The sequence below is a fragment of the Podarcis bocagei genome (assembly GCF_964188305.1).
Source record: "Podarcis bocagei genome assembly, chromosome: 2".
NCBI classification, from domain to species: Eukaryota; Metazoa; Chordata; class Lepidosauria; order Squamata; family Lacertidae; genus Podarcis; species Podarcis bocagei.
In genome coordinates this window covers 117,801,713-117,945,262 of record NC_138126.1, presented here as the reverse complement: position 1 = coordinate 117,945,262, position 143,550 = coordinate 117,801,713, and the positions used below count along the sequence as shown (strand labels likewise).

The 143,550-nt window shown below is 45.9% G+C and overlaps 3 protein-coding genes and 2 long non-coding RNA genes across 8 annotated transcripts; 4 read left to right on the top strand and 1 right to left on the bottom strand.

The window, feature by feature from the left end:
- Positions 1 to 31,219: 31,219 nt before the first annotated feature.
- LOC308580191 (aquaporin-5-like) lies at positions 31,220 to 45,505 on the top strand. The gene is made up of 4 exons (XM_081181548.1): positions 31,220 to 31,684; positions 37,182 to 37,343; positions 43,979 to 44,059; positions 45,059 to 45,505. The coding sequence occupies exons 1-4, from the start codon at positions 31,322 to 31,324 to the stop codon at positions 45,293 to 45,295; spliced, it is 843 nt and encodes a 280-aa protein (XP_081037674.1). The 5' UTR covers positions 31,220 to 31,321; the 3' UTR covers positions 45,296 to 45,505.
- Positions 45,506 to 51,012: 5,507 nt separating this feature from the next.
- On the top strand, positions 51,013 to 61,352 carry LOC308580188 (uncharacterized protein). Its single transcript, XM_081181542.1, has 5 exons — positions 51,013 to 51,172; positions 56,196 to 56,301; positions 57,188 to 57,294; positions 59,225 to 59,397; positions 60,934 to 61,352. Exons 1-5 carry the CDS (start codon positions 51,064 to 51,066, stop codon positions 61,210 to 61,212), a joined length of 774 nt encoding a protein of 257 aa, XP_081037668.1. The 5' UTR covers positions 51,013 to 51,063; the 3' UTR covers positions 61,213 to 61,352.
- Positions 61,353 to 62,063: 711 nt separating this feature from the next.
- Positions 62,064 to 64,297, top strand: LOC308580236. Its single transcript, XR_014004736.1, has 2 exons — positions 62,064 to 62,598; positions 62,825 to 64,297. It is a non-coding gene; the product is annotated as an uncharacterized lncRNA (long non-coding RNA).
- A 3,105-nt stretch (positions 64,298 to 67,402) lies between these two features.
- RACGAP1 (Rac GTPase activating protein 1) lies at positions 67,403 to 137,289 on the bottom strand. Of its 4 annotated transcripts, none has more exons than XM_081181367.1 (17): positions 137,159 to 137,289; positions 86,749 to 86,848; positions 85,421 to 85,623; positions 81,930 to 82,060; positions 78,812 to 78,881; positions 78,474 to 78,527; positions 77,520 to 77,597; positions 76,500 to 76,617; positions 75,675 to 75,802; positions 74,647 to 74,811; positions 72,050 to 72,145; positions 71,643 to 71,841; positions 70,316 to 70,421; positions 70,021 to 70,153; positions 69,757 to 69,892; positions 68,383 to 68,491; positions 67,403 to 67,553 (listed from the first exon to the last, which is right to left on the bottom strand). In XM_081181367.1, the coding sequence occupies exons 1-17, from the start codon at positions 137,177 to 137,179 to the stop codon at positions 67,478 to 67,480; spliced, it is 1,923 nt and encodes a 640-aa protein (XP_081037493.1). In that variant the 5' UTR covers positions 137,180 to 137,289; the 3' UTR covers positions 67,403 to 67,477. The 4 variants fall into 4 exon arrangements, with proteins under 4 accessions (XP_081037493.1, XP_081037494.1, XP_081037496.1 ...); XM_081181368.1 differs by lacking the exon at positions 137,159 to 137,289 and adding an exon at positions 100,518 to 100,673; XM_081181370.1 differs by lacking the exon at positions 137,159 to 137,289 and adding an exon at positions 97,930 to 97,950.
- Positions 100,878 to 115,169, top strand: LOC308580247. Its single transcript, XR_014004747.1, has 4 exons — positions 100,878 to 100,993; positions 102,674 to 102,835; positions 111,725 to 112,976; positions 114,369 to 115,169. It is a non-coding gene; the product is annotated as an uncharacterized lncRNA (long non-coding RNA).
- Positions 137,290 to 143,550: the final 6,261 nt, after the last annotated feature.

Here is a 143,550-nt window from a genome sequence, read left to right as displayed (position 1 = left end):
GGGGGCCAGATTATATTTTGAAAAAAGAAAAGAAAAAAGAATGAATTCCTATCCCCCACAAAAAACCCAGAGATGCATTTTAAAGAAAAGCACACATTCTGCTATTGTAAAAACACCAGGCAGGCCCCACAAAAAACATTCTACATTCTACTCATGTAAAAACACGCTGATTCCCAGACCGTCGACGGGCCGGATTGAGAAGGCAATTGGGCCAGATCTGGCCCTTGGGCCTTATTTTGCCTACCCATGTTCTAGTATAACAGACCCTCCAAAATCCTGCAGAGGAAAATTGGGATGCACATTTTTGGGGGCTCCACTCTTGTGGCAGCCAGGTGACTCAAGAGAGAGAGCACAACCCCCCAAAATGGGTGTCTTTTGGGGTCATGTTCTCATGGGAATCAAAAGGGGCCATCCCAGGTTCCAATCAGGCTTGTGTAATTCTGGGATGTCCTGCTGAAAGCAGGACAGTTGAGGGGTATGCTGGCAGTTTTGTTGCTACACCTCTGGGCGGGGACTTCTGCCACCTGCCTCATCTTCAGTTGCCATGTTGCCCCATAATGCGCTTGCTAGCTCCCACCTCAGTCACCATGCATTTGGCAGCTGTGTGAAAGGAAGTCTAGTGTGTAGATCTGGGTGCTTGGAGGGCTCCCGCAGGTGAGCAGGAATGCTACAGGGATATAATAGCAAAATCCCATGTGTAACTGTCTGAGGGACGTGGTTGGTGCTGTGGGTTAAACCACTGAGCCTAGGGCTTGCCGATAAGAAGGTCGGCGGTTCGAATCCCTGCGAGGGGGTGAGCTCCCGTTGCTCGGTCCCTGCTCCTGCCAACCTAGCAGTTCAAAAGCACATCAGAGTGCAAGTAGATAAATAGGTACCGCTCCAGCGGGAAGTTAAACGGCGTTTTCACGCGCTGCTCTGGTTCCCCAGAAGCAGCTTAGTCCTGCTGGCCACATGACCCAGAAGCTGTACACCGGCTCCCTCAGCCAATAAAGCGAGATGAGTCGGTCACGAATGGACCTAATGGTCAGGGGTCCCTTTACCTTTACTTTTATTAACTTCCCAAGATCTGGAAAGGGAGTAACTTTGCGCTGCAAAAAGAAGCACTTTTGTCTGGCCTGAACCTCCCAATGTTCAGCTTCCCTGGATGCCCATGAATTCTAGTGTTACTAGAAAAGGAGAAAAACATTCCCCCACCCATTTTCTTCATACCACAAATAATGGTATGAACTCCCATCATTTCTCCCCCTTACTTGCAGCCTTAAGCCTTTGGCACAGAATTCAGCTCTGCTTTTGGCACCAGGCCCTTGCGTGCTGTTTTAGAGAAAGCAACAAATCACGTCCATAAAGTCCCTCTGTGGGAACGCCCTGGCCAAATGCGTTTCGCATTGTGAAAGGCACAAATGGAGCGACCTCAATGTCCTTGCGGGTGCAAAAGGTAAAAGCAGTCATGTCAGAGTGAAGAGGAAGAAAAATGCCAAGGTTTAGTATGGAGAGAGTTTGCCACAAGTAGCCAACAAAAGCATGGGTATTTTGGTTCCCAGAGATGATTAAGTTCCTCGAATGATCAAACTGAATTTAAACAGTTTGATGACAGAGATATTTCTCAGTTTAGTAAGGTGGCTGTTATTTAGGCTTAGTATTTGGAGTATGGTTACTACACAATATGAATATCTTGCCATCGAAAATTTATGTGCTCATGGTATTCTTTTATATATTCCCCAAGTATATTTTCAAAAATTTAACACGGTATTTCAGAAGTGTATTTGAGGGACTTCTCCACCTCATTTTTTACTCTTTAAAAATGCAGCTCTCCGTATCGAAATGAGGATTAAATTTTCCCGATCTTAGTTCATACCTGGGTTACCAACCTTTTAGACCAGTGGACACATTTGGAATTTTGAGAGAGGGCATAACACAAAATGGCTGCCATGGGGTACGGGGCATAATACAAAATTAGAGAGACAGGCACCCCCAACAACATGTTTACCATGGCAAGCCAGCTATGTCCTGCTAGTCAAGCCTGTGGAGATCACAAAAATATTTATTTTACACACGCACAGACACACTGATGTTGTTGCTGTCAGTATCAGGAAAAATTCACAAGGTGATTACATCACACTCACTCTCATTTCACAGAAATCACTTAGATTTTGCACTTTTTACCCCCAAACTTTCTCATAGGTCTATATACTTTCTTTTTATTATTGTTGTTGAAAGCAAAGTGTCTGGGCCCAGTGGCATCAGTGAAAGCCTTCAGGGTTATATTCCTTATACCATAAGGAATATATTTTTGCTCATACAAGTGATTGGTAAGATTTTCCCCCTGCAAAGACCTCTGCATGGGTGATCACAGAAATGATGTGCATCACTTTATGGATGGATGGCGCTAGAATCTATGTATATAAAAAGAAAGGAGTATTTCCCCTTGCAGTTTTAGCAGCTGGAAAGGCACTGATTATATTGCGTCGTCAGTTATATTTTGACCTATGTGTTCATGCTGAATTAAGTCTATGGGGTAACCCAGATTTGAAGACAGAGAAGAAAAACTGTTTGAGAAACGGACTCAAAGTGGAATTTATGCATCAGACCAGTTAATAGGATTAGATGGAGTCTTTTATTTTTTGCCATTTTCAATATCGCTGTTAAGAAACCACCAATCCACAAGTGGTGAACGGCAATATCTTCAGATTTACAGCCTTTGGGTGTTTGTTTATGGATGGTCAGCTTTGAGTGCTTCAGTATCTCCTAGATTGCTAGAGGGAATAATTGGATATTTAAAGAACGGCAGATCTGTTCTTGTTTATAAATATTTATTGGAATATCGTAAAGTGGATGTTCACGATCTTCGAGATGAGTGGAATACGGTGTTAGAGCAGGTTCACCAGCCACTGCCTTTCCTGGACCAGGGTAGTGTTGCTACAATAATACGTGCACTGGTGACTTCCCATTTAGACTGCTACAGTGTGCTCTACATGGGGCTGCCTTTGAAGATAGTTGGATGCAAAATGATGCCAACAGATGGTTGAGCCGCAGAACTAGGTGTGATAATGGACGGGGTGGCATTTAAGGTGCTCATTGTGGTGCATAAAACACTTGAGTACTTAAAGGAGCAGTTCTTTCTGTATCCGCCAGACCGTAATCTGAGATCCACTGGGGAAAGACCATAATTGCAGCCTAAACCCCAGTGACATCTTCTTCTTCGCTGAATTTATATACCGTCCTATACCCAGGGATCTCAGGGCATTTCACGGAATAAAACCTAGATATAAAACCGCAAAATAAAAATAAAAACAACAACCCAATAAAACACAAAAAACCCACATTTTAAAAGGGCGAAGGATCAGATCAACCAAAGGCCTGGTTAAAAAGCAACATTTTTGCCTGGCATCTAAAGGTGTACAGTGGTACCTCGGGTTAAGAACTTAATTTGTTCTGGAGGTCTGTTCTTAACCTGAAACTGTTCTTAACCTGAAGCACCACTTTAGCTAATGGGGCCTCCCGCTGCCACTGCGCCGCTGCTGTAAAATTTCTGTTCTTATCCTGAAACAAAGTTCTTAACCTGAGGTACTATTTCTGGGTTAATGGAGTCTGTAACCTGAAGCGTATGTAACCTGAGGTACCACTGTATAATGAAGGAGCCAGGCGAACTTCCCTGGGGAGAGCATTCCCCAGACGGGGAGCCACTGCAGAGAAGGCCCCGTTCTCGTGTTGCCTCCCTCTGGACCTCTTGAGGAGGAGGCACACGAAGAAGGGCCTCAGAAGATGATCTCAGGGTCTGGGTAGGTTCATATGGAAAGAGGTGGTCCTTGAGATATTGCGGTCCTGAGCCATTTAAGGCTTTATAGGTCAAAACCAGCACTTTGAATTGGGCTCAGAAACTAATTGGTAGCCAGTGCAGGCGGACCAGGATCGGTGCAATATGTTCAACAGCCTTGCTCCTGTGAGCAAGCTGGCCGCTGAATTCTGCACTAGCTGAAGTTTCCAAACTGTCTTCAGAGGCAGCCCTACGTATAACGCATTGCAGTAATCTAACCTTGAGGTTACCAGGGCATAGACAACAGTGGTTAGGCTATCCCTGCCCAAATAGGGGTGTAGCTGGGCCACCAACCGAAGCTGATGGAAGGCACTCCGGGCCACTGAGGCCACCTGAGCCTCATCATGGCAGGGTCTTCTTGTTGTGGCTCTCTGCTTGGAGATTCCATCCCACTGGAAATATGTTCTCTTCATCGTTTACTGAAGACATATTTGTTCCGTCAGGACTTTGGAGGTTCATAAGAGCATTCGCGCTTCCCACTCCTATGGGATTTCATCCTCTGCCATTGCTGGTTTTAAGATAATTGCATTCCTATGCTTTCGTGATGGATGTTTCATTCAGTATTTTTTATTATGATTTGTAGCCCGCCCTGCGAACCTCAGCAGAAGGGAGGTTTGAAAATATGACAAATAAATAAATCTCCAGCCAATCTGAGCTTAATTGCATTCATATATCACTTAGATTCTGCAGCACGTTGTATGCAGGCCCTGATAATAAACATACCACGGGAGAACAAATTGCATTTGGCTCCTGTCCAAATGCAGCTAACGAAGGCATGATCTTGTAGAGGAACTAAGTTATAATGGGAAGGAATTGCTATTTTGTAATTCTATCTCTTAAAAAACCAAAACAAACAAGAATAAGGTGAGATCAGGTAGGATTGTTCAGCCTTGGCAGAAATGGGGGGAAAGGGAGCTGGAAACAATTAATTGCCCTGAAACTTCTGCATTGTGTTGTAATAACACACCGAAATCAGATGGGTCATATAATTACAGCCGTGCAATAATTCTCTGTGCGCCCCAACTTACCGTTCCCTGTGTCTCTTGGGGAGCTGCCAGACAGCTTTTCCCATTTTGCCATTTGTTTAGTGGTTACGTGGCAATTACGCGGGGCTCTGCTTTGACTAATTATCAGTCACGAAAACCATTAGAGGAGCCAATGGATTAAGTAATAATTACAGTGATTCATTATATTTTTCTCCCCTTAGGGCTCTTATTCCCCTCGTTGCCTGCAGAAAGCAAAGTAGTCATTAGAGCACCGAGGTTAAAAAGAGTGCAGGAAGGCCATGCAAAGGATATATATATATGAAGAACCAGATAGACCACATCTTGGCTTCAAACCTCAATGATCATCACCATCAACAACTACCGGTACTACATGGTGAGGTTATCAGAGCAACCTCCGCCCACCCAGGACTTGGATCAAGTTGTCCAAGCAATGCTGCCCCTGAATCAACTATGGGAGATGGATTCAACAACCACCCAATATTCCTCAACATCGCTGTGACCACATGGGCATTCGTGTCTACGTGGGTGGCTGTTTCCATGAGTGCATTTGTGCACCTTTGTCCGTGCATGAGTGCTTTCAATTTCATGCGTGGGTTTCTTTCTCTTTCTTTTTGATAACATTTTATTAATTTTCCAACAACAACAACACAAAATCAAATCAAAACAAATCAAAACAAAACAAATTGACTTCCCCCAGTCCCTTCCTTGGTTCCATTATTAATCAACATACTGCACGTCCTTTGTTAAATTTGCAATCCATTTGTATAACCTACTATCCATTCATAATCAAATTACAAGTATTTCTAAAACCCTGCTAATGTATTAACCTGTCTACAATGCTTCTGTATATATGCAATAGACGTCTTCCATTTTCCCTTAAACTCGTTGTCATCTCTTCCTCCTAGTTTCATTGTCAGTTTTGCCATTTCAGCATATTCCATTAATTTAAGCTGACAATCTTCTTTAGCTGGGACATCTTCTTCTTTCCAAAGTTGGGCTAATAATGTCCATGCAGCCATAGTTGCATACAAAGTTCTTTTGTGATCTTGGTAAATCCACTCCTGTGAGACCTAATAGGAAAGCTTCTGGTTTTTTAAACAAAGGTTCTTTTAAACACCTTCTTCATTTCATCATAAATCATTTCCCAATATTCCTTTATAATTTTACAATCCCACCACATGTGAAAAAATGTCCCTTCTGTTGTTTTACATTTCCAGCACTTGCTTTCCTTAGTTTTATACATTTTTGCTAATTTAACTGGAGTTAGATACCATCATGGGTGGATTTCAATGTAGCGCTACTGTATTTTTTGCTCTATAAGACGCACCAGACCACAAGACGCACCTAGTTTTTGGAGGAAGAAAACAAGAAAAAAAAATAATATTCTGAATCTCAGAAGCCAGAACAGCAAGAGGGATCGCTGCGCAGTGAAAGCAGCAATCCCTCTTGCTGTTCTGGCTTCTGGGATAGCTGCGCAGCCCGCATTCGCTCAATAGGACGCACACACATTTCCCCTTACTTTTTAGGAGGGAAAAAGTGAGTCTTATAGAGCAAAAAATACGGTAATTTACGAAGTCCCTTAGCAGTGTACTAAATTGAATGGCCTGCACAATAAATGGTGCAGGAGGAAAGCACAGGTTCTCATAGGAGGTTGCTCAACAGATTGCTGTAGCCCTGATATTTCCAGTTGCACAAGCTACTTCCACCCGTGCAACTGTTGAGCTGCATTTCATATAGTGCAACCGTCATTCTTGGCTTTAGGTTAGCACAATAGTCCTTGCTCTGGTCATCAGGAAACACCAATGCCAGACCCTCCAAGTGTCCCTCTTTTCCTCCAACCTATGGAGGCTGATCTGAAGGACAAGGTATTGGTCAATGGTGCACTCCCAGGGAGAATTCTCCGCTAAGAGCTCCAATCCAGATTAAGGTGGCTGAATCCAGCTGAAAACAGCGGGTCTGTAACAACTCATGTCTAACTTGTTCCGTTGGTTTCGGACATGTCATCATGACGAGCTGCATCAAGATCTTTGCGCAACGAACTATTGGATTGCTTGAAACTGGCTGATTGTTGCATTTCCCAGCTGCCTTCTCAGGTTTGTGTTAAGTAAGGTGGACAGGCAAACCGTGCTGTTCCTTACTCTTCCTATCCATTTCTGATTTTGTGTGATGCAGGAATGGGGAACATCTGGCCCTCCAGATGTTGCTGGATAACAAGTCCCAGCAGCTGCAGCAACCGTCGCCAATGACCAGGGGAGATGGGAGTTGTAGCCTCCCTAAGATGTGCAGAAGCTACCTGGGCTTTGGGAAGGTGGTGCCAGACCTCTGATAGGATGTTGGGGCCTTCCTACCTTCTTCCCAAAACTGGGTGGGCTTTGGGAAGGTGGCGGGAGGGCTCTTGGACCCCATCCAAGAATCACACCTGCCTCCCAGAAGCTTCCTGGGCTCTGGGAAGGAAACACCAGGGGGACATTTAGGGGACTAGTCTAGTAACCATAGGCCACTGACCGCACACCAATTATTGCAAGGGAAAATAAGCAGTGGTGGACAAGTTGCCTGTAGCATTTTCCTCATTCTGGAGCCCTCAATCAACCTGTGGACTGGCAGAGTGACTAGAATACATGTTGGAGAGCCCAGAACACATGTTGGAAAGCAAAGCAAGACCCTGACAGAGAGTCCTAGCCCAGGCGGTGATAGTGATCTTGATCCTAAACCCGCTTTGGGGTAGCTTCCCTAGAAGGACAGGATGCAACAGCGAAGCACGGCTCCTTTTGCTGGTCTTTTGTTGTTCCTTTGTCCTGTATGAAATGTATCTGGAACTTCCTTCTCTATCTACACAGAGCATTGCAAAACCTGCTGGTTATATAACCAGCTTCTGCTCTGTATTATTCGGTCCCTTACTTGCCCCAGTTAGATGGCACATGGCATTCTCACTTCAGAAGGCCATGGAGGCCTCTTTTCCCTCCAGGTTGTACAGTGTTGCCTGCATATGAATGTAGATGCAGAAAAAGAACATTAAGGATACAGCATCACATACAGGCTGCTCCCACCTTCACCAAATCCTATTCCTAATAATAATAATAATAATAATAATAATAATAATAATATTTATACCCCGCCCATCGGGCTGGGTTTCCCCAGCCACTCTGGGCGGCTCCCAACAGAATATTAAAACACGATAAAACATCAACCATTAAAAACTTCCCTATACAGGGCTGCCTTCAGATGTCTTCTAAAAGACAGATAGTTGCTTATTTCCTTGACATCTGATGGAAGGGCATTCCACAGGGTGGGCACCACTACTGAGAAGGCCCTCTGCCTGGTTCCCTGTAACCTCACTTCTTGCAGTGAGGGAACTGCCAGAAGGCCCTCGGCACTGGACCTCAGTGTCCAGGCTGAACAATGGAGGTGGAGACGCTCCTTCAGGTATACTGGGCCAAGGCCACTTAGGGCTTTAAAAGTCAGCACCAACACTTTGAATTGTGCTCGGAAACGTACTGGGAGCCAATGTAGGTCTTTCAGGACCGATGTTATATGGTCCTGGCAGTCACTCCCAGTCACCAGTCTAGCTGCCACATTCTGGATTAGTTATTGTTTCTGGATCACCTTCAAAGGTAGCCCCACGTAGAGCGCATTGCAGTAGTCCAAGCAGGAGATAACTAGAGCATGCACCACTTCTAGGCACTCAAAGCCATCTTAAACAACCCTTCCCAGTCACTAACACAGCTGGGGGTGTCTAGATAAATGATGCTTGGCCACTGGTCACCACTTTCTACCCTGTGGTTCATGGGTTGTCCAGCCATTTGGGCAAATTGAGAGATTTTACCACACTAGTTCAATCTTCCCATTGTTCTGGCTGCTAGGCAAGGTAGGAATGCATTAGGGTCTCCAGGTCAGGGGCATCTCAGACCCCGAGATTTCAAGGCCGAAACCTGATGGCTAGGGGCAGCCTCTGGTGACGCGATGGCTGGTAGACCCTGATGATGTCACAGGGCAGCCCCTGGTGATTCCTCCCATGTGCTCTCTCCCATCACCGAGCCCTGGAGGTGGAGGTTAATTGGGACAAGGAAGGAGGGAGTGGAGAAGGAGGGACTCCCTAGAGAGTCTATGTAATAATTTGTAGCTGTCTGCTGCCGGACTGCAAACAGGAAATTAATGCACTCTCACCCACCTAGTGATTCAGGCCCTCCCCTGCCACCTGGAGACACCCAGGAAAACCTGGAGACTTCAGGTCAACCCTGGTGGTCTGGCAATTCTACTGTGCAGTGGTGAACAGTTTCTTGCAGACCATCAGGGTGTAGCTTATTACGCCCTTAAGAATAAGCAGTAGCCTTTTGTGTGTGTAGGGGCCGGCCCAGCCATTAGGCAGGGTGAGCCCGCTGCCTCTGGCAGCAGAAGCTTCTGCGGTGGCACCCCTGCGGGTGCCCTGTCTGCCTTAACACTTCCACGTCGCTTGAGCAGTTCAGGTTGTGGCAACAGCAGGTTTGTGGCTTGCAGCAGCAGTGGCTAGGCAGGGCAGCATTTCTCATTTTGCCTTAAGCCAGGAGTCAGCAAACTTTTTCTGCGGGGGGCCAGTCCACTGTCACTCAGACCTTGTGGGGGGATGGACTATATTTTTTTTTGGGGGGGGGGGAATGACGCAAGAGCACCAGGCAGGCTTACCTGTGCCTTGCGAGCGGCAGGGGCTGGCAGTGGTGGTGGCGGCGGCCGAGAGCTTGCAATCCCTGCGGCAATCCCCAGACCATCTGCGGGTCAGATCCAGAAGGCAATTGGGCCTGATCTGGCCCGCGGGCCTTAGTTTGCCGACCCATGCCTTAAGCGGACTCCTGTGTATACACACAGAGAGAGATAAATTTCTGTATCAGGCAGCGTTTTATTACAGTGACAGGAGACTGGTGGAAATGTAGATTGCACAGGGCACATCGTTCAAATTTGCTTTATCGCAGCGGTGAAAAGGTTACTGCTATCCACGGAGATTTCGTTTCTTTTGTTAAATGATGGCAGCAGCAGCAGCAGCCGCCAAAGAATGTGAGTGAGTTCCATCTATAATAAGCTTTTCTGCCTAGTATAGACAGAGCTCCTCAAAACAGGAGCGATCCACACCAACGTTGAACAGAGTGGCAGCCTGAATAACTCTGCCTAACTCCATACCAACATAAGCAGCACAGGGGAGTGTGACTTCTAAAAATGACCGCTCTCCACATCAAATGGAGGGCGCCCTTTGCGTGCCCACACGCAGCACCCCCTCCATCCTACATGACTCCCGCCAGAGCCCTCCTGGACCGCCTCCCCAAGTCACAAACCTTGAGGTTCCCGCCAAACCTCAGTTCAAACAACCAATCATGACTGGGGAGGCATAGCCACGGGAGCAGGCCAAGTAAGGCAGTGGTTCCCTGTAACCTCTCTTCTCGCAGTGATGGAACCGCTAGAAGGCCCCTGGAGCTGGACCTCAGTTTCTGGGCTGAACGATGGGGGTAGAGATGCTCCTTCAGGTATACTGGGTGACGGCCATTTAGGGCTTTCAAGATCAGCAGCAACACTTTGAATTGTGCTCAGAAACATACTGGGAGCCAATGTAGGTCTTTCAGGACCGGTGTTATGTGGTCTTGGCGGCCGCTCCCAGCCACCAGTCTAGCTGCCGCATTCTAGATTAGTTGTAGTTTCCGGGTCACCTTCAAAGGTAGCCCCATGTAGAGAGCATGGCAGGAAGAAGAAGAAGAAGAAGAAGAAGAAGAAGAAGAAGAGGAGGAGGAGGAGGAGGAGGAGGAGGAGGAGGAGGAGGAGGAGTTGTTGTTGTTTGGATTTGATAGCCCGCTTTATCACTACCCTAAGGAGTCTCAAAGTGGCTAACATTCTCCTTTTCCTTCCTCCCCGACAACAAACACTCTGTAAGGTGAGTGAGGCTGAGAGACTTCAAAGAAGTGTGACTGGCCCAAGGTCACCCAGCAGCTGCATGTGGAGGCGCGGGGAATCAAATTCGGTTCACCAGATTACAAGTCTACCGCTCTTAACCACTACACCACACTGGTAATCCAAGCCACCTTCAAAGGTAGCCCCACATAGAGTGCATGGCAGTAGTCCAAACCATCAGGTGCAATTGGTGGGCATAGAATAAAAATAAGGGGGTGGTGAAAGCATAAAGAAAAAAGAAAAGTGAAGAAAAAATTGAAAAACCATTCTACATGTTTCATCTGTTGTGTAATGATGCTTACCGCCAGGTCGGGTGCTGTTGAAGGGAGGGCAACAGCATGTCCCCTGGATCTGGCAGTTGTGCTGGCTGGACGCGAGGGGTTTTCCTGGGCTCGCGTGAACCCTTTTCAGTTTCACCCAGGCCCAGGAAGAGGGTGGCAGCTTGCCTGCCTATTTGGCCATTGGCAGGTAGGCTGCAGCGCCGGCCACTCCCCTTTGCTTGAAGAAAGTAGACTTCCAGGGGGATGCTGAGTAAAAATAAATTTCTAAAAAGAGGGCAGTAGGCCAAATAAGTTTGGGAACTTCTGTGGTAAGCAGAGGGAGGGGCCTGACACAGAGGGCTAGGGAGCGAAGGGGGAGTTGCAAGCCAATTCGGACAACTGCTTCGGCTAGACAGCAGCAACCTTTAGATGTCTCTCTGTGTTCTCTGCTCTGCTTCCTTAATAAAGAAACTGAAGAATCAGCTACATTAAAAAAGAAAAGAAAGCATTTTAAATGCATTATAAAGCAGCAGATGGTGACAGCAGTCACGAAATTAAAAGACGCCTGCTTCTTGGGAGAAAAGCAATGACAAACCGAGACAGCATCTTAAAAAGCAGAGACATCACCTTACCAACAAAGGTCCATATAGTTAAAGCTATGGTTTTCCAGGTACAGTGGTACCTCGGGTTACAGACGCTTCAGGTTACAGACTCCACTAACCCAGAAATAATAACTCAGGTTAAGAACTTTGCTTCAGGATGAGAACAGAAATCGTGCAGCGGTGGCGCAGCGGCAGCAGCAGGAGGCCCCATTAGCTAAAGTGGTGCTTCAGGTTAAGAACAGTTTCAGGTTAAGAACAGACCTCTGGAACGAATTAAGTTCTTAACCCGAGGTACCACTGTAGTGATGTATGGAAGTGAGAGCTGGACCATAAAGAAGGCTGATCGCCGAAGAACCAATGCTTTTCAATTATGGTGCTGGAGGAGACTCTTGAGAGTCCCATGGACTGCAAGAAGATCAAAATTCTGAAGGAAATCAGCTCTGAGTGCTCACTGGAAGGACAGATCCTGAAGCTGAGGCTCCAATACTTTGGCCACCTCATGAGAAGAGAAGACTCCCTGGAAAAGACCCTGATGTTGGGAAAGATGGAGGGCACAAGGAGAAGGGGACGACAGAGGACGAGATGGTTGGACAGTGTTCTTGAAGCTACCAGCATGAGTTTGACCAAATTGCGGGAGGCAGTGGAAGACAGGAGTGCCTGGCATGCTCTGGTTCATGGGATCACGAAGAGTCGGACACGACTAAACGACTAAACAACAAAGCTGTGACACCAGATGGCGTTATAGAGTTCCATTTTCCAGCAACGTGATTTCCCACTATGAGGTTTACAATGTATTTTTCTGAAACGTGTTTTTTTTTTATATGTCTAGATCCAGCCTTACTGTAAGTTAGCCAAGTGTGTCGCTCTCTTTCTTTGATCCAACCTGTTCTCCTTGTCGGCCCTTTGGCCTGCCAGTTGTTGCTGAACTACAACTCCCATTAGGACCAGCCAATGCGGCCAATGATCAGGAATGTTGGGAGTTGTAGTCAAGCAACATTTGGAGGGCCAAGGATTCACCACACCTGTTCTGTGGCGTTCCGGAGGATGGGACAACAAGTTTTCAAAAGTTTCCTTGCTGGATCCTACCTTGCCAGGGGTCCGCTAGTGATTCAGTGGCGACAGCATTGTTTAAGCCAAGAGATTTCACCGCTCACGTCCTGGGCTACTTCATTATACCACACCAGCCATCTATAACTGACATTTCCTTTAATTAAGAGGCAAGGGATTTGTCAATAGTTAATAGTTTGAATTCTCTCTGTGGGCTACCGAAGGGAAGATGCAAGGTGGGGTGAGACGATAACCAACGAAACAGCTCATTAAAGCGTTTCTTTGGGTGGGGGGGAAGAGAGATAACTTTTGCCTTTAAAACAGTTGTCACCTGAGTGGTTTCCAAACCATTTGTTTAATCGACAAGAAGCCACCGTGTGCAAGTGGGTGAATTAATTAGCATATGCAAATCCAGCAGCTTCCTCTCATACACATCCCCCTCCTCTCGCAAGACAGCCACCATCCTTCAGTCTGTCCCACGTGAGTACAAATTGCACCCCCCCCATTGACTTTAGGGTCCTCTTAGATCATCACAGGAGAGATTAGACCTGTTTGCTAACCCATCGTGCCTGGTGCTGAGCAGCCCGAGCTGCAGGATCGCAATGAGAAAGCAGAATTATCGAAATCCCTTCCCTCTAATAAATGGTATTGGCATTTCAATTCCATGCCGGCATTGATCACGCACGCCAGAAGAGACCTCGCGCATCTTCGCAAGCCTCTCTTTCTTCCCTGCTCTGCCTTCTTTACAAATTGCAGGCCTCCCTCGGGTTTTTTAAACAAAGACTAGTATCTCCTGAAAGGTCTTCACATCAGCGTAATCTCTATCATGCCTCAATTGCGACGTTGCCAGGGAGAAAGAGAGCAGGATCACTCTTTGCCGCCGTGAACAGGAGACAAAACAATTTCTCACTCATCGTTTCTCCCCACCCCCCACCTCAGTTGTATTTCCCCCCCTTCCAAAACCTGTTTTTACATTCAGATGGGTGGCTTTGAATATAATGCTTGCACATAATTTACTTGACTACTGAGTCAAAATAAAAAAAATTCCTTCCAGTAGCACCTTAAAGACCAACTAAGTTAGTTCTTGGTATGAGCTTTCGTGTGCATGCACACTTCTTCAGATACACTGAAACAGAAGTTGCCAGATCCTTCTATATAGTGAGAAGGTGGGGAGGGGTATTACTCAGAAGGGTGGTGGGAATGGGAGATTGGCAGATAGCTGAGATGAGCCTGTTGACGACTCTTAACGACTGTAATAGGTCTTACAGGAAAAGGCAAGGGGTGAGAAGGTGAGAAATGGCTTAGTCATGTATAATGAGATAAGACTACTAAGGTAATTGTGGCTGGCCTTCAAGAGAAAAACATTGGGCCGCTACAGCCAAGGATCTGTTTGCACCATACATTAAAGCGCATCTTTCCATAGCTGTCAACCGTCCCTTATTTGGCGGGAAACTCCCTTATCCCAGCGCTGTGTCCCGCTGCTGTCCCTTATTGATGATGTCCCTTAAATTTCCCGGGTTTCAAAGGAAGCAGCTCCTCTCCCTCCCTCCCTGCCGGCCAGGGAGGAGGGAGGCTCCAACTGTGTTGCTTGGCTGCGTTGCTCACCCAATAAGGAGTCTAAGAATGACTGGCTTGCATGCCTTGTGCCAATCAAATCGGCCACGTTTCCTGGAGATTCACCTTTGCTCAGCGCTTCCCAGCGGAGAGGTGACGGTGGTTTTCCTTGCTGCATCCCCTTTGCCGGGTTGCTGCACTGTTGGAACCACCGCTTGAAGCTTCGTTTGGCTGCTGGCTGGGCTTTCTGCCTTTGGCTTGGAGGGGCTCAGAAGTTGAACATACCTGTGTCCGGAAAATCCCTTATTTTGGCTGCTGGTCCCTTCTTTTCGAGGCTGCTGGTCCCTTATTTTCAAATCTGTAAGTTGACAGCTATGCATCCCCCCCCCCCGCCAAAAAAACCCTGGCCTTGGAACTGTAGTTTAAGGGTGCTGTGAAACCCTTCTGCATGTGTGATGAAGTACAGTTCCCAGAATTCTTGGATGGGTGTGTGTGTAGTGTACGTAGTGTGTAGGTATAGTGTACATAGCTTCTTGAATGGATTCTAAACGAAACGTGAGTCATTCTTTTTCTTTGCCTCAGCTTAGGGATGGGGAATCAGTGGCCATGAGGCAGAATGTGGCAGCCACTGAGGGGGTGAAGAATGTTGTTTGCACCACATGGCCTGGTCTGTGCCCCTGAAGCTGGCCTGCTGCCCTCAGACACAGCAAAGGACACTGTCCCATTGTTGCCAGCACCAAAGTCAGATTTAAGTGCCCGTCTGGTTAGTTCTCATACATGGAATAGGAACTCAGGAAACTGCCTTACGCTGAGTCAGACAATTGGCCTATCCAGCTGGAATACTACTGTGTCCAATTCTGGGCAACACAAATTAAGAAGCGTGTTGACAAACTGGAAAGTGTGCAGAGGAGGGCAGCCAAGATGATCATGGGTCTGGAAACCAAGCCTTATGAGGAACAGTTGAAGGAGGAGGAGGAGGAGGAGGAGGAGGAGGAGGAAGAAGAAGAAGAAGAAGAAGAAGAAGAAGAAGAAGAAGAAGAAGAAGAAGAAGAAGAAGAGTAGTAGTAGTAGTAGTAGTAGTAGTAGTAGTAGTAGTAGTAGTTTGGATTTGATATCCCGCTTTATCACTACTCTAAGGAGTCTCAAAGCGGCTAACAATCTCCTTTTCCTTCCTCCCCCACAACAAACACTCTGTGAGGTGAGTGAGGCTGAGAGACTTCAGAGAAGTGTGACTGGCCCAAGGTCACCCAGCAGCTGCATGTAGAGGAGCCTGGAATCAAACCCGGTCCACCAGATTACAAGTCCACTTCTCTTAACTACTACACCACACTGGAGCTGGGTATGTTTGGCCTGCAAAAGAGGAGACCGAGAAGAGACATGATAGCCATCTTCCAATATCTCAAGAGCTGTCATGTGGAAGAGGGAACAAGTTTGTTTTCTCCAGCTCTGGAGGGCAGGACTTGAACCAATGGCTTCTTCAAGAAAAGAGATTCCTACTAAATAACAGGAAGGACTTTCTGATAGTAAGAGCTGTTTGAGAGTGGAATGATCTCTGTCTGGAGGTAGTGGACTCTCCCTCCTTAAGCAGAGATTGGATGGCCGCTTGATGCTTTAGCTGAGATTCCTGCATTGCAGGGGGTTGGACTGGATAACCCTTGGGGTCCCTTCCAAGTCTATGGTTCTATAATTCTCCGTCAGTATTGCTTATACCACTGGTCTTCAGCTGGTGAGATGGGACCTGCTATAGGCCACAGCCTGATCTAAGGTGGGTTGCAATAGGAACACTAACACCATGCAAATATATGGGGGGAAATTAAGAAATGGTGTCCAAATTCATGTTTAGGTTAAAAGTAGGTCCTGGGTCCAAAAAGGTTGAAGATGTCAGGAGCTCGTCCTACACTCGAGTAGGACCCTGGCAGAGACATATGCCCGACTGGCATGTTCTCTCCCTCCTGGTCTTCCGTTTGGGAGCTTCAAAAGCTTTCTTCAGCCCGAACATCACAGCGACTGATGCCAACAGACATCGGCACACTTAGGGATTCGCAGAGTCTTCGCAGTTCATGTGACAGACCTCAGCAACTAAGCATTTTGGCTAATCTACTTTATTTACATATAAACACACACGGAGCACTGCAACATGGCTTCCTCTCTCTCTAGCATCAGACAGCAAAGAGAAAAAGAACAAAGCACAACAGTCCCACTTCACGGAACACAGTAACACAAACATCCTGTCTCCGACACTTCCCACACTGTGGAGTCAAAACATATACCGTCATGTGATAGAAAACAATCCCATGACTGCAATCACAGGGCAGGAATTCTAACAGAAGATGCCTGGTCTACACTGACTAGTGATGGCTGTCCAGGGCTTCAGGCAGGAAATCTTCCCAGTCCTCCCCGGAGATTCCAGGACAGGCGTTCCAACTCTATGGGGCTGAGGCCTCTACAGCCTCACAATGTCTGCTGGATGGGGCTCAGCACCCACCTCCCAGTCTTGAGGGGGCAGGATGTCGCCTCGGGCCAACCAGCACGGTTTGGTGCACAAATGTCAATTCAGGAGATCTGGTCAGCCTCTCTCAATGTGATAGTCATCGTGCACCAGTGCAATTCTATTTCCCCTGAGGAATTATTTGGTTCAAAGGGATGGCGATGGCTCCAAAGAGTGACTCCCAAACTTTGGTGCTTTGTAGAGTGAGACGGTGAGAAAGACAGGTCCTTATCACAAACATCCGATGAGCTACGTTTTGAGAGAAGGGAAAGCAAAACAAAACAAAACAAGGAGTGCAGAAAACAAGAGACGGGTCTATTAGGCATGTATTGCCAAGTCATTTAAGGTGAGCAACTGCAGTAAGAAGTGGAGAAAATGCAGTGTGAACATGGTCAAGTGTGTACACTTCATTCGGCTGTGGGTTTTGGGTGGTGCACTTTGTCTTGCTGATTTTTGGTGTAACTGCTACACCCTTTTTGCATAACAGATGCAGGAATTTATGGAAAAGAGAAAGCACTGCCTCCCCCTTGCTTTGTTGTTTAGTCGTTTAGTCGTGTCCGACTCTTGGTGACCCCCTGGACCAGAGCACGCCAGGCACTCTTGTCTTCCACTGCCTACCGCAGTTTGGTCAAACTCATGCTGGTAGCTTCAAGAACACTGTCCAACCATCTCGTCCTCTGTCATCCCCTTCTCCTTGTGCCCGCCATCTTTCCCAACATCAGGGTCTCTAAATCTGGTAGTTCTTTTGCTTCTCTGGAAGGAAAATACTACTATTAAAATGCTGCTCCTCCTCCTCCTCCACAGTCCAGCCTTATAAGCAGAACTGTGACTACAGCTGCTTTTCATAATGTTGGTCCAATCATAAAAAGCTTGATTAGCATTAGAGGAATTGTGTCCTCTTCTGCCAGGCACAACATGGGGCTCATTCAGACTTCCGTTTGTCCTGCCATTTCCCCCAGGAAACCCTGATCTTCATTGGAACAAATGTCAATTGTGTTTTCACAGACTGATGTTTGCTCCGATTGAGCACTAAAGAGTGGGTTTTCCCAGGGGAAGTGTTGAGACAGACAGAAAGCTGTTCAGACCTGTGCCCAGAAACCACTGGGACCCATGCCTTCTGGGCATGGAACAAGTGGAAGTGTGGAGGAGCCCATAGGGCGAGCACATTCAGACATGGGGAATGTTGTTGTTCCCCCCTGATTGAAATGCTAGCACTTCTGCCCTGTTTTCTAAAGTACTTTTCACGCTACCGCTTGCGTTATGGAAACTGATGCAGTACTTCTTGCACTATGGAACTGTGGCTTTTTGACTGATATACTGGCATGCCAATGGCATAGCGTGGGTTGCCGGTGCCCAGGGCGTGGCAAGTGTTGCTCCCCCTTAGTGGACTGAGTAGCTGGGGTGCAGGTATGGGGGCAGGACAGAGCCTGAGCGGGGGGGGGGGAGTCCTCCTAGTGGTGCAGCAATAAAACTGCTAGCATACATCTCAACTGTCCCGTTTCGAGAGGGATACTCCGGAATTACAGAAACCCTCCCTGGCTTCTGATTGGATCCTAGGGTGTCCCGCGAAAACAGGGCTCAAAAAGATGCCCATTTGGGGGAGGAGGTTGTGCTCTCATGAGAGTCACCTGTCTCCCATAAGAGTGCAGCCCCCAAAGAAGCGCAGCCTGATTTTCCTCTGTGGGAGGGCATGTGCTAGCACAATTGCAAAGCTAAGCAGGGTCTGGTCTGGTTTCAAATTGGATGGGGGACAATGTGTTGAGATTCCTGCATCTCAGGGGGTTGGATTAGATGACTCAGGGTCCTTTCCAACTCTAGGAGCCTGTGAGTTCACTGCGTGGGGCTTGTGTTGCAAGGCTCACTCACAGACTGACTTTAATTAATATATAGACCTGTCTTCTCTCTTCCGCCTGCCATGATCCCTGCGTTTTGGGCCGTCTCTCAGCCTAAACAGCGGCGACACGAGCAGTTCTCATTTCAATAACTTCTCCCGCCATTCTCCCCTCCTGGCCTTCTCCTCTCATCGCAGCGTGCTAGCCTGGTTTCATTTATACTTTTTAATTATTGCCATTCTTTCAAAGGCATAATTACTGTGGAAATCATTGTTCAGCACTAAAGCGAAACTGGGCTAAACGGCACATTACAAGGCCGTCGGTGTTAATTGCGGGGATTCATGACAAAGAAAGTAGCAATAACATCCCAGCTTATGGGGAGATAAGAAGGCCAGCAGTAGACCTTGTATTAAGGACGTGATATTCCGGGGATGGCCTCCTTGGAGAATCAATGTGGCATGATTCTCTCAGAGAAAAGCTGGCCCCATTCAGCCTCCCGGCTCATTCTCACGGCAGGGGATCTGCGCTGATGATAATGCCCCTTGCAGATCATCGCCAAAGCACTTTATGAATATCTAATCTGGCCTTATGAAAGCAAGAGGGATAAAGCAGTTCTGCAGCTGCCCGCTTCTCTTTAAATTTACAGGGAAGTACCGAGATTGCCGAGGGACATGGGTGGCGCTGTGGGTTAAACCACAGAGCCTAGGACTTGGCGATCAGAAGGTCGGCGGTTCGAATCCCCGCGACGGGGTGAGCTCCTGTTGCTCGGTCCTTGCTCCTGCCAACCTAGCAGTTTGAAAGCACGTCAAAGTGCAAGTACATAAATAGGCACCGCTCCGGCGGGAAGGTAAACGGTGTTTCCGTGCGCTGCTCTGGTTTGCCAGAAGCGGCTTAGTCATGCTGGCCGCGTGACCTGGAAGTTGTACGCCGGCTCCCTCGGCCAATAAAGCGAGATGAGCGCCGCAACTCCAGAGTCGGTCATGACTGGACCTAATGGTCAGGGGTCCCTTTACCTTTACGGAGATTGCCAGCATAAAGGAAGAGGTGTGCCTCAGCAGTTCCTGAGGTTAGTTCTCTCTGGACGACCTGTTTGTAAAGAATTCACTCTGATTACCTTGCACAAAATTGACACAGGGATTATGATTATTATGAGATTATGTCCGGTCATTGAGCTTTCGTTCCGATTCATTTATGTAGCAGTTATATGGCAAGGAACATTCATCCTGATTGCTGGGTGCTTATGCAGCTTCCAGTTAGTTCATTTGTTCATTTCCCTGCATTTCCCTGCATTTCCCTGTCAATTCCAAACTGCAAAAAGTCTGATTGTGGAGGCTGCTTTTATATATATATATAATGAATTATTGTGCCAGGATGGCAGAGCACTTTGATTACACAAATCTAAAGTTGTGGGAGAAATGTGGACAGAACCACAGTGTGCTGCAGCCACCTGTAAGAGATGTAAAACTTTCAGCCCAATGGTATGAGTGTGTTGTGTGTCTTAGAGTATATCCGTTTCTTTTTGAGGGTCAAGCAATCTTGGGAAGAGCTAGCAGGAGTGGGAAAGAGCTGTGGGATCGCTCGGTCTTCTCTGCAGTGGCTCCCCATCTGTGGAATGCTCTCCCCAGGGAAGTTTGCCTGGCACCTTCATTATACACCTTTAAGCGCCAGGCAAAAACGTTCCTTTTTAACTAGGCCTTTGGTTGATCTGTTTGACATCCTATACCAGGCATGTCCAAAGTCCATTTCGGGGGCTTAATCCGGGCCACCGGTCGGTTTAATCTGGCCCCTGTGGCAGTTTACTTCCTGGGGTAAAACCCTAAAAAAACCTCATGGCCCTTCACTTCATCAAATCTGGCCCTGTTTGAAAGAAGTTTGGACATCACTGTCCTGTATCCTTTTAAAATGTGGTTCTTTTCTGGGTGTGTGTATATGTTATTGGGTTGTTGTTTTTATTCTGATTATATATGTCGTGATCTTTTCTGTGAACCGCCCTGAGACCTCCAGGTATAGGGTGGTAAGAAGGTAAAGGTAAAGAGACCCCTGACCATTAGGTCCAGTCGCGGATGACTCTGGGGTTGCAGCACTAATCTTGCTCTATAGGCCGAGGGAGCCAGCGTTTGTCCGCATACAGCTTCTGGGTCATGTGGCCAGCATGACTAAACCGCTTCTGGCGAACCAGAGCAGCGCATGGAAACACCATTTATCTTTCCGCCGGAGCAGTACCTATTTATCTACTTGCACTTTGATGTGCTTTCAAACTGCTAGGTTGGCAGGACCAGGGACCAAGCAACGGGAGCTCACCCCGTCGCAGGGATTCGAACCGCCGACCTTCTGATCAGCAAGCCCTAGGCTCTGTGGTTTAACCTACAGCGCCACCCACGTCCCATAGGGCGGTATGTAAACTCAACAAATAAATAAAATCTTTCCACTTTTTGTCAAAAAGGATAGTTCAGTGACATCGGGGTGGCCAAAGATTCATCCCTGATTTGGAACATGTTCCCCTATTATCACAGAGCCGAACAACACATGACATAGGCACTGAATAATTGCTCTAGGACAACTTTACCTGCACATGCTGGGTGTAGCAATGGATCACATTGATCCGCAATCACATGGGGGCATTGGGTATCTACAATTTGAAAGGGAACAGAACACCACAGAGCACTTGCTGTGGCTGTGCATTATATCAAGCAAGTTGGACAAGTACCCAGGCAAACAGAGTGTGGATGCCCGCCAGCTTTGCTGCTGCCCGATCCACTGCCCCCGCTGTGAACTCTTCTGTCTGCCTCATGGGCAATGAATTCCTCGCAGGGGATGGGCTGAATGGATGAGTGACAGGCAGTGATTTGCACCGATCTGAACTCCAGAAACTACCGTTCCTCCCTGGGATGGGCTCTGGGGAACAAAGGCCAAGAGTAGGAGGGAAGGATTGGGAGAGGTCAGGGGAGGAATCCTGGATCAGAGCTCTGATGTGGAGGAAAACCAGTTCCATTGTTTTCCCAGGAGGGCACATCTGGCCAGGATGTTAATCAAAGGTCAAATGTGCATCCTCCTGGACCTAATGAACCTGCAACATCCTATCCCTTTAACTGGCATTACAACTTTCCTTTGCTTGCCTGTTATCCAGTGAAGGGGCTGTAAAGGTAAAGGGACCCCTGACCATTAGGTCCAGTTGTGATCGACTCTGGGCTTGTGGCGCTCATCTTGCTTTATTGGCCGAGGGAGCCGGCGTACAGCTTCCGGGTCATGTGGCCAGCATGACTAAGCCACTTCTAGCGAACCACAGCAGCGCATGGAAATGCCGTTTACCTTTCCGCCGGAGTGGTACCTATTTATCTTCTTGCACTTTGACGGGCTTTCGAACTGCTATGTTGGCAGGAGCAGGGACTGAGGAACGGGAGCTCACCCCGTCGCAGGGATTCGAACTGCCGAATTTCGGATCGGCAAGTCCTAGGCTCTGTGGTTTAACCCACAGCACCACCCGCATCCCAAAGGGACTGTAGCGTTAGGAAATAGCCTGGTCCAAGGATGGTCAGCAACACTGGTCTCATCTTCTGCATCATTTGCCATGGCATCAGGGTCTTCTGCTTATAGACGATACCCAGCTCTACATCTCTTTTAAATCAGAACCAGTGAAGGTGCTGAAGGTCCTGTGTGAGTGTCTGGAGGCGGTTGGAGGATGGATGGCAGCTGACAGATTGAGGTTGAATCCTGACAAGACAGAAGTACTGTTTTTGGGGACAGGGGGAGGGCAGGTGTGGAGGACTCCCTTGTCCTGAATGGGGTAACTGTACCCCTGAAGGACCAGGTGTGCAGCCTGGGAGTCATTTTGGACTCACAGCTGTCCATGGAGGCGCAGGTCAATTCTTTGTCCAGGGCAACTGTTTACCAGCTCCATCTGGTACGCAGACCGAGACCCTACGTGCCCACAGACTGTCTCGCCAGAGTGGTGCATGCTCTAGTTATCTCTCGCTTGGATTACTGCAATGCGCTATATGTGGGGCTACCTTTGAAGGTGACCCAGAAACTACAACTAATCCAGAATGCAGCAGCTAGACTGGTGACTGGGAGTGGCTGCCAAGGCCATATAACACCGGTCTTGAAAGACCTACACTGGCTCCCAGTACATTTCTGAGCACAATTCAAAGTGTTAGTGCTGCTTACCTTTAAAACCCTAAATGGCCTCGGTCCTGTATACCTGAAGGAGCGTCTCCACCTCCATCGTTCTACCTGGACACTGAGGTCCAGCACCGAGGGCCTTCTGACGGTTCCCTCACTGCGAGAAGAGAGGTTACAGGAACCAGGCAGAGGGCCTTCTTGGTAGTTGCACCTACTGTCACGGCTAAAATGGCTGTTTCTTTAATGCGAATAAAGCTGGGTCAGCATGACTCAGCGGTCTGCACCAAGTTGTATATATAAGTGAGAAATGTTAGTTTGTTGCTGAGGCTGGTGTCTGGAGGTTGGGTTGGTTGGTTAGTGCTGGTGTGTATAGTTATTCAGTCGTATTCTTAAAAAGACTTTTAAGAATAAAACTCTGCAGGATAATCTTGTGGACTCTTTTTGTGCCGACAAGGGTCCGAGGACCAGGCTGAGGAGACAAAGGGAGGTCAGAACCCTTTCTTTCTTTTTTGCTTTTTACAAACACTGACACCTACCCTGTGGAACGCCCTCCCATCAGATGCTAAGGAAATAAACAACTATCTGACTTTTAGAAGACATTTCAAAGCAGCCCTGTTTAGGGAAGTTTTTAATGTTTGATCTCTTATCGTGTTTTTAGTATTCTGTTGGGAGCCGCCCAGAGTGGCTGATGGGCGGGGTATAAATAATAAAGTATTATTATTATTATTATTATTATTATTATTATTATTATTATTATTATTATGCTTCTACTCAGCACCAGATTATAATGTTGGAATTGGAAGACTCCATGGGCTATGCCTTCAAGAGGCCCTCTTGTTTCATCCTCTTTGTGCCTCGGCTCCAGGTGGGATGGTCTCAAATAATAGCCCCTTCCCTCTTCACAAAACCTAAGAAGGGACAAGGTCCTACCAGGTACAGTGGTGCCTCGCAAGATGAAAAGAATCCGTTCTGTGATTCTCTTCGTCTAGCGGTTTTTTCGTCTTGCGAAGCAAGCCCATTGACGGATTAGCGGATTAGCGCTATTAGCGGCTTTTAGCGGCTTATCTGCTGATCGGATCAGCTGATAAACGGCTTAGTGGCTTAGAAAAAGGGGGGGGGGAACCAGCAGGAACTCGCAAGACATTGTCGTCTTGCGAAGCAAGCCCATAGGAAATTTGTTTTGCGAAGCACCTCCAAAACGGAAAACTCTTTCGTCTAGCGAGTTTTCCGTCTTGCGAGGCATTCGTCTTGCGGGGCACCACTGTACAGGTTTCCATGCAACCTTGAGCCACTTTAAAGGGGTTCAAGTTTGCGTTGAAAGCTATGATACACCAACCTCACTTTGTCACACATTTCTGTTGGGGCTTTCACCAGTGAATCCACTGCACTGGGTAGCTCCTCTCTCATCTCCAAAGCTAGAGAAGGACACTTTGCCTGAAACCTCTCTTGCGAGCAATTGCAGCAGGGACCATGCCTGCAAGAGTCCAGGCTCTAAGCTTTCTTAATAAATAAATAGTAAGCCTCTAGTCCTGGTAGAAGGAAAGGTATAAAGCTCGTGTGCTCAAGACATTGATTCTATAAAATATATTTTGCTGCACTGTGCAAAATATGAGCAAGCCAGGGCTGGACTGATATTACCCTTGCTGGTACCATTCCCGGGAAAATCAGAGGCTCACTATGTCAGGTTCCTATTGGAAGACTGGACAAATGCTAGAACATAGCAGTGGCAAAGTTTCTATTGGTGGTTGCAAGAACCAATGATCCCTATTTTTAAGCCTGAACAAAATGCTTGTTTAACCTGGAGGTAGGCTGTCTGAATTGTCCATTGCTTTGTAACAATTTGTTGGGTCTCTGGACCATAATAAAGATTGATTGATTTATATAAAGCAAAATGTGCAGACACCCTTCTAAATTATTTCTGTAAAATAAGCCAACCATTTTTTTTATTAGGGTTGCCGAAATGTTTTTCGGTTGTGTTTTGCTGAGCGTTTCAAAACTGCATGTGCTCAAAGTATTATTATTATTATTTTGTAGTGCATGAAAGTTAAATTGGTTGGTCTTCAAAACACCCCAGTATATATTTTCTGGTCTCTTATATCATGCATTTCTTTTTTGGAGAAGGGGGGTCCCTATTTTGGGAACTGCACTAGGCAGGCACACCAACTCTAGGGGCCTGAGGTGTCGGAAGGGGACCGTGCCCCTTCCATGTTGAGGGGGCCTTGTTATGTACTGAAGTTCTCACCCTGGGCCAGCAGGGGGGTACTGTAGATAGTTTTCACCCAGGTCCACATATGCAAATAATGGATTGAAAGTGATGTTCAATGATTGGATAGTTACACAAAGCGGTTACTGTTGCGTTGTAGTGGAGCTCTATATAAGCAGGTTGGCTGAACCCTTCAGTTCAGTTCTGGCTTGTGAATAAACAAGAGCTGTTTGAAGAATCGCTGTGTTGTCTGATATGTTCACCCACAACTTAACAGTTTAGACTGCATTCCATTGGCCAGATTGCTCCCAGCTACGAGGGACCTACCAATTGGGTGTTGTGGCTGACCAATCATACCCACCCACAACACAGGGTGTCGGTTTTCCAGGTCTCACCACAATACGTGCCCTCTTTAAGGGAGGACCCGATTTGCCAGTTTCTTGATGGTCTTTATGCAGGTCCAGCCAGTTTTGTGTTAGGCTCCTTGATCTCTAGTAACTCTGATGTGTATTTGGACTTCAATATGCAGGCTAATGGGACACGGGTGGCGCTGTGGGTTAAACCACAGAGCCTAGGACTTGCCGATCAGAAGGTCGGTGGTTCGAGTCCCCATGTCAAAGTGCAAGTAGATAAATAGGTACCGCTCCAGCGGGAAGGTAAACAGCGTTTCCGTGCACTGCTCTGGTTCACCAGAAGCGGCTTAGTCCTGCTGGCCACATGACCCGGAAGCTGTATGCTGGCTCCCTCAGCCAATAAAGCAAGATCAGCGCCGCAACCCCAGAGTCGGTCATGACTGGACCTAATGGTCAGGGGTCCCTTTACCTTTACCTTTTAAGTGAGAGATAACTAGAGCATGCAACACAGTCTGTGGGCCTCAGCCTGCGTACCAGATGGAGCTGGTACAGTTCAGTTCTGGCTTGTGAATAAACAAGAGATGTTTGAAGAATCACTGTGTCGTCTGATATGCTCACCCACAACTTAACAGGCCTGACATGCACGGTGCACGCATGACGTCACACGCATTGGGCATCACAGCTTCAGTGGCCGGCTCCTCCAGAACGATCAGCCTCCTCCAGATGTCACAACATTGTGTGACATCACACACCCACAACATGTGCCCCAATCTTGGGAGTAATCTGGTGTCTCTGGCCCCAGGGCCTTCAGCCACCTGGAACTGGCTTTGCTCCAACCTGGCTGCACTATTGCCCCCAGGCTCAAGTGGAAACAAACGGCTCTGGTGCGCAGAAGAGAAATGCGATAATTTCCCTTTGGGGAGAGGCTTTGTTCAGTCCATCTTGGCTGTTTACAAAGTGGATATACTTGCACGGAATGAAAAGGGCAGGCTGCTATGCTGTAGATACAAATAAGCAGATGATGATGGATATACCCAACAGCAAACTGCTATGGGTTGATTCATGGGTGCATACACTGGGACTGTGTTCAGTTGATAAATCAATTTATGCACTTTTGATTTACTAAAGAAGTCCCCAGTTAATCAGGCAGCAGATTTTTTTTTTAATTTTTAAAAATGTAATTATCTTAACACTCCAAAATTGTGGGTAGATACTTCAGAAAGTTCTATAATTTCTGAATCTTATTTTTCTATCTTTTTCTTTTAACCTCTTTTCTTTCTTTCTTTCTTTCTTTCTTTCTTTCTTTCTTTCTTTCTTTCTTTCTTTCTTTCTTTCTCTCTCTCTCTCTTTCTCTCTTTCTCTCTTTCTCTTTCTCTTTTTTTATTGTACAGTGGAACCTCGGTTTTCGAGTGTCTCAGAAGCTGAACATTTTGGTTTTTGAACACCAAAAACCCAGAAGTAATTGCTTCCGTTTTCGAACGCGCCTCAGAAGTCAAACAGCTTCCGCTGAGGTTTTTTCAATTTTCTCCATTGAAATGACATGTTTTCTCACACAGATTTATATTATTTCATATTATTTTTATATAGTCCATTAAGATATCTAAAAAATGTCTAAAACATAGGCAATATAAGCAGTATAATGAGAATGATTGGAAGTTTTACATTTTAACTTGTTATCTAATTATAATATATTGTATTTTCCTTTCCTTTGTCTCTTTACTTTTATTGCTTTACTTTGTATGACTTGTTATCTATGTATATATGTTTATGTGGGAAACTAATAAAGATTAATAAAAGAAAGAAAGAAAGAAAGAAAGAAAGAAAGAAAGAAAGAAAGAAATCGCAGACCGCCCTTTGCACCTTGGTTTTTGAACATTTCGGAAGTCGAACAGTCTTCCGGAATGAATTACATTCAAAAACAAGGTTCCACTGTATCTAGATAACTGTCCTGGTTTGGTAAAAGGGGGGAGAGGGGAGGGAAGTATACCTGAAGGAGCGTCTCCACCCCCATCCTTCTGCCCGGGCACTGAGGTCCAGCGCCGAGGGCCTTCTGGCGGTTCCCTCCCTGTGAGAAGCCAAGTTATAGGGAACCTGGCAGAGGGCCTTCTCGGTAGTGGCACCCATCCTGTGGAACGCCCTCCCACCAGATGTCAAAGAGAAGAACTACTACCAGACTTTTAGAAGACATCTGAAGGCAGCCCTGTTTAGGGAAGCTTTTAATGTCTAACAGACCACTGTATTTTAATACTTTGTTGGAAGCCGCCCAGAGTGGCTGGGGGAACGCAGCCAGATGGGTGGGGTATAAATAATAAATTCTATTCTATTCTATTCTATTCTATTCTATTCTATTCTATTCTATTATCAAGGTTTGTATTTTTCTCTTCCAACCTGAATAATTTTTTTTTAAAAAAACCAAACAACTGTGGGTAAATACCACTCTCTTAAAAGAAGCAACCCCCTTCTCTTGCACAATGCTTCCGAAAAAGAAACACGCACACATTTTTAGATAATAAGCAGCTTTAGCAATTGCTGTTTACATTTGCCTCATAGGGAGGGTGGGGGAAGGTAAATGCCTTCTCTCCCCAGGGCTGCTTCTCTGATCAATATCAACAGCCCCACTGCACACACACACACACACACACACACACACACACACACACGGGGAGATCTTCTGCCATCAATCTTCTCCCAGCCCATCAGCGGCACATACAGCGAGGAGCCTTGGACTGTGCTGTGCATTTGCCAATAGGTGGCGCCATACTTCTTCCCATTGTGAAGAATCCTGTGGTTACCTAAAAGGAAACAGGACCATTAGCCCTTATGGGTGGGATGGAAGGGAATGTCCTTAAAACGTTTCAGATCCCTAGGCATTATCCCAACTACTCCCTAAAGGTAAAGGGACCCCTGACCATTAGGTCCAGCCGTGACCGACTCTGGGGTTGCGGCGCTCATCTCGCTTTATTGGCTTAGGGAGCCGGCGTACAGTCAGCATGACTTTTCCAGGGAGTCTTCTCTTCTCATGAGGTGGCCAAAATTCTGGAGCCTCAGCTTCATGATCTGTCCTTCCAGTGAGCACTCAGGGCTGATTTCCTTCAGAATAAGGCAAACACATACATAAACATATAAACTATGTGTCTGATGTAGTATGGAAGAGCAATCCTGTAGCCATTTTAACTCTTCCCAATGACGTCAAATATTCCTCTGCAGTAAGGGAGGCAAATGGGAAAAGCCTTCGCATTGTATTTTCGCTTACAAATCCTGTCTTAAGGGTGTATTTGTGTATGAATAGGGTGAGCCTGTGACCTGGATTCAGGAACTAAAGTATTAACAATCACAAAAGAATGTCCAGACTGCAATCCATGACCATTGTCAGGTATTCTGGCAGACAGGATTTCTACTGTAGACCGCCTCCTTCTGTGATGTATGTACAGTGGTAACTCTAGTTATGAAGAGAAGACTCCCTGGAAAAGACCCTGATGTTGGGAAAGATGGAGGGCACAAGGAGAAGGGGATGACAGAGGACGAGATGGTGGGACAGTGTTCTCGAAGCTACCAACATGAGTCTGACCAAACTGCGGGAGGCAGTGGAAGACAGGAGTGCCTGGCGTGCTCTGGTCCAGGGGGTCACAAAGAGTCGGACACGACTGAACGACTAAACAACAACCTCTAGTTATGAACTTAATTCGTTCCGGAGGTCTGTTCTTAACCCGAAACTGTTCTAAACCTGAAACTGTTCTAACTAGAGGCGTGCTTTCACTAATGGGGCCCCTTGCTGCCGCTGTGCCACCATCACACGATTTCTGTTCTCATCCTGCAGCAAACTTCTCAACTCGAGGTAACTCTTCCAGGTTAGCGGAGTTTGTAACCTGAGGCATTTGTAACTCAAGGTACCACTGTATGATGTTTTGTGGGGTGGTCGTGGACTACAGAGTGGGCAATTTCAGAAAGTCTATATAAGGCAGGGGTCAGCAACCTAAGGCCCATGGGCCACAAGTGGCCTGTGGGGGTCGTTTAACTGGCCCATGGATGCCACACCTGCTCGGGGACCCCTGCCTCCTGGTCAGTCGGCTCCCATGCGCCATGCTAAACCGGCGCGGAGCAGGGACCGCCTTCCATGACGCTGGCTGGCTTCCCATTGGCTACAGGAAGCTCCTGCAGCCAATGGGAAGTTGCGCATGCCTCCTCCACACCAGAAAGAGCGCCAGAAAGAGTGTTTGCGCATGCGCATGCACACACACACTGGCCCAACGTGGCGTCTGTGGGACCGTGAACTGACCCAAGCCACAAACACTTTACTGACCCCTGATATAAGGGCTTGTGGGTGGCGCTGTGGGTTAAACCACAGAGCCTAGGACTTGCCGATCCGAATTTTGGTGGTTTGAATCCCCGCGACAGGGTGAGCTCCCGTTGCTCGGTCCCTGCTCCTGCCCACCTAGCAGTTCAAAAGCACCTCAAAGTGCAAGTAGATAACTCTCCCAGGTTAGCGGAGTTTCCAGGTACCGCTCCGGCAGGAAGGTAAACAGCATTTCCGTGCGCTGCTCTGGTTCACCAGAAGCAGCTTAGTTATGCCGTCCACATGACCCGGAAGCTGTACGCCGGCTCCCTCGGCCAATAAAGCGAGATGAACGCCGCAACCCCAGAGTCGGCCACGACTGGACCTAATGGTCAGGGGTCCCTTTACCTTTACCTTTTTCACCATTGTTCAGGGTTCCCCTCCCTCCTGTGTGTGGGGAGTGGGGACTCTGTGGCAACAGTACTTTTCTATTGCAATAAAGATCAGGTTTACTAGTTGCTTTGCTTCTCAATATACTCTGGTTGGCCTCTGTTATTTTCTCCTGCCGATAGGTAACCCACTTAAGGACTCTATATGGGCTCTTGGATACCCCCATAAGGGAAAAGGAGCTGTTTTTTTCCTTATTACGTAAGTGAGCACAGGATTTCTCAGCCCAGCCTACAGTGGTACCACAGCTTAAGTACTTAATTCATTCCGGAGGTCTGTTCTTAACCTGAAACTGTTCTTAACCTGAAGCATCACTTTAGCTAATGGGGCCTTCTGCTGCCACTGCACCACTGGAGCACAATTTCTGTTCTCATCCTGCAGGAAAGTTCTTTTTTTTCCTAAAAAAAATTTTTTATTGGTTTTGACAACATTATAAACAAACAAACAAACAAACAAACAAACACATAAGACAAACAAACATAAATCATAGCCTTATTGAAAATTACACTTATTAACATTGTTAAGTGACTTCCTCGCTTCCACTTGGTTGAATTTCATTGGATATCCTTTTAACGGTTTTCCAAATCACAGTTCTTATAAAATTTAACTTAAACATTAACAACCTTAGATTTTCACATTATGAAATTAAACATATTAATTCATCACTTAACATAAATAAAATCCTAAGTCAATTAAGTATCTGCAAGCTGTTTTCAGTTCATTTAACTTAACATATTTAACTAAGTAATCATTAAATTTAATCCACTCTTCCTGATACTCCTCCTCCTTCTGGTCACGGACTCTTCCAGTTAGGTCGTCTAGCTATGAAAAATCCATCATCTTCACCTGCCATTCTTCTATCATTGGTAATTCTTGGGTTTCATCCTGAAGCAAAGTTCTTAACCTGAAGCACTATCTCTGGGTTAGCGGAGTCTGTAACCTGAAGCGTAGGTAACCCGAGGTACCACTGTATTTCACAAGGTTGTTGTGAAGGAGGGAAATGGGATAACTCCTTCTATAATGTTCTGGCTTCCTTAGAGGGCGGATGGGATATAATTGCATTAAAAAAATGACAAATGGGACTCGGGTGCGGCACAATTACTCCCTTCGGGTTTTGGATAGCGGCTTCCCTTGGCAGGGAACATCAGTTCAGAAGCTGACAGCCTGTGTTTTATAAAATCCCTGTGGATGGGAGGGCCCATCACAGGCTCAGACAGGCCTCTGCCTGACTCATGGGGAGACGCTCCAAAAATTTCCCACCTGAAGCTCCGGTTCTTACAAGGCTGTGCCAGGTTCGTTCCAGCCTGGGGCAAGGACACATATAAAGGCTTCCCGGGCTCCCTCTCCTGCCTGCGGGCTCAGAGTGGCCGCAGAGGCAAGCGTGGATCCCTGCGGCCTTCGGCGCATCTGCCACGATGAAGCGGGAACTATGTTCGAGGGCCTTGACTCGCGCCTTCCTGGCCGAATTAATTGGCACGACGGTCTTTGTGTTCGTAGGCCTGGGCTCTGCCCTGCCCTGGCCCCTGGCCTCCCCTTCGGTCCTGCAAGTCGCTCTCGCCTTTGGCCTGGCTATCGGCACCTTGGCCCAATGCTTGGGCCACGTCAGCGGTGCCCATCTCAACCCTGCAGTGACCGCCGCGTTCCTGCTGGGCTCTCGCATCTCCCTTTGCAAAGCTGTTTCCTACGTCCTCGCTCAGCTCCTCGGAGCAGTGGTGGGAGCTGCTCTTCTGTATGAACTGACCCCCAGTCAGGTCCACGGAAGCCTGGGGGTCAATGGGGTGAGTCTGAGAATGATCACTGATGAGGAGGTCAGACCTTCCAAGTGCCCCTATTTTCCAGGGACAGCCCCGGATTTACAGACACCGTCCCGGGTTTTGATCAGATCCCGGAATGTCCCGCTTTTCCTTAGAACGTCCCTATTTTCATCAGAGAAATGTTGGAGGGTGCGGAGTTATGTGACCTCCAAGCCAAAGAGATGAGTAACTGTACAACTTTTAGAAGACATCTGAAGGCAGCTCTGTATAGGAAAGTTTTTTTAAAAGAAAAGTTTAATGTTTTATTATGTTTTTATACATGTTGGAAGCTGTCCAGGGTGGCTGGGGCAACCCCGTCAGATGGGTGGGGTATAAATAGTATAATAATAATAATAATAATAATAATAATAATAATAATAATAATAATAATTGATGATGAATAGGCCGCAAAAAGAGATTGCCAGGCAGTGTGCAAAGGAAATGTGCTTTGTAGGATGAATGACAACATATAATGGTACCTCGGTTCTTGGACATAATCCGTTCCAGAAGAACGTTTGACTTTCGCAACGTTCAAAAACCGAGGCACAAAGGGCTGGTTTAAAGTTCAATGGAGAAAATTGAAAAACACGCAGTGGAAGCCGTTTGACTTCCGAGGTGCGTTCGAAAATGGAAGCATTTACTTCCGGGTTTTCAGCGTCCGGGTTCCGAAACATTTGGCTTCAGAGACGCTCGGAAACCGAGGTACCACTATATAACCCTGGAGTCTAAAGGACCTCTAGATTTATTTGGCTGCCCCAATCGTTTTCCATCTTACTTGAAAACCAAACCTTACCTTCTCCGGTCTTTTTTGAGATGTTGCCACAGCAACATCTTTCAGTTTTTCAGTTATTCATATGGGCTTGAATTTGAATTCCGTCCATCTAATTGAAAATTTCGCCGAATTCTGGCATTCCTGCACAAGCCCATGCCCTTTCAACCCTGCTGTGAATTTAAAATAAAAGAAGTGCACATTTTCTTCTGCAGGTTTTGGAGACGCTTGATGGGTCACTGTAAGGATGTGCGCATCCAAGCAGGGCTTTGGGTGCCTTGGAGCAGCCATATCCATGGAGAAAGGAGCTGTGTGTCTTCTTTGCTATTACTGCTTTGCCAGAATCCTTTCCCCTTGGTAGCAACAGAAGCAGCTGCCTTCATTGACTGTCTCTCATTCCCTGCACAGTAGTTTGAGACTCTGTTGGTCTGTTTCAGTAATCTAGAGTGATGAAGAGCTCGTGCATGTACATTTATTAATATGCTTAGGAACGACGGGAGATTTTTGGACATCTGATTCTCCTACGATTGGGGCTGATGGTGATGTGCTTGTACCAGGTATATGGTTAGTGTCACATTCCCTCCAAGATTTCTCCGATGAAAATAAGGACCATCCTATTCCATAATAATATTATTATTAATAATAATTTTATTATTTATGCACTATTCAACAACAACAATTATTATTATATTATATTATATTATATTATATTATATTATATTATATTATATTATATTATATTATATTATTTATACCCCACCCATCTGACTGTTGCCCCAGCCACTCAGGGTGGTTTCCAACATATATAAAAACATAATAAAACATTAAGCATTTATTTAAAAACATCCCTATATAGGGCTGCCTTCAGGTGTCTTCTAAATGTTGCATAGTTACTTATCTCCTTGGCTCGGGGGTCACATAACTCCATGCCCTCCAACTTTTCTCCGATTTTCATAGGGTTATCATACTCTCCAACATTTCTCCGATGAGAATAGGGACGTCCTAAGGAAAAGCAGGACATTCCAGGGTCCAATCAGAAACCGGGACGGCATCTGCAAATCTGGGACTGTCCCTGGAAAACAGGGATTTCTGAAAGGTCTGGTGTCAAAATCTGGAAATTAAAAGATCTACTAAAACTGCTGTCTCTCCCCTTGTGAAATGTGCAGTGTAGTGGGGGTGACGTTGCTGAATGGTAAGAGAAATGTGCTTTGCACATGTTCAGAGACACTCCTTCTACCATTGCTTTGTGTGTTCTGGGACTGCATCCTTGCATTAAACGCAGGTTTGTGTTGAGGAGCAGAGAGCCCTGGTAAAATCTGATACACCACTTTCCCTCATCCAAAGCTGCCCTGGTTGTGAGATTTTCAGAGCAGGCCCTTCTCTGAGAGTCACACTTCTTTGAAGTCTCTCAGCCCCACTCCCCTCACAGAGTGTTTGTTGTGGGGGAGGAAGGGAAAGGAGATTGTTAGCCGCTTTGAGACTCCTTCGGGTAGTGATAAAACGGGATATCAAATCCAAACTCTTCTTCTTCACACAGTCTCTAGAAGCCAACTGAAGTCCTAGCACATTCTTGCTGCCCCTCCAAGTCTGCTTTTCCCAATGTGGTACCCTCCAGATGTCTTTTTTGTAAAAAGACTACAACTCCCATCATCCCTGGCATTCTGCCGCCTTGGCTGTGGCTGATCAAATCCAAACTCCTCCTCCCTCTCCTCCTCCTCCTCCTCCTCCTCTTCCCTCTCCTCCTCCTCCTCCTCCTCCTCCTCCTCCTCTCGGTCCTGCCACCCTCACAGGCACGATTGGTAGAGAAGCAGGACAGGGCCTTCTCGGTGGCAGCTCCCAGACTCTGGAACACCCTAGAGAAGTTAGACTAGCTCCCTCCTTGTCCTTCCACTGGCAACTGAAGACTTTCTTATTGCAGCAGGCTTTTGGGAACTGACAACTTTTAACAAAAGCCTGGTTCTTCACAGTTTTTCTTGTAATTATCTTTATGTTCTTCATAGATCGATAGTTTTAATTCTATTAAAAAAAATTAATGGTTTCCCTATGTTTTTAGCTGTTCTTATTTTACCTGTAAGCAACCTTGAGTCCCTGTCAAGGAAAAAGGCTGGATATAAATAATAATTATTATTATTTATTATTTATCCCCAGCCACTCTGGGCGGCTTCCAACAGAATATTAAAATACAATATTAAAATACTATGCCACTTCCAGTTTTCCCAGTTTCTCGTTTTCCTGTTTTAAGTTCAGCTTTCTACATTTGTTGTTGTTGTTATTTGATATCACGTTGTCATATTATATTGTGATTTTATGTCGTGAATTGCCCTGACATAGGGCTGTATACAAATTTAATTAATTGATCATAGTAATAAACTGTGCCTCAGACTTAAGCCTTTGCAACCGATCTGATCAAACTTTTAGACATTTCAAATTATGGCCTTCTCTCTCTCTCTCTCTTTAAAATCCCTTCGGTTAACCTCAGCCACTGGCTTGTTTTTTCTGGAAGTGTGTTATGAGACTGAATTATCAGTCGGTCGGCAGAATCTGCCTGGAGGAAGCAATTCTAAATGCTGGGCAAAGTTAAAATGAAACAGAACTCTCTCGCCTCGGCTTTGTTGTTTTGCAGAGAAGTCACAGAGGGCCCAGTCCGAAGGCTGCTTCTCTCTGTTCTTCACCGCCAGTGATCTCCGACCCCGAAATCTTTGGTATATTTTTGTCTCGGCTCTCGCTAATACCAGCTTTTGCAGAGCAGACGTCGCCTCTTGTCCTCTTGCCCAGTTATGCAAGGCAAGCCGGGCCCCTCCCATGCCCTGAACTGGATCCTTGATTTTTCCTCTCCTGTTCAATTTCCATTCACTTCAACTCAGATTTGCTTTGCTGAGAACTACCCTGTCACCATGGGCATAGCCAGGATTTGGGGGTGGGCGTGGGGGCAGGACACCCACCCATAGCTGTCAACTTACAGATTTGAAAATAAGGGACCAGCAGCCTCCAAAATAAGGGATTTTAGTCAACCAGCTGAAATACGAAGTTAAAAGGGACCAGATAATTTTGAAGAGCCGCGCTGGTTTTTAGCCCTTCGTTTCCAGAGGTTGTGCTCAAGATACCAGCTGATGAAACACTGCAATTAAATAACTACAAACAGCAACCACTTTTTGCGCAAAACGAAGTCCAAGCTACAAAGATGCTGCTGCAGTTCTGTATCTTTTCTCTCGTGCTCCATCTGCAGCTCTCAGTTCCATCAGGCAGGGTGGGAAGAAGAGAGGGGGGCAAATAGCACCTGAAGTAAACCCGCAGATCAGACCATCTATGCTAGTCTACCACTACAAATCTATGGGAGAAGCGCTTGCGGTCCTTCCTCCGCTTTCCCCCTCCATGGTTAGCCCTTGGAACACCTCCTGCGCCTCCTCCTCCTCCTCCTCTCTCTGAACTGCTTTCTCTATGGTTGCCCTCGCTCTCCTCTCAAGGCTCCTCAGCAATTCATAGGGCGCGCCAGGCTGCCCATCTCATCTGGGTCCTTCGGCGGCGCAGCTGCAGTACAGCCTATTGGGGCGGCGGTGACAGGCAGAGGGGAAGCCCCAGGCAGAGACGCCCAGGCAGAGACCTTTGAAACCTGGGAAACTTAAGGGACATCATCAATAAGGGACAGGAGCGGGACACAGCGCTGGGATAAGGGAGTTTCCCGCCAAATAAGGGATGGTTGACAGCTATGCACCCACCGGCCACCATAATCTCTGTCTGGCTCTGTCTAGCAGATTCAGAATGAAACATCTCGACAACAGTGGTTTTAAATTGCTTTCTTTTGACCCCAAGTGCTCAGAAAAATCAGTCAAAATCCCCAGTCATTTGAAAACTAGGACGTTAAATAAAAACACCAGGGAGTACTTTTCGTGCGGTTAACGAGTATATTTTGCAAAATTACAAAGAACACACCTTTTTTCATTATGATTACAGTGGTACCTCGGGTTACATACGCTTCAGGTTACAGACGCCACTAACCCAGAAATAGTACCTCGGGTTAAGAACTTTGCTTCAGGATGAAAACAGAAATCGTGCTCTGGTTTAGTTTAATCTAAAAAGCTCAACAACTTTGGTCAATCCTTTTTTTAAAAAAAAAAATAAAATATTTTTTATTAGGAATTTGAACAAAGCCTATTACAACATGTCATCCTTAATCCCCCCCCCCATTTCTCCCCCACTGAATTCCCTCAGTTTGCATCTCTGGTTTCTCTGTAGATGCTATTCTCTATCTAACTGGTTATTATCAATAAAAAGTTTGTGAGTGTTTATTCAAAACCTGCCAAGGAGTCCAGTTCACTTTGTTGCTTCTTTAAGTACTTTGTAAAAGGTTCCCCTTCATCTTTAAAGTCACATTTATCCTTGTCCCGTAGTTTATGTGTCAGTTTTGCCAATTCTGCATAGTCCATCTGTTTCTCTTGCCATAATTCTTTGGTCAATCCAATGGGTAGGTAACTGCCAGTTTATTTATAGTGGGAGTAGATCGCAGTCTGTTGGAAGTTGGAGACCTCTGCCATACCCCATGTCCTCACTGCAGCCGATGGTGCTATGTTGTGGAAGCGGTTCACCGTGTCAGCCCCTCGCAACCGATGCAGCTGGTTGGACCCACTCAAAAGTCCACCCGGACAGTCGAGTAGACCTTAAGCCTCCAAAAGTGCAGTTAGGGACATTTCTCACCAACGTGCCCTTCTTTTCCAGCCCCAGAACACCACGTCGGCAGGACAGGCTGTGACCATTGAGATGTTCCTCACACTCCAGCTGGTCCTCTGCGTCTTTGCGTCCACTGACAGCCGCAGGACGGATGTTGGCTTCCCGGCATTGTCCATTGGATTGTCAGTCACTGCAGGACACCTGATAGGGGTGGGTATCAGGGAGAGAGAGAGACGCACAGGTCCCTCTTGTGAAAATCAACCGCTTATATCAAAACGCTTAGCTCTTCCCTCAAAAATCCTCAGTTGTAAACTTGCAATTTGATCTCACATTTTAGGCTGTGTTTTGTGGCAACTCCAGTCCAGGGTCTTATCAACGCTGACCTTGGCGTGGAACAGGGTCATTCGTGGAACAGCTGCAGTCGCCTGCGATTCCTGCGCAATGTTTGCCATCTTGCCAAAGGTTGCAGGCAGCTTCACCTGCAGCAATTGCATGTTGATTGCCCTTTTAAAAGACAAAGTCCAGCAACTGGAGGAACGTGTAGCTACGCTCCAAAGAATTAGAGAGCTGGAGCTCTTCTTGGAAGCAACAGAGCACACCGTCCCCACCAAGGAGGAGACAGGGGACTCCCCTGAGAAGGAGGCTAGTTCATCAACACAGGAGCCAGATATATGGAGAAACGTGACTCAAAGAAGTAGGAGGCCCAGGGTTCACTCTGATTGTTTAGAAATACACAATCGCTTTGAGGTCCTCTCCCCTAGCATGGAAGACGAAGAGCAGACTCCATTTGAGGATCTCTCCCTCATTACAGTCGATCAGGTATATGAAGACGAGCAGCAAAGTCAGTCCTCAGGGAATGTGCAGGCGACCTTGGAACGGACAGCTCACGGAAGAACCCCGACCAAACATAAGAGGAGGCGTGTAGTGGTGATAGGGGATTCCCTACTGAGGGGAACAGAAGCAGTGATCTGTGGGCCTGACAAGATGTCTCGGGAAGTGTGCTGTCTCCCCGGGGCTAAGATCCAAGATGTAACTGAACGACTGCAAGGAATCATAAAACCCACTGACAAATACCCCTTCCTCTTGGTTCATGTGGGAACCAATGACACTGCAAGCAATAGCCTCCAGAAGATCAAAAGAGACTACGAGGCTCTCGGCAGGAAATTGAAGCAACTAAATGCACAAATTGTCATCTCGTCTGTCCTCCCAGTTGAACGACGTGGCCCAGGGAGAGAGGGGAAAATAGTGGAAGTGAACAGCTGGCTTCGCAAGTGGTGTAAACAGGAACGGTTTGGATTCTTAGATCACGGACTGCAGTTTCTTGAAGATGGACTTCTGGCAAGTGATGGGCTGCACCTCACAACGGTTGGGAGGAATGTTTTTGCCAAAAATCTCAGAAACCTCATCAGGAGGGCTTTAAACTGACTAATGTGGGGGAGGGAGACAGTGCTCCTGAAGGTAGGAGTCTATCAATTAATGAAGATGATCATCCAAATGTCATAGACCAAATGGAGCAAACAGCACGCGGACCTAGTGGTGGGAGGAAAAAATCCTTAAATAAGAGACACGGGGGAATGATTAATGGACTTCAATGTCTGTACACTAATGCGCAAAGCATGGGAAATAAACAAGATGAGCTTGAGCTCTTGGTACAGCAAACTAAATATGACATAATAGGCATCACTGAAACCTGGTGGGATAAGTCCCACGATTGGAATGTAATAATGGGGGGATACAATCTATTTCAGAGAAACAGACCAGACAAGAAAGGAGGAGGAGTGGCGTTATATGTCAGGGATGTGTATACCTGTGAAGAGATCCAAGATTTAGAACCTCAAAGCCAATGTGAGAGCATTTGGGTCAAAATTAAGGGAGAGAAGAATAACAGAGACCTCATTGTGGGAGTTTACTATAGATCCCCAAGCCAAACGGAGGACATAGATGATGCCTTCCTGGAACAGATGGCCAAGCATGCAAAAGGAAGGGAGATAGTAGTAATGGGGGACTTCAATTACCCGGATATTTGTTGGACGTCAAACTCAGCCAAGAGCATAAGGTCAAACAGATTCCTCACTGGCCTTGCAGACAACTTCATTGTCCAGAAAGTGGGAGAAGCAACAAGAGGAACAGCCATTTTAGATCTGGTCCTAACCAATGTTGATGACCTGGTTAGTGGGGTAGAAGTGGAAGGATCATTAGGCGCGAGTGATCATGCTCTTCTGAAGTTTACTATACAGCGGAAAGGAGCAGCCAAGCATACTAGGACTCAATTTCTTGACTTTAAGAAAGCCGACTTCATAAAACTTAGGGAAGTGCTGGGTGAGATCCCATGGACAGCAATACTAAAAGGAAAGGGAGTTCATGATGGCTGGGAGTTTGTTAAGAGGGAGATAGTAAAAGCACAACGTCAGGCAATACCATTGAGACGGAAACATGGAAGGTGCCTAAAGAAGCCAGGGTGGCTATCTAAAGAACTTTTAACTGAATTAAGATTAAAAAAGGATGTGTACAAAAAATGGAAAAGGGGGGAAACCACCAAAGAGGAATTCAAACAAATAGCCAGCACGTGTAGACACAAAGTCAGAAAAGCTAAAGCACAGAATGAACTCAGGCTTGCTAGAGAGGTTAAAAGCAACAAAAAAGGCTTTTATGGGTATGTTCGTAGCAAAAGGAAGAACAAAGAAACAGTGGGGTCACTCAGAGGAGAAGATGGTGAAATGCAAACAGGGGACACAGAAAGGGCTGAACTCCTCAATGCCTTTTTTGCCTCAGTCTTCTCCGATAAAGAAAACAATGCCCGACCTGAAGAATTTGGAGCAAATGATTCAGCAAAGGAAACACAGCCCAGAATAACTAAGGAGACAGTACAAGAATATTTGGCTAGTTTAGATGTATTCAAGTCTCCAGGGCCAGATGAACTGCATCCAAGAGTATTAAAAGAACTGGCAGATGTGATCTCAGAACCACTGGCAGTCATCTTCGAGAAATCCTGGAGAACAGGCGAAGTCCCGGCAGACTGGAGGAGGGCAAATGTTGTCCCTATTTTCAAAAAGGGGAAAAGAGAGGACCCAAATAATTACCGCCCAGTCAGTCTGACATCAATAGCAGGGAAGATTCTGGAGCAGATCATTAAGCAAACAGTCTGTGAGCACCTAGAAAGGAATGCTGTGATCACCAATAGTCAGCATGGATTTCTGAAAAATAAGTCATGTCAGACTAATCTGATCTCATTTTTTGACAGAATTACAAGCCTGGTAGATGAAGGGAACTCAGTGGATATAGCCTACCTTGATTTCAGTAAGGCATTTGACAAGGTGCCCCATGATATTCTTGTAAAGAAGCTGGTAAAATGCGGTCTTGACTCTGCTACCACTCAGTGGATTTGTAACTGGCTGACTGACCGAACCCAAAGGGTGCTCATCAATGGTTCCTCTTCATCCTGGAGAAGAGTGACTAGTGGGGTGCCACAGGGTTCTGTCTTGGGCCCGGTCTTATTTAACATCTTTATCAACGACTTGGATGATGGACTCAAGGGCATCCTGATCAAATTTGCAGATGACACCAAACTGGGAGGGGTGGCTAACACCCCAGAGGACAGGATCACACTTCAAAACGACCTTGACAGATTAGAGAACTGGGCAAAAACAAACAAAATGAATTTTAACAGGGAGAAATGTAAAGTATTGCACTTGGGCAAAAAAAATGAGAGGCACAAATACAAGATGGGTGACACCTGGCTTGAGAGCAGTACATGTGAAAAGGATCTAGGAGTCTTGGTTGACCACAAACTTGACATGAGCCAACAGTGTGACGCGGCAGCTAAAAAAGCCAATGCAATTCTGGGCTGCATCAATAGGAGTATAGCATCTAGATCAAGGGAAGTAATAGTGCCACTGTATTCTGCTCTGGTCAGACCACACCTGGAGTACTGTGTCCAGTTCTGGGCACCACAATTCAAGAAGGACACTGACAAACTGGAACGTGTCCAGAGGAGGGCAACCAAAATGGTCAGAGGCCTGGAAACGATGCCTTATGAGGAACGGCTAAGGGAGCTGGGCATGTTTAGCCTGGAGAAGAGGAGGTTAAGGGGTGATATGATAGCCATGTTCAAATATATAAAAGGATGTCACATAGAGGAGGGAGAAAGGTTGTTTTCTGCTGCTCCAGAGAAGCGGACACGGAGCAATGGATCCAAACTACAAGAAAGAAGATTCCACCTAAACATTAGGAAGAACTTCCTGACAGTAAGAGCTGTTCGACAGTGGAATTTGCTGCCAAGGAGTGTGGTGGAGTCTCCTACTTTGGAGGTCTTTAAGCAGAGGCTTGACAACCATATGTCAGGAGTGCTCTGATGGTGTTTCCTGCTTGGCAGGGGGTTGGACTCGATGGCCCTTGTGGTCTCTTCCAACTCTATGATTCTATGATTCTATGATTCTATGATTCTATATGTGTGTGCGGTGTGTGGTGTGTGTGTGAATGGTGCCACAGACTCCACCCCAGGTGGGTTATGTGGGGGTCCGCAGATCACCAGATGGGAATCATCATGCTTATCAGGGAAACTGAGTGAACAGGAAAGCCTTAGCTATGGCAGGCGTCAGAGAAAACATGACATGAATTATGTAATTTTACATGGATTTTTGAAGTAATAATAATAGTAGTAGTAACAACAACAATAATAATAATAATAATATATTATTTATACCCCGCCCATCTGGCTGGGTTTCCCCAGCCACTCTGGGCGGCTCCCAACAGAATATTAAAAACATGATAAAACAAGCAGTAGAAACTTCCTGATACAGGGCTGCTTTCAGGCGTCTTCTAAAAGTCAGATACAGTGGTGCCCTGCAAGACGAATGCCTCGCAAGACGGAAAACTCACTAGACAAAAGAGTTTTCCGTTTTGGAGGTGCTTCGCAAAACAAATTTCCTATGGGCTTGCTTCGCAAGACGACAATGTCTTGCGAGTTCCTGCTGGTTTTTTCCCCTCCCCCCTTTTTCTAAGCCGCTAAACCGCTTATCAGTTGATCCGATCAGCAGATAAGCCGCTAAAAGCCGCTAATAGCGCTAATCCGCTAATCCTTCAATGGGCTTGCTTCGCAAGACGAAAAAACCGCTAGACGAAGAGAATCACAGAACGGATTCTTTTCGTCTTGTGAGGCACCACTGTAGTTGTTTATTTCCTTGACATCTGATGGGAGGGCGTTCCAAAGGGCAGGCGCCACTACTGAGAAGGCCCTCTGCCTGGTTCCCTGTAACCTCACTTCTCACAGTGAGTGAGGGAGCCGCCAGAAGGCCCTCGGAGCTGGATCTCAGTGTCTGGGCTGAACGATGGGGATGGAGACGCTCCTTCAGATATACTGGACCGAGGCCGTTTAGGGCTTTAAAGGTCAGCACCAACACTTTGAATTGTGCTCAGAAACATACTGGGTTCCAATATAGTTCTTTCAGGACTGGTGTTATATGGTCTCAGCGGCCACTCCCAGTTGCCAGTCTAGCTGCCGCATTTTGTATTAGTTGTATTTTCCGGGCTACCTTCAAAGGTAGCCCCATCTAGAGCACATTGCAGTAGTCCATGCTTTAGTAGTTATGTTTTATTATGCCTGTTTGTATCGGATCAGATTATAAGGTGTGCGTTCTTTGTTGTGTATTTTGTTGCCGTATACCGCGTTGCGTTTAGCAGTATAGAAAGGGGGTGTACAAATTAAAAGTGAAATGAAATCAAATGACAATATTACAGTTGGGAGGATGTCCTGGCAAGCTCCAAGCCTGCTTTGGGGGGGGGGGTGTTAGGCTGCAATGGGTATTGAGTGCTGGAGGATATTTCATGAGGTCATGAACAATAGGTAATTGGGCTGTGCCCAGTTCTCTGCACAGCTGGGGCAGAAAATCACAAACGCAAAATCCTCACATGCAGTGAAAACTGCTTGCAGACTCTCCAAATGTCCCTATTTTCCAGAATCAGTCCCAGATTTACAGAAGCTGTCCTGGTTTATGATTTATTCCCAGAATGTCCTGCCTTCCCTTAGGACATCACCCCATTTTTCATCCAAAAAATGCTGGAGGGTATGGAGTTATGCAATACCCAAGGAGATAAATAACTATACAGTCATACCTTGGATCTCAAACGCCTTGGCTCCCGAACAAATCGGCTCCGGATCAAAACCCGGAAGGGAGTTTCCGGTTTTTGAACGTTTTTTTGGAACCCGAACGTCTGATGCGGGTTCCGTGGGTTCCAATTGGCTGCAGGTGCTTCCTGCAGCCAATCAGAAGCCGTGCTTTGGTTTCCAAACGTATTGGAAGTCAAACGGACTTCCGGAACAGATTCCGTTCAGCTTCCAAGGTGCAACTGCACAACCTTTAGAAGACAACCTTGAGAGCCAGTGTGGTGTAGTGGTTAAGAGCGGTAGTCTCGTAATCTGGGGAACCGGGTTCGCGTCCCCGCTCCTCCACATGCAGCTGCTGGGTGACCTTGGGCTAGTCACACTTCTCTGAAGTCTCTCAGCCCCACTCACCTCACAAAGTGTTTGTTGTGGTGGAGGAAGGGAAAGGAGAATGTGAGCCGCTTTGAGACTCCTTAAAAGGAGTGAAAGGCGGGATATCAAATCCAAATCCAAAACATCTGAAGGCAGCCATGTATAGGGATTTTTAAAAATGTTTTATGTTTTTGTACATGTTGGAAGCCACCCAGAGCGGCTGGGGCAGCCCAGAGGGGTGGGGTATAAATAATAAAATTGCCATTATGATTATTATTATGGAAGAGGACGTCCCTATTTTTACAGGGGCATGTTGGAGGGCATGTCTTTGGTTTCCTTGCCTCCTCTCAGCCACCTCTTTGTGTTTCCCTAGATCTACTACACTGGCTGCTCTATGAACCCGGCTAGATCCTTTGGCCCAGCTCTGGTCATGGGGAACTTTGCTAACCACTGGGTAAGAGAAGACTCTGCCTCTGTTCTGAAAGAGATAAGAATAAGAATAAGAATATCTTTATTGTCATTGCCCCCTTCGGGGACAACGAAATTACTTGACTGCTCCATAAAAACACTAATTAAACAATACAGTATACTACAGCAAGGGAGATTAGATGACTTTCAAAGTTCGGGCTTCCCATTCAGGGCCGAGATCGCTCTGGAGAAGAAGCTGTTCTTAAGACGACTCGTTCTTGTCTTCATTGTCCTGTATCTCCGTCCCGACGGCAAGAGCTCGAAGAGACAGTGACCAGGATGCGATGGATCTTTTACTATGTCCAGTGCCTTCCTATGGCACCTTGTGGCATAAATCTGCTCTAAAGTGGAGAGTGGGCAGCCAACAATGCTCTCTGCTGCCTTAACAACCCTGCACAACCCCATCCTGTCCTGGGTAGTACAGCTTCCGTACCACACACATAAGCCATAAGTGAGCACGCTCTCAATGGCACAGTGATAGAAGGCAAGCAGCAGTTTCTGCGGAAGATGGTTTTTCCTTAGTATTCTCAAAAACTACAGTCTCTGCTGCGCCTTCTTCACAAGCCCCCTTGTGTTGACACTCCAGGACAGATCCTCTTGTAATTCAATGCCCAGAAATCTGAACATTGTTACCCTCTCCACACAGACCCCATCAATCAAAAGTGGCTGGACGTTGCTCTTCTGTCTCCTGAAGTCCACCACAAGCTCCTTTGTCTTCCTTGTATTTATGAGCAAGTTGTTAGCTCTGCACCACTCTGTCAGCCGCTCCACCTCATCTCTATAATCCGTTTCACCCTCCCTTTCAGGGATGAGCCCAATCACAGTTGTGTCATCTGCAAATTTGACAACCCTATTACTAGGGTGAGTAGATGGGATGAGGAGCATCTTTCAAAGCGAGGCCCTTGCAGCTAGACCCACACAGCAGCTGCTGGCAAAGTCCTAGCCCTAGCTTTGACCAAAGCATCCTTTCTTTCTCTCTGCACAGATTTTCTGGATCGGGCCGCTAGCTGGTGCCATCGTAGCCATGATGCTATACGACTATCTTTTGTGCCCGCAACCCAGGAGCACGGCAGACCGAATTGCCATCCTCAGAGGAGACCGTGATCCTGAGAAAGAAGCAGAGCATGGACGTCAGAAGAAGCAGTCCTTGAAGACCTACTCCGTCCACACCCTTCCCAAGCTCATCGACACGGATGATAAGGCTTGTGGGTCGGACTCTTAAAGGGGACAGGCTCAGCCTTCTTGTTTACGCAATGGGATGGACGCTGCAGCTAACCTTATGCTCAGGATCCAGCTCTGTGGACTAGGAATGCCTCACCTTTGTCTCACCTCCAAACAGAGGATTCGGTGGAAGAAAGCACCTTCCTTGCCCATGTGACTTTTCAAAATGCTGCTTGCTGACAGACTCTAGCTGTCAGGCTTCAGGGAATCGACTCCCTCTCACACCCCCGCAGTAGATAAGCAGAACAAAGTAAAAGGAGTCTTCTTAACAATTAGAAACTTTAATGATCACAGCGAGAGAACAAAGAATCCATTTCCTAGGAATGGCGGTGCTCCCACTTAAGGGTTCCACCCACTTCCTCCCTACTCACCCACATCACTACCGCGTCTTGTAACCTGAGCTCGTAACCACTGTGCTTTCTGTGCTGCCACCTTATCTGCTCTTCTTGACCTTGGGCTGAGCGGATGGATGCTTTCCAGAGACAGTGAATCTGTTCACTCTCTCTCTCTCCCGGCGCATCTTCTCTTAGCTGTTCCCCATCCAGGATTTCCCAGCTTCTGCCTTCTGAACTATGCCCCTCTGCAAACCACTGTTCCAAATCTATACTGTCCTTCTGCTCCTGGGAAGATTCAGGATCCGGGGGAGGGGGGGCTCCGAACTATCCTCAGTGCAGCCCTCCTCAGCACAGTCCCCGACACTAGCATAGGAAAATCATGATCTCAGGAGGGCATACCCAGGGGGGTAGCTAGCTGCTCCGGCACCCAGAGTGGCAGGGGAAGTGTGATCCGCTTACGGGGCCAGAGCGATCCGCCCACAGGAGCACCGTAGCAAGCTGCCCACGGAGTCCGCCTGGTGGACGCAGGCCCCATGCTGCTGTTTTGGGCAGTTCGGGGCCCCGAGGCACCGCGTCCGTCCCAGGAGGCACGCATGGCTCGGGCGCGCTGCAGACGAGGCCCCCCAGTAAGTGCCACCCCCTGCGGTGTGACATTTTGTCACCCACTCAGGGATGACACTGGGGTGGGCCACAACCCCCCGCACCCCGCTTTGTACGCCCCTGGGCATACCCACACTAAAAACCTTATTGTGGTTTTGAATTCATTTTTTAAATTGTCGTGGTTTTCGTCAGCAAATTCTGGGAATGATCATCGTGGCTGCCCTCCTCTGCCCGCGTTCCAGCTTGTCAATATCCTTCTTAAATTGTGGTGCCCAGAACTGGACACAGTATTCTAGTTGTGCTCTTCAGGCACCCAGTAATTTACTAATATCATTTGTATGAAATTAATATGCGGGTGGCGCTGTGGGTTAAACCACAGAGCCTAGGACTTGCCGATCAGAAGGTCGGCGGTTCGAATCCCCGCAACGGGGTGAGCTCCCGTTGCTCGGTCCCTGCTCCTGCCAACCTAGCAGTTTGAAAGCACGTCAAAGTGCAAGTAGATAAATAGGTACCGCTCTGGCGGGAAGGTAAGCGGCGTTTCCGTGCGCTGCTCTGGTTCGCCAGAAGCGGCTTAGTCATGCTGGCCACATGACCTGGAAGCTGTACGCCGGCTCCCTCAGCCAATAAAGTGAGATGAGCGCTGCAACCCCAGTCGGTCACGACTGGACCTAACGGTCAGGGGTCCCTTTACCTTTAATATGTCTGATTAATTCTAATAACGGCATCCTCGGCATGCTTTTCTGCTCCCCCTTTCTCTGCATCCTGTGGGTAATTTCTCTTTGTCCCTTTGTTGTTGCTTCTGTATATCTTGATGGTGGACTTTTAAATAGCCCATAGCAGCTTCAATTGCTGGAATCTTATTGCCTTCTTTCTTTCTAAGCAGGAGAAATCTGTTCCCCTTTGTATCCTGAGGGCACTGGAGGTGCCGGGCTCTTAATAAACATCTCGCCCAAACAGTCTAGTCTCTCGCCTCTTCAACACAAGCTTCCATTGCCATAAATTCCTCTTTTCATCTCGCTTTCCACTCTTCCTGACCTTGCAATTTCTCATGATTGCCGCTGATTTGAGGCAAGCAGCATTAAATAAGATGTATTTCAGCAATAACAGACCCCTTGTATTTTTTCCCCCCTCGGCTAGAAGATACAGAAAAGATAAAGGACAAAGAGCGAATATTTCCGTCTCAGCAATAATAACCTTGTCAATCTTGGTGTCTGCGGCTCAACAGATGGCAAAAATCCCTTCTGTTCGGAGCTAATGGGCAAGATTTTATTAAAAGCCTGATATCTGCGAGAAAGCCTACATGCCTCTGTGTGTCTTTGTGGGCTTTTTAAAAACAACAACAACAACCACAAACCCAGAGATTTATGTATACCGGGCTGGAGTGCAAGCAGAGGGTTTATTACAAATGGCTTGAATTTGGTGGTGCATATCCTTGCTTTATCCCCAGATCTCATTCCACTGATGGATGAGCTGCGGAGATTAAACAGAGATTGTTGAGGCAATTATAAAGAGAGAAGAAATTGCTGTACCACTGACAGCACAGCCCCTGGCATTGATGGATTCCACATCTCCATTTGAGTCAAGGCCTTTATCCCCAAACGTCTTTTCTACGCCAGGACTCAGTCCTGGAAAAAGTGCAATAATCAAGGAGCGAGCCTCTTGCCATGTAAAGAGCGTATTGCAGTCATCACTGAATAACCGCAGTTAACCACATCTGGACTAATAATAATAATAATAATAATAATAATAATAATAATAATAATAATAATTTATTATTTATACCCTACCCATCTGGCTCGGTTCCCCCAGCCACTCTGGGCGGCTTCCAACAAAACACTAAAATACAATAACCTATTAAACATTAAAAGCTTCCCTAAACAGGGCTGCCTTTAGATGTCTTCTAAAAGTTTGGTAGTTACTTTTCTCTTTGACATGTGGTGGGAGGGCGTTCCACAGGGCGGGTGCCACTACCAAGAAGGCCCTCTGCCTGGTTCCCTGTAACTTGGCTTCTTGCAGTGAGGGAACCTCCAGAAGGCCCTCGGCGCTAGACCTCAGTGTCCAGGCAGAACGATGGAAGTGGAGACGCTCCTTCAGGTATACTGGACCGAGGCCATTTAGGGCTTTGAAGGTCAGCACCAACACTTTGAATTGTGCTTGGAAACGTACTGGGAGCCAATGTAGGTCTTTCAAGACCGGTGTTATGTGGTCTCGGCGGCCACTCCCAGTCACCAATCTAGCTGCAGCATTCTGGATAAATTGTAGTTTCCGGGTCACCTTCAAAGGTAGCCCCACATAGAGCGCATTGCAGTAGTCCAAGCAAGAGATAACGAGAGCATGCACCACTCTGGTGAGACAGTCCACAGACAGGTAGGGCCTCAGCTTGCGTACCAGATGGAGCTGAGAGACAGCTGCCCTGGACACAGAATTGACCTGCGCCTCCATGGTCAGCTGCAAGTCCAAAATGACTCCCAGGCTGTGCACCTGGTCCTTCAGGGGCACAGTTACCCCATTCAGGACCAGGGAGTCTTCCACACCTGCCCACCTCCTGTCCCCCCAAAAGAGTACTTCTGCCTTGTCAGGATTCAACCTCAATCTGTTAGCCACCATCCATCCTCCAACCGCCTCCAGACACTCACACAGTGTCTAAAGTGCTGCCAGTGGCTCGAATAGAGGCGTTGCTGCTCATATCGACAGACGGGCCCAATTTTTCCAAGGCTGCCTTCCCAGCTGCTTCCCGACCCTCCTCCCCAGCCGATCACAGCATCAGATGAAGGACTGTTGAACTTGCTGCTGTTTAAAAGGAGCTTTAAAAGGCCCAAACTGCACAACCAAATTTGTCGGTGGGGTGACTGCTTCAGGTCACCAGATAATCAGCTCATCGTTCAGTTCACATGTACTGCATCATGCACAGAGAGAGACATTTATTCTACAGAACTGTAGAGTTGGGTCATCTAGTCCAACTCCCTAAAATGCAGGAATCTCAGCTAAATAATCAATGACAAATGGCCATGCAACATCTGCTTTAAAGCTTCCAAGGAAGGATAGTCTACAACCTCTTGTGGCAGTCTGTTCCACTGTCGAACAGCTCTTACCGTCAGAAAGTTCTTCCTGACGTTTAGTCGGAATCTGCTTTCTTGTAACTTGAAGCCATTGGTTAGAGTCCTAGCCATGTGACAAACCATAAACTATTTGAAGATGGCCATCATCTCTCTTCAGTCTCCACTTTTCCAGGATAAACATACCCAGCTCTTTCAGCCGTTTCTCTTGAGGCTTGCTTTCTAGACCCTTGATCATCTTAGCCACCCTCCTCTGCACACATTCCAGCTTATCAATTTAATTAATTATTATTATTATTATTATTATTATTATTATTATTATTATTATTATTAATAATAATAATAATAATATGTATATGCCTCCCACTCTGGGCAGCTCCTCACAAAATATTAAAATCATAGTAAAACATCAACCATTAAAAACTTTTCTGATGTCTTCTAAAAGTCAGATAGTTGTTTATTTCCTTGGCATCTGATGGGAGGGCGTTCCACAGGGTGGGTGCCACTACCAACAAGACCCGCTGCCTGATTCCTTGCAACTTCACTTCTTGTAGTGAGGGAACCACCGGAAGACCCTCAGAGCTGGACCTCAGTGTCCAGGCTGAATGATGGGTGTGGGGACACTCCTTCAGGTATACAGGGCCAAGACCGTTTCGGGCTTTAAAAGTCAGCACCAAAACTTTGTACTGTGCTCAGAAATGTACTTAATTCTTTCTTAAACTGTTGCACCCAGAACTGGACACAGTATTCCAGGTGTGGTTTTACCACAGGCTTAATAGAGTGGTACAATTATCTGACTGTCACCTGCTTGTCACATACGGTATAAAAACAGCCTTATTTGCAAAAGCCGCTAAAAGTACCGTATTTGTGTTAGTCACATAAAAAACTCTGCAGGGGATTCATTAATTTGATTTATAGTAAATGGTTGCTTATTTCAGGGTCTTTCTTAGTTGGATTTGCTGGTTTTGTGGCTGGATTTGAGGCAGCTTTTAGTCAAACACAAGAAATGATAAATTGATCGAGTGGTACTATTAATTCCCTTGATCAGGGACGATGGACTTCTGTTGATGCTGCCTTGCAGTGCCAGATTTACGTATAAACTAAACAAGCTATAGCTTAGGGTCCCACTCTCTTGCGGGGGGGGGGATTTAAAGAAAAAACAACAACTGGATGTACATTTCCAAAATATAAGATAAAAAACAAATAAAATAAAACCAACATATAGCAGCAGTGTTTTGTGTTGTGTAGGTTCCTATGATGTAAGTCATGGGCCCTGCCGCCTGCTCCCTAAAATATCACTGGTTTGCTCATTTCTATATATAGGGTGCCTACATTTTGCAAGTGCAAACGACTTTAGATACCTATTAGGTCCATAAATGACCATATGGCATATATTCAACACACAAAGACAGTGACAATTTGTTGTTGACAAAGGGCAGCTGGACATATAAAGGGCCCCATTCCCTTCAGTAGCTTAGGGCCTCATCAAACCTAAATCCAGCCCTGGTATCGACCCACTGCGTTGATCTCCTGCAAATACTAAAAGTTACCCTAGCCACAAATGCGCCTGCGTTATAAAAAGGAGAACAACGCTGCTGCTAATCTCATAAAACAGCTAGAGTGCAGTAATCTCAGTCGCCCACGTGCTCCTCCCCATGGGGGCGGTGCTCGACTGCCGATTGGATACGACTCGGAGCCGCCCTCCGGCGATTGGCGGCGTCCAGTTAGGATACTTTGGAGGGTTCTATCCGCGCCGCGTTCCGGGACATCCGCTCGCCATGGCGCTGGTCCATCTCGCCTGGCTGGCGTCCGCGGACTTGGCGCTCCAGTGGGGCCTGTGGGCGGCCGCCGCCGCGCTGCGCACCGAGAAGTTCTTCGACCTGGCGGGTGAGCGGGGATTTCGGGGCTCCGGGTCCGACCTGGGATGGATCACGGCGCGGGATCTGCTGGCGGACCTCGTGGGGAACCGATCTGACCGCTGCAGGGCGGTTCGTGCGGCCGCGCTTCCCCGTGTTTTTCGACCTGTTGCAGCTCCCCTTTCGCTGCTCTGCCCGCCTCTCGTATTTGCGAGAAACCTTGCTTTCCAGTCCATGTAAATGTGCATTAACCTCCCTCGGGATGCGATTAATAAAATAAATGAAATAAATAAATAAATAGAATTAAGCTGCCAGATCCCGCTCATTCCCTCCCCCCTTTCTTTTTCGGAATCAAGGCTGTGTTGCTAATAATAATTGTAATTAATTTATATGCCATCCATCTGACCAGCTTCCAAAAACACAGCAAGAAATCAAACATTAAGAACTTCCCTAAACAGGGCTGCCTTCAGCTGTCTTCTAAAAGTAAGATAGTTGCTTATTTCCTTGACATCTGGTGGGAGGGCGTTCAACGGGGCGGGCGACACTACCAAGAATACCCGTTTGGGATGACAAGTAACACAGGCGCAGTTTAAAAAAGCAAAAGGGGGAACGGTTGTTAATAAAATCCACAGCCACCTTTATTCAGGCCAGCCCAAATGACACCAAATAGTTAGCAAGCTCTTCCGGGCAAAAAAATGTTACCGTATTTTTCGCCCCATAAGACGCACTTTTTCCCCTCCAAAAATGAAGGGGAAATGTGCCTGCGTCTTATGGGGCGAATGCAGGCTTTCGCTGAAGCCTGGAGAGCGAGGGGGGTCGGTGTGTACCGACCCCTCTCGCTCTCCAGGCTTCAGGAAGCTCTGCGCAACCCTCGGGAGACCGGCTCCGAGGGTTGCGCAGAGCTGCCTGCAATCCCGGGACCAGCGCAGCTCTGCCCGGCCACCGGGAGCCGGGGGAGAAGCTCCGCCCCGCTCCCGGTGGCCCTGCAGAGCTGCCTGCGCTCCTGGGACCAGCGCAGCTCTGCCCGGCCACCGGGAGCCGGGGGAGAAGCTCCGCCCCGCTCCCGGTGGCCGTGCACAGCTGCCTGCGCTCCTGGGACCAGCGCAGCTCTGCCCGGGAACCGGGGGAGAAGCTCCGCCCCGCTCCCGGTGGCCGTGCAGAGCTGCCTGCGCTCCTGGGACCAGCGCAGCTCTGCCCGGCCACCGGGAGCCGGGGGAGAAGCTCCGCCCCGCTCCCGGTGGCCCTGCAGAGCTGCCTGCGCTCCTGGGACCAGCGCAGCTCTGCCCGGCCACCGGGAGCCGGGGGAGAAGCTCCGCCCCGCTCCCGGTGGCCCTGCAGAGCTGCCTGCGCTCCTGGGACCAGCGCAGCTCTGCCCGGCCACCGGGAGCCGGGGGAGAAGCTCCGCCCCGCTCCCGGTGGCCCTGCAGAGCTGCCTGCGCTCCTGGGACCAGCGCAGCTCTGCCCGGCCACCGGGAGCCGGGGGAGAAGCTCCGCCCCGCTCCCGGTGGCCCTGCAGAGCTGCCTGCGCTCCTGGGACCAGCGCAGCTCTGCCCGGCCACCGGGAGCCGGGGGAGAAGCTCCGCCCCGCTCCCGGTGGCCCTGCAGAGCTGCCTGCGCTCCTGGGACCAGCGCAGCTCTGCCCGGCCACCGGGAGCCGGGGGAGAAGCTCCGCCCCGCTCCCGGTGGCCCTGCAGAGCTGCCTGCGCTCCTGGGACCAGCGCAGCTCTGCCCGGCCACCGGGAGCCGGGGGAGAAGCTCCGCCCCGCTCCCGGTGGCCCTGCAGAGCTGCCTGCGCTCCTGGGACCATTGCAGCTCTGCGCCGCCATCCCGAGCGGTGCGCTAAGTCCCGCCCCACTCGGGATGGCGGCACAGAGCTGCCTGCCGTCGCGGGACCGCAGGCAGGTCTACGCCGCCATCCCGAGCGGTGCGCTAAGTCCCGCCCCGCTCGGGATGGCGGCAGAGATCTGCCTGCCGTCGCGGGACCGCAGGCAGGTCTACGCCGCCATCCCGAGCGGTGCGCTAAGTCCCGCCCCGCTCGGGATGGCGGCAGAGATCTGCCTGCCGTCGCGGGACCGCAGGCAGGTCTACGCCGCCATCCCGAGCGGTGCGCTAAGTCCCGCCCCGCTCGGGATGGCGGCAGAGATCTGCCTGCCGTCGCGGGACTGCAGGCAGGTCTACGCCGCCATCCCGAGCGGTGCGCTAAGTCCCGCCCCGCTCGGGATGGCGGCAGAGATCTGCCTGCCATCGCGGGACTGGTGCACTTCTCCCCATCGCCAGCCCCACAAGCTCGGGGGACAGCGGGGAGGCAGAGCGTGCCTTCCCACTGTTCCCCGACCTGGTTCTTCCAGCCCCGCACCTGGGGGGGAAATAAATTTTTTTTTCTTTATTTCCCCCCCCAAAAAACTAGGTGCGTCTTATGGGCCGGAGCGTCTTATGGGGCGCAAAATACGGTACTTTTTCTTTACGGGCCCCTTCAACTCTTCCCTGTCATATCAGCACCCCCAATTTCTCTGGGGTCCCCCAAGAAGCAAAGAAGGGTGCTGAGAATTGCACCCACTGACTCACATTGATTAAACCTGCGCTCCAGGCACTGTTATTTAAAGGACTCCAAGCTTGGTTAAGTCAAAGTATTGCGCTAGCCAAGGTTATAAAGCACCACACCCTACTGAGTGGTTTCTACATGAACAAGCCTTGGCTGACAGATCAAAATAAGTAGGGCTGCTGGGAGGGATCATATTGTCTCAACAGCCAAGGGGGAAATTAATCCCTTTTGTCCCTGCTGCCTTTGGGCTTTTAGAGCATATGATATACAGTGGTACCTCGGGTTAAGAATTTACGGTAATTCGTTCTGGAGGTCTGTTCTTAACCTGAAACTGTTCTTAACCTGAGGTACCACTTTAGCTAATGGGGCCTCCTGCTGCCGCCGCTTTGCAGGAGCACAATTTCTGTTCTCATCCTGAAGCAAAGTTCTTAACCTGAGGTCCTATTTCTGGGTTAGTGGAGTCTGTAACCTGAAGTGTCTGTAACCTGAAGCGTCTGTAACCCGAGGTGCCGCTGGTAGCATGCTGGAAGCTGATGCAGAAGGGAGCAACGCCGGATTTAGGGCAGTGAGAGTGGTTCTGTACAGGATGCTGAGCTGATGGGGTGAATAATAATAATAATAATAATAATAATAATAATAATAATAATAATAATAATAATAATAATATGGGTACCTACTCAAAGTTAGACCCTTGTCAGACAGGAATAAGTTGCCACAACTGTGACATAGTGCGTTGAGAGCATGCACTTCTAGCAAGAGGGCGCCAAATAAATATTTACAGTCGCCAAATTTTGTCCTCACTCAGCACACCATATTACCAAAGTCCGCCCCTGAAGGGAGACTTCCAGTAACCAGGGGTAAACGTCACAGAGGCGAAGTTGGTACAATGACAAGTTGCATTGCAAGGGGGTTGGACTAGATGGCTCTGGGTACCAGTTTCCCCCTTCCAGCTTTGACTTTAAAAGGTATGAGCAAGTGTCCTTAGAGCCGGCGCCGGGAACGTATCGCCCTCCTCATGTTGCCGAACTGCAGTCCCATCATCCTGGATTTCTGGCCCTGCTTGCAAGGGCTGTTGGGAGATTTAACAGACTTGGAGCCATTGTATGGGGGTGAATATGGGACACGGGTGGCACTGTGGGTTAAACCACAGAGCCTAGGACTTGCCGATCAGAAGGTTGGCGGTTTGAATCCCCGCGACGGGGTGAGCTCCCGTTGCTCTGTCCCTGCTCCTGCCAACCTAGCAGTTCAAAAGCACGTCAAAGTGCAAGTAGATCAATAGGTACCGCTCCGGCGGGAAGGTAAACGGCGTTTCCGTGCGCTGCTCTGGTTCGCCAGAAGCAGCTTAGTCATGCTGGCCACATGACCCGGAAGCTGTACGCCGGCTCCCTCAGCCAATAAAGCGAGATGAGCGCCGCAACCCCAGAGTCGGTCACGACTGGACCTAATGGTCAGGGGTCCCTTTACCCTTTACGGGGGTGAATATTGCCTAATCTGTATGGTATACCACTTGCACACAAATAGCTGGCTTCCCAGCGCCCTGTGGAGCGATTGGCGATGCCCCCTAGGACTGGAAAGCTTTTAGCTCACAAACAGTGTGTTCAGCTCTGTCAGAGGCCTATTGTAACTGAGGCCAGATCATAGTATTGTACGGTTGTGGGAAGTCTGTGCAGCCCTCTCCTTAGAAACACCGAGAACCTCTGTACCCAAACACTTAAATTATGTTCATTTCTTATTATTATTTTCATCATAATCAGCTATTGGGGTGGGGTGGGGTAGGCAGGCTGGAATATAAGAGTAGCATTCAGATTCCAAAAAGAGAAAGCACTGCCGTGTTTCTAAGACGGCAGCTCTATAGAGCAAGCATGCCAGAGATCAAGTAGAAGCTGCAAATGGCTAATATCCGTAAAATAGCGATTAGATGTAGTGGAATATGAAACAGTAGTATTCAGTCGCCGCTACTTGGGTGGAGAGAATATAGCATCCTCTTACTCATGGGTAGGCAAACTAAGGCCCGGGGGCCGGATCCAGCCCAATCAACTTCTAAATCTGGCCCACGGGCAGTCCGGGAATCAGTGTGTTTTTACATGAGTAGAATGTGTCCTTTTATTTAAAATGCATCTCTGGGTTATTTGTGGGGCATAGGAATTCATTGTTGTTTTTTCCAAAATATAGTCCGGCCCCTTGCAAGGTCTGAAAAAGTTGGCTGACCCCTGCACTAAAGGAGTCTATTAATGTTTCCCTGCTACAGACCTTGAGGATAGCTCAGTACAAGGATGGAGAATCGGTAGAGCATGAGACTGTTAATCTCAGGGTTGTGGGTTTGAGTCTCGTGTCAGGTGAACTCTCCCTGCCTTGCAGTGGGTTGGACTAGGCCCTCACAGTCCCTTCCAACTCTATAATTCTATGATTCTATGAAATGCAAGGCCCATATCACACCAGGGAAGCATTCAAGAGCCCCTGTGATGACTTTTGCCTGTTTTAGCTTCTGATGTTGCTCTTTCTGCCTCTCTAGGAAGCGGGACATTCATCTTGCTGGCGCACCTGAGCCTCAGATGGGGCAACGCACAGCATCTTCGGCAGCAGGTCCAGACAGGGCTGGTGACGATTTGGGGCCTCAGGTGAGTTTCCAATGAGCTGTGCATTTGTTTCAGAGGCAGCAATGAGTTTGAGCCAATTACACAATGCATCACCTCGACTCGTGTGCCTGCAGCCAGGAGAGCCTGGTGGAATTGCCAATGAATGCTATTCTGGGGTTAACAGTGTTGATGGAACTGAATGTAAAAATCAAAGCACTGCATTTATTTATTTTTAAAGGCTTTTAAAATCCGGTCACTTCTTACCAATTGATTTACTCCTCAGCCTATGGCTGCAGCTCCAGCTATGATCCCACACAAGTGGGCTGCATTTATGCTGTGATTTTGCACAAGCACAGAATTACAAGTAGGGGTTGGGTTTCCTGAGAATCTTAGCTATCATGCTGTGTTGCTTTTTTAAAATGACAAAAAAGGAACAAATTTCTAGCCCTTATAGTTGTCAAGATACGTTTGACAGTGTGTGGACAATGCCTATTTAAAATCAGAGTTGTTGTTCGGTGCAATTTTCAGTGGCGGTGGCAGGGCTCGAGTTTTCTTCAAAGGTTCTTATCCCTCCCAGAAGCAACATATTATTTGTAACAGTAAAAATGCCGAATAATTACGCACAATCAGATGGATTTGCTTAGTTTGTTCAGGTTGCAGCATTATTCTTTAGTACAGGTTTTTGATTTTTAAATGCATTGCACATAGCTTTCCCCATGACTTATTTCCATGCCAGAAATGGCTTTTTCTCCTATATTTGTGTTTTATTAGGCTTCTGTTGAAACAGAAGACCAGAGTCACCAAAATGTGGCAATCACAAAGCTGCAGGCACTGCCAGGTGTTATCTGAGGCCTAGGAAGGCTCTGGTTGCTTCCACGTAATGATGAACACCATTTCAAATATGTTCAATTATCTCTGCTATTCTCAGGTTGGGGCTTTTCCTCTTCCTACGGATCCTGAAGGAGGGACATGACAGGCGATTCAACGGCGTCAGAGAACACTCAGGCACTTTCTTCCTATACTGGACAATGCAAGGTGAAGGTGTAGATAGTTTGGAACTGAAACCTATATCCCCTCACCAGTGAAATTTGGCCAGAAGCATTGAACAAGTTAACTTACACATGCTTAGTGTGCCATGTGATTTATTTCTGGGCTCAAAGAGATGGTTCTACTAACCTTGAAACCCCTAAAGACTACTGCAATGTGCTCTACATGGGGCTACCTTTGAAGGTGAGTCGGAAACTACAACTAATCCAGAACGTTGCTGCCAGACTGGTGACTGGGAGTGACTGCCAGGACCATATAACACCGGTCCTAAAGGATCTACATTGGCTCCCAGAACATTTCTGAGCACAATTCAAAGAGTTGGTGCTGTCCTTTAAAGCCTTAAACAGCTTCGGTCCCATATACCCGAGGGAGTTTCTCCACCTCCATCTTTCAGCCCGGACGCAGATCTAGCTCTGAACACCTTCTGGCTGTTAACCTCATTGCGAGAAGTGAGGTTACAGGGAACCAGGCAGAGGGCCTTTTCAATAGTCACACCCACCTTATGGAAACCCTCCCATCAGATGTCAAGGAAATAAACAACTACAGTGGACGCTCGGGTCGCGACCGTGATCCGTGCGGGATGCATGTTCGCAACCTGCAGCATCCGCAACCCACAGTGGCGCGTCTGCGCACATGCGGGTTGCAATTCAGCGCTTCTGCGCATGCGCGACTGCCCAAACCCAGAAGTAACCCGTTCTGGCACTTCCGGGTTTCGGCGGTCCACAACCCGAAAAAATGCAACCTGAAGCGTCTGTAACATGAGGTATGACTGTATCTGACTTTTAGAAGTCATCTGAAGGCAGCCTTGTATAGGAAAGTTTTTAATGGTTGACGTTTTACTGTGCTTAATGTTTTTAATTCGTTGGAAGCCACCCAAAGTGGCTGGGGCAACCCAGGCAGATGGGCGGCATGTAAATAAAAATTATTATTATTATTATTATTATTATTACTACTACTATGAATGGGTTAGGTCCAGTAACCCTTGTTAGGAGCTGCCTGCTGTAATATGGACCTTCCTGAGAATTCAGATCAAATTCCGAGGCCAACTCAGGATAGCCACTGGGTGAATGCAAGATGGTTTTTGTTTAGCTCTGGAATGCTCTTCTCATCAAGATCCATCAGGCTCCCTCTGTGCCTTTTCCTTAAGCAGTGGAAGTCACTGTTGCTTTGATGGGCTTTTCGTTCCCCTGCTGCTGGCTTTCAGTGCTTCCCATCTTTTAGCTTCACTCTAGTTGTTGTTTCTCTTAGTGGTGCTTGTCTTTAACAATCAGAAGCCAGAACTGAGCAGGACTTGCATCAATCAATGGGTCTAGTGTGCCTTAATGTTCTGGGGGAACACCATCCAGTTGGTTAGCAGAAGAGGGGTGGGGGGAACCTCTGCCCAAGCAGTCACATTTATTCAGATCGCAGAATTTAGCTTACAGAACATATCAGAAGACGTAGGATGCACTTGAACATATACAAACCAGGACTTTGCTAATGGGACTTTGGACTTTAAGGTGGAATGTGATGACATTTTAAGAGGAAGAAAAGATGATACATTTTTAGGTGCCGGGCAAAAACGTTCCTTTTTAACCAGCCCTTTGGTTGATTTGATTGACATCCTATGTCCTTTTAAATGTGGGGGTTTTTTTGGGGGGGGGTTATTGGGTTGTTGTTTTTATTTTGATTATATAGTTTGCAGTTTTATATTTTGATTTTGTTTTGTGAACTGCCCTGAGAACTCCGGGTGTAGGATGGTATATAAATTCAATAAATAATATTATTTCTGGGCGCAGCTGCTAAGTTACAGGCCTACAGCACAGTTCTACTCAGGAGTAAGACGGAACTTGCTCCCAAGTAAGTGCGCAGTCTTGTCTGTCCTGTTGTTTTTGCAAATGTATGCAGCCTAATCTATCCTGGCTTCATGTTTTGACAGGTATATGGGTGTTTGTAACATTGCTTCCCACTCTGTTGCTGAACCTGGAGAAACACCAGAAGCCCCTTGGATTCTGGGACTATTTTGGATGGAGCATTTGGGCCGTGGGGTTCGTTACAGAGGCTATAGCTGACCAACAGAAGTGGCATTTCAGAAGCAACCCTGACAACGCTGTGAGTAATGGCTGTGAGGTTCTCTGCTATATTGGCTTTAGGGAGCCCTTGACTATAGGGGAGATGGGGGAAGTAATAGTGTCACTGTATTCTGCTCTGGTCAGACCTCACCTGGAGTACTGTGTCCAGTTCTGGGCACCACAGTTCAAGAAGGACACTGACAAACTGGAATGTGTCCAGAGGACGGCAACCAAAATGGTCAAAGGCATGGAAACGATGCCTTATGAGGAACGGCTAAGGGAGCTGGGCATGTTTAGCCTGGAGAAGAGGAGGTTAAGGGGTGATATGATAGCCATGTTCAAATATATAAAAGGATGTCACATAGAGGAGGGAGAAAGGTTGTTTTCTGCTGCTCCAGAGAAGCCGACACGGAGCAATGGATCCAAACTACAAGAAAGAAGATTCCACCTAAACATTAGGAAGAACTTCCTGACAGTAAGAGCTGTTCGACAGTGGAATTTGCTGCCAAGGAGTGTGGTGGAGTCTCCTACTTTGGAGGTCTTTAAGCAGAGGCTTGACAACCATATGTTAGGAGTGCTCTGATGGTGTTTTCTGCTTGGCAGGGGGTTGGACTCGATGGCCCTTGTGGTCTCTTCCAACTCTATAATTCTATGCAGTAGGACACAGGATCTCAGTGCTCACAGGCAGGAGGAGTTTGTACACTAGGACCAGACCATGTCATTACCAAGGAGGCATGTTTAGTCGTTCTCTGAAGACCATCCCTGTCTGCTACTCTGGTCCTGACCAGAAGAATACAGGTCTCAACAAGGGTGTCCCACATGACCTTAAGGTGCTGTTGCGCAATGCCAGGTCAATGATTCGTAAGACCGCTGCCATCCATTGACTTGATTGTGGATGGAGGAATTGACCTCACATGCATAACAGACACTAGATGTACAAGTCAACTGGTGATGTAACATAATTTGCTAGTTTACCTAGATGTAACATGGTTTTATCTGTTTGAAGCATTTAAACCAATCAAAAGCTAGCTTTTCTGGCAAAGCAAGAATCAAAGACACAGACCAAACAAGAGGAAAATAAATCTAAAGGTAGACATGGTTCCAACTTCTTTACTGTTCTTACATTAATAATAACTTGCAGAGCCACCCAAATAAAGCTTGGGCTAAGAGACAACATACTCACATCTCTGCACTGAAATACCTTTTCCTTAATGTAGGATGTCTAAGAGTCCAATTAGGAAAAGCTATGTTCTCACAAAAAAGGGACACTTCATTAGGCAGAATCTTGCTTTGGAAATCTTAGCCAATCAAGCATGGGGAGATTGGCTCTTTGTGATAACAGCAATCTTACTAATAGGGATGCTAGCTTTGGAATTGGCAATGCATATTAGTTGCTGAAGGTAGCTAGGCAGGAAAAGGGATCCTGCTTAGTATGTGGGTATTCACTGATACTGATTTGGATAAGCCGACCGAATTCTGCCCATATATTCAACTAGAGAATTTCTTTCGTAATTGGAACCAGCTATGGAGTTAGGCTGCACAATAAAACTGACACTTTTTATTTTAAAATCCCTAGGGGAAATTTATCCAGAGTGGTCTATGGGCTTACAGTCGTCACCCCAACTACCTGGGCGAGATCTTGCTGTGGACAGGACTTTTTGTGTCGGCCACCCCAGTACTACGTGGCTGGCAATACTTCAGCGTCACCTCACCGCTGCTGGTGTGGTTCTTGCTCAATTTTATCAGTGGGATTCCAATCCTCGAAAAAGCAGCCATGAAGAGATGGGGGAAAGAGGCGGCGTTTCAGGCTTACTTGCAGAAGACTCCCGTGCTGTGGCCTATCAGCTTGAAGTGATCAGAGAAACGCTCTTTGGGACATTGAACACAAAAAAGCTGTAGCACGGGGACCATTTTAAATTGTACACAGCCGTGGCGTTAGTGTTTAGCTCCCAGGCTGTTCTCAAGCAATGGCTTAAGCCACAAGTTTTCAACCTTTCTGAGTCCATGGCTCCCTTGACAAACTGCGTTCTTTCTAAGGCTTCCCTGTGGGGAAACGTGCTCTGAGCTGTGGGAGCTCAGTTGTGTCACCCCTTGCCTGCAGAGCTGGCAGCCCCTCACCCCTTTTCGAACACTCTCCCTTCTGGAGTGTTCCCTCAGCCGCTCCTGGTCTCTGAGCCGCCCCAAAGAGAGGTGCTTCCTCATGCCCAGGGGCCTGGGAAGAGGATGCTTCCAGCCTTAGCAGCCCAAGAGACTTGCCAAAGGTGAACATGAGGCAGACAACTTAACTCACCTTGAGAGGCAGCCATGGGCACTACCAGGCCTGCATGGAGGGAAGGCTCCCCTTTGGCAAGGGAACTCGGCTCCCAGGCAGGCATTGCACACCAGGGTGGCTCATAAAAAACTTTTTTAAAAATGCCTGCTCCAAAGGTCTTATTTTACCACACTAGGGACGCGGGTAGTGCTGTGGGTTAAACCACAGAGCCTAGGGCTTGCCGATCAGAAGGTCGGCGATTCAAATCCCCGCCACGGGGTGAGCTCCCGTTGCTCAGTCCCTGCTCCTGCCAACCTAGCAGTTCGGAAGCACGTCAAAGGGCAAGTAGATAAGTAGGTACCGCTCTGGTGGGAAGGTAAACGGTGTTTCTGTGCGCTGCTCTGGTTCGCCAGAAGCGGCTTAGTCATGCTGTCCACATGTCCCGGAAGCTGTGAGATGAGTGCAGCAACCCCAGAGTCGTCCGCGACTGGACCTAATGGTCAGGGGTCCCTTTACCGTTACCTAGGGATTATATAGCTATATCTGAAATTTCATGCATATCAGTTAATATCTTGACCCTGCTCCACTGAAAAGCATTGGGTGTTAGTAGGGCGGTTCATAAAAAACTTTTTTTTTAAAAAAAATGCCTCACTAGGGATTATATCGCTATATCTGAAATTTCATGCATATCAGTTAATATCTTGACTCTCCTCCACGAAAATAGCTGTTTACTTGGCCGTTTCCCTGTCATGAAGGCTGAAAATTCAATTCAGTGGAGCAGGGTCAAGATATTAACGGATAGGCCACACAAGCCTTTGGGAGGCAAAGATGCAAGAGGGCATCAGAGTGAGGGAGGGAAAGAGGGACAAAGGCCCATGTTGCCCACGACTATCATTCTAGACACCCCAGGATGCCACGGCATACTGGTTGAAAACCACCAGCTTAACTAAAGCATGTGTTTTATGTGATGAAAGCTCCACAACTTGTGCTGTAAGGTGGTGGTCATACCTCATGTTACATTCTTTTGGGATACGTCCTGCGGCGACCTGGAAGTACCGGAAAGGGTTACTTCTGGGTTTCGCTGCCCGCGCATGTGTGCAAAATGACATCACGCGCAGAAGCGCCGAATCGCATCATGCGCAGAAGCGCCGCTGCGGGTTGCGTTCTTTTCATGTTGTAAATGGGCCTCCGGAACGGATTCCATTCGCAACCAGAGGTACCACTGTATACGCAAATTGCTTGTCATGCAGAAGCAGCCACTGACCTGGGTGGCTTAATATCTGGCCTTCCAGATGTTGGAGTCCCAGTTCCCACCAGCATGGCCTGTGGTCAGGGATGATGGGAACTGTAATCCAATAATTTAGAAGGCCCAGGTTGCTAAGGGGACCACTGTGAACGCTAACCCTTGGAGCAGTTATTTCATATGCGCCCTTCCTCAGGGAACAAGTGCCAGTGTTTCAGCACGCAGAGTAGTCGGTTAGTTATCGTTACATCAGTAGCATTTCCCTCGTTGCCCTGGAACAGCAATGTCTGGCATAAAACACTTAATCTGAGATTAGAAGGCAGTGCTGGTCTTTTAGCTTCAATTACATAAAGTAGCTGGAAGGCTTTGCTCTCTTCTTGGTAAGTGGGTGCCCCTTGCCTAGCTGCCTGAGGCGTTAATCCCAATAATCCAGTGTACGGAGAAAAGAGGAGATCATAGCCAGTAAGTTCACCTTTTGTAGAAAGAAGTCTGAATATAACCTGCCAAAGCTGGGTTAGCAGCAGATAACACACCAGCTATGGCGGAGCCATTCTGCCCCTGTCCAACTTTGTAGAAAAGTCAACATTCCCTTTTGTATTTTTATTTAAAGCCACCCTTATAAAACCTCTGGCTTTGATAAAGCTATACTGCTGGTAATTAGAGTTTGTTCCAGCAACTACAGAGTATTAGGTATTGCCCTCTACCCCTTGAAATCTGTATTCTGACAGGCAGGGCATGCTTTTAGAGGGAGATTCTTTTGCAGCAGTCTCTTTAGACTGAAAATTTTAAGTAAAGACTTGTTGCTTCTCAGTCAGCCTTGCTACATTTTAGTATACATTCCTTACTGTATTATTCTTTAGTGGATTTATATACTGCCCTATAACTTGAGGTCTCGAGGCAGTTCACAGAACAAAATAAAAATACAAAACCACAAAATATATAATCAAAATAAAAACAACTACCCAATACCCCCCCCAAAAAAACCCCACGCATTTTAAAAGGGCTGTAAAGTAGTGCAATTAACTGAAGAAGGAATCCTCAGCTGTGAGGGCAAAATACATTCTGAGGAAGTACGATTGGAAGAAACTGGATTTGTTTTCATTGCTGTGGGGTTTTGGTTCTGTGTAACATTCTTCCCAAAATATGCTATCTGCTCTTACTGCACACAAGGTGGAGTTAAAAAGCCGGACCGCCAGCAATAAAAAATTAGACCAGGCCAAATTTCTATTGAGTCTAGCATCATTAAGTCTCCAACCATAGCCATATAAGACTGTGAAATTCAAGCAGCGACATGATAAGCATGGGCAGTTTATTTCCTCTGATCAAGACTGAATTTATCAATAGGAACCTACAGCACTTGATAATTCTTCCCTTCATAAACCTATTTTTAAAAAGTTACTGGCTATCTCCATATTTTGTGGCAATAAATTCCATAAGCTACATCTATGAAGTAAACTATGATTGACCTGAAACTGTAATTCAAGCCTATTTGAAGTGCCAGAAGTTCTTATTTAACAGATAACTCTTTGCTGTCTCTTCTATCTTTTTGTCCTCAAGAGATCTGAGCTTCATTGCAAAAGTGGCTTGAACCCAAAAGTCATTTTAGTTGCACTTTTCTACCTCCCAGGATACAGTGTTTGTGTGGGAGAAGAATACTCCTAGTTATTTTTAACCGTGGTTGCAACATGCTATTTCTTTACTTTTTTTCCTATCACCTTTTTTGTGCTATAGCATACCGTATTTTTCGTCCCATGGGACGCATGTAGTTTTTTTGGGGGGAAATAAAGGGAAATTCCCCCCCCCTTTATTCCCCCCCCCCAAACCAGGTCGGGGAAACTGAACCAGGTCGGGGAACAGCGGGATGGCGGCGCTGCGCCTCCCTCCTGTCACCCGAGCTTGTGGGGCTGGCCGATGTCTGCCCGGCGCGCTCTGCTTCAGCGTGCCCCGCCCGCCAGGCGGCAGGCTGCTATCCGCAGCGTGGGGAGCCCTGCGGGGAACTCCTGCAGGGCTCCCCACGCTTTGGATGTCTGCCCGGCGCGAGGGGCGCTCTGCTTCAGGGTGCTCCTCACGCCTGGCGGCAGGCTGCTATCCGCAGCGTGGGGAGCCCTGTGGGAACTCCCGCAGGGCTGCCTAGGCTGCAGATGTGTTCCCGAAGTGCCGGGCGCTCTGGGAAGCAGGCTGCTATCCGCAGCCTAGACAGCCCTGCGGGAACTCCCGCAGGGCTGCCTAGGCTGCAGATGTCTTCCTGAAGCCTGGAGAGCGAGAGGGGCCGGTGCATACCACCCCCTCTCGCTCTTCAAGCTTCAGCGAAAGCCTGCACTCGCCCCATAGACACACCCAGATTTCCCCTTCATTTTTGGAGGGGAAAAGTGCGTCCTATAGGGCGAAAAATACGGTAGTTGTTTTCTACGGTCAACCTCAAAATAACTATAACTACCAAGGAGAATGCATTTGTATTTCAAGGTTTCTGGCCGTACATGCACTACTTTGCACTTCTACTGAATGTGATCTCCCCTTCTGTTGCCCTTGTGCCTCGTTTCAAGGGATCAATTATGGCGGTTCTTTAGTCTAATTTGGAGTTAACCTGCAAACTTGGATCTCTCACCCACCCAAACTCTAGGCAATATTTGAGCAAATTAGTAAGTGTTCAACAGCAGATCCTATGGGGACTATTCCCCCCCCCATTTTCATTGCAAAAACAGACCATTTATTTCTGCCAAGCTTCCTGTTGATCCTTGTTCTTTGGTGTAAATGTCGAGGACTTAAAAATGGGTTCCACTTCCATTAACATTCTGAGCAACAGAACACAGAGCAGATATCCATCTGTTATAGGAAGCGGAGAACACTTCGAAGTAAAGATAGGGGAATGTAGCTTATAAGTTAACCTTAGTTCAACATGTCATTCCAGAAACTGAGCAAGATGATCTAAGAGTTTTAATATTTTTAGTTGTCGTTAAAAAGTTATTGAGAAGGTTCCATATAACAAAAAATAACTGCATTAACTCAAGTGACTTGTCTACAGTTGTTTTAATGATAAAGGACAGTTTGCACATAGGCTGGAAAACATGGAACAGCAACAAACATAGGCTGGTTTTCCTAATCAAGCCTTTTTCAATGAGATAGAGGAATTGCAGGTGTTCTTTCCATTTATTCCCATCTTCCATTGCTCTGAGCATGGTATGACGACAATGGCCGTTGAAAATCTTTGGGTTGGTTGACATAATTCTAAACCATGGTTTAGTTTAGTGCTTATGTCATAAAACCAGAAGGACTTTGATGGCGTTTACATTTATTTTTAAAGAACCATGGCTTGTTACATATAAGGCAGAGATTGTGGTTCAAAACAAACTTGTTAGTTAAACTAGCCAGCTTCAAAACCCATGGCTTGAATGTTATTTGTTTAGAAACTGAACAGTTTGCTTTCTGCTACAATCTCTGGTTCGTATGCAATAAGCCATGATTCTGGAAAATGAAAGTAAATGCGAGCGAAGTCTTTCTTTTGCCCACCCAGGAGGAGGGAGCCAGGAGCCCTGTTTTTCTTGGGCACTTTGCTTGGGCTAAACCATGGTTAAAATGTTATGCGCAAACAGGGAAGTACAAAACTATTAATCTGATGGACGGGCAACGCTGCTGCATTTGGGGGAGACACTGAGCATTGCAAACATTAACCTGAAAATTGACACACTTTATGGACATACACTTCAATACTCCACAAAATAATATGAGTCATGTTAAGATACAATTTAACTTTTTTTTGATGGGCCACAACACAAAATGACACTCTTGCAAAATCAGTGGTGTGTTTACAAATGTTGGTAAGACAAACCTTTGTGGGAAAAACTAAACTGGTTGAGTTTTCCATTGCATCTCAAACAAACAAACAACATGTTCATCTTCTATCCATTAAGTATCCTGCTAAAAGCCCAGGATTTTATAGAAAATAAATACAAGGGTAAAACCAAACTGGCTACAACATGACTAAAACATTTCCACACTTAACACATGCTTTTATCAGCAATCTAGGCAGTTAAAATAATCCAAGCCAGGTTTCTGAAAGGTTGCAGGTGAAGATTAAGATGCTCAGTTCAGTATCCTGTTTACTCTGTGCCCTCCTCTGGTGCACAAGGAAGAAGCTCAAGAAATCACTATGGAACACTGGGTTTCCATTTTTTACATGACCAACTTCTGAGTTTACTCACTTAAAAGTCATTGGTTTCAATAAAAAGAGACTAACCAGGAAACATGCAACATGCACAGCAGTTCTTTGAAACAAGGAAGATTACTGCTAGTGCAAAAATGTATCACTGCCAACAACAATACACAACTGAAACAATAATGGGGTGCTTTGAACAGGTGGAGATAATGTCCGAACTACAGAAAACATTTAAAAAAGAACTTTTTGAAGTTTCCCTTTTTATATAGGAGTTTGCCAGTTATTTCTCATTAATGTAATATGGCAATAGATACTATACACTGCAGAATAAAAATAAAGCCTCTTAACTGAAAATGGTATATCGTTGATCCTAGTACGCAATGTTGCTGGGAACAAGCGAAGGAACAATTTCAGATTTTATTGCAGCTGTTCATAATCGGACTGCAGGATGATGTTCAGTATGAAACCATGCTTCATTTCAGCATTGGAGAGGCAAAAAAATTACCCTGGCGTCCAATGCTGGTTGCAGATTTGCTTTTGCTGGCAAATCTAGGGAAAAAGAAATGGAAAGACTCAGCATGAATTGGTTTTCAGTGTCCTAGCATTTGCTTTTGTGGATGAGCATGTGAGCAAACAATGACTATTTCTGCACCCACATTTTCACTTTTGTTGAGCACTTAACAAATAACTCGTATGCCATTAATGCTGAAAATGCCCAATGGAAATTCTGCAGATTTTCAAAGTACTTGAGCAGATACAGCCCAAGACAAGATTAGTACAAGTAAAAATCTTCTTTACATATATTGCTTTCTCGCCCCAACCCCACCCAAGTGATGTTGCCAACATTTCGGGGTATGCAGCAGTCTCTAGGAGTCATGATTACCTCCAGGCTGGCCACTTTGATGAAGTTGGAACAAATGGGATTGTGAATTGCAGTTCCCTAGCAACTGGGCTATTTTGCCTTTTCCTAGCTACAGCAAAACTAGCTAGAGGCAGATGCACGGGAGAGCAGCTGTGGTACCCTGCCTCATGTTCAAGACCCGTACCCAAGCCAAATACCATCGCTCCCTTATGAGCAGCCTCAAGCACTGCAGTCAACTTTGCTTGAAGGCAAGTGGTGGTTCTTTCAGAACATTACACTCTAGACATGGATCAACTGTTCACTTTGTTTTACTCCTTGCCAGCTTGTTTTGCCTGATTCCAGACCACCCCGTCATCCGCTTGAAGCAAGCCACAGCACTCCACAGCAACAATATTTTCTGCCTATTGCCGAGCTAAACTGACGGCTACAGTGACGCTGCTAGAGTTCTGGAGCCCTTTCTAACTTGGGAGGAAAATGCTTTGTCTGCTAGGTCAAGGAATCAACGGCCCAACTTACTTGGGTGTGTTTTTGCTGAATGTAGACCTGACCCTCTGGGAGAGCGAACTGCTTGAAGGGGTCTTAACCATTTGTTGCTCTGGAGTGGTGAGTGGTCCCAACATGCTCACTTTAAAGCAAGAAGACACAAGCATAGCAGCGTAGTTAGCATTCTTAACCAGCAGTATCTTATCTCAGATAAAGTAGTTTCAGCCTTAGAGATGTATTTGTAAACAGTCTGAAGGAACTAATAATAAACAATTTTAAGAGGCAGCATTTCTCATTCTGGTTGCTACTGCCCAATTCATGAGGGGGTGAAGTCACCCTCTTCTGGGTTGAAAAGAATGAGGCACAAGTATACACATCCTACTGTTCAGGCTGCCACTAAGAAATACTGTACGTTCCCAACAGCCTACCAATGCTATGAGTTTTTCTGCCGAAGAATTTCAGCTCTTGCAACAACGAAGCACAGTTTATGTGGATTCAAGTAGCGTAACCAGTTCTCCTAATCAAACACAGTCCCAGAATGTAAAAGAAGAGTGTTGTCTCTGGAAATAGCAACCCCATTTCAAACCCTGCTGTGTTTAATGCACGGCCAGTCTTTCATATATTGGACTCCAACTCACATCTGTATGGCCAGCTGTCAAGGATGAAAGTTGTAGCCAAACAACATCTGGAAAGCACCACGTTGGCCACCCCTACAATGCACTGCAACAGAAATGCATAATGTGATAGCGTTGGGATCTGCTTCTCAGCACTGGCTGCCAGCAGACAGGGAAAAGCACAATGTGATGCTGCTATGAATTTCCCTTACAGTAAGGTATAAAAGGTAAGGTAAAGGACTCCTGGACAGTTAAGTCCAGTTAAAGGCAACTATGGGGTGCGGTGCTTATCTCGCTTTTCAGGCCAAGGGAGCCGGCGTTTGTCCACAGCTAGCTTTCTGCATCATGTGGCCAGCAGGACTAAACTGCTTCTGGCACAACAGGACACTGTGACGGAAGCCAGAATGCACGGAAATGCCGTTTTCCCTTACAGAATGTTGCAGGCAAGAGGAGAGTGAATTCAACAGGAAGCTGCCATTTCTGGCAGGAGCACCACATTCTGAGGCATATCTAATCACACACTGTAGCTTTTTGCTCCAGGAATATGCATTTAGGATGATGCAGCCTCAAGATTTAGCATTGCAGGGATGACCAAGAATGAATTGAAGAAAAGGGGATTGTCGGCAGGTGTTAAATGGACAAAAGGTAACATTAGCACAACAGCCTGAATAATTATTAAAATCAATATCTGGCACTAAGAAATGAAAAGGCTAGGTTGTTTGTTGAAAGGACCACTTTTCTTTTAATTCCCTTTTAATTCCTAATAGGTAGCCAATAAATAGGGTATGATTACCTTTAACATCGGGTGTGCAGGGTGTGGAGTAGGCATTTGTGTTTTCAATGATATGTGATGGTTCAATGTTTTCCTGTTCCACCATCATGAACTGACTCCAATATTCCACAGGCAAGCAGATCAGCCGCTCCACCACCTACAGGAGTACACTGACATGTGACTCACTCCTCTTTCAGAACAGCATGGACAAATACCAGCAATGCAATCGATACATTTTGGCTGCCAAAAGTTCACATTCTGCCTCAATTTACACTGCGGGCCTACCTTGGGTTGCCTTTTTGTATCCTGGAGGAGTGTCATGGGTTCAGGATCTGGCACAGCATGACCAACAATTGTAGGTCCAAAGACCTTGGACAAGTTGGAGACATCCATTTTTGTATCTGGACTTTGAGCCACTCTAGACAAAGAGACACAGCATTTGTGTAAAGCAAGCCTGCCATTCTTCTTGGTTCATAAGCCCATTGATCACTAGTTTATTAACTCATTCCCCCACGCCAACAGAATTATATCACTTTTTCCACACTAACTCTTCCAGAATCTATATCCCAACTGGACTCACCTCTGGAGGTGTATCATAAGGAAAGCCAGAGTGTCTCGGTTAGCCTGCGGGAGTTCCCCAACTGTTTGATACATGGCTGCCACACTATTGTCTTCATCAGCTATTTCTTTAAACAAAACAAAACAAAACAAAACAAATAGCATTTCTATGACTGCTTTCAACATATCAATAGGGTTTCATTAAGAGACAGGACACAAGTTGTGTTGTACCTCATGTGTTATTAAATACAAAGCAACAGGAGTTACCATCACTATCAAATCAGTAGAATGTCCCATCTCAGTATTGGGAAAGGGAAGATTTATTGAAATGGGCAACTCAATTGGAATTTTCCCAACTACTGTAACATCTACAGAACAAAGACAAATGAGACAGAAAAACCTATCTGCTATGTGTCACCTAGTGCTCAACATGATGCATGGGAAAATTATTAGGGGAGTCAAACTACTCTATGACACTATCCCAACGAGGGTAGCTCACATAGGTCCAGCCTAGTTTATGTGCACTGAACTGTGCTAGGAGCCAAATGAACCCATCAACTTATATTTGAAGACTTGCTGCAATACCGGGGTTTCTGTTGGGGGATTTTTAAAAAAGGTAGTTTGCAACAGAGCAGATATAAAAGTGCTCCTTGCAACATAGTCTATTGCTTTCCTATTAGTATTGTATTAAGGTTTTTCATTACACACAATAAAGAGTGAAACAAATGGAGAAGAATTAGCACACTAAAATGAGAGGGAAGAGCTTCTTTGAAAAATGGGTATCATCCCTTTGGGTGACATAACACCGTTGGTAAGAAAAGAGGCTTCTAATAATGTAATTATGTCCTTATTGTTATAGTCTTAAGGGCCTGTTATTTAAAATAGATTTTCAGTCAGACAAGTAGGAGGTTTTCTTACTGGATTTTCAGTCAGACAAGTAGGAGGTTATCAAAAAACAGAAGGCAAGTGAAACAAGAGATGGAAAGTGGTGTGTAGGAAGATGTTTGTGTCAGCTAGGCTAGGAATGAAAAGTACCAGGTCATAGCAGTTGCTGTTTGGGGGAAATACTGTAATCAAATAAGTCCAGAATGGCATTACATTTAGGCAAATAATCATTTGTGCCTGTTACTCACTCTCAAAAAGCCAGTTCTAAGAATTCCACTATCCAACCATCAATATCAGCTATAAAATATATTTCTGTTTGTCCCTGGTGCAACAGCAGAGAATCAAATAGTTATCTTCCTTGTGATAGGGGATGACTCCGTATGATGAAAGACAGGGAGCCAGTGTTTTGTAAGCTTGCGCATTGAAGAAATGCCCATATCACTTGGGACAGCCATAATTCTTACCTGCCGCCTCCATAAAAGCCCTGTTGAGACGGAAGGTGAGGAGAGGCTCCTTCAGGTTGCGGAGGAAGTCTTTAAGGAGACCACACACAGCATGGATATCTTCCACCTTGCTAAGCAGGGGCACAGTCTTCCCTCGAAGGAACTTTTCCTTCAAATCTTTCACTGTACGATCACAACCAGAAATTCGGTAGAGGCCTGTCTGTTGAAAGAACAGTATGTTAACCTATGTTCAAAGTTTTTAGCTTTGGTGGACCCCAGCTCCTAGTGCTTATGGGTATGATCTTAATAACAGCACATTTTTTTATTTCAATGGCTGCAGACTCTCATAGGGCCCCCAAAGGTAGACTGTATATAATTCTCTTCATTCCAAATAGCATAAACAATATGCACACTTTTCAAGTTCTTACCTCATGCAGCCCTCGCTGCTCAATCTCATTCACACAGTGAACTATGATGGAGGGGATCATGGGAGGCGTCAGAGATACAAAATCCATTAGCACACCCTGGAAAAGAGGAACACAGTGATTTTCCATCCATACCCAACGCCCTAGAAGTCTCACAGAAGAAAGATTCTTTAAGAGGACAAAGGCACAGTTTCAGGTCTTCCAAAAGACAACTTGACCATAACCTACCTACAGAATCCTTGATGGTAAACAGCTCATAACTGCACTCCAGGAAAATAGGGAGCAAAATTGCTTTAAACTGATTTTTGCAACCAAGTGCCACAATCAAAATCTCAAGTGTAAATCCTACTATTGAATTCTGTTATAGATCATAGTACAAATATGAAGAAATATGAGTACAGTGGTGCCTCGCAAGACGAAAAGAATTCGTTCCGCGAGTCTTTTCGTCTTGCGATGTTTTTCGTCTTGCGAAGCACGGTCCGTCGCAACTGCGCCTCTTCAAGCGGCTTAAAAAAAAAGCGCAAGACGTTTTCGTCTTGTGAAGCAAGCCCATAGGGAAATTCGTCTAGCGAAGCAACGCAAAACCGAAAAACCCTTTCATCTAGCGAGTTTTTTGTCTTGCGAGGCACCACTGTATAAACCTGTGAAATCATTAGTGGTGGAGACACTACAAATGCTTGGAGAAACATCATACATTTTCTGGCTGGTGTGAAGGATGTGTGCTTGTTAATAGCACAGGTATAACAAAGATTCTACCACAGAGACATCACATTCTTTTTTCCACATTACTTAAAACTGCATAATCTAAAGATAACATCCCCAAGACCTTTCTGAAAAACCCTAGGCATGCACAAAAAATGATAAGATCTAACTGAGCAGCTGTTAACTCCTGGTTCCCTTAGGAAAAAGGTGGCAGACATTGTTAGCAGTTATTTTGTTCTGTTCATCTTTCACTTTACATCTGGCCAGGTACTAGCACCCCTAAGCATCATGGAAACCTTATGTTTGTACATAATCCTAAAGTTACTAATAGGAAGCATACAGCTTAAGACTTTCTTTAAATCACTGGCCAGAAAACATACCTATTCTCTATCAACTACAGTCGCACCTTGGAAGTCAAATGGAATCCGTTCCAGAAGTCGAACAAAATGTTCAATAACCAAATTGCAGCTTCTGATTGGCTGCAGGAAGTTCCTGCAGCCAATCAGAAGCCCCGTTGGACGTGTTTCCAAAAGAACATTTGCAAACCAGAACAATCACTTCCAGATTTGTGGTGTTCAGGAGCCAAAACGTCCTAGGTCCAGGGCATTCGGGATCCAAGGTACGACTGTACTGAAAAGTTCAGTAAGCAGATGTGTCATTTCAAACAGCCCTTGCACAGCAAATGTTCTTCTTAGAACGGCTTTCAACACAATGCACCCCAAAGGTATTTTCACAGCTGTGCTACACACGTTTCACTCCCTTAAATCTCATTCCTTATGCAGTCGAGGTCAACACCTCAAGGTCCACATCCCCCATCCGAATCTACTCGGACACTGCATTCGTCATCAGAGCCCTTCTCTGTGTCCCTCCAAGGTAGGTGCAGAGGGCAGCAACATAAAAAACAAGCATTCTCAGCAGTGACTTCTCATTTGCGGAATGCTCTTCTCAGGAAAGTAAAAGCACCATCATAGAATCGTAGAGTTGGAAGGGACCTTGAGGATCATCTTTGCCTTTAGGTGCCAAGTTAAAATACAGTCAAACCTCTGTTCCCGAACACCTCCGTTATCGTACGTTTCGGCTCCTGAAGGCCGAAAACCCGGAAGTAAATGCTGAGGCTTCCACTTTCAGTTGTCATACGTTTCGGAAGTTGAACGGTCTTCCGGAATGGATTACGTTTGACAACCGAGATTTGACTGTACTTCTGTTTAGCCAGGCTTTTGACTGTTAATGGGGTGGACGGTGAATTACCGCGTTTTTCGCTCTATAAGACACACTTTTTCCCTCCTAAAAAGTAAGGGGAAATGTGTGTGCGTCTTATGGAGAGAATGCAGGCTGCCCGGCTACCCCAGAAGCCAGAACAGCTAGAGGGAGCGCTGCGCAGTGCTCCTTCTTGCTGTTCTAACTTCTGGCTTAGCCGCGGAGGCTTCGCAGGGCTATCCAACAGCCAGAATAGCTAGAGGGAGCCCTGCGCAGTGCTCCTCAGGGAAAAGCCTGCAAGCGCTGCACACACGCTCCTCGCGGCTCGTGAAAGGGAGAGCTGAGAAGAGCCTGGGGTGCATACAAGCTCTGCTCAGCGCTCCCTTTAAATAATTTTTTCCCTTTGCATTCCCCCTCTAAAAACTAGGTGCGTCTTATGGGGCGAAAAATACGGAATGTATTCTTTCAATAGGTTGAGTAAGATTTGTAAGTTAAAAAATGTTCTTGGAGAAGCATGTTTAAGTATTTTGCTTTAATATAGAGCTTTAATACCTTTTACGCTGCAAGTCACTTTGGGATACTCTTTGTGTAAGAAGTGACGAATAAGTATATTTTTTAAAAAAAACCATTTTGTTCTTTAGATCCAACAGAAAACTTTTCAGTTGTAGGCCACTGAAGATGCTGCACATACGGAAGCATACCTCTCCAATTCTGACAGGGGTTCCTGCCAAGGTAGGGATGCAGGGCAAGGGGCAGCGATCTCGACATTCTGGGTGTGTCACTACCCGACAGTCTCGGCACTTCAAGGCCACTTTCCCAAACTTTATCCGCTTGCCACATGGAACACACGACTCGGGTTTAATAACCTGGAGAGAGACTACACGTGTAAGGAACAGCTTGATCTGAAATAAGCACTGAAATATATTTAGTCCAGATAAGGACCCTTATCCAAATCAGTAGTTTATTCATTTGAATATTTTCATCCCACCAGTCAGCTAGAGAGGCTCTCAAAACGACTAATCACCAAAACTGACATAAAAGTCAATCTAGAAAAACATAATATCATTCTGGTTAAGAACAGCAAGTGCAAACCACAGCAGCAACATGAGTCAGTCAGTCAAATGCCTTCATGAGCAAGAAGGCTTTAAATGCAACTTCTGACTCAGTGAGCATGACATATGAGCCACTCTGGGCAGGTAAGTGGGTACATTGGCAGTTATGATGCAGCAGCTAGGGAGCTACTTTGCACAGCACAATAGTCTCATTGCAATTGCAGGCTTCGTGGGCAAGCCAGATTTAAAACAGTTTCTCCACTCTGCTTACGAGATGTCAGACAGAATTTGCTAATGTCTCCCTAAACATGCATCCCTGGGCTGGGCTCAGTAAGCTAAGCCATGATTTCACTGTATGCTTGGTATCTTAAAAGATTACAGCAACAATTGATTAAATATATTTGCATCGTGCTAAAGGGTACCAACGCAGATGTCCTGCTTACCTCAAAAGATGATGGTACTCAGGTTCCAAGGAACCCCAGGGAGAAGGGGAGAGGTTTACATCTAAAGAGGTGTTTTGTCAAGTATTCTGGGCTCAAAATATTTAGGGCTTTGAAAAAGACAAAGCCAACACTTTGAAAAGGGTCCACAAACTGGTACCCTCCCCAGCACTAATAAACCTGCTCAAAATAACAAAAGAGGAATTCACACAGGCTGATCATTGCCTGCTTGCTCACCGTTTTTGATACAAATTCATGTAGCCTCATCCCAGTGTTCCCAGGAGTGCTAGATCCATCTGTTTCAGATTTGTTTTCCTGCTTCCTGCTTCCCAGGCTTGAATCACTGCTCCAAGGTTGTAGAATGGCTTGGGAGGAGACAAGTCACAGTCATTTTACAGATTCTGCCTTTGAAATAGGTTTCAGGGGGAGAATAGGGACCCCCAATTTAGAAGCGGGTGAATATACAATTTCTCACAAAAGCTACCACTACTAATGCAAGCTAATGCAACTAGAAAGATGTCTCAAGATATCCAATTTTGTCTCATCTTTCCTATTTTTCGTATTAAAATAATGACGATTTCACTTTAAACACACACAAGGGTTACATTTAGATCCTTTTCCCATCACAGCAGCTCAGGCTTGAGAGGGAGGGATATTTGGCGGTCAGCTTTCAGTGTACCTCCTTAATCCTTCTTACAGTAGAAATAGAAACAGATGTGTGGGATGGATTTAAGCAGAACACATAAAATGTTTCAGGAGTGTTTTCCCCTCCTCTATATTATAAAATACGAAATGGAATAAAACTATGCAGTATAAGAGTGACAGAGGAAAGTATGCTCTTAGTTTATCCATAACAGATTTGAAACATAATTCAAATATGTGCTGCCATTTCCTGTTGAACTTCGGCAGCCAACAGTATCCTCTGCAGTGCTTAGTCACAGAAAATGACTCTCACTTGTATCAGCAACCTTCTGGCTGCAAAATGGATTAACGGCTGTGGTTACAGGGAAGTCACAGTATTAAATTTGAAATGCAAGTAATAATCTGAAAGCAGGCACTTACCTGCCTTTCTACGGTCTGCAATATAGCAAGGTACAGTTTCAATAGTGGCGATTGCTTCAATTGGGCCTCCATCATTAGGCACTGTGAGAGTCGTTTTTGCAACTATTGATTCATTTCCCTGAAATGAGACAGCCAAGAGATTAACAGGTGCAAGATGCACCTAAGGGTCATATATAAGAATCTCTCTCTACCCAAGCATATGAAACCTGTTATCCATGTTAATGGTGCGGCCTTGAGCACCTACTCAGCATACCAAAATCTTGGCTTCAAAATAAAGGCATCCACACTTTATATTACTGCTATATCCTGCTCCAACCAGATAAAATGAAAATATGCCCAGGCATGGTAGTGCATGGATGACTCCTACATATGACTGGCATCTTGACGAGCAACCTTCTTGCATCTGATGTTTTATCATTTACAGGATTTTCTAAGAACAGAATACGTAAGTCATTCACAAAGTGTGCCATCGAAAGGTAGATTCACTGAATGATCTATCTGGGAGCACACAATGCAGCACTATTCTGATGTTAAGTGAATGTGGACTATTGTCTGGGAAACTATTCAGAGCACCACATAAGCCACTCAGAGCTTTTCTGCAGGGAAAACACAATACAGTACAATAAATGACAACGTAAATAGCCAAATAGCTGCAATATCAGATAGGGCTCTATATTAAGACTTGAACCGTGAGTTCATAAAAAGTAGATGTTGACCCACACAGTATTTGATACACTCTGTATAGATGCTGAGGTGCCAATTGTGCTGATCATTCCCACTGTGCAATGAATTTGTACAATAGCACAGAGTTGGAGATTTGCCACCTGATCAGGGTCAACAGCATTTCTCCACCTTTCATTTTGGGTATGGAGAAGCAGTCATATCATTTACATTGCACTCTGGGTGGTACATGTTATGTGGTAAAGTAATGTATAATACTAAGTACCGCTCCACCTATCCCAAAATCCACAGGCACTTCTGTCAAAAGGAAGGTTGTATAAACTACGCAAAGTTGTATACCTGGTCCACGGTAGAACCAATGGAACGAGTTTTCTTTAAACAACCTGGTGGGCCTTCTATAAACTGTCTGGATGAGCGCTGTAAAGAAAAAATTGCAATACCATGTTTGGGTCAAAACACTACAGAATTTTTGAGAAAGCAGAAAATGTATTCTATTGGAGTACTCAAGACACTAAATGATGTCACATATTTGTATTTACAAGAGATGCGATATTCTTGATATGATCTGCATAGAATTTTAAGTAAACCTTTCTGAAATGCCCTTTCCTGCTTGAGATATGCTGAGAAGATACACTTCATGCATATCTCACCTAGTAACCAGATGAAAGTGAAGAGAATTGAATGGGAAGGTAGGAAGAAAAGACACACTCTGCTTTAGGATTCCCCCCCCCCCCACTAGTATATACGAAACAGAACTCACAAGTTTCAGCTGTGCTATCCTGCAAGCCAAAATGAGATTGAAATTGTAACTTCTATCTTTGATGTCATGAAACTGTCTTCAGATCTGTCCTACTTGATCTCAAAGCCCTTGTACAAGGCATTAAAGCATTTCAAAAGAAAATTCCAGGTTTGAAACAAGCAGCTCAGAGGAATACATCTTGAAATTTAAGTGGCTCTCTAGATTATGCCAGCCTGGAAAGGGTGTTTGTATTGCTGACATAAGGGAAGCACACACTTGACTAGGAAATCTATTCATCATGTGTGTTAAAGAAAGAGGACAAATTATTGCATATGTATATTGATGTACACTTTAAAAGTTCACACTCAAGGAGTTTAGAAAATATTTGCCAGTTTGACCATTTGTAACTATTGCCACTTGATACCAAGACACCTAAGTGAAGTAGTGAATATGCATATGGATACCAATGGAGAATTGAAACCTGTGTGAACGAACACATACACACCCCACTTTGCATTAGACCATTACATGTCAGTAAAGGGAAAAGTACATACCCTTTTCTCTCTTTTCTTCAGTTTGACAGTCTTTACCACTGTGGAATCCCATTCCTGAAGATACAAGAAGAATCTAATTGGCATTATGAAGGCAGCAAATTTCTATGTGCTGTTTGTTTGGTTTTATCCTCAATTTATGTTACTAAATCTATGACTCTTATGACCTGCTAGACCGCAAAACTATTTGGTATAGAACTGAATGGAATCTAGGAGCAAAAGGTTAATACAGAAGTACAGACAAAGATAGTTCACATGATCAGCACACTTTTGTTTACACACGGTCCTATTTCTACATCATTCAAGGAGAGCACAAGAAAGGCAGATCATGGTAACATTACCAGCGATTCATCGGTCTTGTCAAAACTGATGTCTGATAAAATAGAACCAGATTCATCTATTGTAGATAATCTAAATACAAGAAGAAAAAATTGTAAAAATCACACATATGCATGTAACATTCTTCCAGATATCACCCTTGTCAAGACCTTATGATTACTAGCTCAATTACTTAGCATTTGAAGGCAGGCAGACTCTGAAAGAAGTCTAGCTCGGCACATTCCTAATTATATGTAATCAATACATATGCAACTTCGCTACACAAACACAGGTAAAGGGTAAAGGACCCCCTGGACGGTTAAGTCCAGCCAAAGGTGACTATGGGGTTGTGGCGCTCATCTTCCTTTTCAGGCCGGTGGAGCTGGTGTTTGTCCACAGACAGCTTTCCGAGGCATGTGGCCATCATGACTAAACCACTTCTTGTGCAACGGGACATAAGGATGGAAGCCAGAGCACACAGAAACGCTGTTTACCTTCCTGCCACATCAGTACCTATTTATCTACTTGCACTGGCGTGCTTTCGACCTGCTAGGTTGGCAGGAGCTGGGACAGAGCAATGGGAGCTCACCCCATTGCATAGTTTCGAACTGCCAATCTTTCGATCAGCAAGCCCAAGAGGCTCAGTGGTCTAGACCACAACGCCACCTGCATCCCTATATAATACAAACATAGGGTATGATATCTGGCATATAAGAAATTAGTATACTAAGAGTTGCACATTTTTTTATAAGCAGCAAAGAATATAAACAGCTAGAGTTAAGCACATCTAAATCTCATTGGTTTCAATGGAGAAAGTTAAGCTTGTCTCTTAATACTCTCCTGTACAATCAGTGGGGCTTAGAAATGCTCAACAGCACAGGGGTCTCTAATTGCCATATCCTTTCTTCCCCTCCAGGCCCAGTAATCTTTGCGAAAGAATAATAATAAAAAAAAACCAGGCTCCTGAAAGGAGATTGCAATAGTAAGAGGAATGTGGTTATTGGTATAATCCATTCTATTTGAAGAATTTGTATTCTTTTAGCATGTAGAGCTATGCAACCCATGCTCATACATGAAACTGATGCATCTGGTGCATAATTTTCAATTCTGAGAATGCCAGCTTACACTTAAAAAAGGAAAAGAAAATATGATTCTAATTCACCCACCCTTATAAATCAGAGATAAATTCTCTTAGCAACTTGTGGATCTCTACTTAAAGTTCAGAAATTAAACCAGAGCTTTGGAATGGTTTTACTGATGTTCTACATGGCTGCCAATTATTGGTATTACTCATTCCCTTGCCTGTTTTTCCATGCTTATGCCTTTCCCTCTCCACCATTCCGCTTCATTTATGACCCCTATCACTCCAACCCTTGACCAGAAGAACAAGTTATTTAAAAACCTGTATCTTCAAGGCATCATTTGCTCTGGTCAGAAATGTGTCTTTATCTGCTGCAGAATAATAATAATAATAATAATAATAATAATAATAATAATAATAATAATAACAACAACAACAACAACAACAACAACAACAACAACAACAACAACAACAACGGTGGCATCTATCAAAGAATGCACATAGTGCATGTTTATAAACACAGACAAGTAGGGAAGCTTAATACAAGTAGTATCAACATTCAGGATTTTTTCTAATCTCCTGGACTATCGTTTGAGTCTGCGTAATGAGGAATGTTCAAATTACATTACATTATTTTATCATTCTATAATTAATGTAAGTATGTCTGATGTCTTCTACCTTTTCCTATATAGTCCTTTTCTGTTTAGACATGAGGGCCTAATTGGCTGCATCTCAACATTCTCAGCAAAATCATACAACTTTAATATATAAATATTGGTTCAAGTACTGTTATAAATCAGTGTCTTCCTTTGCAATTCCTTGCAGTTCTGAAGTATTAAATTTCATTTACTGATGCACAGAGCAGAAATATATGCTTAATAGTACCAAAAAGAAATAAGAGCCCTTTCAATATCTACTGGATTCGGATAAATAACCTGTGCCAGACAAGAAATATGACTGCTGTTTAGAACTAGGTCAGTTGCTGAAAGAAGTATTGCTGACCTGTCCCTACCTTTAGGTTAATTACTTATGTAGAGACAGAATTATTGACATTCAGCTTAGCATTGCTACATCACAGAAAAAAACCTTTTAACAAGAAGTAGGATTATAGCTACAACCTGAAACAATACTACCCCCCCCCCAATATTCTCTGCCAAGAAACAGTGTTTCCTGGAACAATTTGCAGAGCCCTGGTATTCTGAAAAGTTACTTCTAAGCCAAGGATGGGGAAACACTTTAAGTTCAAGGGCCAAATTCCTTTGTCGGCAACCAACCGAGGGCCACATGCCAGTGGTGGCCGAGACAAGAGGCAAAAGTGGATGAAACAACAGGTGTGGTTACCTTTTCAGAGACTTCTATACAGATGTTTTAGATGCAATTAAGTTAGGATTTGGCTTTAGACTTGTTTAGACAGAAGATGGTCTAACATAACATCTGGTAGTCCTCCTAACACAATTTGTGAGTGCATTGAACAAATTGTGTTAGGACTAAACAAGGGAGGTCTTAAAATTATTTTCTTCTGTGTGAACAAGTCTAATGCCAAATCCTAACTCCCAGCTGGCAGCCAGAGTCACACTCCCAGTCCCACTGCCCACAAAGGCCACGGCAAAAGGAATGGCTCTTTACTCTGCCTACTCCCAGGCCGGCACAATGAGACTTGGACGAGGGCCACTACTGCAGGGTCTACGCAGGTTCAAGCAATTCCTGTGCCAGCACTGCCACTACTGGGATTTCCTCTGCCTGCTGTTGGAAGAGATGATGGCCTCCAACCAATGTTTGGGTGGGCACACATTGAGTTGCTCTATACTGGCATGGTTTTCCTGCTTACAGTGGAGCTCCCGTAGGGCTTGCAGAGAAACACATTCTCCATCCAAGTTCCCTTGAGGGGTCGAGGGTTTGGATTGTTCTGTACATTTTCTGGCCCTATACAAGGTGTCCAGGGGTCTGGAAAACATGTTCCTAGCCCCAGCGAAATAAAATCAGGTTGTCACATCTATCTCTTTTACAACCCAGCCCACCAAAAGGGCACCCTATAGCAAGGTAATATCTCGGCATCTGACCTTTTATTCCCTCCCATAGAAGTATGAGGCTTGTTTAGGAAGGCCAGTGCTGATTTCTGTTCTTCACTCAGCTGAATACTCCCCGATGAATCACACATAAGCAGCTCTTTGATCAGCTGGATCTGTCGCTCCTGCAAGTTAGGAAACATCAAAAATAGTCTTGCTTTGCATTTACATGACAGTCCATAATACACAAAGCCTCCTGAAGAAGGCTGCTACACTACCAACATATTAATATCTATAAAGAGATCTGCACCTGTCTCTCAAATCAGCTTAGTTTAAAGCAGCAGCACAAAGATTTAGCTAGATCAAATTGCTACCCAGTGTAAAAAGATAAGGTACTCCAAATAGATTTCTTTGAGCCATAAAGCAATTTGCCCAATTCTATTTGCAAATAACAATAGTTTCTACCATATTGAGCTTCTTTTTGGAAGCAGGGGAAGGGACTTCTGCAAGAGGCCAAGAATGAACAATTCTGATCTGCCAAGGGATGGAGTAAATAATCTTTTTCATAATAATAATAATAATAAAAATAAAAATAATAAATTATATTATATTATTACTGTTTTGGGGGGACAGGAGGCAGGCAGGTGTGGAGGACTCCCTGGTCCGGAATGGGGTAACTGTGCCCCTGAAGGACCAGGTGCGCAGCCTGGGAGTCATTTTGGACTCACAGCTGTCCATGGAGGCACAGGTCAAATCTGTATCCAGGGCAACTGTTTACCAGCTCCATCTGGTACGCAAGCTGAGCCCCATCTGCTTGTGGACTGTCTCAGCAGAGTGGTGCATGCTCTAGTTATCTCTCGCTTGGACTACTGCAATGCGCTCTACATGGGGCTACCTTTGAAGGTGACTCGGAAACTACAACTAATCCAGAATGCGGCAACTAGACTGGTGACTAGGAGCGGCTGCCGAGACCACATAACACAGGTCTTGAAAGACCTACATTGGCTCCCAGTACGTTTCCGTACGCCCTCCCACCAGATGTCAAACAGAAAAACAACTACCAGACTTTTAGAAGACATCTGAAGGCAGCCCTGTTTAGGGAAGCTTTTAATGTTTAACAGACTATTGTATTTTAATATTTTGTTGGAAGCTGCCAGAGTGGCTGGGGAAATAATAATAATGATAATAATGATGATAATGATAATAATAATAATAATAATAATTCCCCAACCACTTTGGCGGCTTCCAAAAAAATATTAAAAATACATTAAAATATCAGTCATTAAAAACTTCCCTAAACAGCGCTGCCTTCAGATATCTTCTAAAAGTCTGGTAGTTGTTTTTCTCTTTGACATCTGGGAGGGTGTTCCACAGGGTGGGTGTCACTACCGAGAAGGCCCTTGGCATTGGACCTCAGTGTCTGGACAGAACAATGGGGGTACAGACGCTCCTTCAGGTATACTGGGCTGAGGCCGTTTAGAGCTTCAAAAGTCAGCACCAACACTTTGAATTGTGCTCGAAAACATACTGGGAGCCAATGTATGTCTTTCAAGACCGTGTTATGTGGTCTCGGCAGCCGCCCCAGTCACCAGTCTAGCTGCCACATTCTGGATTTATAGTTTCCGGGTCACCTTCAAAGATAGCCCCATGTAGAGCACATTGCAGTAGTCCAAGCGGGAGATAACCAGAGCATGCACCACTCTTGCGAGACAGTCCTAAATGCACCATGATGGATTTAACAGAAGGTTAAAAAACTGCTGACTTGGGTTAGAAGGCTGATAAAGAGATTTGCATGTAGCCTTTATAATGCAGCCTTGTGTAAATGAAGGACAACAATAAGGCAGCTAAGAACAGGGCCCTCCACCCTTTCCAGAGTTGTAGTATTCCATGATGCCTCTGTCACCGTGCATGCATTCTCCAGCAGTAAACCAAGCAGGCAAATCCAGCTACTCTAGGCTGAGGCAAACTCTCTTTCTCATTTCCCACTCGGTAGGTGTCCTCCACACAGGAAAGATAGTGAGGAACCAGTGGCTTGTTCCCTCTTCCCAAACTTCAAGAGCTCTTGCCCTCTGAGCCCTGGAGTACCTAAAACACTCAAGTACTTAGGTAGCACTAGAATGGGGAATTGGCTTCTTCCTTCCTGCCTGAGCCATGTGCAGGCTTGGATAAATTTTGCCTAGTACAAGACAGTGTTTAGCCAAGTGCACAGAGGACTGCAAACATGGAACGACAGGGAGTTGCAAGTGACCACATCCAAGTAATGACTCGCCTGTCTGCCCTATCATATGTTTGCTGTTGCGGTCTAGTTTTACAAGCCCCAATCCAAAGACCGTATGGATGGGAGCCCATCCACAAGTGACACTCAAGTTTCAGTACCACCTATGTAGGCTCACTTGACCACAGTGAAGCTGGTAAGTGGCTTGTTTTCTTGAAACTAGTCACATTTCAGCTGCCATAGTAGTCCACTCTTTACAGGCTGAGCACAATATGGCATATACAATGGGGAGTTGCATCATTTGTCATCTGTAATATTTGGAGTTCTAACGAATAGCAACCTGTAGTACTCAAGCCACCCCATCACTCCAAACTGAATGACCTTACCAGCAGAGAAAACAATCGTATTTTCACAAGCTGTGTTGGCATGCTGGAAAAAAACCTGCAATATCCTGGAAGCAGAAGCACTTCCTTGGAACAAGATATCACAGAGGTGACCAGCAACTGGGCATTTGTTGCACTATACACCGTGTCTAGAAAACCCCTATGCTTTTCTCCCAGAAAGAAATTCATGTTCAGTGGAAGTACCGTATTTTTTGCCCTATAGGGCGCACCGGCCCATAGGACGCACCTCGTTTTTTAGGGGGGAAATGAATAAAAAAAAAAATTATCCCCCCCCCCAGAACAGGCAGCTATCTGCAAGCCTTGCGAGCCCGGCGGCAACTCCCCCCGGGCACGCAAGGCTTCCGGACACCTGCGTGAAGCACGGGGCGTCCTCCGGAGGACGCCCCGTGCTTCGGGCTGCAGGCTGCCGTCCACAAGCCTTGCGAGCCCGCAGGAACTCCCACCGGGCTTGCAAGGCTTGCGGATAGCTTCCTGAAGCCTGGAGAGCGAGAGGGGTTGGTGCGCACCGACGCCTCTCGCTCTCCAGGCTTCAGCGAAAGCCTGCATTCGCCCCATAGGACGCACAGACATTTCCCCTTCATTTTTGGAGGGGAAAAAGTGCGTCCTACAGGGCGAAAAATACGGTATGTATCTGAACACTCTGTGCTTGGGACACATAAAAAGGGAGGGCTGCTGTCTTCTTTATCAACTGATAGTTTTTTCAGAGGTAATCAGTTAGTCACTATTGAAAACAGGATGCTGGACTAGATGACCCCCCAGTCAAGGTTTTTATGTTTTGTTCGATGGTTACAATCCTAACCTTGCTCACCTGGGGGGAAGCCCCACTGAATTCAATAGGACTTACTTCTAAGTAGACTTGCATGGGATTGCACTCTAAGCCTGTCACTCTACTTCATTAAGACTAAATGAGGAAATGTTATATGCACCAGTTTTTCACATTCGGCTTCAGCTCGCTGTCTTCGCTTAATCTCCACATCCACTTGATTTCGGGCGTGTTTCAGCTTCACATCCAGGGCACTACGTTCAGTTTCTGTTTTCATCAGCAGATCTTTGTACCTGGCCAACTCAAGATCCATTTTCTGCCACTTTCTTCTGTGCTCTTCAAAGTTCTTGGCTAGCTGGATAAACTCTGTGAAGGGCATACACATTGGAATTCATTTATAAAGGACTATTTTCTTGCATTTCCTCAAATATCCCTGCAACAGAAGTCTAATCGTTTCTATTTTACAATACAGAGGTGCTGGTATTATTCGGAACAGAGAGACCGTAGGCACAGGATCTCACAACTTATACACACTGAGACTTCCTTTTGAGTAAACATCCAAATTATGGTGCCACAAGAGTTATAATCACAAATCAAGCCAGTTTCCCCCTTTATCAAGATAAAAAGATTTATATAGGGCTACTCAGTCAGATAACTTGTTAAGAACAACTGAAGACATAGTGTCTTAGAAGATACACGTGGCTAAGGCAACTTAAATAAATATATGAACTTGCTGACGGTTGTCATACCCAAGGATAGAACTGCAGCTATAATTAACTTGAGAACAGATTATTTTATGGTCACAGATTAGCACACCAGAAAGACGTTCAAAAGCAAAATTTAAATGTAACTGCTGTAATATGCTTCAGTAGATGTAGATTGGTATTATAGATGTCTGGGCCAGAAACTCTATTCAGCTAGATAATTATACAAATATTGATTTAAAAGGAAAAAGCCAATTTCCTTTAGCTGCTTAACACTGCCCTAAGGGGAATATAAACGTTCCATCCTGCAAAGCTACAATCTTCTATAGAAGATTGGACAAACCTGCCTCCAGCCAATGCCCCCTCCACCACTATTATTTACAGATGTCATTGCTCTGTGACACAGCACTAGACTTCCCTTGGGCTCTTTGAGACCTGCAATAGTACATGGCAATGTAACATCACATCCCTAAGGCAACAGATAAAATAAGGTAACTACTGGAACTGTAATGTTTTAACCACATGTTCTGCCTGGTTGCCTAGAAACCACATTCTACAAAACCCACTAGCTGGTATGCAGATCAGTTTTCTACAGAAGCAAGGCATTATCCCAATCATCAAGCTTCCAGTGTAATTTAACATATTAACTGGCTGCTCTAAGAAATTAAAAAAATCTCACTCCAACCAAGTCATCTAAGAGACTCCTTGAATAACAGGGCAGGAAAAAGCCTACGAATAGGTTATAGATTTCTGCACTTACACAACATCTACAAAGATGACAACTTACGTAATTCATTGCCTTCACTTAGGATTTCTGCTTGGCGTATCAGTTGGTCAAAGATATTCCGTAAATTCAGCATTGGGGTCTCCATCTTTGTGCCTAGAAACTGAAATAATTCAGAAATTGGTTTGTCATTCCCTTTTCTTCTGCCAGACATAGCAATTCTTACCAACAAGGTTAAGTCTGCAATTTAAGAATCAACACATTATAGATGCGGTCTTTTGCTGAAAGACATCAACATCCCTTCTCATCTGCAACCTCAATGTGAGACACCATGCAGCACTGTTTTATTAACACAATGAATAAAGTGCTTTACAAAACTTTATAGGCACAAAATAGGTCCTGGAGCACAACGTATTTACACTGTAGAACAGACAATAAGGAAGGCACAAAGATGCAAATACTTTCAGACCCTCTGAATGTCCCTATTTTCCAGGGATAGAACCAGATTTATAGAAGCCACCCCAGTTTCTGATTTAATCCCAGGAAGTCCAGCTTTTTCCTTAGGATGTGTCAATTTTATTCAGAGAAATGTTGGAGATTCTGTACTTTGATTGTGTTAGTTGGAAATTAATAGTATAATTCAAGGTTGGGCTAAATGGGGTCTGCATGTACAAAGTGAGGTCCACTCAAGAAACATGCCTCCCTCCGACAATGCCCCCCCCCAAACTTGCTCTTTGGATTCCCCCAACCCTCTGCAGCAGATTTAGGGGAGTGGGTGTTCCATTGCACAAGCAGACCTCATTCTGTGTCCTCAACAATTTAGCTGAATATCGCTCTTTGTTTAATAACCAAGTCAAAGGCATCAAGAAAATGTAAGTTTAGAGGAAGGATCTGAAGGAAGAGAACTCGGGTTTGAGCGCAGTTTTAAAAAATTAAGTATCACTGGTTTAAAGTGAAACACAAATACAAACATTTAAGGAAGTTTAACTTTCAATGGGCCATATCCAGCACTGCAGCTCTGCTGGCACTACAGGCTTCCATGCATGCAAGGAATTTCACAATCAGCTCCAGGGGGTTGAGGTACCCCCTGGAGCAGATTTGGGGGTACCAGGGTGAAGAGATAAAATGAAAGTCCCATTACACCAGCGGAACCCCAACCTAATATCTTATAACTGAATTCACGACACTCTATGAGTCACATTAAAAACAGCCTTTAATTTAACATTGGAGATAATATCCGAAATTACCGTATTTTTCTGTATATAAAACTAGGGTTGGTTTTTTTTACTAAAAAAAATGTTTTAAAAGGGGAGATAGTCTTATACACGAGGGCAATCTCCCCCCATTTTCTTAATTTTGAGTCCCCCCAAATAGGGGGCATCTTATACATGGAAAAATACGGTAAATTAAGCATGACAACAAATTATGTGTGTTAATCTTATGGAAAGCTACAAATATATATTACTTTTACAAATTTACACAGTATAGAAAATGTGCTTTACCACAGGATCCTGGCCTTAATCTTTAAATAGCTGGTTGGCATGAGTCCAGAGGGAGCTAAACAGAAATCCACTGCTAAGAGAAATGGGATAATTGTGAAAGCAGCTGAGTCTATATGCAAAATGCATTTTTGCTGCGTATCCATATTTTTCCAAGTATATTCCTAGCTAGTATTAAATGACTGCTTAGCTGAAGTGCAATGTTTTCACTGTCCAAACAACTAGTTAACAAAAGTGCTTGTTCAGAAAATATATGAATTACAAAATAGAAAATCTGACTTAAATTAATAATTTAAACTGGATGCTTCGAAATTCACAATGGGCTGGAATACAAATCAGGATATTTCTGTCAAAACCATCTGGAGGATTAGAAATGTTTCAAGTGAAGCCTAAAATAAGTGCAACGTTTAACAAATATAAAAGGTGTATTTTGGTGAGATCTCTGAAGAGGCTTGGGGTTAAAAAATTATTTTTGCAAGCTACTGTTCCTGTTTCAAGTTGCTTTTAAAATCCATGACATGGTCAGCTCATTTTTCAAGCAGCAGAGCCTGTGACATCATAGCAGTGATTAAAGGAGAAATTGCTAGTTCAGCAGTGCGGAAATTGCTTCTTCAATCCATGTAGCTGCTGGAAATGTGTATGGGAACTATGGCTAATAAATTATCACCAAGTAGAGGCCAACACATGCATTGTACCATACTGCTGGCATCTGCTGCAGACAAAACACCACCTTCACAGCAAGAAGGCCACAGAAAAATGTTTTAAGTGCAAATTACAAAAAGCATCCTGACTGAGCAAGCATGCTACAGTAGCTGTTCAGCTTGTAAGATTTTAGATGTTCTAAAAGGCTGAATGGAATGAGGTTTCTATAGAAATTTCTGGCCATGCCCCTTCCCCCACACTTTCACTCCCCACATGCTTCAAGCAATACTCTTAAAAGCAGAGTTAAAAACTCAGATACAGTGGTGCCCCGCAAGACGAATGCCTCGCAAGACGGAAAACTCGCTAGACGAAAGAGTTTTCCGTTTTGGAGGTGCTTCGCAAAACGAATTTCCTATGGGCTTGCTTCGCAAGATGACAATGTCTTGCGAGTTCCTGCTGGTTTTTCCCCCTCCCCCCCTTTTTCTAAGCCGCTAAGCTGCTTATCAGCTGATCCGATCAGCAGATAAGCTGCTAAAAGCCGCTAATAGCGCTAATCCTTCAATGGGCTTGCTTTGCAAGACGAAAAAACCGCTAGACGAAGAGAATCACAGAACAGATTCTTTTCGTCTTGCGAGGCACCACTGTATATAAGCTGGGTGCCAGATGACACCTTAAATCTAGGTTACATTCGCCTCAACAAAATATCTATTCGCCAGGGGGTCAGATTAGATGACCCTTGAGGGCCAGATCCAATGCTACAATTCTACGATCTCAACTACATTGCTTGATTGTAGCTTGCTCTTACAACAACTCACTTGTCCCTGTATGCAAGAAGAAGAAACACGCATAGGGGAAATGGTATTACAGTGGTACCTCGGGTTAAGAACTTAATTTGTTCCGGAGATCTGTTCCTAACCTGAAACTGTTCTTAACCTGAGGTACCACTTTAGCTAATGGGGCCTCCCGCTGCCGCCGCACAATTTCTGTTCTCATCCTGAAGCAAAGTTCTTAACCCGAGGTACTATTTCTGGGTTAGCGGAGTCTGTAACTTGAAGCGTCTGTAACTCGAGATACCACTGTAATTATGAACTATGACAGAGGTTTTAAAATTGTGGTCGCCAACCTGGCACTCAGAAATCTCCACGTAGTCACAATTGGACCTATGCCAGTAGCAAAACGCACCTGGCTAATTTTTAACACTGCTTAAAAGAAAACCATTGAATTTACAGTACAGTGGTAACTCGGTTTACGAACAGTCTGGTTTAAGAATGATTTGGTTTACGAACTACGCAAAACTGGTAGTAGTGTCCTGGTTTGCGAACTTTACCCAGGTCTAAGAATGGAATCTGAACGGTGGAAGGGCACTGGTGGTGGGAGGCCTCATTAGGGAAGGCATGTTTTGGTTTAAGACTTCTGGAACGGATTATGTTCGTAAACCGAGATACCACTGTATATACTGTAGACCACGGGTGTCAAACACAAGGCCCGCGGGCCAAATCCGGCCCGCCAGACCTCGTCATGTGGCCCGTGGCATCAAGGGCGAGGAAGCGAGCTTCTCATCCTTTTTTCCTGGTCCCGACCCAGATTTTAGGGTCTGCACTCCGGCGGAGGCTCTCTGCCTTTCTAAAAAGTGACCCACGCAAACAGCCTTCCCTGCCTGCTTGCAGACAGGGCTCCAACCGAAGCGCCCCGTCAGCGCTGCCTACCGGCCGGTCCCACAACTTTCGCCTGCCTCGCGGGCCGGGCAAAGAGGCTTTCTGCTCACTCGGTCCAGTCCGGGGCTCGCTGCGGAGGAGGCGGTCCCGCGAAGCCGAGCTCGGAGCTGGCTGCCTCCGCCCCTCGAAGCCTCCCAGGCGCGGCTGCTTGAGGGGGCGGGTTGCGCGCGCGGCAACTTTTGGAGCGTGAGGGAGCCGCGGAGGCTGGCAGCGAGGGCAGGGAGCGAGAGCCACGCTTGGGACGCCGCTCGCTCACTCGCTCGGGCCACAAGAAGAGGCCACTGTGGCGCTGCAGCTGGCGAGGAGATGGCTGGGGGCGCGGGCGGCGGGGCCAGGGGCTGGCTGGGGGTCGCCCTGGTGGATAAGTAGCGGGCCGGCAGGCGGGGAAGGGAACGGCGGAGGCGAGTGGAGAGCGGGGACCCAGCGCAGGTCTTGCCGCAGGCGGCGCGCCCCCGCTGGGCTGGAAGAGGCGAAGCTGCTGCCGCTTCAGCTGCGCAGAGTGGGGTGGAGGGAGGCGGGCAGGCGGTGTGCCACACCGCAAAGCAGGGGCGCCTCCCACCCCGAAGAGGACCGCGCCAGCATCTGGGCGGCTGGAGCAAAGTGGGAGCCTGCCAGCAACTTGGCTGCGGGAGCCTGGCTACGAAACACCGCCCCCCTCCCCACGCCAACACATCGGCTTTCTCCGGGCCGGAGGACTTGGCAGATAGCCCCCTCCCCGGGAGCAACTGCAGCAGCTCGGGGCCCCAGCAGGACATCCTGGCCACCTGCGCTCGCGGTGCCGCTGGGGCTCCCTTGCAAGGAAGAAACTGCTGCTGCCCAAACTGCAGCTCCGTATCCTCCGACTCCTGAGTGCGGCGGCAGGGCGGGGGGAGGCAACATTTGCTTCTGCTCTGCTCTGTTGGGACAGGCTCCTGTCTCCTCCCCGTTGGAGCTCCAGTCTGCCTGGAAGCCCATCTCGTCATCTTTTTAAAAAATCATTATTATTTCTTCTTCTATTCTTATTTAAAATCGTACTGGAATAGGTATATTAAATAGTGTATAGGTTCAAGACAACACACACCAGTGCCTAAGGAAAAATAACTTTGATAAAGTCCTACAGATACAACCGGCCCTTTGAGGGTGACCAAACTGTTGATGTGGCCCCCGATGAATTTGAGTTTGACACCCCTGCTGTAGACTATTAGACTGCAGAACAAGTTGTGATTTTTGACAGCTCGAGTTCAATAAATAAGCCAGTGCAGTGATTGTTAGACTAGAATTGAGGAGATCCAGATCTCAGCTATGAAGCTAACTAGCTGAACTTGGGTCAGTCACTGCGCTAGGTTCAGACATAATCAGGACGGATAAAAATCAATGAATATATATATATATATATATATATATATATATATATATATATATATATATATATATATATAAAATAAAAAAAAATCAGATTTTTAAAAAATTTAAATCGGATTTTTAAAATAAAATGCTTTTGGAGGAAAAATCTTTCTAAAGATAATTCTCTATTTAAGTTACATTCTAGCCAAAGGCTATTCATCAGGAAATAAGGATTTGTTTTAAGTTTTTATGTGTGCTAAAACTCAGTCTATGGTGTTTTTTTTATTTAAAAAATCGTTTAACCACATTAGTTAACAAACTTGGATCCATATGCTATAATGTTATTGTTTTAGTGAAATAAATTGTTTAAATTTTTATTAAGAAAATGGTTATTTTTCTCCTTCCAATAAAGTATAGCAGAAAAGTTGTCCAAATATAAACAGTTAACTTATTAAACCTCACAATGATTTCATAATTATCTGTCTATGTATTTCAAATAGTATAACCAAATCAGTAATTTTTGATATAACTGTAAAAATTTATTATTCCAAAAATGAAACCTTCCTCCGGTTGTCAATATTAAGAGGATGCCAGCAAGGTTGAACCTTTCTGTAAAAAAAAAAAGGATTTAAATCAAGTCTTACTGACTACTGATTTAATTTAAATCAAATCCACCCTGGACATAATGTCACATCGCAGTTTACTGTTATAAAAACGAGCCTAGTATCCCTCTGGGTTTACATGCTCTCTCTCTGACAGAGCCACAAGAAATGCCAAAGCTTTTGCTTCCATTATTTATTAACCACAACTTGCTGCATCACCCAAACCTAGACAATCTGTACTTAATCTTAACTAGGGTTTGTTGAAACAAGCCAATTTCAGACTACTCTACTACTTAACACGTTACGTTAACTTCTCTGCATGATGGTCAGAATCAACGGCCACACCTAACCAAAGAGCTTCTGTTTCAACTTAATAAAAGTAAAACTTCAAGCTACAAACTTGGGATATTTAGCACTAGCAGCTGGAATCTTTTACTGCGTGGAGACTGGGGTGACGTGCAACAACATAATACTACAGGTACAGTGGTACCTCTGGATGCGAACAGTATCTGTTCCGGAGTCCCGTTTGCATTCCGAACAGAACGCAACTTGCGTCAGCGCCTCTCGCGATTTGCCACTTCTGCGCATGACATCATTTTGAGTGTCTGCAGCAAAACCCATAAGTAATGCGTTCCATTACAGTGGTACCTCGCAAGACGAATGTCTCGCAAGACAAAAAACTCGCTAGACGAAAGGTTTTTTTGTCCGCGATTTGCCTCGCAAGACGAATTTCCCTATGGGCTTGCTTCGCAAGATGAAAACGTCTTGCGACTTTGTTAAGCCGTTTAAACCGTGCTTCGCAAGACGGAAAATTCACTAGACGGCAAAAATTGCGGAACGAATTAATTTCGTCTTGCGGGGCACCACTGTACTTCTGGGTCGCCGCGGAGCGCAACCTGAAAACGTTCAACGTGAAGCAACTTTAACCCAAGGTATGACTGTACTGGTTCATATATCACTTATTTCTCAATGTAGCTGCAGCCACCCCACATGGAGTATTTTAGCACATATGAACCAGGCCCAAGAACCTTTCAACTGTTACAATGGGGAAAAGTTTAAGTCTGTTATTCAAAATCACATGTAACAGATTCCATTTCAGCCTCTTGAACCATCAGAAAAGGCTAGCCTCTCTAGTAGGCTGCATACAGGAATGCCAACTATTTTATCAAGAGTCTAAATATTGGTATCTTAGCAATTTATGCCAGCAGCTGAAATATAAATTATGGAAAGCACAAAAAGGAAAGTAGAAATAGCCCTGTTTTCATCTCTGCAGGAAGAACAGGTTTTTGAAAGAATGTTGCCTCTCTGCCCCACTCAAACAAAATGCCAATTATTTTTTTCCATTATAGATGAATGCTTCCAAGTTTCTAATCACATACCACATAGCTAGTGCTATGCAATAAGAAAAACTCTCAGACTTACAGTTGATGCCTATACATTACCCTTCTATATACCTCACCATTAGGAAATAAATTGTAAGATCTGCCCAAGGATTAGATGGGGGTTTTAAGGTGTCTCGAGAACTTAATTCTGGGGTCACCTTGAGGGCAAAACCCAAGTAATTTCAACCTTGCTTGCTGCACAGTTCAGCAAGAGGTGGAAGGGTGACTATCTTCCCCACACCCCAACCCTCGAAAAATACATAGAATTGATGCAAGTTGGAGAAGCAGCGTTCCTTCTCATTTCGTTTCAGCTTTGTGCTTTTGAGACTCAGCTTAGCAGCTAAGTAGCTGAACAGAAAACTGAGTGACTAAGAAGGAAGAAGAGAAAGGGGTGTGATTTGGAAGACTGGAAGGATGAACATGGAATGACCAGGTAGATTGAAGAAAGGGGGATGTCACAGGAATCAGAGAGCAGAGAGGGCACATCCCAGGGTTCGAAATTAGCAGGGCTCTAGGCGCATTTTGTGCCGAAAGATTCTCCATTTGCAAGCATCTCAAGAGGTCTGGGTGCCATTTTCTGCACCTGGTTGACACTCAAGGATTACAGAAATGTATGTGCTTAGAAGCCTTGAAGTTTATGTTAAGGAAGGACAATACGTTAAGGAGTTTAACAATAAAGAGTAGAGCAGAGCTTTCCAAACTGTGTGTCGCAATACGTTAATGTGTCGGCGTGTCGCACAAATGCTCCCCAAGGGACTGGAAAGGGGTTAGTTTAGCCTCCAGTTTGCTAGTAAAACTGAATCACTGTGTCACAAAGTGTTGCATATCTAAAAGGTGTCCCCAACATGAAATGTTTAGAAAGCTCTGGAGTACAGTGTTTTGAAAAATGAAGTTTGGTACCAATATTTTTATTATAAACACCAAATTAAACATGTATTAACAATTTCTGTTAACAATGCGATGTTAACAATGTGTCATGTGAATTGCATATTAGTTCATGCTTTTCAAAATAATAAATAAAAAGTGTTGCCGACCCCCCGCAGTGGCAAGTAGACCTTCTGTTTTGGCACCCACAATTCAGGTCCCAGAAGCCACTTGTCTCCTAGTTTACCCCTCTCAGAGCTACAATTCTGAGCACCCTTAACAAACTACACTTCACATGATGCAAATTCAAGCATATTTATTCTAATTCTGGTGAAAACTGACTTTTACCCAGATCCCTTGGAAGGGAGCTTTCTGCCTCACTCCCTTTATTTGGTCTTTCCAAGACAGAAGGGGAGATTGATCCAGGAGAGGGGCAAAAAGAAACAACTAGCATGAGTATGTGATCATGGGCCAAAAAGGCTGGCAATCTCTATGCCCATGTCACATTTTTTCCCCTGGAAGAAATTGCCTGTTGTCTTTTTATCACCTTATTCCTTTCCCTCTTCCATTTCTGCCACTCCAGACAAAATTACCACCATTAATGGCTCTCCAAATCTGCAGGCTGAAGTAACCCTGCACTCCTTATATCATTGTAAGTCTGACTATGGTGGATGTAATGCTGATAAAGAACTACTCAAAACGCCAGACCAAGAAAATCCAGATATGACCTCTCTCTCCCAGCTATAAATCTGGACCAATGAGAGAAATGCATTTGTACAACTGACTGAAGCTTTCAGTATTACAGCGTGCAAACAGGAACAAAAATGTGATTATTGTGTCAAGTGAGAAATTAGTTGTATGAAAGCCCAGAGTAAAGGCAATAGCTAAAGATATTCATTTAAATGGGCACTGATGACTACAAGAGGTTTGCTCAAATGAGCATTTGTGGTATTTGATGGCTACTAGCTTGGATGAAGACTGGTGTGGAAATAGCAGGAATGTAAACAAAATTCTTGCAATAAGCCCTGCTGACAAGGAGCCATAGCTGTTGCCTTGGGGTAAATGCAAGCTGCTTTAACAATCAAAACTTGCCAGTATCTACTTGTATATTTTAATACAAGTAGATACTGCAGAAAGTGCCATGTCTGAATATTCCGCAAAAGGCTACTACTTGCGCTTGGGGAAGCACAAAACAATTCTTTTCCCCTGCCCCAAATACTTACGTTAAAATATTACCCATTATTACCAACAACACAATCATATACCTGTCTATTCAGAAGTAAGATTTGCTGAACTCATGGGTCTAACTCCTAAGTAAATACATACTGGATAGCAGCAAAGTAGTACAGTGGTACCTCGCAAGACGAATGCCTCGCAAGACAAAAAACTCGCTAGACGAAAGGGTTTTTTTGTTTTTTGAGCTGCTTCGCAAGACGATTTTCCCCATGGGCTTGCTTCGCAAGACGGAAACGTCTTGCAAGTTTGTTTCCTTTTTCTTAACACCGTTAATACAGTTGCGACTTGACTTCGAGGAGCAACTCATAGAACGCGGTGTGGTAGCCTTTTTTGAGGTTTTTAAAGACTTTGGTGATTTTTGAAGCTTTTCCAAAACTTTCCCGACACCGTGCTTCGCAAGATGAAAAAAATCGCAAGATGACAAAACTCGCGGAATGAATTAATTTCGTCTTGCGAGGCACCACTGTACTGTCATTTTCAATCCAATTATAGTCACTATTTCATCCACATAGGAAACACTGTGGGCCTATAGTCTTATTTCCTTTTTAAAATTATTAATACAATGAAGGAAGAAACCTATTTTAAATACCGCAAATTTAGAAAAACCAGGGATAAAAACTTTTGCAGAGAAATGAGAATGGAAAGGCATTTTTGACAGGCACCATACATATGTGTTAGCCAAGGTTACTCAACAGAACATCTTTCTTCTGCAAATCCATGAAAGCTTTGTAAATGCCATGTTTTCAGAAAGGTCACAGATAAGGCACAAGAAAAAGCAGCAAATCATAGGTGTTCTTCTTACCGTGGGTCAAAGCTAGCTGCTCAGTCTTGTACAGGATTAGTTATAGGCAATTCCCATATGTTGAGTGGCTGACTCCATTTCAACCTCTTCCAAGTCACAGGCATCTTCAGGAATGCCCAGATTCAGAAATTCTACAGCTCAGTGAGGTCACATAGACCAATGAGTTTAAATTAGAATTTGGTCATAAACAGACAACAATCTGAGCTCTGCAGAAATAAGGGAGAAAATCTCTTAACACCCCCTAAACCGGGGGGGGGGGGCACTAAGATAACCCAGTGGAAGCTAAGCATGCTCAGTAGCCATGGAATCCTGAAAGACCATTGGTGGGGTAGGGGTGGAGACAGGTGGGAGGGGGAACACCGTAGAGTATTGCGAAGGAGAGTATTCTGAATTTTAGGTTGTAAACCACCCTAGAACCCGCTGCTGAAGAGTGGTTCAGTTTAATAATAACAATAACGGAATTTTAGTTGGTAAACCACATCAGTTTTTTTAATATGAAACTGCCTATAAATTATTTTAATTCATTAGCCAGTAGCCAAATGTTGTCAGTTGAATATCAATAAGATCTATTCCAGACAGTAATAAAAAGAGATGCTGTATGGCAGGCATTACTACAGGGGACACAGTGCCTTGCCCCACCCCACCCGGGACCCCCATAAAACAAAGATGGTGCTTAAGTATTTTTGCCTGCTCTTAACATGTTTGTAAGGAATGTTATTTGCCTTTGGGGCAGGAACATGGATGTGTTTGCTTTTTAACACTGTTGAAATGTTTTGAATTTGTACTATTTTATTGTTTGTATTTGCATTATTGTCTTTGTAGGTATCTTTTGGCTGAAAGGTGGCATATAAACAGCAACATAACAGTAACATTACAATGGCCAGTTTCAGATGCAACATAAGCAAATCAGCTTAATTGACCATGATCAGGAACCAAAGAACACACCTAAGTTCCCAAATGTGTTATGTGTGGGAAAAGCAGCCACAAGTGCTAGTTTGGATGCAAACGTTAAGCCAATACTTCATAGTTTGCAGCTCCTGGACTGGGGAGAAATTGCTCAAGCTGCTTTCACCAACAGGGAGCTCGTGCACAAACTAATAACACTAGCTATAAACCATACTTAAGCTTAAGTCTAAGCGTGGACACTGTCATAAAGTTTCACAATCATACAAGAGGCACCTATTAGAAGGCAATATGATACCCGCGCTCCTCGATTCCTGCACCCTGGAGGCTCAGACAGCAGCATGAGAAGGCCTTAAAGAATGAATTTCCTAAGACACAGAAAAGAAGCAGGTGTTATCAGATTATTGAAGGAATAATTGCAAGCAGGACTGCTGTCCTCAGGGCAAGGACTTTAGCAAAAAGAGGAAGGGAAGGAGAAGTTCTTATCATGCAGGAACGAGATGCATTCCAGCCCATATTTGGCAAATTGACTAGCCTTGATCCTATCCCATTTCAACTTCTGGTTGTCACTGCCTTGTCATTATCCCTCCTCTCCACCATCTAATCAACTTATAATTCTCCACTGGCTCCTTCTGTACTGCATTCAAACATGCCACTATTTTCTGGGGGGAAAGAAAGAAACAACAAAAAAGAGAGCTCAGCTGGATCAGGCCAAAGGACCAGCTAGAAATTGGTATTCCAAGCCATAATGTCTCTATTAGTGGAGGAGGAACCTTGCCAGTGTAGCTAGTAGCCACTGACAGCCTTATGCTTCATGAATTTATCTAATCGTCTTTTAAAGTCATCCAACCTGGCAGCCATTAGTACATCTTGTGGTAAAGAATCCCTTGACCCATGTTGCCATCCCCAACCAGTGCCTGGTGTCTCTTCTGTGCTTTCCTCAGAACTCCTGAAAGCGCACCACTTATTCCTGCTGACTCAGCCTTCCTACTCTTATTTTAACACACATACAATCTGACTTCTGCCCTCACCAAAATGGCCAGTGATTATTCTGCTGCCAAATAAAAATGATTCTACAGTACTTCTCTTTGTCCTAGAGTGCACTGCTACATTTTATATAGTTGATCTTTCTCGATAACCTTTATGCTCTTGGTTCTTGCAACTCTGTCCTGACCTTATTGCTCACTCAACCTTTTCACAGAGGGAAGTTCTTCCTCAGCTTTCCTCTACTCCATTGGGCTCCATCAGAAATTTTGTTCTCTGCCCTCAGCTATTCTGTCTATCAAGGTCATTTCTCCAAAGAGAATTTTGCAAAAATCCAGTCCTCCACTGTCAGCAAAAACTTTAATTCATGCACTTCCAGCTGTGGCTATAACAATCTCCTCTTCGAATGCCCATTGTCACTCTGGAACCAAACCCACCTCTCTCATTACTCAAGATTCACGTGATGCCTCTCCTTACGCTGACCTCCTGTTTACTCTTGTATCCAGCAATTACTCACTTGTCTATCTATACCTTCGATACAATAATCTTTATTGTCATTGTCCCATACAGAACAACAAAATTGAAAAAAAATCTACATAAGACATTCAAAAACCTGTGGGAGGCCTGCCCACCCTATCTTTCTGCCTTCAGGTCCTAAAACATACCTGCCTGTGATCTCTGCTCATCCATTGCCACAATCTGAAGGTACTGAATGTGTTCTGTTTCCTAAAAGGATTCTGCCCTTTCTCCCTACCTGTTCCCAACACCTGCAGATTCCTCCCATAATATCTTATTAATGTTTATTTCGTACATTTATTTCCTTTGTTTCATCATGGAAGTCAAGATGAATAACACGGGGGTGTTTGTGTTTCCAATTCCCTCATTTCCTTTAAATTCCTCCCCTGAAACAAATCATTTTCTTTTCCAAGACTTTCAGCACTGTTTTTAAGATCTCATTTCGTACTGAGAACAGGCCTGACGCGTCTTGTTGCCTCCTTGTGTAAAACTCTAGACCTTAAGTTCCTCAAAGCAGGGAAGCCCATTGCAGAGTATAAAACACCATGCACCTGAACAGCACTGTATAAATAAAAGAAAAATGTTACTATTTGACACTTCTATCATTTATATTAGTAACTCATACAGACATTAGGGAAAAAATAAAGGTAGTGGTGTTGGCCCATTAAGAGGAATTCCAAAATCCATACAGGGCAATACCCTTGTGAAGCAAACCAGAACAGTCACGAAATGATGCGCAAGAATCAAAATAAACGTTATTTGCATCAGCCACCAGCCAATAAAATAAAATGTACAGAAGAGAAAGGTAAAAACTTAACTATATAAAATACATTTGGGGGATTTAGATCAAGATGCGCAAGCTTTCAGTCGCTTTAGAAATCATGAAGCTAGAAACCTTCATCAAGCCTCGCCTCCCATCACCATTCCTCAGAAGTGAATGGGGCTGAGCAAGATATATATATATATTTCCAAAAACAAGGCAATACTTTCTACGGCGGGAAGGTTTTATGGAGTGGGGCGCAGAATAAATAAAATAAATGAGTAAGTAAAATATATGACGCAAGTATACTTGAAGGGAGAAATTTGGAAACTTCCACATTCTCGCCCCACAATAGCTAGTTATCTTCGTAACTACGCAGATTTATTATTAATAATAATAGATAATAACAACAATAATTTTGCAATAATAATAATAATAATAATAATAATGCTATTTCAATTATTTACAGGACGCCCGCCCTGCTCTTTCCAACCACTTCACTCCTTTTCTGTCAGATGTTCGCTCCACGCCAAGCGTCCTCTAAGAGCCCCGACGGCCTGGGACCAGAGAGACCCCCACCGACCCACCCACCCCCGTTACCTACCGGCGTCGGCGTGAGAGGAAATGCCCTTCTGCCGTCGCGGAACCGTTGTTCCCTCAGCCCGCAGAGACAGGCGCTCTCCAGTCACCCAACGGCTTCGCACGGCCGTTGGCAACCGCCTCCCAGTTTGAATCGCGCCAGCCTGACACCTCTCCTGATCCCGATTGGCTGCGCCGTACTGGCACGTCGAAGCTGAGCGTGACGACACCGCGCGCGCTCCCTGACGCGCCGCGCGTTTGGCCTATCAGTCCGGAGCAGGACGCTCGCGGCGCCTTCTTTCTCAAGGGCAAGGGCTGTTTCCTCCCGGCCCCGCCCCGCTCACCTCTATTAAGTGCCCACGCGGCCCAATTAGGTAGGCGGTGTTCTTGTGATAGCCGTCTCACCTTAGGCCAATTCCCACCTTCTGTAGTTCCTATTCCATTCATGCAGGACAAATCAAGCCCATGAGGCGGGAAAAGGGTAGGAGGTTAACATTAAAGGCAAGCGACAAGGAATCTCTTTCTTGTGGTTCGCATAGCACTGCTTTTATATTTGCTTCTAGTGGACATTTTTTAAATTCCTCATTGCTGAAAAGGCTGAGTTTTCTCTTCTATACTGTATTAGATGAGGGCAGGGACGACGACCAATTCCCCCCCCCCCACACACACACACACTCCTAAATTAAAAGAAAAATAGGGTTTCCCAGCTTGGACTCGTGTGCATTTAATAACTGCGGGGGGGCGTGGATTAACAATATATTATATATATACACACACAGTGCTTTTTTCTGGGGGGATGCAGGGGTACACATACCCCTAAACATTTTGTGAATTTAACTGCCTCATTGAGGAGCAGTATTTCAATATGAGTAGGAAAATGAGAGTACCCCTAAATGTTTTTTAAGAAAAAAAAGCTCTGTGTGTGTGTGTGTTTCAAAATCCACATTACCTTTAGAGGGCCAGCCAAAATGTCCGCAAATAGTGAGCCAGCTCCAGAACTCTTCATCATACTGGATGTTAATCAAAATGGGGCAGGGTGGTTTAATGTTGAAGCCGCATAAACCCGGTTCACAAGTAATGGTAAGCCAAACATTTACTGTGGACACGGCACTCCTGCTGCACTGCTGTGAGCTAAGCCATTATTATTATTATTATTATTATTATTATTATTATTATTATTATATACTGCCCTTCCTCTAAAGCAGGCATGTCCAACTCCCAAGAGACTGCGATCTACTCCCACTATAAAAAAAAACACAACTGGCAGTGGTCTACCCATTGGATTGACCAAAGTTTTGGGGAGGAACAGTGGCGTAGGAAGGGGGGGGCAGAGGGGGCAGGCCGCCCCAGGTTGCACTCTGTGAGGGGTGACAGGATGGCCCCTGCCTCCCCCCAGCTGTAGAGTGGCTGAGGGTGCCCGCAGTCTGTATGGGCACCACTCACGTGGCGTCCATACATGCATCCATACAGGCTGCCACTTGCGCGGCAGTCTGTACAGTCGCTGTGCAAGCGGCAGCCCATACAGACTGCGCATGTCCGGCATTCCGTTCAGACTGCGCCGCCCCGGGTGCCAGTATGGGTTCCTCCACCACTGGGGAGGAAGACCCAAAGTAGTTGAGCTTTTTTTTGCTTCTTGCTTTTCTTTTAATCAACCAGGAACACCCCGCAATCGACTGGTAGATCACAATTGACGGGTTGGACATGCCTGCTCTAAAGATATCAGGGTGGTTCACAAGAAAATAATAATTTTGTTGATCAATGTGGGGTATAAAAAATAAAAGATGCCCAGTTGCCTAAGAATTTGAGCAACTTATAGGGATGTGGAATTCTAGTGCAAACTAATAGAAAATAAACTATCCATATATAGATTTTCATTTTCAAAAACAACCCATAATTATTTTTTAAAAGCAAAATGCAGCACATACAAACAAAGCACACATGGTTTGGGCTTAGCATGTCATCCGAACCTGGGCTCGTGGTTGTACCCAAGGTTTGTTCTTGGGTTTAGGGCTCACGGTTTGTCTGGCAGAGACAATTCACAAGCCGGGGTTTGGATAACACACTTAGCCAGCAGCACAGCAACGGGACTGAGGAAGAGCTCCTCAGTGTGAGTTTAAAAAATGACCTATCCAAACAGTGAGGTGGTTCTCAATACCCCTTTTGTTTCCATCTTCTCAACAGTGAGTCCTCATTTTGTGGCTACTCAGCACCTCATTGGGATGTGTTTTGAGTTCCCACCCACCTGCAAGAGTTTTGTACTTCTGGAACGTGTGCAGAGGAGGGCAACCAAGACGATCAAGGTTCTGGAAACCAAGCCTTATGAGAAGTGGCTGAAGGAGCTGGGTATGTTTAGCCTGAAAGAAAGGAGACTGAGAGGAGATATTATTGCATCTGCAGAAAACAGCAGCAGGAGACTTTTTCAGGTGGTTCACAATTTAGCGGAACCACCTGCAACATCGGGGCCCAGTACGGGCCACATGTTCTCCTGCAATGATTTTGCAAAGTTTTTTGCAGATAAAATCGCCCAGATTCGGGAAGAAGTAGACTCCACCGTGGGAGCAGGGCCGGGGCGGGAGAGTGCTAGAGTTCTGTCTAGTCAAGTTGAGTGGGATCAGTTTCAATCTGTTACCTCCGAGGATGTGGACAGGCTGCTTGGACGAGTGAAACCAACCACCTGTCTCCTGGATCCTTGCCCATCCTGGCTTATAAAAGCTAGCCGGGAAGGACTGGGCGATGGGCTTCGTGGGGTGGTGAATGCTTCCCTCCGTGAGGGAGCCTTCCCAGACCCGCTGAAAGAGGCGGTTATTAAACCGCTTCTTAAAAAACCATCTTTAGATGCGGCCACGATGGCCAACTATCGCCCAGTCTCAAATCTTCCATTCTTGGGCAAGGTGATTGAGCGAGTGGTTGCTGAACAACTCCAGGCACGCCTGGAAGAAGCGGACCATTTGGATCCCTTCCAGTCGGGATTCAGGCCTCATCATGGGACTGAAACTGCCTTGGTCGCACTGGTTGATGATCTCCGGCGGGCTAGGGACAAAGGTGAGAGCTGTTTCCTAGTTCTGCTGGACCTCTCAGCGGCGTTTGATACCATCGACCATAGCATCCTTCTGGACCGTCTTGAGGGGCTGGGAGCTGGGGGCACTGTTATACAGTGGTTCCGCTCCTTCCTCCTGGGCCGTGTTCAGAAAGTGGTGGTGGGGGATGAGTGTTCAGACCCTTGGGCCCTCACTTGTGGGGTGCCTCAGGGTTCTGTCCTCTCCCCCATGCTTTTTAACATCTATATGAAGCCGCTGGGAGAGATCATCAGGAGGTTTGGGCTGGGTGTTCATCAGTATGCGGATGACACCCAGCTCTACCTCTCTTTTAAATCAGAACCAGTGAAGGCGGTGAAGGTCCTGTGTGAGTGTCTGGAGGCGGTTGGAGGATGGATGGCGGCTAACAGATTGAGGTTGAATCCTGACAAGACAGAAGTACTGTTTTTGGGGGACAGGAGGCGGGCAGGTGTGGAGGATTCCCTGGTCCTGAATGGGGTAACTGTGCCCCTGAAGGACCAGGTGCGCAGCCTGGGAGTCATTTTGGACTCACAGCTGTCCATGGAGGCACAGGTCAAATCTGTGTCCAGGGCAGCTGTTTACCAGCTCCATCTGGTACGTAGGCTGAGACCCTATCTGCCTGCGGACTGTCTCGCCAGAGTGGTGCATGCTCTGGTTATCTCCCGCTTGGACTACTGCAATGCGCTCTACGTGGGGCTACCTTTGAAGGTGACGCGGAAACTACAACTAATCCAGAATGCGGCAGCTAGACTGGTGACTGGGAGCGGCCGCCGAGACCATATAACACCGGTCTTGAAAGACCTGCATTGGCTCCCAGTACGTTTCCGAGCACAATTCAAAGTGTTGGTGCTGACCTTTAAAGCCCTAAACGGCCTCGGTCCAGTATACCTGAAGGAGCGTCTCCACCCCCATCAGTCTGCCCGGACGCTGAGGTCCAGCGCCGAGGGCCTTCTGGCGGTTCCCTCACTGCGAGAAGCAAAGCTACAGGGAACCAGGCAGAGGGCCTTCTCGGTAGTGGCGCCCGCCCTGTGGAACGCCCTTCCAGCAGATGTCAAAGCGATAAACAACTATCTGACATTCAGGAGACATCTTAAGGCAGCCCTGTTCAGGGAAGTTTTTAACGTGTGACATTTTACTGTATTTTTGGTTTTTATGGAAGCCGCCCAGAGTGGCTGGGGAGGCCCAGCCAGATGGGCGGGGTATAAATAATAAATTATTATTATTATTATTATTATTATTATTATTTTTATTAGTCCACAGTTCCATGATTTAGAAAGAAAGAAAGATGTAGGTTCCTCATCAAGAGAAGAGTGGTTATGACAGCTTTTTACCACTCCCTACTGCTCACAGTAATGAGCTAATCATAGTCCTAGAGCTCAGTAATGTTAGTGTCTGTAAAACTGCCTGCTTTAATTTTACCTTTTGTTCTACCCATCTGCTTTCATTCATTTCTTAATCCATTGAAATTTCGAAACGTTTTGCGTAGTTGAAACTGCAGCGCACAGTACCTCCTTACTACACACACGACCCCACGCAAACCTTTGTATAGTCCCAAAATATTCTGGTTAAACATGTCTGGCATTCATTGCAGATATGCTCACAAAACACCAGGTGCATAAAAATAAATAAGAGGCATGTTAACAGCAATAATTGGTGTTTAATAAGCAATAGGAGTGGGAAAAGGCTTTGTAGTAGCATAACTGGAGAAAAGATGGAATGAGTACATAGCTGTCAACTTACAAATTTGAAAATAAGGGACCAGCAGCCAAAATAAGGGATTTTGCTGTTGTAAAGAGTTACATACATTGGTAGGATTGACAGATGCTGTCAATCCGGCATGAGGCGGTTGCGGCTCAGCAGCGGCCGCTGAAGCACCGCCCTTCTGCGTCCCTCCCCATCCCCTCCTCTTCCTCCTCCCTCAGGCCACCTCCTCAGCTGCCACCACCGCTGCTGCCTCTGGGCTCGCAGGCAGCGTGGGCAAGAGTCTCCCTCCCCCCCTCTCTCGGGCGGGGAAGGGCTGATGGAACTCCTCGCGCCAGGACGACGGCACCAGCGCGCGCTGTCTCTCACAGCGAAGGACCCTGAGCCGCTGCTTCCCTCCCAAGCCGGGCGAGCATGAAACTTGGGACATCATCAATAAGGGACAGCAGCGGGACACGGCGCTGGGATAAGGGCGTTTCCCGCCAAATAAGGGACGGTTGACAGCTATGAATGAGTATATACCCAAGATTTATAATGGGCACGCCCCCCCCCCCGTGACACATTGCCATTGACAAGCAGTACACTCCAACTGAGAAGAAAAGAGGGGCCTGAAATTTGCAGCCAGCCCTTGGGCCTTTTCTTACGAAGGTACTGCAAGGACCGGGTCAGGGATGCAAACATTCTTTAGCTCATATAGGAATTATTACAATAATATTAAATATGTAGTACAATAATGTTATATTACATATCTTTTCAGAGTTGTAGGTAGAAGTCCAGACATAATGGTTGGTTAGGAAAACTTTGTGAGCGCAATAGGCCAAGCAGTTTTGGTAGGAGTGAATCAGAGGCAAATGGCATTGGTAAGCATTTTGTGATAGAACAACAGCACCCTGCAGGGGTTTTGTACCGTAGCCTCTGAGCTGAATTAAGGTGCTTCCAGATGGAGGTTTAGTATGGAATTGGTGCTGCTCTTGCACACATGTGTTTGCACCATCTGCAGGAGGCTGTCGTCATCAAAATGCGAGCCTCTACTTTTTACATTAAATCCGGATTTTCTCTTACCCTGGAAAATCCATTAAGTGAACATAATCCTTTATGCATCTGCAGTGGAAACTTGTTAGCACTTTTTTTGGGGGGGGGGTGAACAGTTTGTCATGTGTGTCATTTGTATGCACACGGTGCAATTTCAGGTGAGAGGAGCCATTCGTTCAAAGCCCCAATGCATGCAGAGTACATACTTTGGAACTTTATATGGGTCTTGTGCCATTTCTCTGTATGATAATTTCAGTATCTAAAAAAAAAAAATCAGTATTGCAAAAGAACTCTGTATTAGTATTAAAAAACAAATGGAAATGGATGTTGCCTCCCTCTGCCCCCACCCCCAAAGCATAAGTCTCCATTGGGCCTGTTGTGAAACTAAGGACAGCTAACATTTGCTTATTATTATTATTATTATTATTATTATTATTATACTTTATGTAGGATTTTTTTAAGGTTAAATATGTATAAATACCTATGCACCTGCTCAGAGTAGGAAGAGGTTTATTTATTTATTATTTATTAGATATACACTGTATGCATGCTTCTACTTCTTAGAGGTCCAGTATGGCTCTATTTGCAATCCTTGTTTTGCTGTTTTAATTTAATATTCTAATTTTCTGAGATTGTTATTTTGGGGTTTTCATCAGCTGTATGCCATGATCATCACAATTATAACAAATAAAGGCTTGGCATATCTCACTTTGCATGTCATGAGTCTATGTCATATATTAGTTTCACCTTTTAAGTTGAATTACTGAAATAAATGAACTTTCCCCGCGATATTCTAATTTTTGGAGTTTCACCTGTATATACCATCATCATTAAGATCTCAGGGCATTTCAAAGAATAAAATACAGGCTAGAAACAAGTACTGTAAATAATTAAAACAAAACAGAAAACAATACCCCCCTTCCCACAGACACATTTAAAAGACTTAGAATCTTAATCAGCCCAAGGCCTGGTTGAAGAGGAACATTTTTTGCTCGGTGCCTAAAAATACACCAGGTAAACCTCCCTGTAGTGGCTCCCATAAATGGGGAGCCACTACAGAAAAGGCCCGTTCTCATGTTGCCACCCTCTGGACCTCATGTGGACGAGACACACAGAGAAGGGCCTCAGAGGATGAATGCAGAGTTTGGGAAGATTTATACAGGGAGAGCCAGTCCTTGAGTTATTGCGGTCCTGAGCCTTTTAAGGCATTATGGGTCAAAACCAACACTTTGAATTGGGCCCAGTAGCTAATTGGGTAGTAGAGGCTGGGGGAGGGTTTAGAACACACAGCACTGAAACATGTCACAAAGGACTGAGATATGGGTGAGAATCAGTGGTATAGCTATGGAAAACATTAGATTTAATCTGCATGCACAGAAAAGTCAGATCCAGACGACACATTTGTGAGATAGCACCACCATCTGAAACAACCCTTACTACAGAACAATGAGAAATTCAAATTCTGCAGCAGTATCATTAAAGGAACGACACATTTGTGAGATAGCACCACCATCTGAAACAACCCTTACTATAGAACAATGAGAAATTCAAATTCTGCAGCAGTATCATTAAAGGAACACAAGCATTCTTGATCCACCCCAAAGTAGCAACTCATGCTTTGCATATGTACAGTGGTACCTCGGGTTAAGAACTTAATTCGTTCCGGAGGTCCGTACTTAACCTGAAACTGTTCTTAACCTGAAGCACCACTTTAGCTAATGGGGCCTCCTGCTGCCGCTGCGCTGCCGGAGCACGATTTCTGTTCTTATCCTGAAGCAAAGTTATTAACCTGAAGCACTATTTCTGGGTTAGCGGAGTCTGTAACCTGAAGCGTACGTAACATGAAGCGTATGTAACCCGAGGTACCATTGTATTTTACTTCCTTACCTATCACATGTGTATGATCAGGCACATGTAATACGTAAACCGATGAGAAATTTGCTGATGAGAACCTAGAAATAACTCTGGTCCTGGAGCTGCGGGGCATTGGAACCATTTATCTTGCCCATTGTGTTCGAGACTAATCATTGCTACTAGAAATTGGACCGTTAAAGCTTATTTCAACAATTGCTCTGGTTTCTTGAACCATGCTATAAGGAGAACACCCAGATAAGCATGTCACAAAACAGCAATATAAAAGAAAGCACTGTGGGTTTGCATTAAATCCAGAAAGCCATCTTGTTCCCGAATAGAAAAAAAGCAAGTATTGAATACATCCTAGTTCTATTTTAAGTTTCACTACTAGTGCTTTTGCCCTGTAGCCCTCATTGTAGAGCATCTCCAGGTCTATGTCATGACGTCAGAGATGACAATTGATGGAGATTGGTGTCAAGGCCACTTTTCTGTATTGCATCTTTCTAGCCAAGTACAATCACTGAAGAGTGGGGGGGGGGGCGGAATTGTATTGTGATAGCATGCCATCAATATTCCAGCTACGCTCTTTGTGAGGCCTTCCAGGGTAAAAAGATAGGATGAAGACTGAATGATGGAAAACAAGTTTCCACCATCCTTTCACTGTAGGGAGATTGGGGGGGGGGGGTGATGAGCGGATCAAGTACTGTATGTTTCGCACTATAAGACGCACTTTTTCCCTCCTAAAAAGTAATGGAAAATGTGTGTGCGTCTTATGGAGCGAATGCAGGCTGCGCGGCTAAGCCAGAAGGCAGAACAGGGAGAGGGAGCGCTGCGCAGCGCTCCAGCTCGCTGTTCTAGCTTCAGGCTTAGCTGCGCAAAGCCTCCACAGGGCAGCGGGGTGTCTTCATCCCGCTGCCCTGCGGAGGCTTCGCGGGCTGTCCCAGAAGCCTCCGCAGGGCACGGGGATGAAGGCTCCCCGTGCCCTGTGGAGGCTTCGTGCAAAGCTAGACCAAAAGCTATTCTGGCTTTTGGATAGCCCCTGCGAAGCCTCCGTAGGGCAGCGAGACGAAGGCTCCCCACTGTCCTGCGGAGGCTTCATGCGGCTCTTGTGGGAAGTGGGGGGAAGGGACAGAGCGCGCGACTCTGTCCCTTCCCCCACCTCCCAGAAAAGCCCCCTGAGCCGCGCTCCCTTTAAAGAGCACACAGTTCTTGACGGAGATGGGGGAAGGTACAGAGCGCAGCCTCTTCCGGGCAGGGGGAGCCTTCATCCCGCAGCCCGGGAGAGGCTTCAGCGGCTATCCCATAAGCCAGGCTATCCCAGATCCCTCTTGCTGTTCTGGCTTCTGGGATTCAGAATATTTTTTTTCTTGTTTCCTCCCCCCCCCTCCAACTAGGTGCATCTTATCATCTGGTGCGTCCTATAGAGCAAAAAATACGGTAGGCATTCTTCACAACAAAGGATTTTCCCAGCTCCACCTTACCTACGTACTCCACAATCCTTGGGTTGCAAGTTTAGGATAGCCAAGCGTCTGCTGTCCACATGAATGTGACCTTCCTGTTGCAACAGGATGTTATTTGGATTGCACCACTGTAGTCAGAGAACAGTGTCTTGCTCCCTTTTCTAGAGAAAAAAACCCCACCTTTATGCAGTTTTCCACTATTTTTCTCCAGAGCCTTGAGATATGTTTCACACTTTTTAACTAAGCCCATATATGCAAGTGTCTTACAGATATCACAAGAAGCATAGCAGGAAAATAGAAACAGAACAGTGAGCTTTGAGGGCAGGATTCTAAAATATATGCCGGCGCTTAAATTATGAGTTGGCAGAACAAAACTGAGGCAGTTTGTGGATTGTGGAGGGTGCTGAAGTGCTCTAGCACGTACAACCCACATGGAGATTGCATCCAGGAGTTAGCATAAAGGAAGACGCTTATTTCCATGCCATACAGGGCTTGGGAGGAAGAGAAGTCACAGCATGACGCAGGATGTATTTGAACAAGCAGTGAAATGTGAGGTAGCACTCAGTCCTCCATCAGCAGCAGCCTGAAATGTACAGTCTAGGTGTGAGACATTGTGCACAGCCACAGTTACCTAGCTGGGGGTGCAGTGGGAATCTTAAACTAAGTTAATATTAATCTACAAAGCTGAATGTACAAGACAGACAAGCCCCACTGCCAAATGAGGCCCCAGGGCTTGCTCAAACCTTTAATTATTTTTTAAGGAAGTTTATTACTTTTAACTCCACCTTTCTACAGATTCCCAGGGAAGCTAACGAAAAGTTACAATGCCAATAAAAATGAAATCTCGTAAGACTGACAAATACTGGCCAGCATATACCGTATTTTTCTCTCCATAACACTCACTTTTTTCCTCCTAGAAAGTAAGGGGAAATGTCTGTGCGTGTTATGGAACAAATGCCTATGGATGGTGGGGGGGATCTGCTGCAGTCGTGAGCAGAGGATCCATGGTTCCCCTTCCTTCCCTCCTCCATGGCTTGCTTTGAAACAGCAAAGCGGGAGAGGAGCCGCTTACACAGGTGTAAGCGGCTCCTGTCTGGTTGGCTGCTTTAAATCAACCATGCTCTCTGTCCCTCTCTCCTCCCCACTCAGCTCGCTAAATAGCAGCAAAGCTTTTCAGCGAGCTGAGCCGGGGAGGAAGGAGAGAAGCAGAGCCTGCTTGTTTTAAAGGAGCAAAGCGGGAGAGGAGAGGAGCCTTCTCCCCTTATATCCCTCTCCTGCATTATTAGCAGCATCCATCTCCACACACCTCACGCATGTTCCTTCTCCCCTTAAACCCCTCTTCTGCATTATTAGCAGCATATATTTTTTTCCTTGTTTTTCTCCTCTAAAAACTACATGTGTGCTATGGTCAGGTGTGTGTTATAGAGCGAAAAATACGGGAATTACTGTCTTAAGACAGAAAGAAACTAAGAACTTGCTGGATGAGGCTAATGGTACATTTGACTGGCATTCCTTTCTCGCAGAAACCAACCAGTGTTATGACTCATTTAGTTACAGTATAAGCTAAACAGGCTTATATTAATTTTAAAAATTTAAAGGAAAAAACTGGATTTACATTTCCAAAATATAAGATAAAAAACAAATAAAATAAAACCTACATACAGCAACAGTGTTTTGTGTTGTGTAGGCTCCTATGATGTAAGTAATGGGTCCCGCCTGCTAGCCTGCTCCCTAAAATATCACTGGTTTGCTCATTTCTATATATAGGGTGCCTACATTCTGCATGTGCATATGGCTTTAGATACCTATTAGGTCCATAAATTACCATGTAGCATATATTCAACACAAAAAACAGGGACAATTTGTTGCTGACAAAGGACAGCTGGACACATAAAGGGCCCCATTCCCTTCAGTAGCTTAGGGCCTCATCAAACCTAAATACGGCCCTGGCCAGGATAGCCCTTTATTTAGCTCAGCTGATTTGAGTGTGGTGCTAATAATGCCAAGGTTGCAGGTTCGATCCCCATATATAGGACAGCTGCATATTCCTGCATTTCAGGGGGTTGGACTAGATAATCCTTGGGGTCCCTTCCAACTATCAAATTCTATGTTTCTCTGCTTCTTATTAGCTGCCTGCAAGTGTTGTCCTCCAAGCCACCAGCATCCTGTGAAGGAAGAGATCAAGGCATGCCTGATGACACAATCCTAGAGGGCATGTACCTCCCGAACCACCCATATTTTGAGAGCCTGCTCTGTCCCTACCCTATGATTTAGAACCCTGGATCGCGCAGTTTTGAAAGATAGCAACTAGGGAGAACAGTGCTGAGCTAATGACCTAATTAAACAAACGGATGCGGCACAAAAATGGAAGCAAGAAAGAATTACCGACGGAAGAAGAATGGCAAAGGAAATTAATGGACTATGCAGAATTAGATAAACTAACAGGAAGGATTCGAAACCTGCGGGCTCAGAGAGTCTTAGAGGACTGGAGTAAATATTTGAACTATTTGAAAAGCAATTGTAATAAACAGATTACGCTAGTAGGACTGCAAGGAGTTCTGTAAGGAGGATTTTGTGAAATATTGCAAGGAAGACTTTGAAAAGAATGATTAGTTAAGGGCAATTAAAAGTAATAGAGAAATTAAGAAATGTAGAACAAGTGATAAAGAACAGAAAATCAGAGGTTGTTGACGGAAGTCTAAAATATTGCATAAGATAAGAAGTTATGTTAAATGATTGTTGGAACTGATATGTTAAAAAATCTATCTGTCTGTCTATCTATCTATCTATCTATCTATCTATCTATCTATCTACAGTGGTACCCTGGGTTGCATATGCTTCAGGTTACATACACTTCAGGTTACAGACTCCGCTAACCCAGAAATATTACCTCAGGATAAGAACTTTGCTTCAGGATGAGAACAGAAATCGTTCAGCGGCGGCACAGCGGCAGCAGGAGACCCCATTAGCTAAAGTGGTGCTTCAGGTTAAGAACAGTTTCAGGTTAAGAACAGACCTCCAGAACGAATTAAGTTCTTAACCCAAGGTACCACTGTATAACAAACGAATGCATCCATCTATGACTCAAAAGTAACGATGGCCAATGCAGTTTAAATACGCCTTCCGATTGCCTAGGGCAGAAAGTGGGCAACTATTTCTCTATCGTTGGACTGCTGTGTGAGTAATAAACGTATTTTAAAAGCCCCTGAAATCTACAGAGTTTTTCTCGTCGTGAAATTTCAGCCCTGGGAGCTGGCATCGTTACGCTGAGCAGGTTCAGAACCTCTAGTAACAGCATCTACGCTTTGCGAAGGGATTTGATCTTGAGGACTCACAGAGTGAAGAGAGATGTAAAAAAGTTGTTGCTGCTGCTTTAGAGCAGTGTTTCCCAACCGGTGTTCCGCGGCACACTAGATGTTGCCTGGTGTGCCGTGGGAGTCTAACGGTTCTCAGCACCCTTAACAAAATACAGTTCCCAGGATTCCTTGGGGGGGGTAAGTCGCCGCTCTTTAAAGTGGTAGGAGATACCGCTTGAAATGTGAAGGGCTGTTGTAAGAGAGGGAGAGCCGCAGCTGGCGCGGAAGGTGTTAAGGGGAGTCGGAGGCTCCTCCTCCTCACGGGAGTTCGAGTGTCGCTCTTTCTCCGGCTGTACCATTCGTCCTGGAAGCGGGGGGGAGGAGGAGGGGAGGAACCATTAAGCCTTCGCTGACGGAGAGCCATCGCGAGCTTCCAGCGAGTGGCAGCAGCAGCAGCAAGCACCCGCCTCGTCTCTAGAGGAGGAGGAGCTGCAGTTGCCGCCGCCTTTTGCACGTAAGAACGGGTGCATAAGCGTGCGGGAAGGAGGCGTGTGCAAAAGGTGGAGGGATGGGGCGCCTGGGTGAAGCGAAGGCCTGGTCGTGGAGGCGGCGGGGCGAAATCCTCCCTCGTAGCCGCCGGAAGGCCGCCCCTCCGACTCGCGTCTTGAGCAGCCTCCCTCCCTCCCTTGAGACTGAAAGCCGGGCAAATCCCAGCAATGGGAAGCGCGGCGGGGGAGGCCTGGCTGGGCGCGCATTCGCACGACTGAGGTGACCCGGGTTACGACATGCGCGTCAAGGTGGTCCAGGGGAGTGCGTGCCTCCGTCTCTCCGGGGCAGGCCTCCAGATGACCGACAACGTCAGCCCCGCCCCACGCCCCTTCTCCAGCCCTGCTCTAAGCATACAGTCAGACAGCAACCAGGTCTGCTCCTCTGCCCTTGCTTTCCATCTTTGGGTAGGCCAGGCATCCAGATACCCAAGGCTGAAACCTCCAATCTGTCCCCTGCTTTCACAACTGTGCCCGCTGACTCCAATTTCCTGAAAAGGCCAATGCACTAGGATAACACAGGACTACGCTGCTGGACTGTAACTCCTTCCTACTCAGCTAAACAGGTATTAGCAAAGCAGAGCTATTTTGCACTGCTGGCAATAAGCGGTGCACCCTCAGCTGCATAGCCCAGTGTTTCCCATCCTTTTTAAAAGTTGCATGTGGGATTGTGGCATTGTGCAAAATGCATGAATAAATCTTTCATGGAAATGGGCAGTGACACAAATCCGTAGTCTTTATATATACTTTATATATAGTCTTTATATATAATATATATATATATATATATATATATATATATATATATATATAGTCAATATAGGCACAGAGTTAATTTTTTAAACATTTTCTAATGGTGGTGTGCCTCGAGATTTTTTTCATGAAACAAGTGTGCCTTTGCCCAAAAAAGGTTGGGAAACACTGCTTTAGAGAGAGTTCTGAGCAAACACACGCAGTCATGGGTTGAGCCCACTTTTAGGAGTAAGTACATATTTAGCAACTCAGGCTGCCTTGACTTCCCCTTTTCTCTCATGCTCCAGGGCGGAAAATATAACCGGCTGTCAGTATCCGCCTTTTCTTAAAAAAAAGAAAAGAAAAACAACAACAACTTCACAATCAGACCAAGAAATGTTGGTGCCTAAGGCAGAAAAGCCACATGGTGTCTCCCACCCAAGGTAGAGAATGTAATAATAAACTAAATAATTGACAGCTGGCTGTGCTTGAATGATACCTCACTATTGCTGTAGCCTCAGGCATCCTGCATCCTCCAGCCTAATGGCAGCGTCCAGCCTTGACATTACTAGTGCAAATACCTCATTAAAATATAACAGCATGCATTTCTTCAAACTTCACGCGTTTCAAAAAAAGGCTTAATTTTTTTTTAAAAAAAGATCTCTGAAGCTTCTTTTGTTTAGTACTGCAGTTTATCTCAAATGAATATCTGAGCGCCTTCGCAGTGCGGTTTTCAAATACCTTGGTTCTCAAACTTAATCCTTTCGGGAAGTCCGTTCCAAAACCCAGGTGCGCTTTTCCAAAGAAAGCAATGCTAAACGGATTAATCCTTTCCAGACTTTTAAAAGCAAGCCCTAAAACAGCAATTTAACATGAATTTTACTATCTAACGAGACCGTTGATCCATAAAATGAAAGCAATAATCAATGTACTGTACTGTAAAATAAATAAGTTGGTATTGTAGATGATAAAAATTAAAATTATTTTTTCCCCTTACCTGCACTGATGATAGTCATAGAATCATAGAATGATAGAGTTGGAAGAGACCACAAGGGCCATCGAGTCCAACCCCCTGCCAAGCAGGAAACACCATCAGAGCACTCCTGACATATGGTTGTCAAGCCTCTGCTTAAAGACCTCCAAAGCAGGAGACTCCACCACACTCCTTGGCAGCAAATTCCACTGTCAAACAGCTCTTACTGTCAGGAATCTTTAGGTGGAATCTTCTTTCTTGTAGTTTGGATCCATTGCTCCGTGTCCGCTTCTCTGGAGCAGCAGAAAACAACATTTCTCCCTCCTCTATGTGACATCCTTTTATATATTTGAACATGGCTATCATATCACCCCTTAACCTCCTCTTCTCCAGGCTAAACATGCCCAGCTCCCTTAGCCGTTCCTCCTAAGGCATCGTTTCCAGGCCTTTGACCATTTTGGTTGCCCTCCTCTGGACACGTTCCAGTTTGTCAGTGTTCTTCTTGAACTGTGGTGCCCAGAACTGCAATACTTTACATTTCTCCCTGTTAAAGTTCATCTTGTTTGTTTTGGCATACAATTTGGACAAAAAAGTTGGTTTCCAGGTGGAAAAATCAAAATTGGAAACAGAATTGTTAGATCCAAAAACTAAGAATTTGTCAAGAATGTATAACTTGCTGTTGAAATGGAACACTCAGGAAGAAACGGTGAAATCAGCTATGATTAAATGGGCACAAGATGTTGGACATAACATAATGATGGCTGACTGGGAACGGTTATCGACCACAGGTATGAAATTTACGGCATGTAATGCCTTAAGAGAAAATTTAATGAAAATGATTTATAGGTGGTACATGACACCAGTTAAGCTTCAAAAAATCTACCATTTGCCCGATAATAAATGTTGGAAATGTAATGAGGCTGAAGGTACATTCTTTCACCTTTGGTGGACGTGCCCAAGGATTAAGGCATTCTGGGAGATGATTTATAATGAAATGAAAAAGGTATTTAAATATACCTTCCTTAAGAAACCAGAGGCCCTTCTCCTGGGCATGGTCGGCCAATTGGTGTTAAAGAAGGATAGAACTTTTTTTATGCATGCAACAACAGCAGCAAGAATACTCATCGCGAAATATTGGAAGACACAAGATTTACCCACCAGGGAAGAATGGCAGATGAAGTTGATGGACTACATGAAATTGGCGGAAATGACTGGCAGAATCCGAGACCAGGGAGAAGAGTCGGTGGAAGAAGACTGGAAAAAGTTTAAAGACTATTTACAGAAATACTGTAAAATTAATGAATGTTAGAAAGATGTTGGAATGAAGTTATATGGCTTTAGTAGAAATGTTATAAGGAATTAAGTATAAATAGATTATTAGAGCATTAAAGGGAAAAATAAGGTTAGAATGTTTTAAGACAATTATAGGATAGAAAACAGAGGAAGATGGAAAGGAATTGCTGAAACAATTAATAGAAGTGGAATACAAAAAGGGAGGTGTGAGGAGGTCATGGAAATTAGTGAAAGAAAGATAAGATATTGAAATTGGACTGTGTTTTAAATGGTTTTTGTTTTGTTTTGTTAGTTGTATGTTAGTTTTTTGCAGGTTTTTTTTCTTTTTCTTTTTGTATTGTATTGTATTGTATTATTGTATGTTTTTGGTTTTTTGTAGTGTTGTGTTCAATTTGTTGGAAAACTAATAAATATTATTGTTTGTTTTGGCCCAGTTCTCTAATCTGTCAAGGTCGTTTTGAAGTGTGATCCTGTCCTCTAGTCATTGTTTGGATGGGGCGCTCTTATCCATTTCCACAGTCACACAATCAATCAGTAGCTGAACTAGGTTCCACACAGTCACAAAAACAAATTAACCAAAAAAGCCACAAAAATGCAAAATAAATATCAAAAACAAAAGCACCAAACTTAATCCGTCCCGGAAGTCCATTTGACTTCTGAAATGTTCAAAAACCAAGGCGCAGCTTCTGATTGATGCAGGCGCCCCGGAAACAAATGCCGACAGCCGAATCGGACGTTTGGCTTCCGAAAAGCGTTCGAAAACCGGAACACTTACTTCCGGATTTTTGGCGTTTGGGAAACAAGGTTTTTGAGTACCAAGGTACCACTGTATGCACGATAACAGTTGTTACGCTACATATTGCTTTGTGATTTGTGTTCTGTTTTATTGAATTTGTATGTAGCCATTTTACTTCATTTTTTATTTTATATATATATATGTACAGTGGTACCTCGGGTTAAGTACTTAATTCGTTCCGGAGGTCTGTTCTTAACCTGAAACTGTTCTTAACCTGAAGCACCACTTTAGCTAATGGGGTCTCCTGCTGCTTCTGCGCCGCCGGAGCACGATTTCTGTTCTTATCCTGAAGCAAAGTTCTTAACCTGAAGAACTATTTCTGGGTTAGCGGTGTCTGTAACCTGAAGCGTATGTAACCCGAGGTACCACTGTACTGCTGCTAAAGGGCACGCCTTTATATTCTTTGGCTTTAGAGGACTGTCCGAAACATGTGCAAAGAACCTAAGCGTCCCTAATCATTACTTGGACAGAACGAGGAAAATGCCACGTGGAACAAATAGCCCCAGCAAAACTGATTGATTAATCCAGGTTAAAAAGGATTAGAATAGACAGACTGGCAGACATTTAGATTAGGACGGAGTGGATTAGTGCCATGTTGCAGATGGGAGCTGTCAGAGCGACAGGGAGAGAGATATGGATAAAGCCACTTGCGAAAGGTCAGTCAGCCAATCTGTTGGTTAGTCCAAAACTCCACGCTTTTACAGGCATTGCGGGGGTGGATATTTAGGTAACGTTTATGATTTCCCTCCTCTGCGGTACTGGCGCTCCTTGCCAACACTTTAAACCAGAAATAAATATGCAAATACCTCTTTGTAGTTTGTAAAGGAAACAGCTTGATTAGTTTATGGGTTTTTCTTTATAGACACATTCTACGTCTTTGTCTTAAAAGCAACTTTATTGGGAGAAAACTAATTAGAAAGGGACACAGACTAAGTCAACAACTGAGGCACAGAAGCTCAAAGCTCGGGGGGCTTTTTGAAAGAGGGTGGGGGGGAGAGAGAGAAGGAAAATGAGGAAACAGCTGGATAATCTGATGCATTATTTTCCATCACTATATACTGTTATTTTATCCACTCAATAAAACGGCTCCCTGGGAACCCTTTAGAATGTAAATGAAACCATTTATTAAAGAGATGCACTTCAGAAGAAAGATCCTCCTGGGGTTTCCTTTTTCCCTGCCCCACCCCCTTTGATTTGGGTGGGGCGCAATTTTGAATAAATGCCCCATCCAATCCATTCTTGAATCCCAAATCTAGGGCTCCCTCCTCTGTTTAGGGGTTCCCGTCAGAGACGTGGAACAGTCTCAGTGAGTACAATGCCAATAAAACAAAGACATTCCAAGAAATACTCCAAGAAGGCTCACATAACCGTAAAATGAGGGTGTGTTTTAATCTCTTAAGTCTGGAGCACAAATTGAAGGATAGACATTGCCAACCATAAAGGGGAGAGCAACACTTGAATGACTAAGTCAAGTCGTTTGCGTGTCGAGACCTTGCGGCCACCCCCTCGTTGGAAATAACTCACACCAGGACACGGATATTAGGTTTATGTTATTGAGCAAATTTTGGCCACAACTTTATTGACATTACAGAATGTGAGCGGTATTGGCTTTGGCAATGATTGGACCTGACTATATCTGGCTCCTGCCCATTGTGCAGGAAGTCCAGTAAGGGTAAGCAGGGGGAGCCCTGTAGATGCGAACCAACTCAAGCTCCCCCTGGTGTTCCCATTGGGGTCGTGTCAAGGCCCTGGCCCCCAACCAGGGCTTCAGACTAGATCAACACCTCCGGATTCCTTTAATGGAATACCCTTAAGCATGGAGGGGCAGGTGATGGCCACACCTCCCCTCCCCCACACAAGGTCAAACAATGCCTAACCGCAACCCTAGCAAAGTTGTGACGATTGCTACGAGGTAGGCGGAAACCAAGTGGCCAGTGCCAATTTGCCAAGTGGAAAAATTCCTACCAGGCCCCTTGGACAACCAAGGCGACCAACCGAGGTCCATAGCAAGGTCATTGCCTAACCTGCAAAATAGGGAGGGAGGGTGGGTGATTGAGGAAGCGAGCCAAAGAGGAAGTCCTCTGGCTCACTCCTCAGTTTAAACGGCCCTGGCCACGTCCACCGGCCAGCGGATTGGCAGGCTGGGCTCTGATGTGGCCAGGATCCCCCAGGCAACGGGGGACAAAGTCCCCCGGTGGGGAGTGGGTGGCCACGCGGTCCACCGCAACTCCTTCCCACTGGGAATTGGAGCGGATTTATGTGCAATTTCCACTGTGGTCAATGGGGCCTACTCACAGGTAAGAGAGCATAGGATTTAGTTGCCCCAACACAATTGTTTCTTTACCACGACAGAGACCTTGCTTTTCTTCAACCAGCGGGAAACAGAAAGAAAATAGAGATTTTAGACAATCACTTATACAGCACTATCCATCAATGCCTTTTCCCGTTATCACGATCCTCTTATAATATTTATTCACATGTAAATCCTGTTCAGTGAAGGCTCTCAGCAATGATAGCTGAGAATTTCCTACTTGCAGGTCCACTCAGCTTTATTGCTTCTTGAGAAATGTGGATGGGTGATTTGTGATTAATAGCCTATTGGTTGTCCCCTGAACAGGCCTGAATATCAGTATTGCTTTCTATTGTGAAGGGGCTTTTAAATACTGATTTCCTCACTTTTTTCATTTTTATAGTAAAATAGTGCAATTTTACTTTAATTTTTTTAAAAATGAGAGTAAAACCAGTAAATAAAGCCTCCTCCTGTGAAACAGGAACTGAAATTGGAGCAACTAAGAGAGTCTATTCAAGGGTCAATTAATTTCTTACAAGTCCTCCCCCCCCCCCCCGTGCTTATCGAGCAATAACATGGATTGTCCCTGTAAACAGAAAGTCTTTAATGATCGGCAGCCCGTAAAAACCTCAATAGCACTTTCCCTGTTCATATTGGTGCTGCAGTTGCATTTTATTCAGGAAAAAAACCATCACCAATTAGGTTTGAAAAGTCACAGAGGGTGTTAATACCAAACACTGGAATGCAATGGGCTGGTGACACTGGATGCTCCATGTTAAGTGAGTAGGGGAAAAGACTGGCTAAAGGGGCAAAATATGTGCAAAAGGGATTTCATATAGTTACTTTGTCAGCATCCAACTGGCTCAGGGCTGCTTCTACTCAGAGCATTTACAGAGGAACAGCCACACACTGGTTTGCTCACTCCTTCAAGGCATCTGCATAATGTCATGATTAAAATATCTTCTTCCTAGGTTTTCCCTGTTCAGCTTCTGCCTGTTTGCTTTTTGTTTTCCATTTCTCAGAACTCAGAAAAGTTAACTTTTTTGACACAGTGGAACAGTGGACAGTGGCATAGCAGGGGGGTGGGCACACGGGCGCAAAATTGTTAGGGATGCAAAATTTCAAAACCCGGTGCTGCCTTAATACAGCTGTGCGTTTCTGTCACTGGGCTCCGCTGAAAACGGCTTCTCCATGCAAACCAGGAAGCGACCTCTCCAGACAACAGAACGGCTCTTCTTTTCTTATCTCTGTGGCTTCAATCTCCTGGGTGGCACAGATGCTGTTTTGAATGCGCATGCGTATTCTGTCCGTGCCCCTCTCTCCCACCGCACCCCTCTGCATGGTCCCGAGCGCTGCCAACCCATGCTAAGCTACTGGGTGTGGATGACTCATTGTGCAACTGTTCTGTCGGGTTTGCACCATCTCCTTCTCTATGGTCCTTCACTCCACTCTAGGAATTAACGTGATAATTTCCAAATAACATTGCCTTAAATCAATTTCTCTCTTTCCCACATTGCTGTGGGGAGGGGGGAAGCTCATGATCAGGATTTCAATGGTGGCGGTGGGGGGGGGGAGAATATATTTAACGCTATCCTTGCATACCATGGTCCCAATGAAAATTGCCTGCAACAGTATATGGGACTGAAGAAAAGGGGACCATCTCCTTGGCTGCAGAATGGCATTTGAATTTCAGAAGTTTGGTAGCAGAGTTGCTTTTCTCCTTCCAGCTTACAACAATTAGTTGTTGTTGTTTAGTCATTAAGTCGTGTCCGACTCTTGGTGACCCCCTGGACCAGAGCACTCCAGGCCCTCCTGTCTTCCACTGCCTCCCGCAGTTTGGCCAAACTCATGCTGGTAGCTTCGAGAACACTGTCCAACCATCTCATCCTCTGTCCTCCCCTTCCCCTTGTGCCCTCCATCTTTCCCAACATCAGGGTCTTTTCCAGGGAGTCTTCTCTTCTCAATGAGGTGGCCAAAGTATTGGAGCCTCAGCTTCAGGATCTGTCCTTCCAGTGAGCACTCAGGGCTGATTTCCTTCAGAATGGAGAGGTTTGATCTTCTTGCAGCCCATGGGACTCTCAAGAGTCTCCTCCAGCACCAGAATTCAAAAACAACAATGAGTGGCTGTTGCTAATTCTTCATGTCTGGAAGCATCCTAATAGTTTCCTGCTTTCACCTTCAGTAATTTCTTGCTGAGAAATTTTGCATCATTTTGAGAGGTGGATGCTGTCCATGAGAATAGAGAACATGTGCAGTTATTTGGCTCAAGGTCCTTACAAGTGGATTGGTTGCATATCTCCTACTTACATTTCTCCCCATTTTATAAAGCTTTCTTTGTCTCTCAAAGATTCCGCCTCTTCATAGCTGACCCCCCTCAAGTGCCCTAGCTCAGAAAATAGAACGGTATTTTGTCAATTGTTGATCACAGCAAAGGGCTTTTGAATGGCATAGTCACAGGATGGAGAAAGTACAGACGCAACAAAGGATTCTTGTGTGATCCAGCAGCTCTTGGAACCAGTTAATTTAATTTTGATTATAGGCGTTTAGCAGAAGTAGACAAAGAGGAGGAAGAAATGTCCACTGGACTTAAATGCAATTTTGCTTTCGGAAAATAAAGCACATGAATCTTAAATCACAAGGTCATCTCTTCAGCCTCATAGTTTGATAGTTAGTTGTGCCATGCTGGGAAGTGCTGGATTTGCCCATCAAAATGGCAGTCCCCCCCTGTATTTTCCTACCATTTAGTGTTGTACTATTTTTAATGGGTTAGGCGGAATGCCTAGAAGCCACCCCAGATTAATTTTTTAAAACCCATATAGCATTTTTGCCTGATGATGCTCACGCCAGTGAGCTAGTCCTGATCAAGCAATGATCATGTGCTATTCTATTCCTACATAGGGACGCGGGTGGCGCTGTGGGCTAAACCACAAAGCCTAGGACTTGCCAATCAGAAGGTTGCCGGTTCGAATCCCCGCGATGGGGTGAGCTCGGTCCCAGCTCCTGCCAACCTAGCAGTTTGAAAGCACATCAAAGTGCAAGTAGATAAATAGGTACCACTCTGGCGGGAAGGTAAACGGCGTTTCCGTGCGCTGCTCTGGTTCGCCAGAAGCGGCTTAGTCATGCTGGCCACATGACCCGGAAGCTCTACGCCGGCTCCCTCAGCCAATAAAGCGAGATGAGTGCCGCAACCCCAGAGTCAGTCACAACTGGACCTAATGGCCAGGGGTCCCTTTACTTTACTGATCTTTTCCCAAGGAACCTATGGGAAGGGTGCCTGGGACAAAGACGGCCGGCCAGCCCATACAATATGGTTCTCCAGGAACCTTCCCTTTCAAAGGAAATTTTCATTTCAAGTATGAATGCCAATCATTTTAGGTATTTTTTCACTCCCCTCCCCCCACCCGAGAAGCACTTTGAGTTATTACCATAATAACATTCCAGAACAATATCCAGGCAGCTGCCTAAGCAGAGCATTTTACCAGCGCGGTTCTGAAATGATTCTGCTTCCAAATTGCTGTTGTGCATAGGTAGCAGCAATGCGACGGAAACCAGGGGAAAATAGAAGCAGGCTGGCAGATGTATGAGGGGTGCCTGAAGATGCAGGACGGAGATGTTAAAGCATTTGAAGTGATCCCTTTGCACTATCAAGCAGTGGTATGGAGGTACAGTGGTGCCCCGCAAGACGAATGCCTCGCAAGACGGAAAACTCGCTAGACGAAAGAGTTTTCCGTTTTGGAGGTGCTTCGCAAAACGAATTTCCTATGGGCTTGCTTCGCAAGATGACAATGTCTTGCGAGTTCTTGCGGGGTTTTTCCCCTCCCCCCTTTTTCTAAGCCGCTAAGCCGCTTATCAGCTGATCCGATCAGCAGATAAGCCGCTAAAAGCCGCTAAAAGCCGCTAAAAGCCGCTAAAAGCCGCTAATAGCGCTAATCCGCTAATCCGTCAATGGGCTTGCTTCGCAAGACGAAAAAACCGCTAGACGAAGAGAATCACAGAACGGATTCTTTTCGTCTTGCGAGGCACCACTGTAATTTCCGAAGTGAAGGTGCTCTTTGTGACATGCTCCCATAATCATGAAAGATGGACTTTTGACCAATATACACATTTTGGTCCATTCCCTCCTCCCCCAGTGGATTGTTCACAATTTTGTGACATTACGGGTCGATCCCTCTGGAATTGTTCAAAATAAAAAAGAGTCCCTCCGAGTGGTGCAGCAATAAAACTGCTAGCACATTTGCAAAGCTAAGCAGGGTCCAATATGGTTTGATGGGAGACCGTGTGTTGGGATTCCTGGATTTCAGGGGACTGGACTTGATGACCCTCTATTATTCTAAACAAAATAAAAAAACCCTTCCAGTAGCACCTTAGAGACCAACTAAGTTTGTTATTGGTATGAGCTTTCATGTGCATTCACACTTATTCTATTATTTTAACCTTTAGCATTCTTAACCATGCTAAGGTAATCTGTCTCTTCCTCTGCTTAGCCAATCTGGGTGAGTCTACGACAAGGCTGTATATTGCCTCCCTGCTTATTTAGCTTATATGCAGAATTCATCATGCAAAAGGCTGGGCTGGATGAATCCCTAGCCGGAATTAAGATTGCCGGAAGAAATATCAACAACCTCAGATATGCAGATGACACAACATTGAAGGCAGAAAGTGAGGAGGAATTAAAGAACCTTTTAATGAGGGTGAAAGAGGAGAGCGCAAAATATGGTTTGAAGCTCAACATCAAAAAAACAAAGATCATGGCCACTCGTCCCATCACCTCCTGGCAAATAGAAGGGGAAGAAATGGAGGCAGTGAGAGATTTTACTTTCTTGGGCTCCATGATCACTGCAGATGGTGACAGCAGCCACGAAATTAAAAGACGCCTGCTTCTTGGGAGAAAAGCAATGACAAACCTAGACAGCATCTTAAAAAGCAGAGACATCACCTTGCCAACAAAGGTCCGTATAGTAAAAGCTATGTTTTCCCAGTAGTGATGTATGGAAGTGAAAGCTGGACCATAAAGAAGGCTGATCGCCGAAGAATTGATGCTTTTGAATTATGGTGCTGGAGGAGACTCTTGAGAGTCCCATGGACTGCAAGAAGATCAAACCTCTCCATTCTTAAGGAAATCAGCCCTGTGTATTCACTGGAAGGACAGATCGTGAACCTGAGGCTCCAATACTTTGGCCACCTCATGAGAAGAGAAGACTCACTGGAAAAGACCCTGATGTTGGGAAAGATGGAGGGCACAAGGAGAAGCGGACGACAGAAGACGAGATGGTTGAATAGTGTTTGCGAAGCTACCAGCATGAGTTTGACCAAACTGCGGGAGGCAGTGGAGGACAGAAGTGCCTGGGGTGCTCTGGTCCATGGGGTCACGAAGAATTGGACACGACTAAACAACTAAACAACACCAACTCTGTGGCAGGGAGAGACTGCCCAGTAGCATCCCCAGGAGATGATGTCTTTGCCCCAGCTTTGTAAGAAGTGGTCCTTCTTCATCCCTGCCTCTCTCTCCTCCACTGCTCTCAGGAAGAATTTCAGGGATGCAAAAGTTCGTGACCTTGACTTAAAAGAAGGCCTCTTGGTCCACATAGAGTACCAGAGTTAGGGTACTAGGTAAAAAAATAAAAAGGAACAAAAGGAGAGAGAAAAAGACATTTGTCAAATGGCACCAACAGCTTTCGATAGTGATCAAAGGTCACTTCACAGAAAGATAGCAATGAATGATGAGAATGAAAAAGAACAGGGAATTTGTTCAGCACTGAGAGCCACAGAAAATGTTGCGAGTCCGTCTTCAACCGTATCTCTGCAACCATGCAGGGATGGAAATAGGCATTCATTTGCTAATGACGGTTTAACCTAGGTCTTTTAGGATTCATGCTAGGAAAGGGAGAAATCCTGCAAAATATATCCTCCCAGAACATCTTCCTGTCCTCTAGCGCGGTAAGCAGGGATCAAGGGTTCTCTCTGGGCTGTTTCTGTTCCTATTACTCTGGTTCCCTCAACGCACATTTCCTCCCACTGCTCCACAAAGGCTTTGTTAAAATAATAAAAAAACGGGGACCTGCCGTCTAATGGCCGGCGGCAGCGCAATTGATTTCACACGACAAGAACAGAGGGAATCAGAAGGTCCTTTCATGCACAATGTGATTTCAAAGAAGGAAAGAATTAAACAGCAAGTTCAGATCATTGGCCCTTTTGCCATTCCTTTTATTGTAAAGCAATTATCTTCCCTTTTGTTTGCGTCAAGGGGACCAGGCCTCCGAAAGTCTCGTCTGGGAAACTGTTAATAGAATTTATGCTAATTTGATGATTCCGGCGATTACCAGAGGGAGTGCCTTGCTCGTATTTTGCAAGCCGTAAAATGTTTGACTGCGTCTCCGCAGCCCCATTAAAGGCCAATTGCTGGCTTCATCCAACACCCACGGCTGCTTCTGTGCCCATTCGCGGAGGGTGTCGAGGAAGTATCTACCCCTGCCATTCTGAATGGTCTCCAGCGCCTTGCTTCATAAGCATTCAAGGAAGCAATGAGTCAGACCCGTCGGCCTGTCTTGCTCAGTGCTGATTTTGACCTTTATTCACGGCTTAGGACCCTCGTACCTATGGCACCACCTCTCCCAGTATGCCCCACGGAGGACCTTAATGTCCATAAATAGCAACACCCTAGTGGTCCCGGACCCTAAGGAAGTTAGATTAGCCTCAACCAGAGCCAGGGCCTTTTCAACACTGGCCCCGGCCTGGTGGAACGCTCTGCCTCTTGAGACCAGGGCCCTGCAGGATCTGATTTCTTTCCGCAGGGCCTGTAAGACAGAGTTGTTCCGCCTGGCCTTTGGCTTGGAGCCAATTTGATTCCCTCCCCCTCTTTCGTTTTCCTTTCTCCTCCTGTGATGAGGCTGGATTTTAATGTTTCAGTATTTTAATGTTGTATTTTAATCTTGTTTTTAAGTTGTATTCATTCAACTTGTTTTTATTATTGCTTGTTAGCCGCCCTGAACCTGGCCTTGGCTGGGGAGGGCGGGGTATAAATAAAAATTATTATTATTATTATTATTATTATTATTATTGACAGGGTTCTCCCCCAACCCCACTGGAAGTTGCTGGGGACAGAACCTAGGACATTATGCATGCAGAGCACAGGCTTTGCCCCTGAGCTACGGCCTTTTCCCCTCCAAAAGCTCTCCCTTCTACCCAGGAAGGCCTGAACACTAAAGGCAGAGTGAGTTGCAGGAATAAAATGGCCGGTGGCACACGTAGAGCTGGACCTTGGGGCTTGATCTGTAACCTGAGAGGAGACTCAAAGGACTGCCATAGAGCAGATGAGGAGGAGGGAGGCCAGCATGTAAGCAAACAAGCCTGACGTCATCCTGACACCAGTTCTCACAATATCCCCCTTTCTTTAAAACCACGGTGTTATAGATTTAGGGGGAACCTTCATAAACCCTAGAAATTAATAAACAGTACGCCTGCTTCTTGGGAGAAAAGCAATGGCAAACCTAGACAGCATCTTAAAAAGCAGAGACATTACTTTGCCAACAAAGGTCCGTATAGTTAAAGCTATGGTTTTCCCAGTAGTGATGTATGGAAGTGAGAGCTGGACCATCAAGAAGGCTGATCACCGAAAAATTGATGCTTTTGAATTCTGGTGCTGGAGGAGACTCTTGAGAGTCCCATGGACTACAAGAAGATCAAACCTCTCCATTCTGAAGGAAATCAGCCCTGAGTGCTCACTGGAAGGACAGATCCTGAAGCTGAGGCTCCAATACTTTGGCCACCTCATGAGAAGAGAAGACTCCCTGGAAAAGACCCTGATGTTGGGAAAGATGGAGGGCACAAGGAGAAGGGGACGACAGAAGATGAGATGGTTGGATAGTGTTTGCGAAGCTACCAGCATGAGTTTGGCCAAACTGCGGGAGGCAGTGGAAGACAGGAGTGCTTGGCGTGCTCTGGTCCAGGGGGTCACGAAGAGTCGGACATGACTAAACGACTAAACAACAACAACAATTATGCAAAAGGACCTGGCCAGGCTAGGGCCATGAAGAAATAATACAGGGCCATTGAGAGCCATTGGCAGTGCAAGAGAACTGGCCTCCCCCCTTGCCTTGAGGTGTGAACAGAGATTTTTTTTGGGGGGGGGAGTTTGGAAGGTTGCCAGTGTACCTGGGTGTGAGATGGCAGGAAAAGAGAGCCTTGGGCAAGATGTGCTAGGAAGAAGAAGGAAGAGTAAAGATTTGGAAAGGAACTTTGTGAAGGAATTTGACTGGACTGTCCTGGATGGCTCGTGTATTTTATGGTAATACAGTCACATCTTGGTTCTTGAACAGAATCAGTTCCGGAAGTCCGTTCGACTTTTGAAAACTTTTAAAAACCAAGGCGCAGCTTCTGATTGGCTGCAGGAGCTTCCTGTACTTAAATGGAAGCTGTGGGAGCCCCGTCGGACATTTGGGTTCCAAATAATGTTTCTCAAACCAGAACACTCACTTCCGGGTTTGCGGCGTTCGGGAGCCAAAACATTCGAGAACTAAGCTGTTCGAAAACCAAGGTACGACTGTACATATCTTTCCAGCCTTTGTTTAAATGGACTGCTTGTATTATTTGGGATACATATTTTGACCAGTTTGTTCACTGGAGATTATAGGGTTAACTAGCTGTAACCTGAGGCTCAAATATTTAAGATTTCATAGGTATGTGCCATAGGGCAAATCCCTCCTCTCAGGATGTGAAAATTAAATGCTCCAAACAGCCTTGAACCTGTAACCTGACGGTAGAATTGTATTAATGACAAAGAGAATTTATATCAAGAGGTAGTCCAGGAAGAGTGGATGCATTTTAATTTATTTTGTTTTCTCAGTTTTGTTCCACATGGAACATAAAGGGTGTTGGGGTTTTTTGCACATATTGCTCTCAAACTCCATTCTTTCTCTTTTTAGTAAACTGAAAGTGAGAGTCAACTAAGTTGTTGCGCACATGGAACGCAGTCTGCTCGCGCTACCGGACTTTCTCCTATCTCCTCCCCTCATGTCTCCCCTGTTAAGGACAAAATCTTGGGGTACACTACTTAAAGCGTTTCCCAAATTCGCCAGCGACTCTAGCCCTTCGGGTTCAAGAATCAGTTAGGTGCAAGCAAGAGACTGCAGTCAAGAAAACTGAAGCGAAACAGCAGCTAGGAATCCTGATCGTTTATCCTTGTTGCAACAACCTCCAAGAAAAACAAAGAAGAAGCTCAGAACAAAGCTTACGTGTATTTTTAAAAGTTCCTGTGGCTTCCCACAATATATTTCACACAGCAGCATCAAGACAATGCAGGTATGTCATAGAAAAGGTGTGGTGTCAGGCAGAAATCTGAGATCTGAATCATAAGGTAAAGGTAAAGGTACCCCTGACAGTTAAGTCCAGTTGCAGATGACTCTGGGGTTGCGGCGCTCATCTTGCTTTACAGGCCGAGGGAGCCAGCGTTTATCCGCAGACAGTTTTTCCGGGTCACGTGGCCAGCAGGACTAAACTGCTTCTGGCGAAACCAGAGCAGCGCATGGAAACGCTGTTTACCTTCCCGCCGGAGCGGTACCTATTTATCTACTTGCACTTTGAGGTGCTTTCGAACTGCTAGGTTGGCAGGAGCAGGGACCGAACAACGGGAGCTCACCCCATCATGGGGATTTGAACCGCCGACCTTCTGATCAGCAAGCCCTAGGCTCTGTGTTTTAATCCACAGCGCCTCCTGCGCCTGTGACGTTAACATATGAGAGTGAGGGAGGTGAAATAGTTAAACAGGTTACCCAATCAGAACCCAGGGGGTGGAGTCAGAGGGTCTATAAAACCAGCTGGGGGGGGCAAAGGGGGGAGTTTGTTGGGTGTGTGGGGTTGGTTGGAGTGGGAGTGAATTGGGATAGAGTCTGTGGGGAGGTTGAGTTAGTGTAGTGAAATAAGTGAAATACCTACTTGCAATTTTTGGTGTGCTTTTGAACTGCTAGGTTGGCAGGAGCTGGGACCGAGCAATGGGAGTTCACCCTGTCACGGGGATTCGAACTGCCTACCTTCCATTTGGCAAGCCCAAGAAGCTCAGTGGTTTAACCGACAATGCCACCCGTGTCCCTTCAATCATAGGTAAAGGTAAAGGGACCCCTGACCGTTAGGTCCCGTTGTGGCCGACTCTGGGGTTGCGGTGCTCATCTCACTTTCCTGACCGAGGCAGCCGGCTTCCGTACAGCTTCCGGGTCACGAGGCCAGCATGACTAAGCCGCTTCTGGCGAACCAGAGCAGCGCACGGAAATTCCGTTTACCTTCCCGCTGGAGCGGTACCTATTTATCTACTTGCACTTTGACGTGCTTTCAAACTGCTATGTTGGCAGGAACAGGGACCGAGCAACGGAAACTCATCCCGTCGCAGGGATTCGAACTGCCGATCTTCCGATTGGCAAGCCCAAGAGGCTCAGTGGTTTAGACCACAGCACTACCCATGTCCCTTCAATCATACACCACCCTTAAATCTGCTCTGGATGGTGGGTGGAGCCGCCAAACAGGTTTAGGGGCACAGGGGAGGGGAACGTCTCACTACAAGAGTGGACCCTCATTCCATTCATTCATACCCTGCTTAGCACTATGTCAAATTCCCCTCTCCAGAACTTGTTTCAAAAACTTGGTGTCGTTTCTCTTATTTTAGCACCCTCACACCCAAAAGCTTGCACTCTCTTGGGGAGTTTCCAGATGTCCCAGGAAGGTTATTTATAAAGGAGGAGCTTTGTAGGGGGAAATCCTTCCCTTTATCTGGTGGTTGCAAGTTGTTTTAAGGGGGAAGGTGGGGACTGAGCAGAGGGGGACCATCTGTCATTGAAGCCAAATATAGATGGAGGTGAACTAGGGGGCAAAGTAATAAGTTGGAAGCTCAAGCAGATACCTTTAGCTCAGTGGGTAGAGCATGAGACTCTTAACCTCAGGGTCTTTAGTTCAAGCCCCACGTTGGGCAAAAGATTCCCGCATTGCAGGGGGTTGGACTAGATGACCCTTGTGGTCCCGTCCAACACTACAATCAGGGGCAAGCATATGTGGCGCCAGGGTGCAAAGATCCGCCCGGAAAAGAAAAGATCTGCTCAGGAAAAGAAAACAGGTAACATAAGGAGCCCGAGGCATCAGCGACTGAGCGAAGGTGGGCGCCTCATGGTGTCAGCAGCGTGCGCTACGGCCCTACGCCAATCCCAGGCGCGCAGGAGGGTGGAGCCGGCCAGCTGCCTCAGTGCCTCGCTGCCTTGCTCACCTCTGAACTCGCGGCACAGAGCCACCCGCAGCAGAATAGCCCGCCATGGCGCTCCAACCGACGGATGGGCTCTTCCTGGGACTCCAACTCTTGGGCCCCAGACTCACGGCCTGGCGCCCCTGAGAGGCCAGCGCCCGGGTGCCCTGCACCCCTGGCACCTATGGTTAAGACGGCCCTGACTACAATTCTATGATTCTGTGAACATGCAGTCTTTTCAGTTATCATAAATTTTAGGAAGTAGCTACACATGCCTGAGTTTAATCATGAAGAAACAAGACTGAGGGCCTGTAACTCTTTCTTAATGCAGTATTTTTAAAGATAGCTGTACACAGGGATTCAAAAGAGCCTCGTCAGCTTTGAAGAAATATCCTGCTTTCAGTCCCTATGAGCTTTAGAGTTTTTCCTAGTCTGTTTCTTGCGAGTATTCGCTCATTCCACTGTACTCCATCAGGTGGCGCTGTAAGCCTTTGGGATGAATCACGGAGCGTTTCTGGAGTAGAGATCGTGCGGGCATCGTCTCTCTGCCAGGACTGTACCCCGCAGCGTGTTTTGTTAGGGTCTTGACCAGCCTAGCATTAAACAATCCTGCCCAAGGAGGGAATTTGGCTGTTTAAAGAACTCACGGCCTTATTCCGAGCTCGGAATCCGGAATCGTTCCTGTGGCGCTAAGCTGGCGTGCGCACTCTGCGAGGGAAACCGGGTGGGGTGGGGTGGCGGGGAGCATGAAATGTGAAATCTGGTGTCTCATTTCAAAGAGCAAAAGGATTTATCAACAGTGGAGAGGAGAGATTCTGAGCCGGGAGAGAAGGGAAGCTTTCTGCAAAGAAGACAATGGGAGGTCAACCCCCCCCCCCAATTGATCTCAAAACAAGCCTTTTGACAGACAGTTCTGCGCTTTTTATTTCTGAATGTGGCCAACGAAGCAATAGTGGGGCTTCTTGCCATTTAAATGTGTGGCTTTAAAAATCAAACCCAGTCCACGGATCTATCTGCATTTGAAACGAAACTATTATTGGGCAAATAATCTGTTTAATAGTGAGTCCCTAGTCCTCGCCCCCCATCCCTTCCCAGTCCCTGTGCCAGCTATTTTGGAGTTTTACAGCCACTGAGGATCTAGCTTATGTAAGTCGGGCAAAGCCTGCGTTTGGGAGAGGGAGACATTCAGCGAAAGAAGAAGTGCTGCCACGATGCAGGAGAATGCACCGGGGAGCAGTTCCTCCATACAAGATATTGAAAATCCTAAAGCCCAGGGCGGTGATGGTGCTCCAGAGAAAATTGCCGGTGACTCAGACTGTGCAGATAATTATTTTCATGCAGCAATGGGAGCAAGCTGCTTCCTTGCTGCTGCAATGGGCTGTGTCGGTGCTTAAGACTTGGGCCGCATCCGCACCATATACGCAAAGCACTCTTACGCCACTTTTAACAGCCATGGCTCCCCCAGCCCACCCCCACAAAGAATCCTAGGAATTGAAATTTGTGCCGAGAGAGCCTCCGCAGATTTGCAGTTCCCAGAACCCTTAACAAACTAGAATTATCCTGGGGAAGCCATGACCGTTCAAGTGGTATGAACATTGCGTAGACATCATATCTTCAAAAGACATTTAAAGCTTCCCCTCCACCAAGAATCCTGGAAACTGTAGCTCTCCCCTTGCATAGCTAACAGTCCTGGAACAGCACCTTCAACATTGGAAAGTAAGCCTCATGCAGTGGCGTAGCGTGGGGGTGCAGGGGAGGCCTGCCGCACAGGGCGCAACATCTGGGGGGGGCGCAGAAGAGACTCGAGTGCTAAAATCCACGGGTTAGGGGGCGGAAATTACTTGCCTTGCCCCGGGTGCTGACAACCCACGCTACGCCACTGGCCTCATGTGCCTTCTACCACAACATCCATCAATGTCCACTCTTGGCATAGTCATATACAGTGGTACCTCGGGTTACAGACCCTTCAGGTTATAGACGCTTCAGGTTACTGACTCCGCTAACCCAGAAATAGTACCTCGGGTTAAGAACTTTGCTTCAGGATGAGAACAGAAATCGCGCAGCGGCAGCGGGAGGCCCCATTAGCTAAAGTGGTGCTTCAGGTTACAAACAGCTTCAGGTTAAGAACAGACCTCCAGAACAAATTAAATTCTTAACCCGAGGTACCACTGTACCTTTAGCTACTTTTCTGCTTTCATCATCTACCACTGCTGGGTCCTCCTCTTCTTCCTACAAATCAATTTTTTTTGCCAGCCCTTTTTTCTTTTTGGGTGGAGAAGGGCAAGTATTGGGCTCCATAGAAGCAGAACACAGACTCCCATGCAAGTCTGTCATCTTCTACATGGCCTCCTGCAGGACACGGGTGGCTCTGTGGTCTAAACCACTGAGCCCCTTGGGCTTGCTGATCGGAAGGTTGGGGGTTCAAATCCCCGCAATGGGGTGAGCTCCCATTGCTCGGTCCCAGCTCCTGCCAACCTAGCAATTCGAAAGCACACCAGTGCAAGTAGATAAATAGGTGCCGCTGCAGCGGGAAGGTAAACGGCGTTTCCGTGCGCTCTGGCTTCCGTCACAGTGTCCCGTTTTGCCAGAAGTGGTTTAGTCATGCTGGCCACATGACTCAGAAAGCTGTCTGTGGACAAACATCAGCTCCCTCGGCCTGAACGCAAGATGAGCACTGCAACCCCATAGCTGCCCTTGACTGGACTTAAACATCCAGGGGTCCTTTACCTAAATGTGCTTTAGAGGTATTGTGTGCACGCAAGTAACTTTAATTTGTATTGTGTGGGAATGACTGTAGAATACAATGGGGTGTGCACACGCATGCGCACACACACACACACAAATTCATGCACACGCGTTCCATGAATTAGCATGAGGTGCAAATCCCTGGGTCATTCTCTGCCGATAACAACAAATAGGAATGGAAGGGCTGTTTTCTCATTCATTTCAGGTGGTCATGCACAGGAGATAACCCCAGAGGGATGTCTCCTGGGCCATATCTGCCCATTGCCTAGTCTGCTGCCCACTTAATGTTACCAGATTTTTTTTCAATGAATCCGGGGACTCTTTTCAACTTCCTACTAAACAGATGGATTTTGTCAGGGGACTGATTTGTACATCCAGGGACGTCTGGTAACCTTACCTTAATGCCACCCTGTATCTGCTGCCTGAGGCAGCCTCTTCCTCTTGCCTCATAAGAGGGACGTTTCAGTCCCACGTTGACACTAATGAAAGTCAAGATCAGGGTCAGGAGCATCCCAGATCTGGAGATTTCAGGATTTGGAGATTTCAGTGACATCACAAAGGGAGGGCCTTTTTCTCTGCAGCCACCACATCTTTTTGTGACATCACAGACAGCCTGCATCCAGCGCAACAGCTGGAGAGCCATCAGCACAGACTCCCCAAGCCTGACGATTGTGGGGCAAATCAGCAGTGATTCGTTTTTTATTTCTCAGCCAGTACTGATACACAGGATAGGGCACCATAAAGCTCACTGGATCTTCCACTATCTGCCTTTGAAGAAAATGGTAGCATGGGCACTACAGCTGGTGTACTTAGAAGTTCTCTTCACTGCTTTTAGGGTTGCCGTCGAGCAAATCTCACCAGTGCTATTTTTCTGGAAAAAGAGGTGCCAGAATTCACGATAATACACCTCCATCGTTCTATTGGAATGGCAATGGCGCCCACCTGAGAGGTGCCGGAACTGAGTTCCATCCAGGGCCGGATTTAGGTTTGATGAGGCCCTAAGCTGCTGAAGGTAATGGGGCCCTTTATATGCCCAGCTGTCCTTTGTCAACAAAAAATTGCGATGTTTTTTGTGTTGAATATATGCTATATGGTAATTTATGGACCTAATAGGTATCTAAAGCCATTTGCACATAACAAAATATGTATTTTCCTGCTTGGCAGGGGGTTGGACTCGATGGCCCTTGTGGTCTCTTCCAACTCTATGATTCTATGATTTTATCAAAGTAAAAGTTGAACTGAAATACAATTAAGAAGTATATTAATAGTGAAATAATTATTAAGCTCTATTTTATTTTATTTGTATTTTATCTTATATTTTGGAAATGTACATCCTGGAGTTTTTTCCCCTTTAAATTTTTTGGGGGGCTCCAAGAGAGTGGGGGCCCTAAGCTATAGCTTGTTTAGCTTATATGTAAATCTGGCACTGGTTCCTGCAGGGGAAAAAAGTCTCACTGACTTCAGACATCCCTGGCAAAAAACAGAGACAATGAGGGATATAGCTACCATATGATAGCAGCCACCAGGCTTCGGCCTTGCAACTTCATCTGCTAACTTCATCCTGACAAATTCCATGCATTTTGTTTACTTCTGAATACCCACCAGTTTCCTTTCACATATCACATTCACAAACCATTCACCTCTACCACGTTTAAAAAGAGAGCGGGTGGCGCTGCGGTCTAAACCACTGAGCCTCTTGGGTTTGCCGATCAGGAAGTCGGCAGTTCTGTCCCAGCTTCTGCCAACCTAGCCATTTGAAAGCATGCCAGTGCAAGTAGATAAACAGGTACTGATGTAGCAGGAAGGTAAACAGTGTTTCCATGCGCCCTGGCACTTGTCACAGTGTCCCGTTGCACTGGAAGCGGTTTAGTCATGCTGGCCACATGACCTGGCAAAGCTGTCTGCAGACAAACACCAGCTTCCTTGGCCAGAAGCGAGATGAGCGCTGCACCCCATAGTCACCTTTGACTGGACTTAACCATCCAGAGGTCCTTTACAGTTTTTTAAAACCACATTTGAAACCTCCCAATCACACAACAACAATTTATTTGTAGCCCACCCATTTGACTGGGTTGCCCCAGCCACTCTGGGCGGCTTCCAACATACCGGTATATAAAAACATAATAAAGCATTTCACATTTAAAAGCTTCCCCATACAGGGATGCCTTCAGATGTCTTAAGTTATATAGTTGCTCATCTTCTTGACATCTGCAGGGTGGGTGCTACTACTGAGAAGGCCCTCTGCCTGGTTCCCTGTAGCTTCACTTCTCGCAGCGAGGGAACTTCCAGAAGGCCCCCGGAGCTGGACCTCAGTGTCTGGGCAGAACAATGGCGATGGAGACGCTCCTTCAGGTATACTGGACCAAGGCCATTTAGGGCTTTAAAGGTCAGCACCAACACTTTGAATTGTGCTCGGAAACATACTGAGAGCCAATGTAGGGCTTTCAGAACCAACGCTATGTGGTCCTGGTGGCCGCTCCCAGTGACCAGCCTAGCTGCCGCAAGTGTACACCAGCCAACATTCATAAAGAACACCAACATCATCATTCACTCTCTCTTTATATATATATATAATCTTAATTAATTTTTTTGTTTTACAATTTAAAATACTCATTTAAAACAACCTTAAAATATCAATGACTTCCCTTCTTCTCTTTCCATGGTTCATTTTGCACATCATATATCCCTGCATATTTTACAAAAGCTAAACCGTTCAGTATTCCATTACTACGTCTTTCAAAACTTATTTACACTGTTGAATTTATCTTAATGCTGCCAATGTTTTCAGCTGTACACAATTCCCCCCCATATATTCAATAAACATTTTCCAATCTTCTCTAAATGTATGTTCTTCTTGTTACCTTATTCTATATGTTAAATTGTGCACGCAGCGCATACTCTGTCAGCTTAAGCTGCCATTCTTCTTTAGTTAGGACCTCGCTTGTTTTCCATTTTTGGACTAACAAAACACGAGCCACAGTAGTAGCACACATAAATACAGTGGTACCTCGGGTTACATATGCTTCAGGTTACATACGCTTCAGGTTACAGACTCCGCTAACCCAGAAATAGTACCTCGGGTTAAGAACTTTGCTTCAGGATAAGAACAGAAATCGTGTTCTGGTGGCGCAGCAGCAGCAGCAGGAGGCCCCATTAGCTAAAGTGGTGCTTCAGGTTAAGAACAGCTTCAGGTTAAGAACGGACCTCCGGAACGAATTAAGTTCTTAACCCGAGGTACCACTGTAACCTTTTTTGACATCTGGGAATTTCAATCTGAATTATCCCCAACGAAAAGGACTCTGTTGCTGTTTGTGGGAAAGTACTTTAAAACATTTTTTTCAATTCATTATGGATTATTTCCCAATACTCTTTTACCCTTTTACATGTCCACCGCATCGTCATTCACTCTCCATTCATTCACATTCGCTTCAACCCACAAATATCCGCCGACTTCTGCCAACCAGCTCCTGAAGGTGAATTTCAACCAGCTTACACCCGCAAACATCAGCCTGCTTCAGCCTTGTGGCATCCGCCAGTTTCCAAATGCAGAACCCACAAGCGCCCACCGACCAACCTCTGCCAGCTTCTGCTAGTTCCATCGCTCGACGTAGCCAGCTTCCGTCCGTGGATATCAGATGCCTTCAAGCCACAGTCCTGCTCAGCAAAGGAACTTGCCTTATTAATGCTCCACAGCATCCCACAGCTGGATGGCCGCCCAGGTACATCTGCCAATTTGGCTCCTGCAGGAGGAGGAAAACTGGGCCATGCTGAATTATTATCATTGTTGCAATCTGTTGGCCCACCTTTAGACCCACTCAGTTGCCAAGTGCTTTTGTGACATCACTGGTACTTCGTAACCAATGATAAGAGCCCGGGAAGCCTCACAATGGTGGGTGTGCCTCAGCGACTTATTTGTGTGCCCAAGTGACTTATTTGTGTGTGTGTGTTTAATTTAAAATGTTTATTATAGCCCATCCTTCCTCTGATACCAGGGTGAACCACACCCTAAAGCCGTTGTAGGATAGATGGTTTAGTCCAGCCGAATTCAACTACAGTGGTACCTCGGGTTAAGTACTTAATTCGTTCCGGAGGTCCGTTCTTAACCTGAAACTGTTCTTAACCTGAAGCACCACTTTAGCTAATGGGGCCTCCTGCTGCCGCCGCACCGCCGGAGCACAATTTCTGTTCTCATCCTGAAGCAAAGTTCTTAGCCTGAGGTAATATTTCTGAGTTAGCAGAGTCTGTAACCTGAAGCGTCTGTATCCCGAGGGTACCACTGTATGGGGTTGCGGCGCTCATCTCCACTTTCAGGCCGAGGGAGCCAGCGTTTGTCCACAGACAGCTTTCCGGGTCATGTGGCCAGCATGACTAAACCGCTTCTGGCGCAGAGGTCCATGACAAGTGCCAGAGCGCACGGAAACGCCGTTTACCTTCCCACCGCAGCAGTACCTATTTATCTACTCGCACTAGTATGCTTTCGAATGGCTAGGTTGGCAGGACAGAGCAACGGGAGCTCACCCCGTCACAGGGATTCAAACTGCTGACCTTACGATCGGCAAGCCCAAGAGGCTCAGCGGCTTAGACCACAGCACCACCCCACATCTCCTTGCTGTTGTAGAAACCCTTCCAGGGTGAACCTTCCAAGGGCCGCCTGCAAGTGTTGGTATCAATACAGAGGTGGGGGGAGGTCTAGAAATAATATTTTTCATAAACACTGTGGCTAAGGAGGGCAGGATATGAGGAAGCTAATGTGGTGTAATGGTTAGAGCATCAGGAAGGGAAAAGGAAAATTATAAAAAAAGGAAAGGAAAATTATTGGTTTTTTTTAACAAATGGTTGGAGCATCAGACTAGGACCAGGGTTCGAATCCCCGCTAAGCTGTGAAGCTCACTGAGTGACCTGACACCGGTCACTGTCTCACAGCCCAGCCTTCCTCACATGGTTGTTGTGGGGATTAAATGTATGCCAACTTGAGCTCCTTGAAGGAAAAGGTGTGGAATGAATGAATGAATGAATAGGAAGGCCAGACAAGCATGCATAGCTGTCAACCGTCCCTTATTTGGCGGGAAAGTCCCTTATCCCAGCGCCGTGTCCCGCTGCTGTCCCTTATTGATGATGTCCCTTAAATTTCCCAGGTTTCAAAGGAAGCAGCTCCTCTCCCTCCCTCCCTGCCAGCCAGGGAGGAGGGAGACTCCAACTGTGTTGCTTGGCTGCGTTGCTCACCCAATAAGGAGTCTAAGAACAACTGGGGGGTGGAGCTTGCATGCCTTGTGCTGATCAAATCGGCCGCGTTGCCTGGGGACTCGCCTTTGCTCAGCGCTTCCCAGTGGAGAGGTGACGGTGGTTTTCCTTGCTGCATCCCCTTTGCCGGGTTGCTGCGCTGTGGGAACCACGGCTTGGAGCTTCGTTTGGCTGCTGGCTAGGCTTTCTGCCCTTGGCTCGGAGGGGCTCAGAAGTTGAACATACCTGTACCCAGAAAATCCCTTATTTTGGCTGCTGATCCCTTATTTTCGAGGCTGCTGGTCCCTTATTTTCAAATCGGTAAGTTGACAGCTATGCAAGCATGGGCTGGAAGGAAGCTGGTGGAGCAGCGCCCAATCTGCCCGGGTGGATCGGCCTCTGCTGAACAAAACCGTAGACATTTGCGTGTGAACCTGTGCCTTTAAAAAGCTGCCTTTGGGAGGAACGAGAAAGCTCTCTTCCAGTTCATTTGTTGCTGGCTCCCTGTGTCCTAAAGCAGTGCTAAGGGAACACTGTTTTATCAGCTTTGGAAGGAAGGATGATTCTGTGTCAGAAGTCACTCCAGCGCCCCAGCATCCTGCAAGGAGGACTTGGCACCACCAGAGGCAATGCCTTTTCGACTGCAAAAAAATGTCAAACCAGGACACCCATTTCGCAGGGTCACTAAACCACTCACGGCCACCCAGCCTCTCTGCAAAAGAGCAAGGGTGCTGGCAGCCATGTCCTGGCCCCGTTCCAGTTTAGGAAATGTGTTTTGGGCAGGCCTGGGAGTCCCTTCTGCCAATGCAAGGCGATGTTTTCATCCTTCCTCTGGAGAATAGCTGCTTCCTCTCATCCCACAGGGACTTGGATTTCAGAGTCAGGTGAAGAGATGCCTATCTATATCCTGTCTTAAGCACTTTGGGTTCCTTATTCACGAAAGGAGCTGTATAAATGGGAGATCATTATCTAGCTGATTAACATAGCTCTTAAGCCACATACAAACTGTATCCATAATTTATTGAAATGTGGCATAATGGCAGCTTATTAACTGAATTCCGCGATGAAGATTTCATTTATAAAAAATTATCCAGCCTTTCTTCCACAGTCAGGAGGGCCAAGTCAGAGTGGTGCTGCCACCGCTGAACTACAACCATAGCCGCACCTAATTCGCCACATCCATTACAGTGGTACCTCTGGTTACAGACGCTTCAGATTACAGATGCTTCAGGTTACAGACTCCGCTAACCCAGAAATAGTACCTCGGGTTAAGAACTTTGCTTCAAGATGAGAACAGAAATCGTGCTCTGGCGGCGTGATGGCAGCAGGAGGCCCCATTAGCTAAAGTGGTACCTCAGGTTAAGAACAGTTTCAGGTTAAGAACGGACCTCCAGAACGAATTAAGTTCTTAACTTGAGGTACTACTGTACTTATTTGCAGGTGTTATTCACCAGTCTGGCACTCTAGAACAGAGGTTTTCAACCTTTTTGAGTCCACAGCTCCCTTGACTGACTACCATACCCTCCAACATTTCTCCGATGAAAATAGGGACGTCCCATTCCATAATGATAATTTTACTATTTGTACCCCACACATCTTACTGGGTTGCCCCAGGTTCTCTGAGCGGCTTCCAACACATATAAAATCATTAAACATTTTTTTTAAACTTCCCTATAGAGGATTTCTTCAGAGGGCTGGGGGTTGGATAAGTCCATACCCTCCAACATTTCTCCAATGAAAATAGAAACATCCTAAGGAAAAGCAGGATATTCCGGGATCAAATCAGAAACCGGGACAGCTTCTCTAAATCAGGGATGTCCCTGGAAAATAGGGACACTTGGAGGGTCTGAACTACATTCATTCTGTGGTTTCGCTGTGGGGAAACACTTTCTGGCCTCAGAAGCCCAGTTATGTCACCCCTTGCCAGCAGAGCCGGCAGCCCCTCACCTCTTTTCGAACACCCCCCCCCCCTTGTGGAAGGTTCCCTCAGCCTCCTCGTCTCTCCCCTCTCCTTGGGAGTCCACCAGGTAGCTGCCACAGTCAACCCCTGGTCTCTGAGCCACACCCCCCCCACACACACCAAAGAGAGCTGTCTCCTCATGTCCCCCCGCAGGGACCTGGGAAGAGGATGCCCCCAGCCTTAGTGGCCCAGTGGAGACTGGCCGAAGGTGAACATGAGGCTGCCATCTTTCTCCCCTTAGGAGCCATCAGTGGAGGCAGCAGGCCAGTCCCAGAGACACCATTCGCCTGGGGAACTTGTAGCCAGGGCTGCTGCAATGAACAGCTGGGCAAGCTTTTGGGAAGCAGAAACGTGAGAGGGCATCAGAGGAAGGAGGGAAGGAAAGAGAGATGAAGGCCAGTGTTGCCCATGGCCCACTAGACCATCATTTGTTATGTACTGAGTTGAATAGGATCCAAAAGACAGCAGTCTGATTGGTCCTAGAGCAATAGGATTCAGAATGCAGCAGTCTGATTGGTCCTAGAACAATAGGATTCAGAATGCAGCAGTCTGATTGGTCCTAGAACAATAGGATTCAGAATGCAGCAGTCTGATTGGTCCTAGAACAATAGGATTCAGAATGCAGCAGTCTGATTGGTCCTAGAACAATAGGATTCAGAATGCAGCAGTCTGATTGGTCCTAGAACAATAGGTTTCAGAATGCAGCAGTCTGATTGGTCCTAGAACAATAGGGTCCAGAATGCAGCAGTCTGATTGGTCCACAGGAGCCACCCAATCCAGCTCCAGGTGGAAGTGAATCCGCAACCTGATTGGCCTACAGGAGAATCCCGGAATTAGCCAATCACGTGGGGCCCATTGTGTAAATAATGTATATAAAGCAGACATTCTGGAGGAACTCCCATTCCTCCTCACTACTATGAGCTGAATAAAGAGCATGAAATCCACTCTTGACTCTGAGTATAGTTCATCATTCAAGGCGTCCCAGGGTACCACAGCACACTGGTTGAAGACCACTGCTCTAGAGAATCCAGATTGCCAAGGAGGGACCAACCCTTTGTTTTCAGTGAATGCTGCTAGGTCTCCCAACATAATACCCCTACAACAGTGGGGAGCTTGGGGGCTGAACCCAGCACCTTCTGTTTAGCCCTCAGGACTCTCCAAGTGCTATACCTCCACCATGCTGCTTCTCCTCTGACCAGAATTCTTACTGCCTTGGCTGCACACCTTTCTTAGGTGCTTCTGCTCGGCTGGAATATGCTTTTGAACTGTGCTAAGGCCTCTTGCCTATCTGGATGGAGGACAGAGGGGGTGGGTATATGTAGAAACCACTGGCTTTTCTGTGGCTAGAATACAGTCTACTGCATGGGTAGGCAAACTAAGGCCCGGGGGCTGGACCCGGCCCAATCACCTTCTAAATCCGGCCCGCAGACGGTCCAGGAACCAGCGTGTTTTTACATGAGTAGAATGTGTCCTTTTATTTAAAATACATCTCTGGGTTACAGTGGTGCCTCACAAGACGAAAAGAATCCGTTCTGTGATTCTCTTCGTCTAGAGGTTTTTTCGTCTTGCGAAGCAAGCCCATTGACGGATTAGCGGATTAGCGCTATTGGCGCTATTAGCGTCTTTTAGCATCTTTTAGCGGCTTATCTGCTGATCGGATCAGCTGATAAGCGGCTTAGCGGCTTAGAAAAAGGGGGGGAGGGGAAAAAACCCAGCAGGAACTCGCAAGACATTGTTGTCTTGTGAAGCAAGCCCATAGGAAATTTGTTTTGCGAAGCACCTCCAAAACGGAAAACTCTTTCGTCTAGCGAGTTTTCCGTCTTGCGAGGCATTCATCTTGCGGGGCACCACTGTATTTGTGGAGCCTGCCTGGTGTTTTTATATGAGTAGAATGTGTCCTTTTATTTAAAATGCATTTCTGGGTTATTTGTGGGGCATAGGAATTCATTCATTTTTATTTTTATTTTCAAAATATAGTCTGCCGCCCCGCCCCCAAGTTCTGAGGGACAGTGGACCAGCCTGCTGAAAACGTTTGCTGACCCCTGGTCTACTGTAAAGGGAAGAGTCCGTTGCTCCACCCACTTTCACTTCTGGCCCCACCCATCCTTGACATGTGCCCCCAACTCCCCTTAAGGTTACCCAAGAAGGAATGTGACACTGACTTTGTTTCAGGTTCTCTGCCAGGGGTGCCAACTTGAATAAAATATTGTCCTGCATAATTGATCACATGACATGGTGGCAATGCCCAGTGCTTTTTTTCGGGGGGGGGGGTGCAAGGGTACGCATACCGCTGAACATTTTGTGAATCTTTGTAGTTTTGTCCATTTACTGTGTTTATTTTTCCTAATTTGAACTATAAAATGGTGATTTTCTTGAGTGAAAATTAGAGTACCCTTAAACATATTTTTGGGACGCGGGTGGTGCTGTGGGTTAAACCACAGAGCCTAGGACTTGCCGATCAGAAGGTTGGTGGTTCGAATCCCTGCGACAGGGTGAGCTCCCGTTGCTCAGTCCCTGCTCCTGCCAACCTAGCAGTTCAAAAGCACGTCAAAGTGCAAGTAGATAAATAGGTATCGCTCCAGCCGGAAGGTAAACGGCGTTTCCATGCACTGCTCTGGTTCGCCAGAAGTGGCTTAGTCATGCTGGCCACATGACCCAGAAGCTGTACGCTGGCTCCCTCAGCCAATAAAGCGAGATGAGCAACCATATCTCGTGGACCTAGTGGTCAGGCGTCCCTTTACCTAAACATATTTTTTTTGGGGGAAGCACTGGCTATGCCCATCAATTTTGGGGCCCCCCAAACCCCTCAAATATTTTATTTAGGGGGATGAAGACTACTCAGCCCCTAGGGGTTGGCTCCTGTGTTCTCTGCCCCTGAGTCCTGACC

Bases quoted from the DNA above. Each gene is read 5' to 3' on its own strand.
- LOC308580188 (XM_081181542.1), top strand. From the start codon at position 51,064: ATGGCGCTGGTCCATCTCGCCTGGCTGGCGTCCGCGGACTTGGCGCTC. The intron at 56,302-57,187 runs GTGAGTTTCCAA...TGCTATTCTCAG, and splicing joins GTGACGATTTGGGGCCTCAG to GTTGGGGCTTTTCCTCTTCC. The intron at 57,295-59,224 runs GTGAAGGTGTAG...ATGTTTTGACAG, and splicing joins CCTATACTGGACAATGCAAG to GTATATGGGTGTTTGTAACA.
- RACGAP1 (XM_081181367.1), bottom strand. From the start codon at position 137,179: ATGCTGTGGAGCATTAATAAG. The intron at 85,624-86,748 runs GTAAGTTGTCAT...TGCCCTTCACAG, and splicing joins AAGTGAAGGCAATGAATTAC to AGTTTATCCAGCTAGCCAAG. The intron at 70,154-70,315 runs GTGAGTCCAGTT...CTCTTTGTCTAG, and splicing joins CTTATGATACACCTCCAGAG to AGTGGCTCAAAGTCCAGATA.
- LOC308580191 (XM_081181548.1), top strand. From the start codon at position 31,322: ATGAAGCGGGAACTATGTTCGAGGGCCTTGACTCGCGCCTTCCTGGCC. The intron at 31,685-37,181 runs GTGAGTCTGAGA...CTTCTTTTCCAG, and splicing joins GAAGCCTGGGGGTCAATGGG to CCCCAGAACACCACGTCGGC. The intron at 37,344-43,978 runs GTGGGTATCAGG...GTGTTTCCCTAG, and splicing joins CTGCAGGACACCTGATAGGG to ATCTACTACACTGGCTGCTC.